Source organism: Manacus vitellinus, unplaced genomic scaffold, assembly GCF_001715985.3.
Source record: "Manacus vitellinus isolate BGI_N305 unplaced genomic scaffold, ASM171598v3 scaffold_20_pilon, whole genome shotgun sequence".
In the NCBI taxonomy this organism is placed as follows: domain Eukaryota; kingdom Metazoa; phylum Chordata; class Aves; order Passeriformes; family Pipridae; genus Manacus; species Manacus vitellinus.
Genome location: NW_021939471.1, coordinates 7,752,863 through 7,888,052, shown reverse-complemented (window position 1 = coordinate 7,888,052; position 135,190 = coordinate 7,752,863). Strand labels below are relative to the sequence as shown.

Genomic DNA, 135,190 nt, shown 5'->3' with positions numbered 1-135,190 from the left:
GCCGAAAGAGGCCACCCCGGGCCGGGCGGCTCACAAAGGGCCAGGCCTGATCCTGTCGGAGGGTGACGGGCTGGGAGCGTGTCCTGCGCCCGGCGTTTCCTTCGTGCGGATTGCCCCGGGGCAGCCGCCGGCATTCTCCTGCCCTGCCGGCGTTCCCGGAGGGCACGGCGGGGAGAGGGCATCGCCCCCGGGTTAGGTGCGGGCAGCCCGGCTGCCTTCACGGGTGCAGGTGACACGAGTTAGGTGTGTTACACCCACCGTCACAGCGCTGAGAATGGGGTCTCCAGGGTGGGAAAACCGGCAGCGTTTATGTTTGCATTTAGGGATTTTATTTTTCTTTCGGTAAGTAGCATTTTGTAGCAATTGTTGTAAAAGAGGACAGGGCAAAGCATGTGCGAGGTTCAGCACATATATTCGTGTGCTGAATATATTCAGTAAATATACTGAAATTAGTTTTTCAGCTTTCCCGCAATTCTTTAGAATACTTAATCTTTCATAATTTGCTTCTAAGTTGCTGCTCAGTTTTGTGTTTAAAGCATGTTTTAAGTGACACTCATGGTTGCTTTTTCCCCCTTTTGTTCTAAGCAGGATAAACTTTACAGTCACCTTTCCTAAATGCCCTCTTTTTTCCTCTTAACTCTGATGCTGTCGTGTTTAACACAGTGCAACCTCGTGTTAGGAAAAATATATTTAAAAATCTTGAAACTAGTCAGATGTTGTGAGTAGAATACTGCAGGAAAGGCCACAAATTTTACCTTTACCTCAAAAAAACCCCACAACCCCCCCAAAAAACTCTGTATTCGTGTTTTAAAATGAGCAGAGTGGTAACACACAATTGTAGTTGTTTATACATAAAGAGTTTGTGTAAATGGCGTTTCAAGAGATACTTTGATACAGTTGTCACATGACTCTCTATTACGTGAAGGTTTATTTAGCGATTTTACCATTAGATGCCTGTTTTAGACCTCTTTGGCTCAATAGGCTTCCTAATTGCTGAAGTTTGCTAAGGAGCTGCATATTTTATTTTAAAAACGTAGGATTCATTTATATACCTAATGAAGGGTAAGAGAGCTCACCATTTTTTCTGTTTCTTGGATGACTATATATCTATTTTTTAAATCTCTTCTCTGCGTTCTTCCAATGCATGGAAAATGAAGAAACAGCTTTGCAGTGAAAGACTTGTAGTACTATTCCACTTACAAATTGATGGAGAAATAATTTGTTGAATAATTGTAAAAATGAACTAGATAATCATATAAAAAGTAATATGTGTAGTTTTGGATGCCTTTCTTGAGACTCAGGCATTGCAGCTGCTTGATCTTAAAGAAAATGTTAGAACAAAAGATGAAATTATTTTCCTTGGGGCATTTATAGAAATATACTTTTAAAGAATGTTTTTAAATGTTTTGGAACATATATGCTGCTTTCTAGTTGCAGCTGTGTTACCCAAGAGAAATTTTATAGTTGTATCGGTGGCTCAGCATGAATCTGGCCTGTTAAGGTGTGGAAGATTTCTTCCACTCCAGAAAGAGACTTTCATTTCTGAAAGCAAACTTTTGAGAGCTTAAGTTTCATTCATTAGTCTTCAGCTCATTTGTAAAGATGTTATAGACTGGAGTGTAACAGTCTGGGGGATTAAGAAATGCAAGAGTAATATATTTTCTTTTTCTTAACTGTTGTTCTTTAAACGGTCTCAATCTCTTTGCATTTAGGCTGTTCATAATAAAGGTTATTCATTAGTCTTTATTGATACTGAAAGCAAGAAGAAAATTATTCTTGTCTGAATACCTATCTAGGTTCTATAATACTCAATACTAAATTAGTTAAAGCAGACTTTTTTAATAAGATAATGGTGCTGTTTAAAATTGATTTAATTTTTTTTTTCTCCTGGAAATACTCTCACAATAAATCAACATAGCTAATTTCCAGATATTTTCTCTTCTGCTGTTTTTTCCAAGTTTGATGTTTAAGAACTGGTGTGACAAGTGATCTTTTCCTGAATGCAGATCTCACCTGTTTCGGGTATTTTTGGAAGTCTGTATCTTTGCAGTGATCGCTGTGGTGTTAGTAATTTTTTCACTTGAGTTGTAAAATGCAGCTGTAGACGTTTGTGGAAAGGCTTACTTTTAATATACTGGCAAATTAGTATAAAACTTCTTTCAAATAAATATTAATGAAGGCTCTCCTAGTATTGTGTGTAGAATTTGACAAAAAGGAAACTATTGAAAGTCATAGTGAAATGACGTCTAAGGCTTCAGTTGTCAGACTTTCAGTTTATTCTTATTTCTCAAGCTTTAAAAAGTGCTAATATTTATTGAATGTGAATTTCGCTTGGGACAAAAGTGGAAATACTTTACTGAAAACTAGAGACCACTTTAGTTTTTGTTTTATTTTTAATTCTATGAAGTGTATCTAAAGGTTTTGAAAGCAAAGACAAATGATAGCAATTCTGTTTTTCATCTCATTTTGGGCCTTAGATTTGTAAATGCTGAAATTCCTTCTTATTTGTCAGGTGGCTTTTTGGTGTAATAATATCTGTTTCTGAAGTTAATTCCTGAGAGCAGAGCAATAAGCTCTAAACTAACTGGTGCTAAGATGAGCCTGATGACCTTTGGTAACCAGTTTTATAATCGTGGTATTTGCTGCAATTATTTTTCTAGTGACTTCCCTGAGAAATAGAGAAATACTATAGTGCTGTAGGTGTTTTTAGCTTTCTCTCTGGTTTTATGAGTGAAAAAGTGTTTTCAAATAAGCTTTTGTAGTGCAGACAGAAAATCAATTGTCCTCATGAGAAATTTTGCCTTATGACTCTCCTGTTTTTTTTTTTTTATTCCTAACATGAATGTACTTAATTCCAAGGGCCATTACAGCAGCTATAATAAACTAGTGAAGGTCACTAAAAAGATAAACGAGGTCTTAAAGGTTGTGTTTAATTGAGGGTTTAAAACTTTTGGTGCTGTTTACAATGTTGTTAGCGTCGGTCCAATGTGTTAGAGTCCGGTTTTGGTTTGCTTGACTAACCCAGTGCTTTCTAAAATGTTTCAACAGTTACCTAACCTGTCTGTTTTAAAAGCTGTATGTAATAAAGCACAAGTGCTCAAATTTTCAGGAGAGGCAGGTTTTAGAAAGGTCCCTGGGAAAAAAGGCTAATATCGCTTTAAAAAACATATGAAGTCTGGGAGAGAGTTTAGAGCAAGCAAGAGCACTATGGTGTTGACAGCTTTATATCCCTGTTGGGTAACATTCACTTACTAGAATTGGCGTCTCCTCTCAGTTAGTAATTCACTCCATAAGGATTAAAAAAAAAAAGAGATGATTAATGACGAGGAAACTTATATTTACAAAATTGTTGATTGCAGTTCATGAACCTGTTTGTGTAAGAGTGGATGTGCATGTATATACGTATGTGCTGATTTTGAAGAGTGTAGAAAACAAGCATCAAAAGCCTCTGAATGCAACTTAAAATGCTAGTATGCAGAATGAGCTGTTCTGAAGTTTGGTTTTGCTGAAATAGAAATGTAGAACCAAAATACAGCCAAGGGAACATGTTCAAATTTGGAGCAGGAAATGATTGCAAAACATTTTCTGGTTAAATTAGTTTGACGCAGCCTGATAGTAATATGTTCTTATTCATTTAACTGTTAAAAACTGTGATTCAATTTACAGAATATTAATGAAGGGGAAAGCTTTCAGACAGTTCAAACCAAAGTGTATGATTGGGTTGTTAATCAGTAGCTGTGGTTGCTGTGCTTGTACAAAGTCAGATGTACCAGAAATGTGGATGCAGTGACTCTTCGGAGCGCTGCTGCTAATCGCTGTAAGCCCCCTGAAGTTGTGATATATCATGGTTGTGTGTGCTTAGGTGTAGTCAGAAATCAGTTTTAATGTATCTCTGGAGTGACAGAAACACTGACTGAGAATGGCTAAAGAGCTGTTTGTCAAAATCCATTCTGCATATTTCTGCAAAAATATCGTAGGGTTTGTGCTACCTTTTTTATTTTTTACAAGGGTTTAAAGTACTTTACTAGAGAGAAAATCCACTTCTGTGCCAACAGAAGAGTACAGCTTGATCAAATTTGCTCCTCTGTTCTAAATGGTTAGTTGACATTGAGCTCTAAATGGCACCCTGAACAGAGTAAGGAAGCATGTTTCTCTTGTCCTTAGGAACTGAGTGAAGTGAAAGGTTAAGTTTTAGATTCCTGCCCAGATCCTAGATGAAGAATATCTTCCTGCTGCCTGAAAGAAGTATGTAGCTATTTGAAAGAATTGAGCGCACTGAGATACGGAAGCTTGAAAGCCGCAAATCCTTGTTAGTTCAGGAACCAGCAGTATGTGTATACATTTTGTTTTATCCGTGGCAGAATAGTTGGAAAACCTTGCTTTGTATTTTGACATAGTTCAGTAGAGATTAGGAAGAAATGCGAAATCTTGGATTTTACATGTTTCTAATACATCATGACGAAGAGACCTCTAATTTAACAGGAACAGCAAGAAAAGCAAGATGGTGATTTTTTTTTCAGGATTGATAGTTAAAAATGAATTTCTGGTCTTTTTGCTGATTTACACCCCTCTCTCCCTTTTCCAATCAGATCATGTCATGTAAATAGAATAAACAGAGCAGTCACTTCTGAAGGGTCATGCAGTGTATCAGCTGTATTTTTGCTGAGGTAGAAAAATAGTCTTTCTTTATGTGTTTTCAGTACTTGGTCTGTTATTAAAATAAAGACACAGTTGGTTAAAATATGTGCAATTGAACATATGCATTAAACAGAATATAGGGTATCCACCCATTCGGTGACCTAGACATAATTTGATGTTTAGAGTAATTTTGGAACTCTTAAGTTGCATCTGCAGAAAGCCACTGACAATTTTGAATTCAAGATTTAAGATTAGTGGTAGTAAACCTTTTTTTTTTGCTCTGCAACAGTTCCTAAATGTTTCAAGTCATCTCCCCACTTCCTCCCCGCCCCACACCCATGGCCATGTTAGTTAACTGCATGCTGTTATTCTTATCATGAACCAAAAGAAAGGAAAAGAAACCAACATCTTTGAAATAGTGCACGTTAATTCTCTGTTTCTCCCTCCCTTTATAAGTTGAGTCCTACCTTTTCTTAGTTTCACTGGTATAGAACATAGTATATTTACTGTCATTTATTTATAGGGCAATCCTTTGAAAACTCCTGTTAAGGTGAGTTTGTCAGTTGCTCCCCAGAATTATTCTTATGCCTAAAGAAGATGACAAAATCATATTAAAAACTATAAAGATACCAATCAGGAAACATATTCTCAAGAAATTAAATAGTGACATATTTCCCACTCAGAATTTAAATGAAGAATTCGGACATTGAAGGAAGACAAACAGTATTAGACATTCATTGTTATGAATAAACATGTAAAGGTGAAGTCTGAAGACTTCTTTCCCAAATGATTAATTTTGTGGAGTCTTTATGTTCTATTTAAATACTTTTACTGAGCTGAATATTTTATCTAGATTTAAAAGTAGAAAAAATCTGGCATAATGTAATTGTTATCAGGTCATCATTTCAACAGACAGCTACGTTATATTGAAACTTTCTAGTTTGTAGCATAGACATTCAGATGATATAATTTACTTTAAAATTTCTTTAAAAGTATTTGAATTTAGTACTCTTGATGGAGATGCTAGCCTAAATATTTATTTTTGCAGTTACTTTCTATTACTGCTGTTTTCTTTAAAGCTGTCTGTTTGGAATGGGGAGAAAAAGGGTCACAACAGTCATTTGGAGCTTAAGAAAAATACTTGAACCGGTACGATTTTTGTCACTCCCATTGACACAGAACATGGTAATACAATATGGCATCTATGATGTTGTAAAATGAAGAGAGTTATTGCAGTCATGTTTTTATATTTACCAAACATCTGTGTGACCTGTTTAGGAAAATTCTTATTTCTGTGGTTGAGCAGTCCCCAACCTGCTTTTAAATCTTATTTTTAAACTTTTCAAAATAACTGAAAATCTGTAAAACTTGAGAAGACTTTCTTTTGAATCCCAAATTGGAAGGCATAGCTAAGTTAGGCCTTTAATTACTGCCCCTCATAATTTAGTTAAATTAGTAACTACTGCTGTGTTTTTAGGATTAAAGGCCCGGTTTTTCAAGGTATAAAGTATTACCAAGTCCCTTTGAATTGATATGATGGGGATTTGTTCAAGATAACCTGTGCTTGATTCAGGCTCTGTAACTACTGAACAAGTGTGCTCTCCTTTTGAAGCTCAAAGTGGTTTTGAAACAAGCCCGCTGTGTTGAACAAGGAACCGATGCCCTCTCTAGCTTTGGAAAAAAAATTGCCTTGTTGTAATTGGTTCCTACTGTACGAAATGTCCTGGGTCAGATACGCTGGTCCCCACGGTGGCATGTGTCACTAATGCAGATGTAAGAAATAGTCACGGCAGACAAAAGGCAGCTGAGTGATAGCTTTTGAGAAATGTTTTCTAGCCTCTAGCCATACTAAAAAAAAATTGCCCTCCAACAAGCTTTGTACTTGTTGCAGAATGTTCCGCGGCAGCTTCTCTGCTGCGGGGCTGCACACAAATGAGTTTACATTGATTAGTGGTATGGAAGGCAGAAAATACGCTCTGCCGTTTAATTTGGGGGCAGTTGTTAGCCCGTCTAGCTGAGGCTTTCCTGGCCATTCACGAGTGTTGGCTCCTTTAATGTGTGGTGCGTTCGCAGCCATCAAGTCATGTTGTCAATATTGCCACAGTTCTGTAGTTAGGAAATTTTTTTTTTTAATCCAGAGTTCATGTGCTTTATAGGAAAAGCATGTACTGCAGCTGTTGAGTGTACTTTGTCCCCATATTCATTTGCATTGATCCAGATATTGGTAAGGGGAAAAATATTTCATATTTCCAGAGCTATTTCCTTTATTATAGGGAACTTTTAAAAAAACTTGAAATGGTATTTTTCGTTGGTTTTTTTTTTTTTTTTTTTCTTTTTAAACATAAGTAGTAGCTCTGCTGGTATCCCCTGGAGATTTACAAATAGACAAGATGTTGGCATTTGTCTACTAGCAATTTAAGGTTGCTGACATTGAGAAACCCTTATAAAAATATTTCAAAGGTGAGGGGGATTGTTTGTTTGGTTAGTTTTTGTTTTGCTTTGGTTTTTTTTTAAGTCTTAATCTGGTTTTTAAAGATGTGAATGCCGATGTTGCTAGTATCTGAGGACTTACATAAAACCTCCTTCCAGGAGGCACTTCTACTTGCAATAAAGCTACACAAATAATTTACAGATTGATTAAAAAATGAACCCTGCATTGCTGTTATCCTAAACTGGATGCTAGGGCAGAAATACTACCTCAACTCAAGATATATTTTAAATTTCCTATCAAATGATTATTGGTGTTTCATGCAGCAATGTTAGGAAAAAGAGAAGGTTGTCACTATTTGTAGAAGCTGTATGAAGGGAACAGAAAGAATTTGAAGAAAAGAGACAGGTAGCTCTAGATAAGAGTTTAAGCATATGACTTGTGTTCTAAATAGAAAATTATCTGACTAATAGTAAAAACGTTCAGGCATTTTGCTCTAACTGATGTCCTTGTATCAGAGGGACATGCAATATTAAAAAATTTGAGCACAACGGTACCTTGTTAATAGCAACGTCAGCAAGGTAAAGAAGCTAAGAAAAAGCTTAATAAAAATAATCCATCAGACTCTATTTTATATGAAGCTGCAGCATATTTTGAGATAACCATTTTCAGAGTGCAGTAGAAATGTGCTCCCTCCCCTTAAATATGCTCCCTCCTTATTTGTTCCCCAAAGACACACAGAGATGAAAAGGCACACTATTGACAGCAAATCTTTTCAAAGATACTAAATCTGGCAAGAAATGTTGCAAGGGGAGTTTCTTATATCAGAAGCATGATTTGTATTGCTGCATATAGCCACAAGGTTACTTTTTCTCTTTCTCAGTTGTATCATTCTATTTGTATAATGTTGAGAAGCGACTGGATTAGTCTGTCTTTACTTGTGTATCACCAATACCACTTCATTCTTGAGAAGTTGCTGACACTGTCAGCGTTTGGACAGAAACTTCAAATAAGTGAGGAAACTCGCATAGAAGTATTTACCATTCTGGTAATCTAAACTCACAAAGAGTATTTTGTCATAAATTTAACTGACAGGCATATATTGGAAATGAAGCATGTCATTTTCAAAACTATAACCAGACTATTTTTTGAGAGTAATATATATTCATATTTTGAGCATATTTTAGTTTATATGCATTTCCATTATTTATATATTAAAATTAGATGTGCACAATTTCCAGCCTTATTATTTTGAATGGTTATTAAGAAATGTAGTTATAAAATATGAGTTATACAATACTTGGGAGTAAAAGGTGATTTTCATAATGTCTTTTCCCAACTTACAAATAACTTCTTTGCCATAATGCAAACATGTTAGCAGAGCAACATGATAGATGTGTCTTTAAGTATCGTAGTAAAAGAAAATGGCTTGTATTCTGAGGCTGTGGATAGTTTATGTTGTTTTGGACCCATTTCCCAAGCAGTGATCGAAAACAGATTACAATAACAATTATACAGTCAGAAGATGCAATATCCATTTCTGTTTTAATTGAGTGAAAGAATAATAAAATCATCATTAAGAAAAATGAGGTGGACCTGTCATACACTCTACCAATTTTTAGACTTAGAGAAAATGCAGAGTAACAGAAGTATGGTTTCTTTTTTATTTTCCTTTTTTTTTTTTTTTTAAGTAGAGTTTGTTGCTCAAGCTAGAAGTCTGGGTAGTAGATTTCATACAGGCTCCTATGAGCAAGTATGCAGTAAGTAGGTGTATTGCTTGACAGTAATGCTCAAGTTAGGCATTATCTGAGTATCTGGATCTGGCACAGTGATGAATGTATTGAGCCTTCCTGATTACATAAATATGATCACAGTGTCGTACTGACCTGCCATTTAGATGAGCTTGGAGAATGTCATGGATAGGTAGAAAGCAGTAAAAATTACTTCTTTGTCTTTCAAAATAAAAAGCTGTACTACTTTATAATGGTTTTCTCTTGTTTGTTTGTTTTGTGGGTTGAGGGGGGAGTTGGTGGGTTTTTTTCATATTGTTTTTGCCTCTCTCTTTTTTCATATTGTTTTTGTGGACATGAATGCTCCTGAGAGTACTTGGTCTCTTAGGCCATTGCCACCTGGGACCGGCTCTTCTATGGTCCTTTAGTTACCTCACCACCTCAGCCTTCAGACTAAAACCCAACAGGCAGAAAGGCCCCTTGCTGGGTGACTGTGCACCCTTTGTGCCTCTGGCAGAGGGGTTTGACTGTGGCTGAAGGCCTGAGACTGAGGGATCCTGACTCTCCATTTTCTCTGAAGGTGAGTCCTAGAGCTGTTGAGCAGACATGTCCTTTCTGCTGTACCATACATGGAAAGAGATATCCTCTCTACAGTAGCCTTGGCTCTAGCCTTGTATCATACAGCTTTATAAATCAACATTTGGAATGGCATCCGAAAGTGAACTAGGAGCCAGTTCAGCCTTTGGAGTGCAGATGTAATCTGCTTTCTTTGGCTAACACCTCTCGGTGAGCACATGCATTTGCACTAACAGAAGTATCTGATTCTCTGCTGTACCTCTGTGTGCGTAATAATGTAGCAATTCAGCTTGTTGAGCCCCAAAAGCATGGGTTGCTGACTGAATCCATACACGGTATGTCAGCCTCTAGGTAGGTCTTTTCCACTCTTGCCTGAAAATATCACTAACTGGATGAATTGTACTGGGCACACCTGAGGAGGAGAATGTACCTGTTAACTCTTGTTCCTTGACCTCATGACCTGTTTGATAAAGATCTGGTAGTTATTAAAAACTGTTAGATTAATGTGACCTTCTGGCTGATAAAAGTAAATATTCCTAAAAGAGCAGTATTCAAACCCATAGTTGTCAAATGTGTGATCTCATCTTTGTGAAATGCAGAGTGTTCCCCCTGCAACTCTTGGTCTTCTGTTCTTGAAAAAGAAAGAAAACCAGATAATGCCACTCAGAAGTTGCCCTCTCTCCGCAGGGCAAAGATTGGAGTTGCAAGTGTGGGTGGTTGTAAGTGTGGGTTGTAAGTTGGGGTGTGAAAGATTGGAGTTGTAAGTAAAGGCCAAGTCCCAGATGCCAGTTCCTGACTCGGAATGGGCAGTAGGTGCAGGCTGGCTGAAGACTCTGTGTTGTTGACTGGTGAAAAGGGAGGCACAGAGGGAAGTTGGCTGCTTTCTAGAGAACAGAATGGTGGAGCGGCTTCTGCTCTTTCTTGATGGTGACTATCACCTCTGTTGAATTTCCTGTTGAAGATCTGATGAAGATTTCTGTGGTCTCCTTCTACCAGAAAAATACCATCTAGTAATGATATTGCTGCAGCAGTAGCCTTACCCTTGCTGAAAGTGCAGCAGGATGAATAACTCCATCAGTAACCACGAGTTGATGGTATTTATTCAGAGAGAGAGTTTAATGAGGCTCATCCTCTTGCATGTGTACTTGTGACTTTTGCCCATAACCAGTTCTGCCATATCTGTTGAAATTGTCACTTAGAAATGAGGCTTTATAATGCTGCCAGTATCTATTAGACACGAGGGAAGGAGGCAGTGATTACAGCAGTTGCAGATCGATTCAGCTCGTCCCCCTGCTGGAGCCTGCACTTGGGTTAGAAGGCAGAGGTGTAGGTGCAGTAGTTACATTAGTTCTCTGTCAGACAATTATCTGGTAACATGAAGGAGGGGTGATACAATTTTTTCTTGGCAGGGGATGGTTCACAGGGGGTTGGATGTGAAGGAGAAAAGAACTTGCTGGTGGGTCCCATTGGAGACCCCAAAATAGGCCCGAGTACGGTATGCAGCACTTTTTCAGAAATAAAACCTCAAACCAGCTACGAAAGCTTTTCTGTTGCATTCCAGGGGATTTACCCCAGTACCAGCAGACTAGTTAATACAACCTTCATTAAAATGCTTTTGCTAGAAGATGTTTTTTTGCTTTAAAAATTACATAATATGGTGGCATCTGCTAGCACCACCAAATTTAAGGGCTTATTAACGGTTCCAGTTTTCAGTGTTTAAAAATGTCGGTCATTAAAATTAATTTTAGGTGGAACTTGGCATAGAGAGTCTTAGCCCCTTAGGCGAATTTTGCTATGTTGTCAAGAGAAAAGCAACAGAAAGTAGTCCCCCAAACTAAAAACCCCTCACAAACCCTAAACTCATTTTTAACTTACAGAAACCAAAACCTAAAACTTTATGGGAAACTAATGGCTTAAGATGAATATTTTTTTTTTTAAAGTGAGTTTGATTTAGAAGTGTTTACTCCACTGGTTTTGCGTGAAATGAGTATATTTTCCATGAGTTCATATTATGATGTATGGCTGTGGGGTATTTTTTCTTCTTTTTTAACTGGGAAACAAGTTGAAAAAACTGAGCCGTTTTATTTAGGAAAAGCGTAGCTATAGTGTCTTCACCTCTGCCTTTTGATGTTGGACTTGATGATTTTAAGGTTTTTTTCCAATGTAACTGATTCTATGTTTCTGTTCTATGTGTTGGAAGGCCTGTGTGTGGTTCTGGTGGAGTGTGTGGCACTGGTGGTACCCCACAGGCATTCAGGCATACTGGGGGGTGCTGGCTGGCTCCGGGGAGCTGAGCTATTTGTGCTGCCTTCTGACTCAGCCTCCCTCAAAACCGTGTTTTGAGGTCTGGCTTATCATCGCTCTCATGTTTCGCTCACTTAGGTGGAGAGGTGGAAGTGCTTTGCTGTGCTGTTTAATTCCTCCAGCCTCCTGGCTGCCCCATCCATGGCTGTCCCTGGGCTAACCCCAGTGGGGCTGCTCCCGTTCTTGCCCTTTGAACCCAACCGGTGCCACAGATTTGAAGGTTGGGTTGAGTTAGTGCAACTAGTTTAGTAAGGGGGGTTAGTTACCAGAAGCAGCTGATCCAGTTGAACTAACAAAAGGCCTCATCTCCCATGAGTAACATTTCTGTCCCAGGCACGCAGCAGGAGAGGCTGTGCTAGAGGTAAACGCTTTGTATCCTTCTCTTTCTCATGCTCTGAATACGGTTTTTCTTTTATTTTGTCTTTTGAGAAACTCAAGTATTATCAAATCAAGTTATGAGTTTCATAATATGTTTCTGTGGTGGGATAGTGGCCTGAAATATTTTGTGTTAAACAAGTAAGGCTGTTATTTCAGCTAGGAGAAGGGTTGTCTGGCTAGTTAAGCTGTCAGAAACAGGGGACATCTGCAGAGACGGTAGTGACTTATTTATAAGACTTCCTGAGATTTGGGATAGCTGTGATGGCTGGGAGACGGAAGCCACAGAAAGGTCTGGAAGCTGAAGAAGGATGTAAATAATATCTTGTGGTTTGCATTCGCCATTGGCTAAAATATATTATGTAGAAATGCATTTCCTGCCTGCAGATTTATTGAATATGTAAAGCCAGAAAAAATAACTGAGGACAAGGAGAAAGATATTGTCCTTAGTTTTACTTCCTCTGGCCCTCCTAAGAAGAAAAATTCTACAATGTAATGTTATTTAACGTGATTTTGTTTCTTTGGCAAACATTGTATTAAAATCATCTGTGGACTGAGCTTTTCTTTACCAAATTGCATCCTGGAACAAATTATTTGCAGCGGGCTTATAAACCCATGAAGAGTAGGAGTTTAACAGCATCGCGTTACTGGTTATATGCAAAATCAGATATCTCTCATTTTGTCTGGAACACACTGGAGAGCAGAGGATTAGCAGAAAGTTTTTAAACGAAACCTTTTGCTGTAAGGAGGTATTTGGCGCTTTTGTTTCGCATAGGATTGTACAGTTGCAAAGATCCCGATACGATCTCCTGTATGTGACAGAGATTTCCTGCTGGTCGCCTGTCAGTGTGTGCACACAGCTTTCTTCACGTGGTTCCGAGTGGTTAGTGACAAACAACTGCAAAGTCATTCCTCCAGTCCCCATTAAAAAAGATTTACAGTGAGAGAATTCTCGGCCTCATAATGAGACTGTTGTAAGCTGGTGCTTGATGCATAAAAGGCTGAAACACAGTCCATTTACCCAAACCAAGCATTTATTGTAAATAAGTTAAGTGCCAACAGCTTATATTCTGTCCGATTTAATTATATTCATAATTTATGGGGCAACTTGAAAGTGAGCCTTAATGGACATTCCTAACACTTGCTGAAATGTGTGAGCTCTGTCTCTTCCACCTCATCACTGAATTGCACCGGCATGGGCTGAACCCGGGATCTACTTCAAGCCGGATCCTTCCTGAGTGTGAATGCGTGTGGCACTGTGGAAATGGTACAGTTGTGCCTGTTCAGCCTGTCTCCTGCATTTGCAGCCCTCAGCTGGACTCTGCAGGATTTTCTGGGGAAGATCTCACATCACCACCAGCTACAGCTACGCTGTGGTTTAAGTAAAAGTGGTGGTGAGACCGGAACAACCCCCTTTTTTTCCAATACTATTTGATGCCTTTCCTCTTAGAAAAAAACCCAACCAACCGAACAAAAAAGCTCATTTTGGAATGCAGTCGATCTTTTCCAATTATGAATTTATCTTCTCTTGTTACATGTGATCTCAAAGGTCTTTTCCAACTACAATGATTCTGTGATTCAATGTTTGTTCAGCTAGTTGAGTCTTGAATAGAAAACTCCTGGTTATTAGCATGAGCACTAGGTTTTAACTTCTGATCACTTCAGTATTTGCAGTTTGCACCGTTCTGAAGTGACACACTGAAGCTTTAAAGCTTCCCTTTTAATTTTCTTTCCTTTTTTTTTCTTTTTTTTTTTTTTTAACTTGGTGGTAGTGTTAAGTTTCTCAGAAAGGAAATTATGGATTTATGTTGCACTAGGATGCAGGATGGTGCCTTTGCTGCAGAAATTCACGTACTTCTGTAACTGAAAGCTCTCAAACTTAATTGGTTTCTGCCTTTTCAATTAGAGCTGTAGTATGTGAAAAGGAGAACTGGCAAACCTCTCCTGTTCCTCATGGATGCCGATTCCTGCCTTTTAAAGCAGTTTTCTCAGTTTAGGTTCATTTTTTGAATTTGTTTAAAAGAAAGGGAAAGACAGTTAAATACCAGACTGGTTTATGTAAGGTCAGCTCTATTGCAATGCAAAGAGAAATAAATAAGTGGGCTGCTTTCCCTTCGCTGCCTTTGCTGGATAAAGGTCTCTCTCCTAAAGAAAAAAACAGAAGCAGGTTTAGGAAATGCTTGTAGTGTGATTCCTTCCTGTGGTTACTGCCAGTTGTGAAAGCATGCTTTATTGTTAAATATATGGGATCTTTATCTAGATAATTTCCTCAAGACAATCTATACTTTGCTATTTGGGCTTCCTTGTCTCTGTCACAGGGTAAGGGTCTGATCTTAGAAGTCCAGCTGAAGTTGCCTGTAATTCAGTGTTTTGAGATGTGCATGGGAATAAATATTTGTGAATTCTGCTCTTGCTGTTGTCTACATTTCTTCTTTTTCCTTTTCTCTTCTCTTCTCTGTATTGGAAAGACCAGCTTAGAGAACGGCCCATGTTACAATCTCTGCTAGGGAAAACGTTTTCTGCATACCCTAATGAAGAGTTTTCAGTAGTTTATGAATTTTAAAGAAGATGTCCTGGTTTCTGAATTACAAACCATAGAAATTTGCTTTGTCTTCATGGGAGATTACTCTGTCTGTGTGTGTGTCTGTGTTCTGTTTAAAAAAAAAAAACCCAAAACAACAAAAACCCAGCCAACAAACAAAATCTAAAAATCCAAAGCACAACAGCAACAACAAAAACTTTATTTTCCACTTTCTTCATTTGATAAAAATCTCTCCACTGTAGAATGATTTCCTTTGGGTTTGACACCACCATTTGATCTCAGTTTTTAATAATTTTGGTGGGTTTTGCTCCCAGAAGAAAACATGCTTGTGCTGTGAAGTATTCCCACTAGAAAGCTGGGAAGTCTTAAAACCTCCTGTTACTCAGGGCAAAGAACTGGCTTCTTTATTAATTCCCTGCTGGACAACCCCTGTACAGTAAATCTTACTGTAACACCATGCTGTTGAAATTAATCAAACTGATGTTTGGAAATTGTTCAAATTATATTATATTAAATTAAATAACACCTAGATGGGCCTCAAAACTGTGCTGATGGAAAGAGATTTTAATCTAAAAAGACAAATTTTATTGGTGTCTCTTCTTGTTGGTTGATCTTAATTTTATACTTATTAGGACATGCAAGCACTGCTCTCTGTTTAATGGCTGGAGAGGTGGGTGGCTGAAAGAGCAACCTGCTCCTCAGCTTTCTGTGTCCTTTTCTTCTTTGTTGTGATTGCCAAGTCTACGATGGTTATGTGGAAGTGGACAATACATAGAAGTTTAGTGCCAATAATATCACATTTATTACTTGTTTAAAGCATGTACTGCACAAAGTATGATTTGCAAATGAACAAAAGAAACAGTGCAGGACTTCTTAATATCTGTTCTCTCTCATCCTTCTAGTTGGTCATTAGAAATTCGCAGCTTTTACCTGGAAGTCTTAAAAATGAAAATGTTTTCCAGGGAGCTGTATGACTGCAGTTTGATAATACTTTTAACTGGCTTTAAGGTTGTTTTTGGAAAAATGAATGCTTTATGCAGCAGAGTCTCCCAGGTTTTCACTTCTTGAATTAAATACCTATTTCTCTTTCCTTCATTTTAAAGAATTGATTGCTCCCCAGTGAAATAAAACTATAGATTAAAATGGACAAGGAGGAGAAAATGTGTATTTGGACGCTGGTCTCTGATACATATTTAATTTCTTCTTGATTTCTCTGACCCTTAGAAGAGTCTTAGCAAAAAAGCTGTGTTTACAAAGTCTTTTCTGTACATTGCAGCTTTTCCATGAAAGCAGCAGTGGAGCTTAAATTTCGTCTCTGATTTGTTTTAAATATATATGTTATATAAATGTACTGGTCACTACTAACCATTCTGATCTTCCGGGTCATAGTGAGAACAGTTTTTCAGGGGTCTCTTTCATGGGTTATATGTAATTCTTACTGTGTATGGATGTTCTTATAAAAGCCTTTATGTAGGTCTTAGTTTACACTCCCCTGACATTTTATGCAGATGCCATCTATATGGGGTCAAAGCTCTGTGAGAAGTATGAAAGAGCTGCTTCTAAGTCAGTTAAGTGAATCAAAATCAAGGAGAAAAAGTCTTTTTTATGATTTGAGATTGCTGGTAATGTTTTGTGTGCATACCAACGTTGTGTTCATCCTTTAAGGAAACAAACTGTTTCCTTTTTTAGCCCTCAGATTACCCCCGTTTTTCTCCATGTGTGAAAATCCATGCCGTGTGTCATCCACCATGAGCTGTACAGCATCACTCACTGCAGCATCTTTCTGGAGCTGGGAGAGCGAGTGCACACAGTTTCAGTGCCGAGGGAACCTCAGCCCTTTCTGTGCATGTGCATGGGCAAGAGAGCATGACAGGAGCTCTGGCTGATCGGTCGTTAGGGAAAGAGCTGAGGAGTTTCAGGATTTATGAGTAAGGCTGGCTTGCACTGCAGTAGCACTGCATGTGAGACTTCATTATGGATGCTCGGTCTCCTGCTCTCTGAGTATTGCTCTAGGTTCTTCAACTGGAATGACAGTGAGCAATGACTAACTTGTATAGCTCTTCTCTAAGGGCCCTGTAGTGAGCTGGAGGTGTAACATATGCATGTAGGAGTGAGGCATGGTGTGTATCAGTGTGTAAAGAGCATGTTGACCTCTGACTGCAGGTATTTTTCCTTCTGATTCCAACATACTGAAAGTATGTTAATTTATTTTCAGATAACGTCAGGTAACCGAGAAGCTTGGGGTAAAAAGTCCATTGGAGACATGACAGTTTAACTCTCCAATGCAAAATAGAGGGCAAAGCGGTTGAAACTTCCTTGGAGTAATATTTACTTGGAAATAGGTTGGATTACTGTTGTTTTTTACTAAAATAAAATTGGTATTAAGATTCCAGATGCCATAGTGAGAGGCATGAGAATGGGTTAGCAATGACAGATGTGGTAACCTGCCCTTTGCTCTCTGCTTTTAAGATACTAATAGCAGTTTATCATCAGTTACACTGGGTCACTGAGTCCCTGAGTTCAGAGATTTTTTTTTCATATGCTGTTTCTGTAGCAGGGTCCCTGCAAGCATGGACAGCAGGATGGGGCAGGAAAATCATCGTGGGCAGGGGTCCTGAGGGTCCTTTGTGCCATCCATAAAGTGATATCGTGAATGGCATCAGTTCTAGCTTTTGAGATCCTGTTTGTACTCAGACAGCAAGGGACGAGAGCGGGGAACAGGTGCAACTTCTGTGCTGAAAAGGAGAGGCTGTTGTTTGACAAGGAAAGCATCCAGCAGGAGGATAAAAAACACTATGGCCTCCCTCTCATCAGTTTGCTTCATCACTTTTCCTGTCTTGCCAAATTGTAATTTACACAACTGATATTACAGCCTCAGCATTTGGCCAATTATCCTAATCTTTTGCCAAGACATTAATAGCCCCATCAAAAGTGCTGTGACAGCCTGTATGTTCGACAGGACTGGAAGTTTGTCACTTAAAGAGACTTAGTTTTGTTTTAGCTAGTTAAATGGTTTATGAACAAATAGAATTCAAGTTTTAACCTTTGATAGGAAGAGAAATTTTGTCACTGATTTCAGTGGAATGTGATCAGCCATGTGCTGTCTTTTCAGGAAAGCACCTGGAGATTTTTTTTCACTGAGACTTTTTTTAGCACGGTGTGTTAGAATTTGGCTGCTTGAACTTGCAAAATGCATCAATTTAACCCAGAATCAAGCAGTGAAGAGGGAGCAGTATCTGTGTGATGCTGTAACCTTCTTGCAAATTACTTCAGGATGTGTTTCAAAACAAATAACTAAAACACATCAACTGGATATCGTAGCCTGTAACTCCTGTTGTGGGCCTCTCACAAAGTGAGAATTGTGTATCTAAAATATCTTTTAAAGTAATTTAGTCTCTGGAAATTCAAGACAAGGAGTATTTAAGTCCCTTAGCAGTTGTTGGTGTGACTGTATTTATTTCAGGGCAGGATGACTCCTCTGAAGGGGTATGTAACTATTGGTTTGTAGATACTGACGCTACAGATAGTAGAATATCTCAAAGATATTTAATGAACTTCATGCAGGAGACCTGAAATGTGGCTTTCTCTTCTTTTTCCCCTAAAGAAATGCCTGGTCCAAGAATACAGTGATTTGTGTCCGGTCTTTCATAAACATATAGAGATATTTTTTTTGTAGTTATTTTCTACTGGAAATGGTTATGTTTCATTCTGAAAAATAAGATTTAGAGGAGAGCTTTCTGGTGGTATTATGAGCCTTGGGCGACACATCTGGAAAACTGCTATAGGCTGAGGTTGGTCTCTGCCCCAGTATTTCCTAGTTTATCTAGGGACTAAGAAGTTGTAACCGATTAATAAATTTCTGTGACTGCAGGCAATGGTTTTTCCTTTGGCACCCTGACTACAGCCGGGCCTGTAGCAGGTGATGGAAATGGTTGTGCAGTTCTGTAGGTTTTCTGTCTGTTCCCTCTTCCCTCTGTGCATGCACTGTAGGGTTGTTCCCTGCAAATTGGCATATTTCTCTACTGCCTGTTGTATTGAATCCCTTTAAGTTTGTGCCCCACAATTTATTGCCATAGATGACTTGATCCTGTAACCACAAAAGTAAATTTACAATAAAACAGAACAAAATTAAATCCAGACCACCCCCTGAGTTTTCCACTTCTGTGGTTCCTCCTCATCCTTGATGCTCTTTCGAAGAGAGCCGTTCTCACTCTCTTCATGCATGCAGCAAGAGGACAGCCACGGGTCTCTCCAGGTCTGTGTAACCATCAGCTGCCAACACAAGGTTATAATTTTCAGCAAAATAAATGGGAGAATATTTTCCATGTACAGTGAGAAGACTGGCCATGGTCTAAAAATGCACACAGACCTCAGTGTCCCCCAAGGGGACCTGCCTCTGCTGATTCCTCCATGCGTTTGCTGTGTAGAGAGAAGCAGAAGCAGCATTTGTGTGTTGGGTTTTTGTATGGCTGAAAGTGGAGAAGCTCTGACCTGAAAGAATAGAGACATCCATGGAACTGTAGAAAACTTCTGCTATGTTGAAAAAATCTTATTAGGAAATCGTGTTCATCCTAATGCTGACTCTGATTCTGTTCCTGAACTGTATTCTCTTGAGCTTTTAGTGTGGTTTTTAAATGAGTCAAGTGATGAGACTTCAGTATTTCCCTTGGAAAGAAAACAAAAGCTATCCCACGGGGAAGAAAGGCAGATTTCCACTTATGATGAGCCTTCTAGGAGGTGTTTTAATTTACAGCTTTAATCAGAGATGTATGACACACTTCTTGTTCCTCTCTTATTGATGCTTTGTTGTTTTTGGGGTTTTTTTCCCATCCAGGTTTGATGATTCCCGTCTTTTGTGTGGTGGAGCAGTCGGACGCCTCTCTTGAATACGATAATCGAGAAGAGCATGCTGAGTTCGTTCTGGTTCGCAAAGATGTGCTCTTTAGCCAGCTGGTGGAGACAGCGCTCCTGGCTCTGGGGTATTCCCACAGTTCTGCAGCTCAGGCACAAGGTATTCAGTAAAGTTCTTTTCCCCCCTCCTCTGCACTGCAGAAGACAGCACTTGAGGTTGTTCAATGTAAGGAGAAAGCAAGAAAATTAGTGGCAAATCTTGGAAGTGGTTATATCAGTGTGTTAATTGTTTAATCTTAAACTAGGTGTACAACAAGCCCTACCTTGTTAACCTGCCTAGAAAGCACTAGGTAGATCTTGCTGAAGCGTGCAATATGGTGATAATGATCAGTCAGCATATTCAGACACACTTGTTCTGTACCACAAGGCAGGTCACTGCTCCCAGGAAGTCAGCCCAGAAGAACTGGGTAGAACCTGTAGGTGTACAGCTAGATGGTATCCAGTGTTCTTCTTTGTCGCAGGGCTATTTTGAACAGAGTATTGTAGCCTTTCATTTTTTAAATTATACCTTGTTAAAGAATGGTTACATATGTATACATGCTTTCTTTATGGCAAATAGTTGTAGGGCTAAATGTGCGGGCTAATTTCTCTTTTTTCACTTACCTGCTATATTGCTACAAAGCTCTGTGTAAAGCTCTACAGTTCCTTCCACTTAGAGATGATTCTCTGTTAGCAGCAAAATCCTAAAATAAACAAAGCTTTCCTTCCCTACCCAAAATATCAGCTTGAAAAAAAACAAACTGAAAATCCTAATCTTGAGGGAGATGGGCAGGAGGTGGTGGGCTGGGAGAAATCTTTTCAGAATGAACCTTGCATTTCAAGAGGCTTTTTAATACTAAACAGGTTATTTCAGTGCTTATTCTTTTGGATGAGAAACCTTTAGGTTTGTTTCATCTCCATATCACCAATAAAACCTGTGCACATTTAGAGTAGTTTAATAGCAACTTTGCCTGGGGATTTGGATTTTGTCCGTTGGTTTTAGTTATTTTGTATAGCTGGGTATTTGAACGTGGGAACAGAGGGAACATTGGTGGTGTTGAATCCAGGAGTTCCAGGCAGTGGTTAATAGCATGGACTCCTTGTACAAACTTCTTTCCAAGCAGGGTGATAGTGATTCATTTCCTCTGTCAGACTCTGCTCTGTGAGAGAGGCTCAGGTTCTTTATACAGGCAAAGCTCATGAACATGTGTTTATTTACATAATATGGTAATAAAAGCTCTGCAAGAAGGTAGTTGTTTTGGTTTTTAATATTAAATGTTTCGTGTCATCTTAGGAACTCTTTTTTTTCTGAATGTAAAAGGTCAGCGTATCCCACTGTTTCCATCCTGGTGAGCCAGCTTTCTGTTTGACAGCACTATCCATCTCAGTTAACACAGTTGCTCAACATGTTGCGAGCTAACATGTGGAACATGCTGCATTAGGTGGCCAAAATTTGATTCTTGGCACTTACGGAGGGGAATGGGCATTGCAGAAAACCTGCTCCATGGAGGCATGCCATGCAGTGCAGTGATCCACACTGGCTCAGCATCTCACTGGGGGGAACCTTGCTTTTGCAGCATCTCTCTGTTGTGAGAATAGTGAGGAGGAGAGACAGATTGGCTCACGAAGGAAATCAGTCACTGTGCAGGGAGGAAATGGCCACTGCGTTTTTGAACTACAGGCTTTGACAATGAGCGGGTTCAGCTACTGATCTCTCCCTTGACGTATTGCTCAAATAACCTGACTAGAAAATAAAATATCTAATTGTTATAATTAGTCTAAAAGAAAATACTTCAATATTTTCATCTTTGAGGCAGCAATTACCTTCCACTAGACAATATCAGATGGCATATATGTATACATATATATATAAATGTCTTAAAGATCCATAGCTAACAAATCTCTTGGTCAGGTTATTTACCTTCACACGGAAGGACCAATCCACCAAAGTCTTTTAGACATCCTGAGCAAATACTGCTGGCCATGCTGATTTTATTATATGAAGCTGAAGTATGCAGCATGTTCTGTAGCATCTTGCCTCTTTGCTAGCTGTCTGTAAGCTGAGGGATGAGGTACAGACAGAGACAGAGTGCCAATAGATTTCTGAGATTGTTTTGTTTAATTTGAAAATTAATAGAATATTGGGTTCTAATCTGTTAACTAGAGTTGACAGAAGCATACTGCTAAATTGCTGCTATAAGGACTTATTAAGGGAACACAATTTTCTGATATTAAAAACGGAAGAAAAATAAAGCTGTTTGCTTTATTCATTCTGGCTGTAGGAAGAAAAGTCTGCTTCTATTCTAGCGCTTGGGATTGATTTCCATTAGCAATACACATTAATAAACGGTCACTTAGTTCTTCTTCATGATCAGCTGAATTACAGGATCTGTATGAGAAGCTGAAGATCTTCAGGTGCATTTTTCAAAGCTTTGAGCAACATGCCATGCAAAATGGTGACGTGAGTAGGTGTCCCCATGTCCTCCAGAGACAAAGTAAATGAGTTTATCAAAGCTTTGGTATTGTAAAAGCTGTAACATAGTATGTCGTAATTATCACCTTTTGAGTTGGGAAAGTGTTTCATTTCGCCCCCCTCTTCTTTTGGATGACTCTGAGAGGAGCAGCAATTTCATTTCATCTTGTGAGAAACACTGTGCCTTCACCTGTTCTTTTTAGAACAGAGTCTTCCAGGCTGGGGGGAAAGAGGAACTGTGGCAGTAGAGAGAACTGCTGTACAACTTCACGCAACCTTTGCTGTGTTTCACCATGGCAGTCCTGCAGAGCTACCGAGGCTCGAGCAGGCGGTGCGTGCCCGGCATGCAGGGCCCTGCCTCGCGATGCCTGGCTGCACAGCAGAGCCTGGCTACTAGAAAGGGAACATGGCACAGAGTGGTAGGTGGCATGTTGCCTCCCTGAGGGGTCTGTGTGCCCAAAGAGACACTGCCATGGGGCTGCTGGCCAGGGCTGCAGCCTGGAGCTGCAGAGTTCTCCGAGGAGGTGACGCTGTGTCCGAACATATGAGCTGTAATCTGTGCACACACAGCTGCCACCTGGCCTGAGCATCACGTACTGGCTTGTGGTCACTTGGCTGACCATGGATAATTTTTATTCCTGGTCATTAGGTAAATACATAAGCTTTAGCATAAACAATCTTGAGACAAATATGTATCACGAGGTTTACATGAAGGTGGCCCATGCCTCACTGTAAGAAGCTCTTTATTCCCACACAGTTTGGCCAGGACACATTTATTCCACAAACAGCTGGTTGTGAATGTTTTTTGTTGATGGTGGTGGGAGCAGAGACTTTTCCAGTGAGTGCTGCCCTCGTGAAACTTCCCTTTTCTGACAGGAGCTGTGAAATATCTTGTGGAACAGCATGGGAATTCGTTAACAGCTTGGCACTGGGATGTGAAAGTTGGTGGTGTGAATGGCAACAAAGGTTTAATAAACATTTATGTATTTTTCTTTCATCACTTGAGTCTACACCTGACAGTAGGGAACCTGCTACATGTGCCTTTCAGAGAGGAAAAGAGTCATGCTTTAAAGGGGCACCTGTTCTATATGTAGTTTATTAAAATTTCCATGCCTGGATGAAAATTTTTTTTTTTCCATGAGTGAGCTATTCTAACTGGTCTGTGCAAGAGAAGGGAACTCGTAGGAGGTACAGAGTGCTGAGTGCTAGGACCAAAGTAGTATGAAAGTAACCAAAATCTAGTGTACCCTGTGTACAGTCCTGCAGCTTTGGGACCTGCTGTGAAAGCTGATTCCCTCCTCAGTGCGGGGTGAAAGAAGGGCAGAGCTAGTTTGATGCTTTTAGTGTCTACTTTCTTAAAACCCACATGACAAAGAAAATAGTGTACTTTCTTGTGGATACATGTTTTTTCTTTTGACCAGTTCCTTGTTAGCTGTTGTGAGTGTGTACACAGACTGGTATGCGTTGTCTGCAGAAGTTATCCAAGGTGAATGGACTGTTGAAATGTGGATTGCCTTCTCCCAGGTCCTTCAGCTGGATGTGTTGGCAGGGCAGCGTGGGGTGCCTGCCCTGTTTGCTGCCTGGGGGCAGCTTTAGTGGGGTACTGACAAGATAGTTGCTTGAGTTAGTTGCTGTGTGTAGCCACAACGAGGAAAGGGGCCTAGAGGAGAGTGAAATGGTGCTCAGATGCCAAGTGGAGCAGAAGGAAGGAGAAAACAGTGGAAGGAAGTTAACACAGAGCAAGGGAAACATTAGATCTTTCCCATCCCTGCCACTGTAGAGATTGCCAAGCCAGGGTTCTTAAGCAATGTATTGCCTTGAGCAGAGCCATTGCAAGAGGCAGTGTCTGTTATTGTCACTGCTCCAAGGCAGCGTCTTGGAGGCCTCTCTTCATGTGCCCAGTTTCTTCTAGTGCTGTGTACGGACTACAGAGAGGGAAGACTTGTGGCTGCAAACAGCTGTGGGTCAGAGTGGAGGGCTGGAAGGAGAGGCTGGCAGTGGTTGGTGGGGAAGGTGTAGAAGAACAAGAAATGACAAAAGTTTAAGTATCTTGCCTTGCCATGTGGAATTGCGATAGTGCACAGGGACGAGAGTCATACTCTGTGGGGATTGTGGTTTAGTAAGCTCAGATCAGACAGCTCAGCCCTGTCAGCCTTGCATCACTGGAGTGGGAAAGAGGAGAATTTTGTTGCTGCTGGTCAGTGCCTGGCCAGGGTAGCTGAGGGGGTACCTCTGCCCAAATTTCATGACACCAGAAATGTATCTCAGGACTAATGGTCCTACTTCAGTTGCCTTGCTTGTGAAGCTCTGATATTGCTTGCAGTCAGGGGACAGCTTGGTTTTGGTGCTTCTGCAGAGCACTGTGTTCTGCAGCAGTGGTGGAGGTGTCCTTGCAGTGAGCTGCAGCAAGAGAGAAAGGTGGCTCTCCTGACTGTAGAGGAAGGAAACCAAAGCACAGACACATAAGAGCTTTGGATCCATAGTGCACATGGCTGGGGCAGGAAGCAACCCAGACTGCAAGTGTGTTCATTTTCTTCAAGGGCTTAAATACGTGAGCTCAACCCAACTCTCTGCTGTTAACTGGAGGCTCCTTGGACTTGTAGCCTGAGTTTTAGTGTTAATTCAAAGCATGGACCAGATCTGTGTGACATGATGCTGTTTAGCAAATCGGTCCGAACTCCAGGCTGCTGTGTGTAAGAATGCAGCAGCTGGAATGCTGGGCTCCACTCAGACTAGCCTTCGTGAGAGCAGCATGGCCATCTTGCCCCTTAGGGGATTATAACCATGTGTACAAATATTTGAAGGGTGTAAATACCGATGAGGGAATGGATTTGCCTAAGCTGGTACAAGAGGGTAGGGCTCTGGGACAACTGGAAGGACCTGAGCAGATGATTAGTAGGGAAAGATCCTGTGAAATATTCCCATCTGTGCTGACTCCAGAACCACAATAGCTTCCAACTGAAGGTAAAGGCAGAACATACCAGCTGGGGGCTGTATTGAACACACATGCACAAGCTGGTTTTATATTTGTGTACAAGAAAGGTACAGTAAAAGTGTAGTGAAACCCTGCTGAACTGTGCTTGATGTATACAGTCAAGTTTACTGTAGCTGGGAAGATCAGGTATGCTATTTTCAACTCAAGTGCAAGGTAGCAGTATGGAAAAAATGAGAGGAAACCTAAGCTCAGGTTTTTCCTGTGAATAATATACAATAAATTACAAGGGTGCTATAATCTGGGTTCATCTGACCCCTCAACCAAGTGCCAGTGTCATTTGTATGCCTGAGTCGTGGCTCCTTTTTTTATGTGATCAAAGGCCTCCTAGTAAGTATTATAGTGACTTTAATGAATAGGAGAGGCACTAGTAATATAATGATTTAAATAACAAGACAATGCAGCGATCAACAAGCTAAATGTTGGGTCACTTCCTGACTCTGTCACTCTTTGCTGCTACTTTTTTCATTTTAACAGAGGTAGTGTAGTGGTCTTACCTAACGGAGTTTTCAATCCATGTAAAGCTGTTGTATTTCTCTGTGCTCAAACTCCTTTGCCAGGAGTATTCTCAGCCTGCTAAACCAATGCCTCTTAAAACAAAACACCCCAAAACAAATGAAAGAAACTCACCCAGCCCTCTTCGCACCTCTTTTCAGCAGTTTGGTCTTACTCCATCTCTAATTAACATCTCCTTACCTTGAGTAATAATCCCCTTTATCCCCCTTGCTTCTACTGGGGACACTTTTAATGGGTAAATTAGACTTTCTTCTCTCCAGTTTTGCAGGTGCCATTGTAAATGGCCCAAATCAAATCATTTAACAGTAATAAGTGTGAGGGGTACGACTAAAACCGACATCTTACAGTAAACTCTGACATGCAATTCCATGACAACTTGTCTGGGATTGCTAAGCAGGCTGGATTTCTTGCAGCGATACTCAGCCATCCAGATCAAAGTTCTCCTTGTAAAATCTGCTGCTTCTTGAACTGTTCGTTGCTTGAATTGTATTCTTTGTCTTTCTCCTTCATGTTTCAAGAAAGAGGACTGAGTACTTCTCAAATATTTATTTCCCTCCCTGTTTACAGACATTTACCAGCAAATCACTGTTTTGTCTACCCTACAAAACTTCATGACAACTGTAAATGAAATTCAATTAACAGGAACCATGAGAGAAAGTCAGAATTTAATGAGAATATTGAAAACCTCTTCATTCTTTGTGGTTTTTGATAGGCATTTCAGTGCATAATGGACATAGGGTTTGAAAGACACTGTTGTTAAAGGTTCAGCATCTCATGCCATTTCAATTAAAGCCCTAGAGTTCTCTTTAAGCGTTCCTTGGAACTCTTAAGAAACCTTACATAAAAAAATAAAAGAAGAAGCAGAGAATGAGGCTCCTTATATTTGTAGGGTTTGCTAAAATTAGTGTGGCTTTTTTTATGGCAAATGTGGCATGTAAAGAAATGTTAGAAAGTCATATTTATATATATATAAATTGAATATATTTTAAGTTTTACTTTGGTTTATATATATGAAATGTATTTATAGTTTAATATAGAAACACATATTATACATATACATGCACACAAATACATATTTATATAAAAGTATATATATATGGAAACAAAATCTCAAAATTCAGTTAAGAGATTAATCTTTCACGTTATTTGTCATCCCAGTTCTCCATTTGTGCTGTTATTTTAATTAGCCTCGTTAGCCCAACAACATGAACTCTAGCGAATACTTTATATTTTGATAAGCTCACTGTGAAAGTTCTTAACTTCTGACCAGTGGTCAGGAAGTGTCTCTCTTTCCTTATCTTCCTTGCCACCTCCCCATGCTGGCGTGTAAAAGTTAGCATGTGGTATTGGCGTTCTGATCCCAATATATTATTTACAGGATTCTTGTGATGGGAGAAAACCTTCTACAAATAACAATCTATTTTTCTAGATGGCAAACATCTGGGTAGTATAAGTAAATGGGTAATTTATTAGTGTTTGAACAGCTTAAAGGAGGGTAAGTAAAGGTAGTCCCAAACAGCTCAGCACTTGTGACAGCCGCTTTCCGTCTCATTTGTGGTGTGTGACTGAGCACGGCTCGTAAGCAGGAGAGGAGGCAGAGGGGAAAGGGGGGAGCAGAGTGGACAGAGCAGGCTTTGGCTGTCCCAGTGAGACACCTTGTTGTCCTTCCCTCTGTGAGACCCCACATACCTGCAATGGGACTTCGAGGTCAAGTGCTTTGAAGTGTTTTATGTTTTGGTGACAGCTCCGCGGGCTCCAATGAACTTGTTGCAGTGGCGTGTGTGTCATTTGCTTGTTCCACGGTCATAATGGATCACACTCGGACTGTGCTATGGGTAGAAATCATTGAATCTTTTGTTCCCGTCTCCCTCTTTGTTGCTGAGCAGTGTTGCTCAGGCTGTAACAGCAAATCTGTGCTTTGGTTTGATGAGGGCTGCATTCTTTAGTGCCGTCCATCCACTTTATGTCGCAGGCTGTGTGCAGAAAGGTAACACCGCAGGACAGAAGTTTCTTGAAGCTTTGCACTCTTCAGGGAAAGATTTTCATATATTCTGCCAGTTGTATAAACTAATGAAAAAATGCTGGGGAAATGGAGCCACAGACTCTTTTATGTCATTGCAACCGTTACAGCAGTTTGGGGTAAAGTAAAAAACAAGTTCACTCTGAAAGGCCTGTGTGTACTCAATTAAAAACGCAGACCAGCATCAGCATATGATAAATTCAGATGTTTCTTGTCTCCTTTCCCAACTTTTCAGGTAAACTCACAAGCCCAAGAACTACTGGTATTCTTGAAGGAAAATTGAGAAATGATTATTTATTAGTTTAATTAAAAATAAAAATTTGTTTTCTTTTTTTTTTTTTAATGAATCTGATAATGAAGCAGTGCAGTATTTTAAAATGGGAATAAATTAGATTAGAGTAGGTCTTCCTTGTCCAGAGAAGGAAAAAGAGGTGCAGGTAACAGTCTCTTAGCTAACAAGCTAATATTTAAGCATTCAGTAGTATGAGCAGAGAGAAACCTGGTGCTGGTAAACATGTTAGCGTAGCTTTTTTTTCCCCCATTTTTTTTCCTTTTTTTTAAAAAGTTTTTTAGACATTCTTGTCTGCTGAATTTTTTTTTTTCCATTCCCTACTCTAGATAAGGGAAGCTACGTTTTAACCCAGTGGCATAAGGAACTTGGCTTTTTGTTCCAGCTGCAGATTGCCTTGCCCCATCTGTGTTCCCCACTGGGGCACAAAGCTGAGCCCACCCCCAACTGCTTCATTCTTTAACCTAACAGAGGTAGGGCACATCCCTCAGATTGGCTTCTGCTTCTTAGGAAGTACAACCTTTAGAATCTGTGTTTTGCCTTGAGTGTAGGTTCCCTATGCAGCATTTATAATGGCTGTGCTGCTGGGGAGAAAGCAGAGCTCTTTCTGCTGGTCGATCTGCCTGAAATCTGTTTATCTTCAGGGCCCCGGTCTGGATCTCGCTGCACGTGTGACCGGGAATTGGTTTGAGCATGTGGAGAGCAAAGGTGCTGGCTGCAGGAACTCTTGCAGGCTCATGGTGTAAGGCAGTAGTTCTCAGTCCCCTTTAACCACGTAGACAAGCTAAGCATGAAAACCAGTTTGTTTTTAAACTGAGAACCTAACAAAGTAAGGGTAGAAAATCTAAAGGGGTTAAACAGAAAGTGTTCCCTGGTTTTAAAAAACAAAATGAGAGGCGAACACGCTGATCCCTGTTCTGTGTCTGATCATCTCTTCAGGTAAGATCCTTCTGGCAGTGACAGCAAAGGATCAGTTCAGAGGGTTTTTCAGTGCTGTACGTGAGCATTTTAGAAGGGACCTGGCTTTAATTCTCCTGGTCCTTATTGGAATAAAAATGAAGCTGTCAATCAGCAACTGCATTTGATGTTTGCGTCCTTTCCTACTGGTCGAATTTTACAAGGGCAGTCTGCCCTCCTGCATTGTTTGTCATCGGGGGTCTGCAGCAGATTAAATGGCTACATTTAATGAAATGGAATGGAAAAGGATGAGCAAAAGACAATGCTATTAGTGACCTCCTTTTGCCTACTATCCTGCTCACTGGAAACCCACTCAGAGAGTACCAGTGAAGGTTTAAATTCAAGCTGTGTTTGAGAGAAGTGGGTCTATGTGTCCTGCTCCCATCCACTGAGCTACTTGGTTATTCTGGCTGGGTGTCTCTCTCTTCCTCTCCATACTGGTGGAGGGCTTGTGGAGAATTGCTCATACTCTGTCTTCCTTTCAACCAGTGAATACCTTTGATTTATCCAGACAACTTAAAATAATATATGTTTATACAGGTGTGATTAAAAAAAGGCATTTCATCAGACTGAATGACATGAGGTCAGGGCATTTTAAGTGTATTTATAGGCAATTTTACTTTCAACTTTATTCCAACTGAAAAATAATTCTTCTAGAATGAAGTAACTGTCAATTAAACAATAAAGTTAAAGTAGTCCTGAGATGTGGGGGTCTGTATTTTGCTCTGTTTTCATTCTCCAGTTTTGTAGGTGCAGCATCTTTGTCTTCACCTAGCTGTTTCCCCGTTACCAACAAAGAGTTAAATTTATACAAGCAGGCTGGGAGGAGGATGTGTGTGCCAGTCAGGATTCTTAGCTAAATTGCTTTCATACTTTGTTTTTACAATATATTTGCTGCTTAGCCACATTTTGGCCTTTTTCCTTTTTCTAACAAAAATCATTATGTGGGATAGCTAGTAGATAGTTCCTACTTTCACAGCGACAACTCCATGCTAAAAATGTCCCTTGGCATAGGGATCGTTAACTGATGGCAATTTGTCTGCCTTTCTGAGTAGGTTTTACTTCGGCACCAGCTATAGAATCTATGAAATAGTCTGTGGGGGGAAAGAGTGTTTATATTGTGTTGAAACTGAGGATGCACCAAATGCTTGAGGGGAAAAAAAAAGTATCAAATAATGAGCTATAGATAATACTACATCTTTTCAAGATCCTGGAAGGAGATGTTTAGGCAGTATTGTGCGGCAGTCAGCACGAGAAAATTGTCATTTTGTGAAATGCTACCGTAGAATGTGTTTCAAACATCACTATTTATGTATCCATTTGTATAGATGGCATCAATTACATATTTTTAAATGTTGACATGATGGGTCTAAAAACTACATGCATTACGAACATAAAAGTTTCCTTTGCTGTGGCTTAACTGTGGAGAACAAGTCTTATTTTTCTCAGTTTGGAAACTGTATTTGTTTGAATAAAAAAAGGGAGAGTGGTATTTTGTTAGTAATAGTTATAAAGATTTATTAATATTTTATTGTGGAGCTTTTAAATAAAGGATCACACATAATTTTTTTTGGGGGGGAGGGGTTTGGTTTTTTAAACTTTTTTGAAATCTCTTTTAACAAAGAGCATAGCAACACCATACATTTGCATTTTCTGATCACTAAAAATCTCCCCTACCACAAATGTGTATGTGAAATTGAGAACCTAATTAAAGGATTAACAGCATGTACAGTAATTTACCCAAAAGGCATGTGTTAATTTGTTAAAACCCTAAAGATCTTTATGCTGTCTTTTTTGATGCTATCAAAATATTTTCCATGGAACTGGTTGAACCTGGTCTCTTTATTATAAATTCTTCTCCAGAGTAAAGACAACTTAATTTCATATCTAATTGCATAAGGAATTATAAATTATCTTTTCTAAGAGACCTGTGACACTAAAACACAGAATGAACAAATAAAACTGATTTGTTCTAGTACAAATGAAGATATATGGCAGTATTTTTATTACAGACACCATTTGTTTGGGTTGAGTGTCTGAATATTTTACAATAAGATACAAAGTGCTCTTTGTGGAGCAGTCATTCTAGCAATGCATCTTAAGGTGTTTTGCAACTAATTGCCATGAAACGAAGAAACCCAGATCAACAAAACCCAGCCCCACCCATCAAATAAAACCTTATGCAGAATGAGATAAATCTGTTCCAAGGGAAATATGCTTTATGTGCATTCATAGAAGCAGCATGAACTGCCTCTTGGATCAAACATGCAACTTTTCTTTTATTCATAGAGGAAAGACCTGTTGATTCCAGAAGTGTGCTTTAGCTCAGAAGAAAGGTGACTTGCTGCATGTAAAATGGTAGTTTCCAGCTAGGTAAGAGGTGCTGCAGTACAGACTGGAGCACACAACAAGGGATTTCAGGGCTGGTTTCTGTCGGGGATGATGTATAGTACCGTGTACTGGAGGTGGGCATTTCCCTCAGGTAAAGGGCAATGTAGGTCCTGCTGTGGCCCGATTAGTGCTGCATAACCCAAGGGGGTACCATGCTGCTGCAGAGTTAGGGGTTCCTTCCCTCCCGGGGACTTCTGGTGGAATCTTGAACAAATCTGCCTCCCTGCCCTGAAAGCACAACCAGCAGGCATTCTCCTTCAGAAACAACTGGGTGTTTGTCACTGCGAAGTGACATAGTAATCTGAGAATTGAATATTGACTTTATGGCAGAATTCAGTAGAAACTGGCAATTATTAAAAATTTGTATTTTGTAACTCCTTAAGGAACTGTATGCTGGCATTGAAAGTTTAAAATATTTTATGGTAAATTTACCACTTTGTACTGAACTGTGTCAGTGTTGGTGCCAAGGCTGTTTGAATGTTGCTGAACATCTATTTAACCAGATTAGATTAAACCCTAATACATTACATAGAGCAAGGAACAAATTAATATTCTATTGACCTTTGGAGGGTTGAATTAATAAATTTATCACAAGGATTAATTTGGTGTTGTATAATAGAGATGTTCTTTTATTTATTTATCCAGAAATACTTTTATTATGAAGTTCACTGATTCAAAGCTGCTTCTGGTAAGCTGATTGTTATTTCCAGATACTAAAATACCAATGCCAAATTGTTTAAATCTCAATGTATTGTATGCATTTATGAATTTTTCTAGAAGGGGACCAAAAGGTAGTATGGCACTTCAGAAAGGCAAGTAGGAAAGAAAAGTAATGATTTTTAGCTACAGAGCTTCCATGGTCTGGTTTGAGTGATATGAGACAAAAATTTCAGCATTTATGGTAAAATGTGGATTACCCTTTTAAAAAATAATATGCCTAATAATCCAAAGTCATTTCAATAACAAGGTTAAGGAATGCTTTTGTTACTATAAAAACATGAGATTTGTTTTCCCTCAGCTTTCTGTAGCTCTGTTTTAAAATTTTTTTTTGCAAGAACTTCTTATGCTTCACAATTTTGAGTGTGTGTCTGTGCAGGAAAGTAGGGAGAGGGAAAGCAAAAGAGAAGAGAGTCAGCCAAGGATTTCTATGCCGTTTGCAATAGCAATGTCATGACTGTGAGGAACAGCAGTGTGATTTTTGGTAGTCTAGTAAGCACCTACACTGTCTCATTGAGGTACAGCAAACCCCTTGTCACCTCCTGTCCTCCTACTTGTTGAACAAGGTTGGGATGTATTTGCAGGTACAGCTGTAGTACTGACGTGGCACTGTGATGCCCCGTGGTCACAATGTGGATTTTGCGGAAGGAGTGATTGTTATGGAACAAAATTACCATCAAACATCTTCAAGGATTCTCCTGAATCCTTTTCTTTTTTTATATGTGTCTCCTGTGCATAAGCTCTTGTTTTGCGTGTAAATGTAAGGGAGATGGAGAAATCTTAGCTGCAGATGGAAAAAAACCCCAGTGTCTTCATATGTAAAAACTTACAGAATTAGAAGGAGATAAATTTATGTAGCCTTTGCTCCATAATAATATGGCAAGTCCTGACAAAGCCATAAGGCTTTTTTCACAGATTCGGTTGTCTGGAAATTGTGCAATGCTGTTTAAATGGAATGGCTTTTAACAGATCGCAATAAATTAAAAAAATAAATTAAAAAAAATCATGTTTTCAGCAAGGATTACATGATGGCAGTGCTAACTCCAGTGCAATTAATAGACAGTGTATACTTTGTTTTCCTTTGCTTAGCATTTTGTCAAGATTTTATCTGGCCACGTATCCAGGAACTGGGAATGGATGCAAGCTGCTGTTAATTGAACTGTATTTAGAACTATGTAAACCATGGTATGTGCAGTATGGCAAGACATGTATCTAAATTTGCATTTGCAGTAATGTAGCCACAGTATGTGTGTCCTGTAGTAGGTGGGCAGTCCAGGTATTTTTAGATACAAAACTTAATCAGTTTATGACAAAATAACTTCTTATATCAGCATAGCATTTGTCTTTTACAAAACGTGCAGTTATTTTCCCAGAGCAGTTGCAAGGTGCAGTTTGTAGATAAACAGGAAGAAAGATGGAATATGTTCTAATTTTGTTGTGGATCACTGGCCCATTGAGTCAGATCTTTATAAAGGAAGGCTGGTCCTGGTTTCCCCTATCTCATACACCTACTAAATGTCTTTCTAGATCCAGCTAGTTGTGTGATGTAGTATTTAGGAGAAAGAAGATGCTGTCTGATGCAAGGAGTAATCAGTTCAAGTCTGGAAGCAAAAAAAAATCCCTTATTTCCGTGCTTGCCGGATTAAGTCTTTTATATAACGTGCTTTATAGAAAAAGGGCTATGTTTGTACAGAAGGAGGTGCCAGAACACTAATAGAAGTATAGTAGCTCATCTGATGGGTGGGACAGATTTCTGCGTGCTGTTTGGAAAAAAAATTAACCCTATGTGGGAGTGTAGTATCTAACATTAATTCTTGACATTTTGTTTCCCATACTTCTGAGGCTCTTGATGAGGGGAGCTTCAACTTCTCTATAAAAATTTAATTCGTAGAGATAAAAAAAATTCTTAGAGGGTTCCATCACGAGCTTGTTAGCATGATCCTGTCTTTGGCACGAGAACGTGGAATAGAACAGAATCCAAGCATTTTAATTTTCTGGGAACAAAAAGAAGCTGGTTGGTAACTTTGGGATGCAGTGCTGCTCTCCGAGGCACACTGCTTGGCGGGCGCGCAGTCACGCGACATTGTGACCGTACGTGGGTCTGTGTTGGTTTCGAACACGCCCGGGGCCTCCCCTGGCCCTTTTGTTATTTCTCAGCCTTTGGCACTGAGTGCCGGTGGGGGATGTGTGGAGATGGGGAAATGAGAGTAGATATTAGGATTCGGTAGCAGATTTAAATTAAGCAGAAACCTCAGTACGTTACAAACTCGTAAGGCCGTAGTACACTATGGCGTGTGGCTGGACCGTAGTCACACTCAGCAAATCACTCAATATTATAGGACAGTTCATACGTTTTCTAATTCTTCCCAGAAAAAAAGAGGATTTCAGTATTGAATAATACCTTGTTAGCCTGTTCCTACTGTTGGCAGCACAGCAATTTGAACTTTCAAAAATAGGAGATTAGATATTTCCCTGAAACTACATGTACTATTTAGCATCTTACTGATGTTCTGGCAGAACAATGTAGGGATTGAGAGAGACTGGGGCTGGAAGTCACTTAAGGGAGCTAATGGAGCTTAGCAAAGGTTATGAAAAGCAGTGCTTTCCATCAGATGTCCTATAAAGAAAGAGATGGGAAAGGACCCAAAGTGAGAACTGCTCACCATGAACACAATTTTTTTCAGACAGGACAAGTCCAAGCCGACAATTTTCATTTGGGACTTTGCATCCCCAGTAGGAAGAGTTATGAACAGAAATGAAAAAGCTGGTAGTAGTAGAGAAATGTCCTGAATCCTAAAACTTTAACATGGTGCATATCTCAGAGTCAAATATTCCTTGCAATGGTGGAAACTGAAATGCAATGTTCTGGTACTGCTGTACCAGGCCAAAAATGGAACTAGAAAGGTTTGTCTTGGTGCGAAGGCTAAATTAGACAAGCATCCAGTGCTGTGATGTAGGGTCCAAAATCAGCTCACACAATGCTGTTAGTGTTCATAATTGCTTGTGCTGTAGTTTCAATAAGGAATTCTTTGCAAGAAAATTAAGTCATGTTTTCAGTTACAGCACTGTAAATAAAGTCAAATGCTTCTGAAGTCAGTGGAGTTTTTGATTTCCACTGATGCAATTGAGGGCAGAGTTTGAAATGTGATTTTTTTTTTCCAGATGTATCTCAAGCTATATTTTTAATTTGTATGAAGAAGTAGTATGTTGGGAGGCATTTTAGGAGCATAGGTAACATAGGTTCAGGTAAATTTATATACGTCTGTGGTTCCTGATCCTATACTTGAATCTTTGCAAAGAGTTTGTTTGGGGTGTTTCATCCATATAATTTTTCAACTATGTCCTGATACAGAAGGCCAAACTCAATACAGGTATTTTAGAGTGAGTTGTTTAGCTACAGGAGGGATAGGCCAAAGCCATTTCACTACAGAATATTTTTCCTTATATGAAAGCATCCATTTGCAGGATATTTTTTGTTTAATGATCTTCAGAGTAATTTCGTTGTTATTTATAATATATCATAGAAGCTTGGGTTTAGGTTCATTCTTGCTTGCTCGTGCAAATGCCTGAGACACAGTGACTTAGACTGGGACAGCAAAAGAGGAATTACCTGTAGGAATCCTCCTACCTCTGCAGAATCATGGAGAAAGACAACCTATGTCCTCAGAGGACAGAAGTATGGGAGCTCTAAGACTGAAAGTAGGGAGGCACGTTTGTTTTAATATATAAAAGATTTGACCTGTTTTCAAGTAATTTTCTTAAGGCTGGAGAAAGGAGAAAGCTGTAGAGAGTAGGAAGACATGAAGCCTGGGGTTAAGAGCCTTACAGTAGACTATGGTGTTGCTTTAGTTGTATGTGTTTGATTGAAGGTAGAGATGGCAAATATCCCCCTTTTTGGCAAGGGCTGAGAAGCTGGTGTTTAACTTGACTAATATGTGTGTGTATGTAGGAAGGTTTTAAAAGAAGGGGAAAATATTTGTTAATTTAGACTATTTGTGGTCGAAATATCATAAACACTTGCGTGTAATAAGAGAAATACAGTAACTTTTTGTTTCCAGAGGACTTTTTAGAAATATTAATTCAAGTTAAGATTCATATATTTTGCAGAGAAGCTTCCTTTGTGAGGTTTTCACATAGGGTGAAAAGCACGGTAACCTGTCTAACTGCATCCATTAATCAAGATGGTGCCTTCTTTCATGTGGAACTTAAAGGCAAAGAGTTTTAATTTTAAAGCATAAAGTGGTTAGTACTTGTCTGTAAACTTCTAAATAGTGTACAAATGCAAAAGATTTTTATTTGATTAACTCTTTTTTCTTCATTTATTAACAAGGTGCTTATGTAGGAACATTCATCAGAAGCTTTAGATATTGTAGGAGATTTATGATGTCATATGATGTCATTACAGCAATATGCTGCATTGTAAAACTTCAGAGCAGCCACTGCTGCACCACCAGGGTGAATAATGGAGCATTCATTCACTCCTACCAAATCCCAACATCAAATGTTCCACAGGCACTCTTAAAACAGAAATTGTGCCTGTAGGAACATGTAGTGAGAAGTGACGTTTGTGAGGGTGTAATTGGAGTACCTCAAAAGGAGTGGTAGATATTTCAATTCCCAGAAGTCGTCGTGTTAAAACTGCACAAAAGCTAGAGATTCTCTGAGGTAAAGGCTCTTCAGATGGAAGTGGCTGAAAAAAAATCTTGGCTAGCTCATGGGGAGCTTGTGAGAACAAGTACTAGAGGCCAAGTGCTGCTCTGTTACACCATCCTACGTTTGGACTAGCGCCAGAGACGAGCGCTTTCCCCACTGCGACTGGACTGGAGGGAGTACAACTCGGAGGGATATGAGCGACCAGTGACTCGACTCTAAACCACACATAAAATAAGTTTAGCAGTCTTGGACTGTTGAACAATGATTCATTTTATAATACGACCGCAAAATGTAGCTGCGTTGGTAATGATTGCTTCAAACAGCTCAAGGAACTGAATGAGCAAGGAGGAGTCAGGATTACCCTTAGCCCTACTAAGTGTCCTTGTTAGGCCGGAGGTCAAGGCTTCCCGGTATAGCTTTTGCCCTGGGCTGCACAGGCAGGCAGGGGAGAGCTCTGCCTGCAATAGACAGACAAAGGTCTCATTCTTTAGTGGTAAATGTGCTTTAACAGCCACCGCTGTAGACTAACACTTAAAACAAAATGAAAGGAAATATTAAGCCTGCTGCATCTTACTCGTTCAGGATGTTAACAGCTGTATGGCAAATACATCTATAGTAGAGGAGGGAGAGGAAGATACAAGCAACTTTCACAGCCATCCTTTCATATCTGTAATTACATCCAGATTTAGCAGCAGTGTCATTTCATTTTGCAGAGGAACGTGGCAGCCCTTGAAGTGAGATTTGTTGGTGTTCAATCCCACACGGTAGAAAAGGTCCATTGTACTCTGACCTCCTTTAAAACAAACCATACTAAACCATGCATGCATGCTCAAAGAGTCCCCCCTTTTTATAGACAACTGCCATTTGTTGCAGGGGTTGCTATGGCAAACCAGAGCAGAAAATCCTGTCTTGATGTTAAAGCAAAATACTTAAAAAGTGTAAGGAGACAGATTTTGAGAATATAAATTAATTAAATGGCAGTAATTGCATTATTGCACTATCTTGCCAGGGAAATAGCTATTCCTGTGAGAGTCTATTACTGTGTTAGGTCTTGAAGCAGAGTGTAATTTTTTGAACGTGCTTTAGGTTTTCAAAATCTGTTTTTGTGCTTTTCTTTAATTCTAAGTAGTGATAAATGGCAGCCTAGCCTTGCAAAGGTGGTCATCATCCAGTGTGGTTGAGTTTTTAACGCTGTAATAAGACTGAATAAGCATTTGCAGTTTAAGCTTTAAATTGACAGAAATAAATAATTATAACCTCACAAATCTGGCCCACGTAACTGCTGGATAGCTTGCTGGCATGAGATCAGTGTCTTTGGATTTGGGCAGGAAATGTGACACTTCTTCCAGATAAGAGTTCTACAGCTGTCTAATGGGCCTTTTGCACTTTGGCTGCTGGTAGTACAAAGTGTCAGGCAGGTAGGAGACTTTTATGGTACATTTCTTCATTTGAGACAAAAAGGAAAAAGCCAAAGCTGTTCTATGTTGCTTGTCTTATTCGACTCCCCTGACTACTTAACAGTCCAGCCTTACTGTAGTTGTGTCTTTCTTCAAATCTCCAATGAAAGAATGAAGAGTAAGCTTCAGAAACAGAACTGATAAACTGGATGCTGCCTAGCACCTTTTTAGTGCAATTAGAAAAGCTGCTTGGACTTTTTTTTTCTTTAAATGCTGAAAACAAACAGTTCTATCTCTTTATATCTATGATAGTTATTCATTAAAGTATTTTCTGGCATTTTCAAGTGGGACTGTGTTATTTGATAATATTTGAGGAGAAATGAACACTAAAATGCTCACTCCTAACATCTGAAAGAGGAAATTCAGAGGTAAAAGGAGAAAGAGAACAAACCCCTCCATAGGAAGAGAAATGAAAATCTTTCTTGTAAGTATGTTACCTTGGACCATGAAGAGCCTTAGTTAAGGGGACCTTGTGTGTGAAGTCTTTTCTTTAGGTGCTCTTCAAGCATCTCTGGTCTTTGCACAGTTGATCTCAGTTGATCAATCAGCCTTTGGTTGGCTGAATGTGGGCACAGGTCAGTGAGTCTGCTTTGATTATGCCAATATTGCCGGTCTTATGAATTGACCATCTGCTGTTTGCTTTTGTGGGCACTTAAGAATCAGGCAGGAAGAACATGGCAATAGGCTGGTATTAGTACCTACATCAAAGTTCAGGAACCCTTGAATCTTCTCAGTTTTGCAACTGCCTCTTTGTCTGCAAAAAACCATCTTTAGCTGTGCTACTAAAGCTGCAGTTGGTTGTGCTGGTTAACAAGTTTGTGTCAAACTTCCAGAGTTCATTTTAGTACACTGAGAGCATCGTTTTGTATGTCCCCTTTGGGTTCCTGAGTAGGCAAGTAGACTGTTCAATGCATCCAAGGAATGGAATGTAACAAAGCTTCTGTGTTGCAGATTGAATTTGATATGTTTGGAAGAGGGATCAGCAGCTTCCCAAATGGGAATTTAAAAAAGGAGAAATGTAAAAATGTTTATAAATAGGTCATGTCAGCATCCTCATCTGGAACTGGCCAAGTCTAATGCAAGATGCTTTTCATGCCATGTTTGCCAGCTACCTCTTAGGCTAAGGCATTTGTAGTGATTTAAGAGTTTAACTCTCTATTAGAAAAAGAAAGGCATTTGTGCAATATCATTAAAAGCTGATCCAATTTTTTTTAATTTATTTAATACTACTTACTTGAATCCACTGTTTTGCCTAGTATTTTGTGTGGCATTATTCTTTCTTGTTGCATTTATCATTATTCAGTTGAGAGGTTTTTCACTGCTTTACCCGCCTTAAAATGATCTCACGTTCAAGGCTAAAATTAAGAAGTTTTGAAAACCGAGTTATTCTGATTGTCACTAGGGCAGAGATTAGGTATAGATGACCGAGTGCTTTGAAAAGGAGTTTTGTACCCACTTATCAGCTTTTCTTAATAAAAATGAAGAATTAAATAATTTTAAAAATACAAAAAAGGGTAGTTGAAAACTACTTTACCATACATCTTGCAGTCATTTCTTATGGGTAAACATATGTATAAAACATTGTAGCTGCACCCACAACATTCATTTTTATTAGATGAATATGCTTTTTTTATACTAACTCTGTATGGTAAGTGAATAGTATCTGTGTTAAATTCTACGTTTTTCCTCTATGGTTACAACCAAAATTAAACAGATTCCCTGTGTGAAATTATATCCCAAACTACTTTCCCCCAAGGTATTTTTAAACTTTTCGCCTAAATGATGTGCATTATTTTAATTACATCACATAATAATTATCTGGAAGGTATTGGTTATTATGTCAGTCTGAGGTGCCACTTAAGTCCTTTTCTTCTCATGATTAACAAAATAATAATTGTTTCAAAAGCAGGCAGGGATATGAAACCCAATCAAATCCTAGCAGGCATGTCATTATCGTAGCAGGGGAAAGCAAAGGAGCAGGTTCCTCCCTGGGTGAAAGCATCGGGAAGAAACGGGTGGCTGTATTTGTTTTGGCAGGCTGAAGCTGTTGTGAGCCCGGATTCCCAGCCAAAACCAAGTGAGCTTTGAGTTGACTTGAGCCATTTCTCAAATGTTTTTGTGAACTCTCGCTTTTTTCTTTAATTCCCCATGTTGTTTTGATTATATTTCTCAGTGCTGGGAACATCACAGCAGATCTTCCATGTTTTGGGATTATTTGTGAAAAGATTTCTCATCAGCTAATAGTGATTGTGTAACAAAAAATCTTCATTGGTTGGTTAAAATCTGAGCTCAGATGTGTGATCACATAAGGGAAAATTCCGTGGAGACTTGGAGTGGAATGAAACCCCCTCCTTAATACTTTTGTCTAACATATGTCACTGTATTAAAAATAATTACTTTGGTTCCTTAGAGGGGGAGAAGAAGGTTTTTTTTTAAAACCTGGAATTCTATATTGAGTAGGCAAATAAACTCCTGAGATTGCTTTCATTGGAAAAGGACATTTTAAATGGTACCTTTTTACTTGAATGTTGGCCAGTTTAATTTAGATTATTGCTTCTGACAATTAACCTCGTGTTGGGCTGCACTTGTCTCATTAGCAATGTGGCGAGTGATGAACTTGGATTCATGAGGGCTCAGCTCTCACCTAGGAAACTCTCTTGCCAGGGCTGCGCCGCTGCCTATTAACAAATTATTAACAATTTATTAACAAATCCATATAAAAGCCATCTGTGGAGGGCTGGGACTGCGGGATTAAGCAAATATATTAGTAGTTTTATCAAATTCTTTGAATAGTTTTGCCAAAAGAGAAAGTTAAGCAGCAGAGGAGGCATGGACATAAGTTTTAAAAATATGTTGTACCCGGTTTTGATGTTTTCCCTTTTAAACTTGTACTAGTTTGAGACGAAGTTTCTCCCTCAAAATACATCTGCTTTAAAAAGAAGTTTTTAAATAAAAAGAGAATAGAGTGATAGGGAGTAAGGATATGGCTAAATAATTAAAGAATAAAATTCTTAAATTCTGTTTGAATGTAATGCTTCATCTGCCAGGAAATGATCAGTTGATTTGTTTTTCATTTAAGCAAAACCAGTTACGCAAGTTGTGGTTTTATGAACTGATTCTCTCTCTTTTTCTCCCCTGATTTTTATTCCACCAAAGCAAAATATTTGTTACGTCCACAGTCTGCTGAACTGTGTTACATGGGGAATATTCTGAAATAATGTCATCTTTTGGCAGTTATTTAGTGAAGAAAAGGACGGAAGATACTTTTCTGCAATAGAAATAATGACTTTACCAACTTTGTGTAACTTGAAGTTTTCTCATATAAATATCGTCAGAGAATGATGACTAGTGTTAATACCCCAAGATGAAATATAAAGAATTTTCTGTCAATTACTAGGAGAAAGTAGCTGAACAAAATTGGCTGATTTTTTTTTTTCAATTTTTTTTTTACTTCTTCTGGTTTTTATTTCTGAGTTATAACAACATGCTGTGTACCTGTGTCTAAATTTACACACATACATATCAAATATGTAGTGTCCAGAGTTAGTATAGATACACATATCTTTATATGCAGGAAGGAGGAAAAGTGTTAGTCCCTTAAGTAGTTTTTTTATTTTTTTCCTTATAATTTAAATTGACTTTGCCTTTATTGTATCAGTTCCTTAGAAATACATTTTACTTTTACCATGAAAATCAGTAAGGTAAGCAGGATTTAAGCTGACTGCTCTGCCCTCTCCCTTTATGTGGCTATGCACATAATATTTGCAGCCATTTAAAAGGTGTCACACATGTTGTTTAGAAGCAGTTATTTCATTGAATAATAATGTATACATGAAAACCGATCCAGAAGAGAGTATATGAAAAAAGATTTGTTCTGGCAGTACAGTGGGTCATTTCAGTGGAGAAATGAAACCTTTTTCTCTCCTTGGCTGCGGTGAGAGGTGGGTCTGTGCAGCCGGCCGGCGCGATGTGCAGCCCATATGTGCACAGTGAGGAAAGCTGATGCTGAGGTGTGAATGTGACTGGCAGTGATTGTCACGCCCACCTAACATGTCCCTTTCTTATCTACAATGGTAGCTTTGGCCTGCCCTGGGACCCTGCACCTTTGTGTTTTCTGGGCTGAGCAAGCGTGCCTGGTGGTGGGTACCCTTGGGCATGGCTCTTGTGGAGGAGGCATCCCTTGCTCATCACAGCAGATTAGATTCACGACACCTCTAGTGCTCCCTTCTTATGGTTTATAAATGGGAAGAAAAGTCATGACTCAAGCTAAATAGAGTGTAATTCGTTGCCTTGGGGGTAGGAGGAGGAAGGGATATTAGAGGTTTGCGGTCTGGAGATTTATTCCTGTAGAGCTGAAAGGTGCTGGCTGTCATTCAGAGATGGGAGCAGTGAGGCGTGAGGAGGAAGGTGACAGTGATGTGGCCCTGGGTGGGTGGGTGAGCAGGCACTGACCAGCAGAGCTGCTTGCTGTGAGAGATGCTCAGCCAGGGCTGAAAGCGTTTTGCTGGCTGTGATGAATCTGAGCTCTCTTTTAGCAGGAAATAAAACCTATTCATTGATTTGCAAGCTAAAAATCAAAACTATTTTCGTTGTACACAAGGAGGACCTAAAGGGCTGGCAACAAGGTTGAGACCATTTTTTGGCTGGGGGCAGTTGTTGTTGGAGGACTCTGTGTCTCACTCAGACCGAGGGAGAGTCTGCATCACTCTTGCCCATCAACCTGTCAAGTCTTCCTGTCTCTCGTGAGATACGGTACTGCCAATTCCCCTTCCCCTACTGGCAGAAAACTCCTCAGCCATGATAATGGCATAATTCTGTAGTTCTGCCAAGATGGCTCTAACGTTTTGGTTGTGATATTTAGTTACATTTGCGAATATTTTCCTTCAAGGTAAAAATTACTCTGCAGATGCTTCAGGTATGACATTCCTTTTATTTATATAGGGCACATGCAGGCACACGACACTGCTAATGGAATATGAAGCCTTTTGTGCACTACATACCAGGATGAAAGCTGGCTTAAGGCCTTAATGTCTTGAAATTGATACCTCCATTTAATTTGTAAAGAGCTTGTTAGCTTAGGCTAAAGACAGAGTATTTTCATTTCAAACTGTTATCTTAGTTTCTCTAAATTAACAGTGTTCTTTAGACATCTCCAGATGAGAGACCTCCAAATCTTCAGTTCTCTTCTTTGAATATGCAATGAGAAACATTTCACCTCAGAGTAGGTAAAGGAGGTAACAGAGGCCGCTATTTTGAGCCTCCAGGAATAAAATTATTCCTAATTGGGAAGATTGGGTAGAACTTAATTTTAAGCATGTCTTGATTGAACAACTTCTCAAATTTTATGAGAACAACATGTTTAGTCTAGAATAGTGTATCTAGAGGAAGCCATTTCTCACAAAAACTTTTAGATTAATCTATAATTTATCCATTTTATTTAATATTTATTTTTATTCTCCTAGACTACAATTTTAATGTTGTGGCTTTGACCTTTTTCATCTGCACTATAGTGAGGACAGATCACACTGACTGGGACCTTTGTTGCGTGAGCTTTTCAAATGAGTTGTTCTGCAGTAAACTGTAAACCAGGGCCATCACCTGGGGAAGATAAGAGCTGTTTTAGTGCTGATAGGCTCCCCTGATTGGATTTTCATCCATCATACACTCAGATGTCAAATGAAGAGAGGAGGGTGTTGTGGTTTTTTTTGCTGATTAGAAAAAGAAGAAATTTAAAATGGTTTAAAGTCTGAATTATTTTATTACTTTAGGCATCTCGGACTTTTAGGATAATACTTTAGTTATAAAGTTTCTACTTACTCAGAAAGGCTTTATATTTCTTTGCAGTTTATACCTGTCTTAAGACCTGCAGTATGAAACAACCAATAATACTCCATGTTTCCAAATGAACAATAGACTTTGGGGGAGTAAAATAGACTTTCATTAAGATGCAGATACCCACAGTGCAACCCACGTCCCACCACCTGAGTGAGTGCCAAGAGCAGAGAATAGTTATTGGCTGTGGGAACTGACTGTGTCGGCAGAAACCAGATTGAGGCTTTTCCTCCAGGGTGACCTTTGAAATCAATCAGATTGTGAAAACGATAAACTTCCCAAAGCTGCCTTGCTGTGTTGTGCTAGTAATGCTCTCTCAGTGTTGAGGTCTGCTCTGGTTCACTGTGCAAGTAAGGATGAGAAAATACATCTGGATTTATTGGGTGGTCATTTGGCCTATTCTTTCAAGAATACACGTGCACGCAGGATCTTTGTCTTCTTAACATAACACTTTGTGAAGTAGTTATTTATATCTTATTTTCTCCTTTATCACAGTATTATTAGTTGAAATCCCCAGTCAGGTATTATATATTTGTGATACTGAAGAGAATGCTGGCAGCAGTATAGGTTGTACCTTACAGTGAAATGGCATCTCTGGTAGATTCCAGAGATTTTCCAATATTGGTGCCATGTTCTGAGTAAGGCATCATCCCAGTGTATCTTTATTTAATTATATTTCCTGGAACTGTGAATTGGCCTCTGGCTTCCTTTTCTGCTTACACACATGTAGAAGCCATGCACTAGTGGGCCAAAGGCACCCAGGGCTTGAGAGATGATTAGAAATGACAGTCTGTCCTCCCTTTTTTTCTTGAAATACCACCATACAGCATCTTTGATCTCTTTGATTTGAACATGAGGTAGAGTTTAGGAAAGAGAAAGAAGTGGCGAGAGCACTGAGCTCTGGAGGAATAGAGTTCTGGTACAGAAATTGGTTTAGTACGCAATTACTAGTATTAAACAACAGTTTCTTTCACCGGAAGACCCATCACTGGGACTGTTGGGATAACCTATCTCTTAAAGTATCTGCAGTGCCACAACCAAAAAAAAAAAAAAAGAAAAGAGGCCTGAGGGTGCTGGTGTGCTGTCTGCCAGCTTGGTGGGTGGTGAAGCAGTGTGAGCTGCTTTCTGGAGGATGAATCTCAGGAGGTCCTAGAGCTCTCCCCCATCTCCCAAGGGTGTTTGCAGTGCCACCAGTGCTTAAGGCTATTGAATCTTGTAGTCTCTGAGGGTGTCCCTTAAACTCTCTTGCTGGTTTTGGCTGGGATAGATTTCCTTTGTAGCAGCTCTACAATTTCTATATGCTGTGATTACATGAGAATCTTTTAGCTGCTGCTAAAGAAGCGGTAAACTGGAAAGGTTTCAAAGCATTATGTGCGTGTGCTGCAAACCTCCAGATCCAGAACACGAATAACTCTTTCCAGTCTTTGCCATGTTCACAGAAATTTATCATTTAAATTAAAAAAATAGTCCTTTCTGTCTTTCGATCTCTTGTTCACGAAGTGACTAACGTGAAGTTGAAATTGCTGGCAGGATCCAAAAAGGATCTGGTGGCTTCGTAAGAAAATAGGTGCAGTTCTAGGAAGATGTGGGCTAAGAAAGCAAATCTAGGTTCATCTCAGCATTAGTGTGGGCTCAACAGTACAAGGGAAAACTATTTTTTCTGAATCTGGTAACAGTTCCTGCTTGCTCTGAGTCATCTCCTCTAGTGGTGAACTAGTCTTTTTTTTTTCCCGCTTTTGTTTTCTCTTGATAGGAAATGTAGCATAGTTCAGTAACCAGCAAAGCTTTATTTAGACTTGTCAGAAATGCAGAATTTTTTTGCTCTTCCTGGGAAGAAAAGAGGGAGATGGGGAATTTGAGATCAGATTATCAACTGAAATAAGTGTCAACGAAGGAGAATTTCTCATTTAATTTAATTGAATGTATCTGAATTTGCAATGCTGTCCAAATTAGGAACTAGGGTTATTAAAATGTATTTTGAAAAGAAATTCTGAAACCTTAAAGATACTATTCTCTGTCTCTCTTGAGTCTATCAATTTGTAAGGGAAGGTTAAAGTTACCTTTTACCTGTTTGTGAGCTATGAGTGAGACCTGAGCCTAAATATCAACAAACCCTCAATCTTAGGTCTGTTGTATATTCTTAAATATATGTGTGCATACACATTTACAAGGATAATTTTGCTTCCATAAAATTTTTTAATATAAAAATGCTAGAATGCAAGTGTTACCTCCCTTGTTCACTGCTTCATGGTGGATCCAGTTCTTAACTGAATGTAATTAAAGGTACTGTGATCAAGCCTAATGACATTGTAGGGATCTGGACATATTCTTATAGTAATGCAGCTACAGAGAGCAGAGGACTACTGAGTCAAATTGCAAAGGTAACAGCAACTGGATCTTCACATGCTGTATTCATGTTGAATTAGTGGAAGCAGTTGTTCGAGGTTATCAGCAAAGTCTTCAATCCCTCTGTTTCTTCAGCAATACATGCTTTTCTATCCTGCTAGTTAGATGCTGTCCTACTAGTTTTTCAGTTGTTCATGTTGTTTTTTTCTCATGGAAGTCAAGAACTGAATGTCTGGTGGGAGGAAAGAAAAGACAGAAGGCAAGCCAAAAGTAGTAATTTAGTGAAAAAAACATTCTGCTAGTCTTTATACAGCATAAGGAAAGCCCCAAGACACAAATCTTAAACTAAAGAGATTAAGCTGTTAAACTACATAGGCCAGAATCTGAATCTGCATTCAGTTTAGGGGTTTGTTTGTGCAGCACAGCATGCTGTGTGCCCTTATTTTTCTTTGGACTTGAGACCCATGAATTTTCAAATCTACTTGTAGTTGACTCAACACAAAGATAGTTGGCTACTGTATGTCTGCAGTCTGAGCCAGACTTTCTGTGCTCCTTGTAACTGTTGCTGTGAGTAGGCAGGATATTCAGATTCATACAAGGCCAAACAATGTCTGTAGGCTTAATTCTAAGCCTATTATCCTCCACAATGTCCTGTTAGCAGTACTCTTTTATAACCTTTAAAATGTGTTTTATGTATTCATCTGCAGTTCCATGTTACTGTGCTGTTTTTCCTGCTCAGTGGACTGTCTTTCCATGTGAAGCTTATAGGCAAGCACTGAAGCTGGGTGAATTGAAGGAGTTTGGGCATTGGCATCTTTGTAAAAACAGATGCAGGTTTTTCCCCAAAGAAGGAAAACATCTTCTACCTTTCCTCTTATCCATTCAAAAACATCTTATAAAATCTGATAAAGGCTTCTGGAGGGTGGGGACCAAAGGCTGTCTGCCCAAATGCCCTTTTCTTGCTGGAGGTGTTGTGGAGCAGGTTGTGTTGGTGACACTGGGCTGGCAGAAAGCTGACAAAAAAAATTGGACAGCAAATGTTGGTGTAAAGTTCTGGTTCTTTTACTCCTGTGCAGCCCCTTGTAAGTAGTGAGGTGGCAATATGGTCACTGGGTCCAAAATTTGGGACAAGCTGATTCAGGCATTGTTTGTGGCTGTTGAAGAGCATGTGCAGTGGAGAAAAGCACCGCCTGTTGAGTACACTTGCATTCATGTTCCTTAGCAACTGAGGCAAATACACTGAAACCCCTACAGACTTCTCAGTCTGTAAGGCTGAGGTGGAAGCACGTTACAGGTCTCCACTAGGAGTATCTGCCTATGTTGGCTCTCTGGGAGGCACTAAGTTATAGACAGGTCCTGGTGCCAGGCTGGGATGGCAGAGAAGCCACATGTTTTGACAGGGAGCCTGAGACTGGAGGAGAGACAGCTGTTGTCCAAAGGAAAAGGAACATTCATGGTTTTAAGATAACAAAGCAAACCTCTAGGCATGGTAGCAGCTAAGGAAACTCTTTGATCAGGGAATAAGCTGAGTTGTGACACTCCTGGTCTGGATTTCAAAGGCATTCAGCAGCCACTGCTCCCTGGGAGGAGACACAGCCTGTGCTCCTGTGCAGCTGAGCAAGCTCAGGTGCCCCAGGACTGAGCTGGGAATGATCTTAATGTAAGAGTACAGGTTGCCCAAAAGACAGTAATTTCATGCAAAACTGGGAGAGTGCCACGCTTTGGGTGTTATGTGGGGCTGATGTTAGTGACGGAGCAGGTGCTGCAATCCTATGGGTGCTGGGGCTACTGAATAATACTGCTGAGAACAGTAGCCCCACTGTGACAGTGCCTCTCAGGAGAGGGCAGCCTGGTGGAGGGTGAGGCTGAGGTCCAAGCTTACAGAGTTATGAAAGACACCTCCTAAGAGCTGCTTAATATCCTGGATCCAGTAGCCTTTCTGTCATGAGTTGTCATGACTGAAAAGACTTTGTATTCGTGCCATGGAAGTGATGCTCAGGGGAGTGGTTCTCTTTCTCAGACAAAAGAAAGAAGAAGAGGACTTTTCTCTCTTTATTCATATTCTTACTGTCCAAGGTAAGTGCAGACTTATCCCAAAAATGACAAAAGAGAGATGTTATGCTGGACTAAATGTGGTTTTCTTCAATGGAGGCAATGGTTTTAAAAGTAACACAGAAAATGTAAAAAACCCTTCAGAATCACAGGATATTTTCTTAGTTGGAAGGGACTCACAAGGATCATCGAGTCCAACCCTGAAATGAATGGCCTGTTGTTTTGTTTTTTTTAATAGTTAGTACTTCCTTTGCTTCCTCGCCCTTCTATTTATTTGTGGTATTCCTGTTCTATCATATTTTAAAAATAATCCCCTGAAGTAAATAACATCAACCTTTTTTTTTTCCTCTTTCCTTACTAATTATTTACTTTTTTTTCAAACAGAATAGGGGGTTGGAAAATTAAATAAAGACTTCCAAAATAACAAGCTCCAGAAAATTTTATTTAATTTGTGGGTTCATTCTGTTCGCTCTCGCTCTCTTCCCCTCTTTTTTTTTTTTTAAGAAGATCTTTATTAATTTAGTCTAGTAACTTAGTGCTTATATTAAATTAATCTAATAAAAGTCAGGGTCCTCACATAACGTTTCCCAAATGTGAAGCAGCATCTATTACATGAGGCACAATCTTTTCACTGTAAAATGTAAACTTGATATGTAGAATTACAAGGCATCAAACTGTTTACTGTATGTTATTTAAGTCAAATACTTGAGTACAGTCATGCTGGAGGAAAGGAATGGGCAATACTAGCATTCAAAAAATTGAAAACTCAAACCAAGCTTCATGTATCAAAGAGATTTTCATCTGTGAATGTACTCTGAAATACATAAACCTTGTAACACTAACAGTCTTTCTCTTGATAGTCACACCCATGTTTCTATAAACATTTTGATATATAATCATACAAATATCATACATAATAATGAAAATGTCTGTGTTCAAGTCTGTGTATTGATACAACTGTGCAAGCTAAAAAGGCTAGCTATGAGTGTTTAAATTGCCCAGCTCTTGGACATGTTGTTGCAGCACAAAATTTCGTTCTGTAAACTATGGTACACAGGGTTTGTGACAGCATTTTAAAACAGCAAAATGAAGACTTCCAGCAACAACAGTACAAGGGACTTTGTGCTACCAGAACTTCAAGTAGCTGGGCTCTGCGTTCCCCTTGGGTGAAAGTCACCCTTTTGTGCAGAGCCCTGAAGTTGCACAAGCCTCATGAGCTGGGGTGGAGTGTTCGTCATTCAGGGAGTGTGGGTGTTCCTGTTGATTTGTGGATGTGTACATCACAGTGTAATCACATAGTTTATTCCTGTTCTCTCACTGAATTATTTATTATGGACTGAAACGAGGAAGGAGGGGGATTCTTTTGTATTGATGTAAACATAGGATTATGTGCATTGTGTGCTTTCAATCACTAAATCACCGATATGTCAATTGACATAATACAGTCTACCTCACAGGGATGTGCAAAGTTCAATTAATTAATGTTTTTAAAGTGTGTTGGGACCCTTTGATGTGAGGCGCTTTAGAAGTACAGGGGAGGGTTATGCTGATTATTTTTCCCATCTATTGCCCCCATATATCACTGACTGAAATTCAGTACGAGAATATGGGCACCCTTATAATGATGGGCAAAGGCAGCATAATATTTTTTTAAATTTCCCAAAGAGATGGAAAAGGCAGCTCAATAATATAATACAAAAATTAATATGGTCAGAGTTTTTTTTTTTAAATTTTTCCTGTTGCTTTTTTATCCTTTCTGCTTGAAAAGTCATTCCCTTTGCTGGATTAACAATAATAACTACAAATTATGGCTTTATGTTGTTACAGTTTGATGATATACTACAGCCAGGGTAGAGGTTAGAAACACAGGCTGAGTTATTATGTGCTGCAGGGTAGTGATTTCCTGCAAACTGATTTATGGATAAATAATTCTATGTACTTATTACATAGGACAGCCAGTTTTTAATTTCTGTAACAAAGCACAGCTGAACAAAGGAAAATTACATGCTAAAGCGTAGGGACAAGATGCCTCTGAAGAGGATAGCCAGATGCAATCAATGTCACAAGAGCCTTCCCATCTCGTAGGAAGCCCTGCAGTATTGGCTGATAGAGAAATGGCTTGATAGTCCCAGAAGTGGAGCTTTTATTGCATGTCTCATTGAGGTCTTTCATTTGGAGTTGTAAAAGGAATCAAAAGTATTTGGGTGCTAATGTTAATCTGCAGTTTCTTTTGAATGTCTGTTGTGTTGATTTGATAAGAGCTGTTAAAAAGTAAGATGTGATCAAAACTACTTGATTGAATTCACAAGGCAGCAGCAAATGTTGGTTGTGTTCTTCATCCAGCCCTGTGTTTGCAGTCCAGCACTCTTGGGCTGTGATCCTAGAGTCCCTGGAATGCAAGGAAACAAATTCTAAGATACCTAGTACAGCTCTGGAACGCCACAGCAGCGTGAACCATGGCTGTGGTCTGGTATAACACTTGAGATTCAAACTTGCTCAGTATATTTTGGAGTAGTAAATATAGCCCAGGAGATCTCATGCCGGGTTGGGCACTGCCTACTCCCTCTGCCTTTCCGAAGATCACACAGACGCCGTGCTGTGCTGAGTCTGGCTGTACAGGCACATGTTGTTGTCTGAGCTGGATGTAGCAGTTCTGTTACAGCCTGCAACGTTAGTGAACATGGAGCTGTAATGTAAGAAACAGGATTTGCACTTCCCTAGCTTCCAGCCTGACTGTGTCCGTCAGTCCACAAGGAGAGCAATCACCTGCTTGAGCACCTCACCCTATATGAGTCTCAGCAGGTTATATTGGCTTAGGCTGTAGAAAATGGGAGTTTTTGGTGTGGTGCATCAGGGATTCAAATAGTCTGTTTAGTGTTAATTTAGTAAGTGTTTTTCTTAACAATATTTGGTAAGGAATCAGTATTCTCTGCTATCCTTCTTTTTTCCCCTTTAGCCAAAGAACACAAAATTCCTTCTCTTTCCCTCTCTGTATGTATTTGAGCATGTATTACTCATGATTCATTTTCTATCTTCAGAAAACATGTTGAGGAGGGCGTGGTGATGCTAATAGGAACTTCCAAAATGTCCTTCATTTGATCCCATGACTTAATTTTAACCCTGGCAGATTAGCATTTTAAATAAATTGCATTAATCCTGTGTATGCATTTGCATTAATACTACAAGTATCCATTTAAGATGTAACTCAGGTAGGCTCATAACTTGTGAAAGGTAAAATCAGGAGTATAATCATGGTGGGAGCAGGGAATAGTTTGAAGGGAGCCAGTGACAGGATGAGGCATGTTCTCGTCCTGTTTGCTCTGTGTAGCCGCAAAAAGGAATTTGGAAAATGCCCCATTTTAACAGTTTGATTTTACAGCAGTGATGCATTGAAGGATACCTGAGGTGCCTCAGTAATTACTATGGGGCTATCAGATTAAAAGTTACCTGTGCAGGTGACTGGGAGATGCAGGACCTGGCCCTCATTGTGTTTATGACCAAGTGTCATAGCTAGACTATGATGTGTTCTAAACTCCAGATGTGGCATTCTTAGAATGAGTGTACTGTGTGGCTATCTTTCTGTTTGCAAAGACAAATGAGGCTTCTAGCCCAGACAGATAAATAATTTTTGTGGGACGGTATAAGCTACATAATAATGAAAAGGGATTGCCAGCTTAGCTGTATTTTTCTAGAAAGCAGCTTTTTGTCTTTCGATGTTTATGCTCCTGATGAAAGTAGTTAATCTGGAAGTCTTCTTTAGCCTCAGCCTTGCATCCATTCAGTTCCCATCTCATTAGGATGAAGTTCCAGGAATAATCCCAGTGCTTTAGATGCATCACTCTTTCAGGTGATACTGTAAAAAAGCTCTGAGTTCTGCTCAGTAGAGAGATCAGCCATGTTGTAGCAGGTCAAGGCTTCTGTTCAATGTGTTGTTCTGCTCTCACTTGCATAGTTATCACTTTCTTCTCCAAAGGAGCTGCATTTTAAATGAAACTAAATTAAAAGCACCCTGTCAGGGTGCCACATCACTGGCCTAAGTGGAATGACAGCAGTGAATTGCAGTGGTTGTTACATGCAAACCTGACACTCGAACTTGTAGAAGTTTGCCCACTGCTCTTCTTGCGGGTAAAGGGAGTTATGCAAATTTCAAACTAAGTTACTCTGCCCTTTTTCCCTGCCTCCATTTTAATGAAACTGAGGCTTAAGTTAATAAAAGACCTAACTACAGAAGTACATGCTGTTCAAGAACCAACAGCCAGTGTCAATAAAAAATTTCTTCTAAAGTAGTTTTGAAAAAAAATCTATTGAAAAAACTGGTCTCTTTATTGTTTCTATTTGCCTAACTGGCCTGGGCTGCATTGAGCCACTTCTAGATGAGTTCTTGGGAGCTGTTCTAGTGTATGGCCATTTTTTGAGTGTGTGCAAGCATTGAAATTTGTTGAACTTTCCCTTCAAAAAACTCTCACAGGAAAAAGTCCCTACTGATACAGGAAAGAGAATGAAATTCATTAACAGACAAGTTCTGGAAACTCGGGGAAGATGTGTTTTTGGATTTCCCGAGCAGTCTGATCTGCTCTGCATTATCCACACATAATTTTGAGAAGGTCTGGAGCTGACAGAAGAGTGATACTCCCAGAGCAGTAGTATATTCATTAATAACACAGTGACCTTTACTTGTTCCTGTCCCCACTCCCAAGTCTCACTTGTGGTAGGACAAAAGCTCAAACGGGCCAGTTAAAGTGGTTTCTTTAAAGTCCTGAGCTGTACTGTTTGGAGTCAATGTGAGGAACAATAAAAAATGTGTATGTCAAAGTAACCTCTTTCTACCAGGCTGTTTTCATTCTGGAGTTGCTGTTATACTGAAAACACTCAGTCCTGGATGAGAAGAGACCTTTTTAGTGAGCAAATTTTGGTCCACTCAGTTTTTGCTGAGGATTCATTCAGAGATGTGTTCTAGCATGCAGAGAAGACATTTACTCAACAAGCTGGCATCATCTTCCCAATCACAGCCCAAGAGTTTCCTTAAGTACAGTGTTGGTGCCATGAAATATGCACCTGTGAAGTCTGCTGAGGAGCTGAATGGAAACCATGGCTTCTGGCTATGGTTTGGACCAGCTTAATGTGCTCTGGAAAAAATATTTCACACGTCACATCACGCCGGCTGAAAAAACAGCGGACATCAGCAGCGCTGTAACACAGAGTAAAGGACTCGCAGCAGGTGTTAACGTGCAGAGGCACCGAGCATTATGGTAACACCTGTGTTTGCTTAAATCCAGCCAAAACAATTTCCTCTCCAGTTGTAGAGGAGGATTAAGAAAAAAAAAAAAAACGAAACTGCCTACCTTCCAGTAGTAGCAGACATTCCTGTAAAGCAATTTGCATAGTATTTCCCGTGGTGCGCTCTGGATGCGCTGGGGTTTTTCTCTTTAAACTTTTTTAGTCTGGGGACACCTTTAGTTGCTTCAGTGCCCCCCCAACCATCTCTTTGTCCCTTGCCAGGGTTGCCAGGCCTGAGCAGTTGCAGATGGTGTGCTCTCTGAGTGCTTTCCTTAATTGAATGAAAAATAAAGCCTCTTGTAAAATATTAACAATTTAGATGTGACTTATGGGGCACATATGATGCTTATTTTTTCAATTACATGAAAACTTGGCGTGGTTAAACATAGGAAGCCAAGTGTTCTGTGAAGCCAGTATAGATTTCTGGATTTTTAGGTGATTTTGCTTTAAATTATTATATAGCAGAAGGGGGTGAAGGAAGTCAGCAGCTAAACTGTGTTTTCCCAGCATGTATTTCACTCAGTGGACCCTTGATGCTCATTTCATGACTAATATATGCTGTACTATATGCATTTCTTGTTGTCACCAGAGATAACATTAAGTAAACTATCCCCTTAAGAAAAACAGCTTTTCTTGGCAAGTGGAATATGACTCAAGGAACCAGCAATGGAGACATACGGTGCTGTGAATGAGTGCTGTGTGTTACTCTACTGGATCTGAGTCCAGGCACTATTTATACTGCAGCATATTCAGCACCAGATTGTTAAATCTTAATACTGAAACAGTGCATCATTTAAATGTTTTTGTTCTGTTTATGTCCCATTTTCAAGCATTGGATATCAAGCAACACTTAGTAACTTTTTGTTTCATTTGGACAATATCTCTCCTTGACAAAAACTTTCTAATCTGCTCTGGAAATATTAGCCTGTCTGTACCAATATGTTACAGTGAAACTTTGTACCACTGAGGATGAACTAGGTCACTTCCAGCTTCTTTCAGTATGTGCTGACAGAAGCCTTGCAAAGCAGTACATCAGTGGTAAATGCAAAGATTTAAGTGCTATGGAAAAGGAGTTGTACTAAAATTATTTCCTCTTCGATCTGCGTAGGAATGGGGAAAAAATATTCCACTGCAGGTACTTCACGGGCTCATTTTGTTCTGTTATTGTCTCTGTGCAAGAAGCTTTGTTTCATTGTTTCAGTGCAGTATTTATTTTGTGATCATGTTTGGGAGATCAGGTTAAAAAGCTGTTGTCATTTATTTCGGTTTGATAGTTCCAGAGATGGTGAAGAACTGGGAGTAGAAAGTGAGGAGGAGAAAGCTGAAGTTTCTTGGCATCACATCATCCTTTCAGATGCTCAAGAAGAGCTCTTGGTGCAACCTGTTATTGCAGAAGTAGTTTTCTCCTGTATTAGTGTGTTAGTGTCTTTCTGGCAGTTGAGTTTATGGATGTCTTTTCCAAAATCCAACAGTATATAAGGAAACTTCAAAAGGCATCAGTTTAAGTGGGAGAATGTGTCTTGTAGGGCTGAGCTGAGGAAAGTTAAATGAGCAGAACGGCAGGGCAATGGGAACACGATGAAGGAGGGAATAAAAACAGTAGTGGCAATAGTGCAGAACAAGGTTGAACTGCTTTGCTGTCATGTAAAATGGCACTGTGGCTTTCTTTGTTTGGTGTCTTCCTGGAAGTCATTCCTGGGTGTTAGTCATTGTTTTTGGTGTGGGTGGGCCCTCTGCAATTGTCTAAACAGAAATAATACCTCTGCACCAAATGGTTTACCATCCAAGTTTACAGTCTTTGTGACAAGCTCATCCAAAAGAGGTGATGATCCCTATTAAAGAATGAGCAGAAGTAGAAATAGAACTTACAGCATTCTCCCTCGCCCCCAAAATTCTATTTTAGATCTGCGGTCAGCAGCTCACAGTCATTTGGGTTTGGGTGTTTTTTTTTTCGCAAAGAAAAGCAACTGTCTGCATAGTGCAACTTGTATCTGGGAGTGAACTCTTCCTACTTGGTGGGTTTGCAGTGGCATCCATCCACTGGGAATTGTACCATGCTTAGATTGTAACTGTGTGCTGAAAGCCCACACACAGGAATTTTCCTGTCCAAGTCAAAAGTAATGCATTTATTTACTGAAAGGTTTTTCTAGACTGAAAAATCAGGGCTAGAGAGTATTTAAAGCTTATTCTAAATTAGAGAACTAGGCTCTAGTGGGATGATGGAAGATGTGAAGGGAGGAAGTCTCCTGTGCTTCCTTGAAGTAATTTAAGAGCCAGGACTGTGTCAGCCACTGTCTGTTAAGAATTTAAAATCTATTCTTGCTCTTCTCCATTGTTTGTTTCAGGATTCAGCAGAACGCATCTTTCTGGGCAAGAGTACAATAAACCTCAAGGCAGACCTTGAATCTTGGGAACAAGCAATGTTATCAAAGGGTTTAGTAAATGGCTGGTAAAATATAAAGTATGAATTTTTTGTTTTCTTTTCAGGAATAATCAAGCTTGGGAGGTGGAATCCCCTGCCTCTCAGTTATGTGACTGATGCACCAGATGCGACAGTAGCCGACATGCTACAAGATGTCTATCATGTTGTGACATTGAAAATCCAATTACAAAGGTGGGTGTTTCTGAACATCTGTCCTTCTCTATTCTCTGAGCTGCTCTGTCGGTTACAGCATTACTACAGAGATTAGCACATCCTGTCTTCATTAATTTCAGGTCTTTTGATGAAATGAAAAGAAAATGAAGAGAAGGGTGGGTCACCTGGCAGCTTTTTGGTGCATGTTCCAACTGATATTGTATGTGTTCTGAAGTAGCAATATGGTAGCAGAGAGGGGAAGGGCAGAAACTCAATCAAGTTTATGGGGCTTTTAAAGGCAGACCTTTTGACAGTCCCTAATTTAATGGATTCTTAAGGTCTAATTGTATCAAATAATAAACTCCTTGCCTTTTTCTAGGGGCTACATTGTGAGAATCCAAGTCTTCTACTGCCAGTTGCTGAGATGGGGAGGAGGGGAGCTTTTCTGACTTTTCTTTTTTTCTCCAGTGGTCTTCCCAGCAAAAAGAAGACAAGGAAGGAAAATGTCACTGCAGCTGCATTTGGCATTTGGCAAATATTTTCCTTCCCTGAATACCAGTGCTGATTAGCAAAGCAAAAACTCACTCCGCTTTTACACTTATTTGCCCTCCCTTCCTCCTGCTTTCCCCCTACCCCCCCTTTCTTCTTCCCTTTTCTTTCTGTTGGCCTTCAGAAGAGTTCTCAAATAGTTACTGATGTAAGGAGGTGTGACAGGTCCCTTGCAGTGCATGGTGTACTCTGGTCATGCTGGTAAGCCTACATTGTACAGCCTGCTGGAGCTGTATGGCCAGGACATGCCAGAGGAAAGAGTAAAAAATAAGTCTGGAATAAATTGCCAACAGTTCTTTGAAGATCTGGCTTGAACAGAAGAAGGGTCCACGGGGACACGTGTGTGTCCTTTTGGTGGCAGGTACATACCCTCCAACTGTTTGATTCAATTTAGAATTTGCAAGCAGTTGGTGCCTCACTGACATTAAACTCCCAGACAAGAACATTTCTTTCCTGTTATATCTGTGATGGTGCTTGAGGTTTTCAATTCCCATGAACAGGTCTTTCCTCAGTTTTATATACCGTTGTCATTTTTCAGCTAGACTGCATCTCTGCTACATAGTTGTAAAAGAGCATCTAGACTCTATAGCTGCTATGAAACTGGAGTGCAGTAATGCATTTTGTCAGAAGTGTGAGCTACCAGGAGTCCATCTAGCCTATTGTCACATTTGTATTAGCAAAGGGTATCAATCCAAGATTAGGGTCTCATTCTTTTTCTTCAAAATGCCTGAATGCCTGGATGTGATGTAAGTAAAAGATAGCCCATGACTTTGAGATAAAGATGATCACTGACTACTTGAACTCCTCAAGCACAACTGAACATCCAGCTCTGAGGGACAAACCAGGCTGTAAGGACAGAAGGCAGAACCCCCTCAGAGGTTGATTGGAGAACATCCATTAATTCTCTTTGGTAGAAATGGCAGTGACAACCTTCTCCCAGCTTTTTGATGTGATTCTCGGGTCTGTCCCTGTGCATGTAGACACAAACCATAAGCTTGTTAAATTAAAAGAGGCACAAGTCGCATGAAGACAAAAGCTTCACTACATATGCAGTTCTTGTAGAATGAAAGTGAGAATCAACTACACGTGACAGATGTTGGGCATATGGTTTGTGTGTTTCTGAAAGGCTCTTGGATACTTCAGTGATAAGGGCAGTATAAGAACCTGTATGAAATTAAACTAATTTTTCGAAGTCTCACTTCCATACAATGAGGGCCCTTACTGTTTAGGGATTTTGTTAGTGGCAGCGCAGCGTATATGTTTATTTTTCTATTCCAGCAGGAGTACCTTTGTCTGGACAGTATGGCTTTATCCAGCCATTTCTGGGGCTTGCTTTATGCAGCTTCTTTGCTCTCCGTCAGGCCCCAGAGGGAATGCTTATACACACATATAATACCGTAGGAAGATTAGCTGCTGTATGGTGAACTGCACATCTTTGGGTAGCCATGCTTGATGGGAAGGTGATAGAGGGGAGAAACACCTTGATGGGCTGGCCAAGCAGGAAATTCCAAGGTTGTGTTTGTTGCTTAAAGTTCTATAGCGCTTGTATGCGAAAAGTAAGCATCTGTGAAGGTGATGTCTCTATCTGCTTTTGCTTTCTGTTTTAACAGTTGTTCAAAGTTGGAAGACTTGCCAGCAGAGCAGTGGAACCATGCCACAGTTCGCAATGCCTTAAAGGAACTGCTCAAAGAGATGAATCAGAGCACATTAGCCAAAGAATGCCCTCTCTCACAGGTCAGTGCTTTTAACAGGCTTAGGAAAAGAAAGATTTGCAAGAACTGAAGCTCATATTTGTTCAGTAAAGAGCCTAGACTAAACAGTTTCATAAGTACCAAAGAAATTCCTTGTGTTTTTTAGAAAGGAGAAATTCTAATTAATATGATAAAGAGTATCTTTATACCATGTTTTCTCAGTGGGTTGCCAGGTGAAAATCGTGAATGAATTGGTTGGTTTTCAGAGAGATGTAAATTCTTTATTTAGATTTTTATCTGAACCTTTTGTAATAGGGCTAATGATCCTCAAGTGCAAGATTTGAGTGGCTTCTTCCCACTAGCAGAGGCTTGCCTTCCCCACTAACCCATAGGTAGCTCTCATCAGCCTCCAACCACGACAAAAAGTATGCAGTTTTAACAGTTGTGCCCCAATTTCTAGGAAACAGCAACAAAAAAATGTATATGTAATTATGTTAAAAAAAGAACAAAAACTCAGTCTCATTCTCCATGACTGCTTTATAATCAGCAGTGATGTCATGTCTAAGACACTAAGACACAGGTTCTTACAGATGTTGTGAGCTCTATTTGTACTTCAGATTGTCATAATGAGAGATTCATAAAATTTTCATGGCCGAGTCCTCCTTGCCTCTCAGAAAAAACAGAATAACACTTCAGCACCCAGACCAGGTAACTTTGCTAGGCGTGAAAAATACATTGCCTTCTAAAACCTGTATTAGAATCATAGGTTAATCTGTTGATTGTATCTTTCAAAAGTCAAAACATCAGTAATCCCTGCTTGCTAAAAATCTGTTGCTTTGCTAAACTGCATCCAACGTTTTTCCTCCCGTGGTTGCCTGTCTTTCATTACACTCTGTGTTCATCCTGTGATTCATGATTCAAAGTCTGCATGAACCAAGAGAATTCCTTTTATTCACCACAAATTTGCCTTGCTGTGTTATGGTTACAACTCCAGGGAAAGTATAGAGGTGAGATACACAGAGCAGAATTTAGATCTCTGCAATTGACAGGAATTACATTCCTCATCTTCCTTAGCCATGTGGGATTTGCAGAGCTAACAGGGATGGAAAGGCTGTATAAGGAAAAGCCATGTAACTTGCCTTATTTACCAAAGGAATAACTGACTCCAGATATGCACAGACCATTGAATACGCATTGAATATGAAAGTTTTTTTTTTCACATAGTTTAAGTTTAATTTCTTGAAATAGAATTATCTGTGGAATCTGGTAGCTAATGATGATTGCAGCATATGGTTGTCTCTGCCCAGTCTTCCTGAGTATCCCATATAACTAAACTATGCATCATTTCATATGCAGAATTCATTTGTTGTCTGGGTCCTTTTCCTCCCACTTCAGTTTCAAAACCTACCAGGTGGAAATGCTGCAGTTGATTTACTCCTTCTATAGCCTCAGTCTGAAAGGTATTTACAAAATTACTGATGGCAGAACTGTAGCAGCAAAAATCCTTGCCCAATTATTTATTTAGCGGACAAAACTAAAAGGAGATCCTTCTGTAGAAAATTGAGCTTGCTTTCTTTTAAGCACAGATCTAAGTGACCTTGGGTAGTGACTAACCCTTGAACTGAGACTGCAGAATGCAGCTAATATTATTACTATTATTATTATTATTATTGCCATAAGAAGTTTCAGTCTCTTTTGGTTTGGCTCACAAAATACAGAATATACAATGGAAGGTTGTATAGGATCTGTCTATTACCATCATCTGAATATGCCTCTAATACAATTACTTCTCCCAAATCAGTTTTAAAAAAATATCGTGCCAAATGTGAAATGTCATTACAACCCCCTTGTGGTTAATATATTATTGACAGCAGCAAATTGCAGAGTGGTCTCTTAGGAGTCAAACTGCAGAGTAAATGCTGCTGTTTATTAATGTGTTCACAGTGTCTCAGGTACAGAAGTGGAGAGGGGCAGCATGGGGAGCCCCCACTCCCACCAGCGATGGTGCTCCGTCTCTGGTTCTCGGTGCCCAAGCTCTCCATGAAGCCCAGATGGGGATTCTGATTGCTGCTAATGGGAAATGTAATCATTCACTTTGATTTAAAATTGTTCTGTTTTTTTCTGATAGGTGTATTACATGTCTGCAGTTTAGCTACCCGTAGCATACAGCTCCTGTTCAAACAAATAAATCCCAGTTAACCAAGCTGGGGGGAAGGAGGGTTCTGTGGGGGGAGTGCGTGTGGCAGAAAGAAATCCAATTATTTCAGCATTTCCATCTTTTCATAGAGATTTCTGTCTTTCCTGTGTATCATATAACTCATTTCAGCGCTGACCATGCATTTTGTCTCTGCTGGAGCAAGCTTTCTTGGGATGTGAGCACGTCCCGTATTTTTCTCCTTGAACTTACTGCACTGGATTTTCTTTGTGTGGATATTTCTTAGCTCCTGGTCTAAGCAGTTTTCATTGCACATGGCTGTCATGGCCACACACATACCTAGTGTATCTGCTGTTTAATAGAATCGGTTTCTTCCTTAAGGATTTTCCCAGGTATAATGTGCATTATTTAGAAATTTACAATTAGTCAGTGGTGTTTTTTGCCATTCTCTTCTAAATGGATATTTCCTTTATGCAGACTTATCAAGATTCCTAGCAGAAATACCCCTAGGGTTGCTTTGCATTTAATAGTGAGGATATGTGGTTTGAAAGTTGTTATGGTTCTTTTGCCTGCTCCGCTTTCAAGTAGTTGAAGAGAATCTGTTCTGGGATTTTTCACCAATGGTTGATTTACTGTTTGATTTTACTATTTAGTTTAAGCTTTGCCTTCTCAAATAAAGGTTAATGGGTTAATATAATCTGTGATATTTAATAGGCCCACTATGTCAGGAATGTTGATTTCTTGTAGAACCAGAGGATTTGAGGGAAAGAAAAAAAACCAGAAAACCCCAAACTGATATGTAGACAGAGTTAAACAATTTCCTCACCCTTCCTTAGCGACTGGAAATTTAACTAAAGTGTTGTTAAAAAACCCCACATTATCTGAAGCTCGACTTTGTTCAAAATCCTTCCTCAGCAGAGGCTATCACCATGTCAGGCTTTCAGAATTCTACTGCTTGTTAAAATGCTGTAGAGCAAAGGAGGATTTATGGGCAGGGAATTGCTGCTGACTGCCACAATGCTAGGTTTATGTCTCAAAATATTGATTTTAATTAGAAAATTGAGCCTCAGTTTTAGAAATTGAAGCTGCTACTTAACAAGGCTCTTACTTCATAGCCTTCAGACTTTACTGCAGTGCACCATAGCACTCTTTGAGTGGAAAAGTTAAAAGTGAAAAGCCGAAAGAGCCTCTTTACTGAGAGCGAAATTACCTGTTGAAGACTGAAAGTAATCTGTACTATCCAGTTATCTATAGTCTCTCAGTTTTGTTTACATTTTTAAGTCCTTAAAACTCAGGAGTTAGGAAGAGCCAGAGTCCTGTGATATTGCACTGAATTGGGCAGAAGGCTGGATAAATCTGGAAGAGGGCAGGGATGTTTTTGCTTTTAGAGCACTGTTAAAATTGTAAGCCAGTGTGTAAGCCTTGTAGCTTTCCAGAGATGGCCAAGATCCCATTTTGCACAGGAGCCTCCAGCAGCCCATGGGCCAGAGGCTGAACCTATGGTAAATAGCTTGTTGGAGCTGTGAGATCATCCTTGCTCTTTCATCTCCAAGCAGTAAGGTCATGCAATGTGCCAGGGCTTTTTCTGAGCTTTGACGTGAGGAAGGAGGGCATAAGGAAAATGTGTTTTCTGGGGAAGGTCCATTGGCTGCTATGTGTTAGTGGTGTTAGACTGCATTTCCTTGCTGGCAGCATACTTGTGCTGGGAATGATTTAACCCTGGAAGAGTTCAGAGGGGGGAGAAGGAGAGCAAAATGTTGTCAAAAAGATGCCTCCTCTATAGCATGGATGAAGGGAGGGAAAAAAGAGAAAGGAAGAATTACTAGTCATCAGGCTGTTTGCCACTGATGGGCAGAAGCAGATATAAAATCTGCTTTTTATTGATACTGGGTTCTGCAAAACCGGTCTGCATCTCTCTGCTTCAGTTGCTTGTACTGAGTCGCTTGGGGGAATTTGCAGAGGAGGGAGGAGTGCTGGTTAGGCAAGTGATACTTCATTTTTGTTGAACTTTTTTGTGGGTTTTGACTACTCTATGTTGTAATATGTGTAGTTCACTCTGAATGGCACTGCTAATTTCTCTTCTGGGTGATTTTTCACATGAGGGCTAATCACACGTTTCTATAAATTATATTAATTTAACTTATTTGCCTAACTGTTGTTCTGCAGCGAGTAGCACGGATGTTCTCCAATTCTTGGCTATGTGGTCTTGCTGCATTTGGAAGCAGAACAGAGACATCTGAAAAGCATTATTGGGATTATGCATGCTGGAGCATCTAATCTTACCTTTAGGATCTGGTTCCTAAATCACGCTTGTTCTCACCCGGGTGCAGTGAGCATGTGTTCCCCAGCATGGCACTGCCTGTTATTATGCAACTAAAGTTTAGATATTCTAATATCACAAGTACAAAGTAAAATAGAACTTCCCTCCCCCAGCCTGAGCTGCAGGTCTCAGTCTAGGTCCATACTAATTTTTACATAATTTTTACATAATGCAAAATAATAACTATTATTTTGTAATTTTATTTATGGCTTGAAATATAGAATAGAGAATAAAACCAATTTTTTTTTTTTACTTACCAGACTGTTATTTTGGTTTTGAAGTCACAAATGGGTAATCATTGTGCACTTTCATGTCATTCACTTTCCCTGGAAAAGATTTCTAATTGTGGAAGATATTTTAAATCACTTTTTGTTTTTCTTTCTGTACTTCCAGAGTATGATTTCATCCATTGTAAATAGTACATACTATGCCAATGTGTCAGCAACCAAGTGCCAGGAGTTTGGAAGATGGTACAAAAAGTACAAGAAGATTAAAGGTAAATTGAATTTTTTGTTACTTTCCAAGTTCTTGAACTTCTTCTGACTGTTTGATATTATGTGCTTTAAGTGAAAGTGATAATAAGCTATAATAATGTTAGTGAATTTGTCTACAAAGTGGGCACAGTCACAGCACATTTGAAATTAAATCTGATAGTTTACAAACAAGCCTGGCATGAAAACACAGGCCACTTAAAACATGCTTAAAATATCCTATTTAGCTGTGCTGAAAGACGAACTGTGTTTTGAATTAAGCTAAAACATTTTGGCAAAAAAAAAAAGTTCTAGTGTCTCAGGATTTAAAAGTTAAATTGGGATGTAAGTTACCTTAATTGCATGTGATTCCTGAAAGTTAAAAAACTGACTGTCTAAGGTACGTGTGCCCTTGTTCTCTGTTTTCAATACCGCAAAGTATACTGGCATTCCTGCCGTGTTTTATCATGTGGAATCTGGATTACCCGTGGAGGATTTAATATCTGATTGTTAGGAGACACCTCTAAATAACAAGGTGCTGCACCCACTGAAGTTAAGATAAAAATGGCCCATTGTTTGTTTTTTTTCTACAGTGAGATTGTATTAGTTGTTTAATAGCAAATGCTTGGGCAGCAAAATTATTCTAAGTTCATCCCATTCTCACCACTGAACTGTCTGATCACCTTCTAATAGTGTAAGAAATGATGTGACAAGTTTCTGTCATGTGTAGTTCATTCTTTTATTCTTTCTTTCCTTTGGGAAGGGACTTAGGTGTGCACTGGATTTTTTCTAAACACTCATGTGCTTTGAGCAGGAGTTTGAGGATAGTCAGAAGCTTTTCCATAATTCCAACTGGCTCCTCTCTCCCTAAATGTCCATCAGCCTTGGAAATTAGCTGTATCTTGTGATAGGTTTTTTCACAGTTTTTCTCTCTGTTACACCACTGAAGGGAAGATTCATTGTCTGAAAGAAGGCATAGACTGTTGTTGTTGTTTCTGTCTGTGATGCTTTCAGTAGCCAGGAAAATCATAACAGAATTCACAAACATTATGCAGAAATGGGGTAATGTCATGTCCGTCTTGAGAAACCATTGTATTTTTAGTTGCGTGAAGATTAGCATCTTTCAAAAAGAGTCTGCTGTCTTTTCTCTTAAAAGGCTGGCATGCATGAGCTATGAAGGGTTACTTGTTTAGTTTCCTTAGGACAGACTAGAAATCTGCATAATAATACCATAAAGAGTCTGCTGCTTGAGTTAGGAACACATGAAACAAAATTGCATAAAACATCAGAACAAGTTCTGAGGCATCTGGTTTTCCTCTGCACATCTGGCTTGTGCAGAGCATACCTGTAAGATGCTCATGCCTGGGCTGTGCAGTGATTAGATTTTCACTAGGGGGAACAAAAAAGGAATGTTCTATGGAAAAATTATTTGTGTCTAGAAGGAAGTTTGTTCAGGCAGAAGTGGAGTAACAATGCAGGCAAGGAAATGGAGATGTTGTTTTTCACCTCCTAAAAGGTTTAGACTAGAAGTAAAAATGTTGATTGGATATTTTAGTGTGTGGTTACCCTCATGCCAAATAAACTGGATAGTTTCTTTTCTCTCTAAATTGCCATTGTGTGACTCAGAAGTGTTTCTTTTCTCTAAATGGTGTCTCTTAATAAAAGAATTTATTCCAAGTGTTTTAACATATCCTCTTGGTTAAAAAACAGTCAAAGGAATCAAACAACTTCGAGGTCATCACCATTCACTTTTACTTGCTGTGCTGGAAGAACAGAAATGGGCTTTTCTTTCCCTTTTTTCTTTTTTTTTTTTTTTTTCTTCAAAACTGGGCAAGGGTGCCAGTTGCAGAGGCACTGGAAGCCCTTAACTGTAGTGTTCTTAACTGCGGAGATGCTACTACAGCTTCTGAGTGTTTCTAGCACAGTGCTGTCTTCCACTTTCTTTCATTCTTAGAGCATTGAATTCTTTATGCTCTTACTTTTTTTTTTACTTAGTAAGTGCACAGTTAAATTGTTAAGTGCAGTAAAAGCAGAATGAAACCTCAATCAAAAGGTCAAGGATCCAAACCTGAAGAGTTTTCGAGATAACTCTGTATCTGTGCTATTCAGAGACACAGCCAGGCGTTGCTGTTTGGAAGTGTATGTGTGTGTTAGTAGGAGGAGAAAAAGGAAGGTTAAGGTATGTGTGAAGTAAACACAAGCTGCTATAAAGCAGTTCAAGTAGTGTTGATTCATCAACCATATGAGTGGGAGAGAAAACAAAGAGTCTGTGGCAGGTACAGTGGTGCATGGAGAATAAACAGTCATGCAACTTCAGAGCAGTAATCTAAACACCTTGCAAACAGGAAGACTTTTGCATTCTTCTGGTGGTTTCAATTTCTCATAATCTCTGTTTTCATGATGTTTTGTTTCTTTTCTGTAGCCAGATATTCCTGCAGGACAGCTCAGTAAGTGTGCAAAATCAGTGACTTGAGTTGACATGCTTCAGTCATCATATATTCCTTTAATAATAATTTTTAAAAAGGACTTCCATGAAGGTGAATGGATGATGCAGCAGTCCGTTTTTTGGGTTATATCTGGATAGATTGGGTAAAACTATAATTTGGTGTCTTTGGAACCAGCACCCATATCCTTGTGTAATTCTAGAGCTGGTTATTAGAAAGTAAAGATAAAAAACTATTCACATGAGCTGTGGTAAATACAAAATAGGAAGGGGCTTCAAAATAACATTATTGACGTTGCAAACTAAATGCAGCCTACAGTGTTAAATGTGTTTCCTATTATCTGCTAATGTCTGTTTTAATAAAACAGTGGGAACTAAATGGTTGCTTCTTAATCAAAACCATGATTTCCTAAACATAAGCTATGTGATTCTGTTACAAATTGCCACATATAGATCTCCTAGGTCAAACTTTTTTCCTTTCTCATAGAAATAAATAAACAGTAAATTAATTATACTCTCTGGAAGATCAAAGTAATTACAACCGAAGCCAGGCAAAAATAAAAAGTTCTCTGGAAAATAAGAAAAAAAAAAAGAAAAAAAAGAAAAGCATCAAGTTGCTGAGTGTATGGTTAATGTTTAAATAAATATAAGAAAGTGAATAATCAATAATTTGATATCATTAGCAACAGATGTAAAAGCTGTACACAAATGTAATTGTATCAAATCTCAAGTAAACATTCTCAGTGTGCATTCCATTGAACTCACCAAAAAGACAGCTAAACTATTTATGCTTGTAATTTTAAAAAAGTTTTCAGTTAGTTCAGCTCAGCATGGCAATTTTGTCTTGTGTCAGGATGATGCTAGAACAAAATTCTGCTGGAATATTTTTCTCCCACCCTGCCCCAGCCCCTTTAGGTTTTAAGACATTCACAGTTTACTCAGCAGCACGAGGGTTAGTGCACAGACACACTTGGGAATTGGCTGCTGTGAGGATGGAGGCTTTTTGTCTCCTCCTGGCTCTGAGTCTACCACTTGGGATATGTGGGAGGACATGTTGAAGTTTATAACAGGATGTCCACTCTTTCTAGTCTCCTTGGGATACACATATATATTTGAAGGAGAGCTTATATTAACGTGGTTCTAATGCAACGTGGACAGTAGGTGGGAATCAAAAAACTTCTATGGATTTTCTCTTTCCCTCATGGATGTCTGTAATCACTTGAGGTGGTAATTAAGCTATCTAGTTTGTATTGTAATCTTGTTTAGAATATGCACCGTGTATTAATTTAATATTACTATGTGAAACCTTTTTAAAACTCTTTTTATTTCATTCTTCTTTTTGTGGAATACAAGGCCTTTTAGTACAGAGTTGTGCATACATGACAGGTTTTAAGCATGTTTAAACCTAGAAATGCATGATTTTAATAACTGCTTAAAAGGCTTGCATTGCTTCTAAGTTTGATTAACAGATAGATACAGAAATAAAAATAACACTCTATAAGTAGCTATATACATGTATATATATGTATGTATGAAAAGAAGATTTTCAGAACTTAGCTGTGCAATTCAGATAATTGTCAAGGGATCAAACTTGTACCAGTTACCCTACTTGTTGCCCAGTGTTTTGGGTCTGTAGCATTTAGAATATTTTTTAGCTGTATTTCTCAATAGATATTTCACTTTTAAGTGTCATGCTTTCTATTTTTATCAGAAGGACTATCACTGTATCAGAATTTTTTCACAACTGAAAATCTTAACTGGTGTGAATATTTTGGTTTTGCCTGATGACACAACTTAGCTTGGTGGGAGGAAGTTAGGAAGGCAGCGGGAAGAAATAAATACATTGTGAACTTAAAAATAAAAAGACATATTTTTTTTGTCTGCATTTGAAGAACATTTCATCTTTGCTCCTGCCATCAATGTCTGTCAAAATATAGCTTTCTGTGGATGTGAGTTTTGAGACTGTGGATGTCTCAAAATTTTTGTGGAATGATGAGGCTTTTCAGTTTGAAGGAGGAAGGCTCAATTATTTCTATCCAACAGATCAAGAACTTAAGAAAAAGCTTTCATAGCTTCCTTAAATTGAGAATCTGCTTTGGCTGCTCTTTGATTTTTCCAATACTGATTTGTTGTTTGTGTGCTGTTTTATTCTTGAAAGTATGTTTGCTTACTTCCCATAATGGATAGACAGAGCAATCTGTTTCTCTTTTAATGTGTTCCTAGAGGCCATTGTGGGTTGAAAGAGGTTAGAAACAGGATTCAGAAGGGCTCCCAGCTTTCTTATTTCCAGGCTGAAGGAACTGAGGATTGTGGCACAGTGATAATGCCAGTGCGAATCTGGGGAAAACTGTCATTATATGCTTTGAGGAATAGTTTTTAATTGTTCCTCTGAAGCAGATGTTGTGGAAGCTTCATGAAAAGGCACACCAGGTCTTTCCCAAACAGTGTTTTTGACTTTTAGAAAGATCCTTTTTATTGATACATATGCATTTATTTCTCTCTCTGTGTGTATACAGAGTGGTTTATATGTATGAGATATATCTATATATATATATAGATATATAGAGAGATATATATATACATGCATATATAGATCTTGACCTTTTGGAAAAATGTTGAGTTTTTTAAGAGAATACATTTCATGACTTGTTTGGATATTAGCTGTGGCTCTGGCACTAAACCTGTTAGGGTCATTCAGGTCAGCTGTGAGGCTCTTGACATTACTGTAATTTTTCCTTTGCTTGCTTTTACACTTCTGTCTGTGTATTCATTTCACTAAAAATACGACTTTCCACACTTTCTTAAATAAAAAGGAGGAAAATAACATCAATCCCAGGCAAGGTTGTCAGCATCTAGGTAACACACATGACCTGAGGATCATTTCTGACTCAGGGACATCCTCTTAGTCTATGGTCTGCTGTGCTATTTTATAAGGAGAATAGTTCATCAGTTAGCACTGATGATGAGGAAAAAGTGGCATCTGTCTTTAAATACAAGTTAACAGTGTCAAGATTCAGCAAGAATTACAGACCCCTTGACTGCTGTTTTTCCCACCCACATGAGCATTTTGGATTTCAGCAGTGTCCCTGATGTTAAGTGCCAGTTTGGGGGATTTGTGCATGTGCATTGTTAAGAAACAATTTACCCACTGCCATGCATTCCAGGGGTGTATGAGTTGTGGCCCTCTTGGCTATTCCTCTCTGTAAACAGAATTAAAACACACCCTTTGGGTTTATTTTTTTTTACTTAGGCATAACTTTTATCTAAAGTAAATGCATATATGAATTTCAACTTTGCAGAATGTCTTTCATGGCTTCTGGCTGTTTTGGAGCAGTGTCTGTGCTGTGGCAGAGGGATATGTGCAGTTAGCTGAATGCCTTCTCCCTTGCCTGTGTGTGACTGGAGCCTCAACCAGTGCTGCTTTAGGGAACATAGGTGAGACAATAAAGGTTGGAAACCCTGCTGTGGAGAAACTGCCTGGCCACTTGTCCTGTGTCTTGTCCATGCCATGCTGACCAAACCTGCTCAAAAAATGTCACTCAACTTTATGTTTTTAAAATGTCTCCTGTTGCCAGCACAGTGATTTTCTCAGTGAGGACCAGTTGTGTGCAGAGCTTGGGACTTCTGCCCACAGCTTAGTAAGGAATGGTCATCTTCATTTTCTAAAAAGCAAACATGTTTTGGTTTTAATCTGCAGAATCTCAAAATTCATTTTATTTCGTATTTAAAAAAAATTATTTGTGTGCTTCCAAACAGTGACATGGTAACTCAAAGGTAAAGAAATTTTTACGAAGTAAGCTTTAGTGGAGATTAGTTTGAAACAGGAAGATAACTTGAAGTTTAGGCACAGACATAAGCTTTCTTTGTGGGAAAACTGCAGTGTGGCTGTCTGTGTTCCCATGGATTTCATAGAGTATATAATACTGAGAGCAGAATTGCATTCTCTTCACTTGAAGAGAATCTAAAGAGTTTATATCTCTGCCTTAGTGACATTTGCTTTCTGTCTCCTTCCTTTCACCATCTCTGATATTATGAGTCAGGAAGACATGTATATATATTTTCCATAGGGATTGCACAAATGACTGGGTATTCTGGGAGGTTTGCACCTCCCTTTTGGGGTGCCCACAAAAGGTTAGTACTTCTGTTGCAGTAGTTTAACAGGAAAGGAGATATTTTTATATCAGATGAGAACTTCAATCCATGTAAACCAGTACTCCCTGTGTTTCTGTCAGACAGCCCTAAGTAATGTTTTCCCTGCTTCTCATTTTCCATTTCACCTGACCAATATTCTTGCATTAGACTCGGTGGTCACTAAAGCACCTTCAATGTAATGCTTTTCTCTGCTAGATGGATCTGGCATGTCCTATTGACAAACAATGTTAACGCGAGTATGAAGAATTGTGAAGAAGTTCATACTTCTGTGTGCCCTCTTGAGCCTGCACAGTAACCCCAAAATAAATCTAAAAATAAGATGATGATGCTTGTCTTCTGACAAGCATCTTTGGAAGCAGTGCAGTCCAGGGACAGCCCATGGGAAGAGTGTGACTTATTATGTTTAAGCATAAGTGACAGAAGACATCTTAGCATCTCTATGTCCCAAAGGGTGACTTGGATCTAGTCTTGAGGATAAAGGAATGAGAAAGTCAGCTGCAAAGAGAGAGTCAGCAATGTTAGCATGCTCTGCTCCATTCACCTGAGACTGGTGCTAGTTAAAGGCCCACTTTTAATGATAGTTCTAAGTAAAAAAATAGTGATTTGTGTTTTGGTGGGAACTGAACAATTTGCAACAGAACAAAGAACAGACAATGGCCTTTCCTGTCTGTTTTCCATTAGGCTTGGATAAAGGCCTTTGCTACCCACAACCAGCAGCCAAACAATTTCTGTATGTGCTCTATAGCTATTTTGAGGTTATGTGCTATCCCTCAGGAGTAGAGGAAGGGAAAGGTTTTAAAAGTTACAACTTCTTGTCAAGTCTGCCTCTCCCGTCAACCTGCTTTTTCTCCCGTTTTGACTGCAGGAACAAATGACCCGGGCAGGGATCAGGCAGTGAAGTCAGTGAATGACTTCGGGTAAATATGAAGATTAGATGTTGAATGAAAATGAGACTCCTCAGACCAGCCCTCTGCACTGAAGTGGTTAAGTGAGCTGTGATTAAAAGAAATAAGTAATTATCCTAATTATAGATGAAAAGATACAGAATTACGACTTTAAAAGCACCTCCTGTGCTCTGGAGTGTTTCTGTTATTTACAAAGTGGTAGTTCATTATTGTGTAGCATAAGCAAGAGGGCACCCTCTGGGTATAGTGCACGGCCCTGTCTCTCCAAGGCAGAGAGTGGTACTGTGCTGGAGAACGCTTTGCCCCCCAAGCACGGCTCCAAAGTCCAGGTCTTACTCCAGTGAGCAGGATGATGCTAAGCCAGAAGAAATTGTGAGAACCTTTTTGTCTCAGACTTAGTAGGGTATACCAGAGTTCACAGAGCTCTCCCAGCTCAGCCATGACCACTGCTAGAAATGGCTTTTATGATCACCAGGTTTTAAATAATAAATAAAACAAAGAAGCAAACTCTGAAGCACTGGAGAACAGCCCTGGGTGGTGACATCCTGTCACAATTGAGGCATGGCAATTCTGCCGGCTAGTAACTTATTACAAAACGTTTCTTTACCAGCTTCTTCCTACTCTGGGGCAAAGTGCCTGTATGCCTGCAGGACTGAAAAGTTCCGGCCGTGCTGGGTCATGAACGCTGGCGGGTCCTCTGTGTCCCCGCTGCAGTGCAGTGCTGGGAGACACGTTACGCTCTTGCTCTCCCTGCTGCATCCCTTATTGTGCACAGGAATTTGGTTTCCAGTGCTGTCAGTCAATTCAGTGCCACTCTTAAGCCCTAAATGCCCCACGGGCTGTTTGTCAGAATGTTCCTATTAACAACTCAGTGCAAATAAAGTGTGAGGGGAAGGGAAGGTGGAGAAATAAATCTTATTTTAAATCTTTTGAGCTGGTTTTATTTTAAATGGAAAGTTGCATGCAGACCACCCCAAGCTATTGTGCTGTGGACTGCGTCAGCTGCTTGACTATGCAAGGAAGATTGGGGTAGAGGTTAAGAGCATCACACAGGGGAAGGGTGCACTGAATTCCTTTTGTGCTGTATTCAGGAAGTTTTAACTCAGTATGGAGTTGAAATACATTGACGCACATGGCAATCATTACAGGACCAGAACGGAACATTGAAATACAACAATTTGCTGCTCCCATTCTGGGGATTATGTTGGTTTCTGACTGTCTTGTAGAGGTAGTGACATTGTAGGGAAGTATAGAAAAATAAAGGACAGATGCTATCCTGGGGTGCTCTGGGAGCTGATTGCTGAGCTTAGCACAGTACCTGTTATTCAGACACAGGTCTCTGCCTACCTAGTGATCTGCTTCAGAAGGGTGGGGGCTCTGCAATATGACAGTACTGTTGTACTTGGTGTACGTGAGCTCTTCAAGCAAAGAACTGCAAAACTGTATACCAAGCATGCGATGCAATGAGAAAACACTGCAATGTCTTTTGCTGTGGTCACACCACAGATGGAGGTAGGTAACAGCCTCCTGAACCAGCTTTTGTTTAACTAGCACAGGCATCACTAGCAGAAGTAGTTTATCAGCAGTACTTGAATGTAGACATCCATGGAACCCCTTCCTTCCCAGTTTAAGGTCCTTTTGGTCTGTTCTCACTGCTTTATATTCCAATCAATATATTCAAGTACCAGCCAGTTCATGCAGGACTACAAGAGCTATAAATATATCCCTAGTTTGAGTGGAACAATAGTAAACAAGGGAAGGAAAAGGAAAAGGCTCTAATCAGGTATGAATTGAAAAATGGAGGATGCAAATGGAAAAGTCCTGTCTCAGGAAGATCTGAGGCAGAATGTTGATGTCACAGCAGCTTTGTGGCCCCTACATCTCTTTTTTCTTAGAGCATTGCTGTCAAGCTGGTCTTTCTCACAGGACAGTGCCAGTCTCCATCTTGAGGTTGTCTCAGTCTTGCTCCTGTTCAGCTCTGTAGAACCCTACCAATCCATAGTTACCAAAGAACAACAGGGAATCAGATATGGGCAATGCGTTAGAGAAGGAAAGAGTCTTGAGGAGTTGAGTAATGCACATTTTTTCCGTCCAGCGTAACTGCTAATGGTAACCTTTTATTATTGAAGTGGTTGGAGTGACTAGAATCTGGTTTGTTTATAGGGAGTACATGCATGGCTACATAGTCTAATGTGATCGAAAAAGGAAACTGATAATAAGGGAAAAATGGAAGCAAGTCAGGTGATGTCTCTATGTAATTCCAAGTAGCACTTCAGAGATTAACAGCCTGGCAGCCTTTTCATCTTAAACTTTAGTTTTTAGGGGTTTATAACTTGGCACTGAAGTCAGGAGTGGGTGGAAACTTGGCAAATATGGTTCAGCCCAGAAAGTGAATGTTATTTATATTTATTTCTCACCAAGTTTTCAAAAACACTTGGTTACTGTTTTTGTGTTCTAACAAGTAGTAATTTGTTGGTTTCGGTAACTTGTCCTCTGTGTGCTTCTTAAACTACAAATAGTTCAGAATTTATTTCAGCTCTTCTAAAACTCCTAGCAGAAGGATTCTAGATTTCTAGAGGTGTAAATGGATATAGCATGGTGCTCCAACTATTTCATGTACACTGAGCAACATCTTTATTGTACTTACACCTGCCAAGTACACCTTTGGAATAGTTACATTTGGTTTTGCTGGCAACTGTGTGTACGTAATGGCCTTACTCAGGTGCAGGCTTACTACAGGCTGAGGAGGCAATAGTATGGCCACGTGGGTTCTGAGTTGTCCGTGTCACAGAACGTGGTCTGGGGCTGTGAAAAAGCAGCGCTCTTCCCCACTCCCCTGCCCACACGTGACATCTCTGTATCAATGCCGGGTCAATGACGATCCCTGGAATTAGCACTGCTTGTATTTCATACTTGACATTGAGTTCATGTCTGTTCCTGATGCCAGAGACTAGAGGTATAGAGCTTTCTGTACCTGATTGCAGGGATGCCTACAGAATATCAAGAGGAGCAGCTTCTGAATAGGAATTTTCAGTATTTTCAGCAAACTGAAATACTGCATTGTGTATCTGACAGCCTGTGTGTAACACAGCAAAATAGTAATTTGCTGACTATAGTGTTTGTGTATCACACGCATTGCATTGCATTTCATAGTTGAAATACACTGCACGAGTAAGCATGCACTTAGAAATTTAGTCAGCTTGAAGCATTGGCTTTTGTGAAAAAATTGAATTAATAGTTTTCTTACAAATTAATTTTTATTTTAGAAGTTTTTTAAAAGCAATTATTTTATAGAAGATTAAAAATGTTATGGGGTTTTCCTTTAACAGAATGAGACGAGTGAGCTGAAATTTCTTACAAGGAAATCCTGGGCATAATTCACCTAGTTGTAAAATTCAGTACTTGTGATGTTCCAGAGTGACAGTTCTAAAGATAGTAACTGTGTGTTTGTGTGTGTTCAAGGCATTACTCCCTCTCTGTCTCAGATTAACTCTGGATCGTGAAAAGAGCTGTCTTTCTATTTAGAAGGAAACAGAGCAAGTCATCAGTAAACTGTTGTTCTCAGTATTAACTGTGTAAAGCTTCAAAGCTTTATATAGATTAAGTTTTTTAAAAGGGTTCAAAGCTTGGTACAGTTGTTAATAATTACACAAGTCATAATAGTATTATGGCATTTATGGAAGAAAATCCTATCTTATTATTTGCTGAGAGCAATACAGAGATGAGGTAGCTGTTTTCTAGTTGTATGATATACATCCCTGAACACTTTTATATCACATCAATATGTAAGTGCCTATCCAATTGCATGTAGTGAGGCTCATGGAATCTGCAACCAACTGTAAAATGACTTCTGATTACTTAAAATTATCTGAGTAGGAGTTATGTACTTTATAATCTTCGTTTCCTATTTTAAATAGTGCTTCTAGAGGAAATTTGTGTTTGTAATATGTGCATTTAGTTTTGCAGTAACATGAAAAGATACTGTGATATTGTGGATATAACACATTTAACAGAGACAATACATATCAGTATATAAAATTACAGTATATGCATTTTGTGTTTCATTTTTTTTATCATTGTGCCACTTAGGGATCGCAGGTCTCTGTTGTGCTAAACAAAGTTTTTTTGAAGAGAGTGAAACCACTTCCTCTTAAGTGGGCATTCATGCAAAGGTGCTTTAAGGTTTCTGGACAGACTCACAGTGATGAAGCTTTGGCTCTAGGAACCATTGCTTTAGATATTTCTCATGTGTGAATTGCACGGTTTTATAATATGCTTTCACCTAACCAACATGAGTCTGATGTAGTGCACCTGGGTGAACTGAGGCTACCAGATAGCTTTATCCACACACAGTGCAACGTCGAGTTTTTGTTGGAAAAGATAATAGTTGCAGAGTTTATAATGAGAAGCTGTTCCATGATCTGCTCAGGGAATGGTCCAGTTTCCATGGGGTTTGTGTGAGTGGATGCTAATTTGAGTTTCTTTCCTTTACCTAGATGCCAGTGATTCTGAAACATTGATCACTTTTAAAAGTTACTCAATTTTCTGTGACTGATTCAAATGTTAGTGACAGTATCAGTGGAAGCGTCCAAGCTTGCTTCTTTAGGAAATGAGGCTGGAGAGGATACCTGCTACTGATTTATAAGGAGGCTTCCTGAGGAGTTGATGAAGCCTGAGAAGTCCAAAAGAATGTTAATGTTGTGACTTTTACTTTGTGTTGCTTTTGCTTATGTTTCTGTGAAACTTCTATGCAAGTGTAGACTTACAAAGTAAAGCAGGTGCTGTTGTGTAGTCACCTGCAATAATCCTTGCCCTAAGTGCAAACTGAAATGACAGCAAGCAAATTTTTCTCTTTTAACAGTGGAAAGAGTGGAAAGAGAAAACCTTTCAGACTATTGTGTTCTTGGTCAACGTCCCATGCACTTACCAAATATCAACCAGCTGGCAACTTTGGGAAAAACTAACGAACAGTCTCCTCATGGCCAAATTCACCACAGTACTCCAATACGAAACCAAGTGCCAACGATGCAAACAATGATAAATCCTGGGCTCCTGTCTCCTCAGCTCAGTCCACAACTGGTGAGGCAGCAGATAGCAATGGCCCATCTGATAAACCAACAGATTGCTGTCAGCCGGCTGTTGGCTCACCAGCACCCACAGGCTATCAACCAGCAGTTCTTGAATCATCCGCCCATCCCTAGAGCTGTCAAACCAGAGCCATCAAATTCATCGGTGGAAGTCTCTCCAGATATTTACCAGCAAGTCAGAGATGAGCTGAAGAGAGCCAGTGTGTCTCAAGCTGTCTTTGCAAGAGTAGCATTCAACCGCACACAGGTATCAATTTCTATTCTATAACCAAGAAGTGCTGAAGGGGCAAAACTGTGGCTCTTGTGGGGCTGTATGGTTGTTGCAGATCAAGGCAGGGGTTGTGCCATAGAAACAGGTCAAACCACTCTCCTTTTTTTCCCCCAGTCTCTTTGTCGGTATCGAACAAGGCTGTTTCTTCCTGGAACAGCTGTTTGTTTGCGTTTGGCCACTCCTGTGCTGTTACCTGAGCTTTGTTCTCTAGCAGTCATTCTGCTCATGTGAGTTCTTCCCCGAGTTCCTCTCTGTGGTTATAAACTTCCACATCTGCCCCTGCCTGACAGTCAGGAAGAGGTTACAAGAGACTCTGAGGGTCAGAGGTGTCTTTGGGCTTCTGTCACTTCCTCAGTTCCTTCCTGTGGTACAACTGATGCCACAACTAGTGCCAGAGGCTGCTCCCATAAGAAGCGTGTAAGGCAAGTGTGCATAGGCCTAAAGACTGACTGCTGGGAAAGGTATCTGCCATTTGTAGCGTATTGTGTTTGCTTGAGCTTAAGCCTGGCATCTGGAGTACCCAGGATGTGTGTTCAGAAAGACAGGCCATTTACATTTATCCTGCTGCTGTTCAAGGCATGCAACACATGATCTCTCAGTTGTGATACTCTGTAGCAAGGCTTAAGAAATGGAAAGTGGCTTAATATTTAATGTTGGTACAAATTCCTTTTGTTTAGTTGGAGTTGTTCTTTGAGGTAAGAATTACCAGCAAGAAAAAAGAAGTGTGTGTGTGTGTCTCTTGGAGGTCTGTCCCTTGCCCCATACAGTGCCTTTGTCTGTTCTGCTAGATTAATGATTTTCTTTGGCACTGCCATTTTGGAAATGCCATGTTATGAGGGAACTAATTAAAGTATGGAGCACATTTTATGACTTCCCTTCTTCCATTAAATTCATAAGATGGCTGCAGTCAGAAAAAACATTCACTTCCAATCAACGTGACTTTGAGTTCTGGGGTTAGCCTTGAGGATATCAAATGAAAACTACATAGGAATGTATGAGTATTTCCTCTTTAAAATGCTGCTGTTAATTTGGAAAAGCTTTTCATCCCTCTGGGATCATAACCCATTGTATATAAAGCCTGGTATAATCAAGGTAGATGGTATTGACAGAATGACATATTCTGAACTTGAGTGAGAGGTCAACAGTAACATTGCCGTTGAGGGTTTTGCCACTATCACTGAACAAGAAGCTCTCCTTCACTCAGACTGGGAGACCCAGGTTGGTAATGCCCAAGTCTGCTATTAAACCAAAAGCTCATTCCCCAACAAGAAAGAAATTACCTGCTTCTTAGCCCTCAGTCGTAAGTAATATGATGTACTGAACGGTTCACGACACTGATTCCAGAGCAGGCAAGTCTTACAGCATCATAAAAGATTTGCTCATCTCACAACTGTGTTTCGTTAGTCTACAGGGCTTTAATATAGAAGACCAATGATCTTACATACAGTGAGTTCATCATGTCCTTAGCAGCCACCACTGTAGCAAGAGAGTATAGATACTAGCTTATGTTTCCTTGTCCACAGCTTTTAATTCCAACTCAGAACAAGCTCCTCTCACATCAGGGGCTGTTCAGGGTATTAAGAAGAGGTGCTCAATCAGTGTTGCACTGCAGCATAGAAGGTGTGGGATATTCCCACGCATCCATGGTGGAGAAGCAAACTCTGTAAAATGCACTTGAAGTGGAAGTTCAAGTCTGCTCTCACCTTCCTGCATCCCTCCTGCTGTCTGCGAGGTACAGGGAGGTGTGTGTTTCTCCCTGGAAATGTTTGGGTTTGTTGCATTCCACAGAAGTGCCAGCATTAGGAACTGGAGGTCTGTTGTTTCTCGTGATGGTACCAAATAATAGATGCTGTATGCCAGCCAGCTAATAATTGTATTAATCACCACATTATGGGCCACTGCTTAATCTCTCTTTGTGGTAGCTCTGTGGTGCACATTAGCCTATAATTAAGTATAGCTTCATGAAATATGTACTGTGAGGCTTGTTTAATAGATAAACTATTCTCTAATTTATTTTAAAGTCCAATGACCTACATACTCAATGCTGAAAAGCCCCCTCTTACTAACATTATTTCTCCCCTGAGACCTTCCATCTGAGCAAATCTGTTAAATGAAGTAGAGGACGCTTTGATCCAAACTAGGCTAAATCCATCGGAACAAATGGCTGACACTTGTATGTATGCACGTGTGTGTGGGAAGAAGAATGTGAGGAGGATCAGAAGAAAGAGAGAGCCAGTTGTATGGTTTGTGAAACATCCGAATCTTTCTCTTCAAGATGGAAATATATAACTGAAGACTACACCACATATCAGCTTATACCTGTGCCCAGGTGCTCTGCACATAAGGAAACAAAGCACTTCAGGCTCTGTGACAAGTTCTGTGCATTTCCTGGGGCACAGTGCTCCCACTGAGGTCCCACTCTGAGATGGGCACTGAACATCAGGCAGTTTAGTACCTGCTGTGTGCACAGGAGAGCTGCATGGGGTGCTTGGCTAGGAGCTGGCCCAGGCCGTGTTAGCCATGAAGAGGGTTTCTTTCAAACAGAAAGTTCCGAAGTGAACATTGTCCTATTTATTTGAAACTGGGTGTGAAGGACCCTCAAACTGTATACAACTGATTTTTAGTAAGTGCCCAAGGCTAATCTCTGCCTCTTCTTATTTTATCTTTAGAGATTCAGTGTCATAATTTTGACTCATGCTACTGTGGAATCTAAATGCCTATTTATTCAGCATAGGGGACAGGTAGAAGCACACCCACAGAGACAATGTAGTTATTGAAGGTGGTTTTAATGACACTTTCCAATGAGTAAGAAATTCCTGCACAACCTTCAAAATATTTGAAATGGTGGTGCACACTACCATGTTTGTCTGAGATGGTGTTACCTACAACCTGCTCAGCGATGATAAGAATGGTGTCTGTTGGAATAACACCCTCTTAGGCTCTCTGCAGGGCAGTTTCCTTGTACTATATCCCTCTTGCAGTATGATGTCTACTAATACAGCATTCGATTGCAACCAAAAAGCTGTAAGAACCAGAGCTTACTTATTACAGGTTGTAGTGTTCTGATAAATGGTTAGGTAGGGGTGGTTACAGAAAAAAAAGACTAAGAAAAGTATTTTAAAGGAAATGCATGAAAATGCTCTCTTGGATTTACCTTGTACTCCTCTGAAAAGTTTTTTTAGCAAATCTGGAGTTGCTGAAGTGATCTGTGCTTTTCAAAAATCCAAGCTGAAAAATAGGTCATTTGAATCCTGTTCTGCGTAAGGAAAATTAACATACTCTTCCTCCTCTCCCCACTTGTTCAGCATCCCTCTTAGCTATAGGCTCATGGAGTTGCAGTCAGGACAGTTTATGAGGCTCTTTGTAAGAGTCCAGACAGTCTCAATCATTGGATCAATGGGCACTTCCCTCCTTGGGAGTGCCCAGTGGACTGCAAGCCCTATAGACTGAAGGAGTATTTCTGTTTATATCTTCCTCTTTTTTTTTAAAGTATCCTTTTTTGCCAATGTTTTGACATAATAGCCAAAACTAGTAAAATGTTTGGGCGAGTGGCCAGTGCTTGTTTCCCTGAACAGCCTCCAAAACTGGAAATATCCCTGAACCTGAGGCGTTGTAAATGAAACCATTGTGGTGCCAGATAGAAGGAGAGCTGGGTAAAAACACCCAGCGTGTTCAGGCTGCTTGTAACTTTCTTCCCAAAGAGCACTGCTCCCTTCCTGCTGCCCTGAGTAGCTCTGTGTGAGAGCATTGGCTTCCCAGCCCACAGATGGGAAAGCAGTGCTTACCCAGCTCGGCTGGTGCCAACCGCGTCTTTTTGGATTAAAGGAAGTAACAGCCCAAGGAGGAGAAAACTCCACCAGCCTCAGAGGTAGTGAAATTTATGAAGAAATGAACTAAACTGATCCTTCTTTTTCAAGGGATTTGGTTGCCCCTTGGCTGCAGAAGTGAGTTGAAGCATAGGGAAACATAGGATTGATGCTGGATGAGGCCCCAACTTCTGGTGCAACTGCAAGCAAGTCCAGGATTCTGCAATAAGAAAGAGGGAAATAACACTTCTGTGGCATGCAAAGGTGTCACCAGTCACCTAAAGAAGGGTTGAGGGCTCTCAGAGCAGGAATGTGGCTAGTAAGGAAGCTCCAAATAAAGGCTATGGAGGCAGGCAAGGAGGGAGGTGGGCGGTGACTCCTCATTTATGTCTAATTCTGCTTTCTTTGGCAAAATTCTCCAAACTGAAGTGGGTTCAGAAAAGAATTCTCTAAGAGGCATTAAGATCAGAAATATGGTTTATTGAAATAGTTAACTCTTCCACCTCTATTTGCTTGTGAGCCAAATCCTGCACAGAATTCCTTTTGCAAATAATTTTCTCTTTAACTCACACGAGAGGAACACAAGCAGCTTTAATTCTCTGCCTGGTATCTAGTGAGACAGTCATGCTGCATTCATCACTATGGTGTCTGCCCCATTGTGCACAGATTTTCAATTAGCAAGGCTTCTGGTTTGGTTTTGGGGGGGAATTTTTTGTTGGTTTTTACCCTCGTAGAGAACTCTCTCTTATTGCATGAAACCCTTTCATGCTTCCTGCTTGTTTTATTCTTGGGTGTAATGTGGCACAAGCAGCGTTCTGTTGTACTCACAGGAAAGAAGGCAGTCTCTAAGGGAAGTGCTTAATTTAATAAATTGCAGATTTTTGGTACATGGGATATTTGTTCCAACAGTGGGTTTTGCACTGCCCAAAATTTCAGTTTCAATTAACTTAATTGTATTCAATAGGCTGAATGAAAAATCTTAAGTAGCATGTGAGTCAGGCTTTCAGAATGTGTGCTTGTAGGAGACGGCTGCTGCCTGCTCAGCTGATGCACAGGAGTCCTGAGCCTTGGAAGCAAAGGCACAGATATACAGAGTGTGCACGAGCTGTGTGTCTTTGCTCATTTTCCAGCATATTTCAGTATAAAGGTCTGACATGTGTGTCATATAAACGGTGGCACTTTGTGGCTGCAGTTGGTCGGTCTTTCTCTGCCTCCTTTTCCCCATGCATCCCTATTCAGCTCCACATGCACATCCTGTCTTCCCTCATAAAAAGAGATACCATAATAAAAAAGAGGCTTTATTAAACTAATGCAATAAAGGCGTTTTCTTTGAGGATTTAAACACTTCATTTTTAATAATAAAAATCAAATTGTCATTGTTGCACCCTGTATAAGTTTTATTCAAATCAGGCTCTAAATGCTTTGTGCCTAAGCAGCTCTCTCCTGAGATGTATGTATTTTAGCATTAGTTAAATGAGTTTAAGAACAAGGCTCATACTCAGGCTGTAGGCAGTGAATCTAGAGATCAGGAGATTTCTTCTAAATGAAGGACTGGTATGATGTGTTCAGCTACACTGAAGGGTACTGGGAGACTGCTGGCCTCCCATTTGTGGAGTCAGTCAGAGTCCTTTAAGTTCTGAAGTTCATATGAACTGACACAAATGTGGCACCACACATTTTACCCATTGAGATAGAAGAGTTGGTCAGGGAACAGGGTATAAACACAGTTTTGCCTGATGGAAACTGTGACAGAATGGATATGAAGGTGCTTGGTTTGGCTAACCACTTGAAAATTTCCACTGATTATCTAAAGCAATTTTGCTCAGCAAAATTGGACTGGACACATTGCCAGGATAAGCATTTCTGAGAGACTTCCAGCACTTCTGCTTCATATCCTAGTTGGAATTAGAAAGAGATGCAAGGGAATGGAAACAAAGCAGTGAGCATTTGAAAATGAGCTTGAGTCCTAAAAAGCCTACTGAAGTACTTCATATAGAGCTTCTTGTTGAATGCTGTATACTTAAAGGCAAAGAGAAGTATTTTCAGGGTTGTTAAATGTATCTTGTTCAACCCAGAAGACAATATTGAAGGTGGGACCTGGAGTAAATGCAGAGAGTCAAAGAGATGTCATGGTAAAAGCCTGTCTTGATGTGAGAAAAACACAGCAGGTGCTTTATTCCTTGAAGGGTTATGAGAAGTTGGTGTTTCTGCTGCAGAGCTTCCTGGGCTGACCTGCTGCCCCCAGCTTTCAGTTGCAAGTAGCAGACAACTGTAAATATAAGTGGTCGTTTTAGCTGGGCAAAATCAAGTTTGTTGTATGCTGAAGGTACAGTGTAGTTCAGTAGCAATGAGTAGCCACCAAAGGATTCCCTGAGTGCTGCCTTCCATGCTGGAAATAGGCCTTGTGTGCTGAGGGGGGACAGTTTGACATTACTGACCTTTAAGATTCAGATGTTGAATTTGAATAAATCCCTACATTTTCTGATCCTGTTCAGAGTAGCATCTATCCCGGATAGAAAGCAGAATAGCTTTTCTATTGAGACTGTCAGTTACAAGTACAGTACTTGGAAATACTTGGAACTTTAAGTACTACAGAAACAACATTTTTCTAGTATTTCAGCATTTTCTCTGTTGCTTTTGGCCATAGCTGAAGTATGGAGAGGCACAAACAAACCGAAAGTCTGAAAAAAGTGTTTATGCTTTTTTAGTCCTTCATATATATAATCTCCTTATACAGAACATAAAAACTGAGGTTTAGCGCATTAGTTGGGTTTATTTAAGTTTTTGTCTTGGCCAGTGTTTTGGTTGTCCATAGTCTGTTCTGAACCTCTTTAACCCCAGTGCCTGCTTTTGTAGTCAAATGGCTTAGGTCTGTACAAGAGGGAGCACAGCTCCTATCCAAGTCGTCAGACCTGATGTGTGTGAGGTCTTGGCCAGTGCTTGGGAGTCTCCTGCTGCCTGATGGCCCTCATCCTCCTCTGTCCCCATGACACTGGTGTCTGGGCTGCACTCCAGCATCACTGCCTCGCCTCCATCCAGATTGCTTTTCAAAAGTTCTGGTTGCAAAATTGTCCTGTGTTCAGTCTCTGGTAGTGCAGTCTGCTGCCCCACTGAGATCTCGTTTACACCCTTTCCAGGCCTGAGCAGGAGCACTTTGGGAGAAGGGCAGAAAGGCTTCACTCACCTTCTGTGGGCTTTGGTCAAGCCTTTGTTTGCCTCAAGGGCTGGTCAGTTGGTCCACTGGATGTTGGAGTTAGTTTGAATAACATTCCCTCTATGTTGTACTGCATCATCTTTCAGAATTTGCTTAAAAATTTTTTTTTTTTTACTAATGAGGTGTGGGTTGTTTGTCCTGGAAATCCCATAGTTAATAAAAATAAAAGAAGTTCACAAATGGGGTTTCATAGAATTAATGCAAAGCAAACCCCCATGACTGTGACTTTGCTGTCTTGAAGGGACTACATTTCAGCTAGTTTGAAAAAACACTGTCAAAATTACTCCTACCTTAAATAGATTCAGTAACTTTTTTATTTTGATTGGACATGTGCTTCTTTCTCCACCACAGGTATTATTTTCTTAAAGTCAATTATGGATCCAGTGTGTAATTTTAAAAATTGTGCAAGTTCCAAGGGTAAACCAGACTGTGCAGAGCCCTTGTCTCGGGGTGAGCACACACCTCGTTTGCAAGCACAGCCTGTGTGAACATTAAGCTTCATCAGTTGCCTCTTCAGCAGCCTGTTTAAAAATGATTCAGAGGAGTGGAAAAGCAAAGATATTATCAAGCTACATGTCCTAAAATGTATCCTGGGAGCTGTGTTCGGTGTAGAAGATCTGTTTGGCTATTTAAAATCATATTGAGACTTTCTAGTCCCTGAAGATCTTCTTTTAGGTTTGCAGAGTTGGTTACACTGCAAACTGCCAATTTTTTATTTTTATTTTTTAATATGCAAGATGTAAGTAAGTCAGAATGAGCTAATTTAGCCAATGGAATTTTATAACAAATGTATGAATGCTGCGGGTTTCCCTCCCTCACCCCCTCCAGCAGAAACATAATTTGCAGAAATGAAAACAGTCTCTGGCTGGCTTTAGGGTTTTCTCAAAAATAGAAACAGTAGAGTTTGTCTGGCTGGGCCAGTTTCCTCACCACACACCTGGAGTATATCACTTTAAAAAATACATTATGCCTCATTAAATTACAATTAAATGAAATCATGATCATTTGTTTTTCTGGAAGGAAGATGTTTTGCATATTGAAAGCCTAATTTGTTGCAGGTGACAAAAAGGCTGAACAGATTATTTAATATCACTTTATTTTTTATAATGTTGCTCACTGGTTAGTTTGCATATACTTCAGTAGCTCAGAATTATATTATTGTAAACGTTATGGCTCTCAAGATACTTTATTTTATTGTCCTACCCTATCACTTAGCTATCTAGCTGCTTCTGTTTACTGGCGTTGTTTTTCTCCAGTTGCAGGAGGACATGAGATTTTTCCCCTGTGAATCAGTTTTCTTATTAGCTCTCCTGCTGTTTACATGGTTCCTAAGCTGCCAAAGCACTTAGAGGAGCTGCAGAAAAACCCTCTTTGCAAGCAGGTTTTCCTACCTGGAGCAGGGCGTAGCGAGCAGGGCATGGGGAACTGGAGCGAGCAGCGAGTCCCTGTCCCTGGAGCAGGTGCCTGCATTAGGACATGAGGCTCCCTCAGCCTGCTGGTTGAACAGCAGCACTGCAAAATGTTGCTACATCCTTGTAGCAGGTCAAGATGAGACCCTTATAGAAGCAAGAGGCACAGGCACCGAGTGAACCCCATGATAAGATGTTTCTGGTGATGAATCAGAGCCTTCAAGCATAAGAGTTGGTATCTCAGGCAGTGAGATACCTCTTAGTGCCATGACCAAGCCTCTTGTACCTGTGAGCCTCTGATTTACATACAGAGTCAATGACTGCACAGAAAAGTAATTGCTGGCATGCTTTCACATATGTTTCTGCTCTCCATTTTTGAAATTGGACCATAAATTTAGCTAGGCTAAGATGGGAGGGAGAAAAAGCTCTCTTAGAGTCAGCTCCAGTAACTTTCAGGACCCTTTCTTTCAACCTAAACTCATGATTTTTTGAAGTTGATATTATCTTAAAAAAAAAAAAAAGATATATATCCTTTAAAAGACACAGGGAATTAGGAATTTAGAGAATTGGTTGGACCGATGTTTCATTTATTTACTCCATTTGGAGAACTTTTCAGTACCTTTAAGGGAAAATTTTAATAGGGACTTGCTGTATCGATCTTGGAATCATGCAGGTCGTGGCTCCAATCTCCTGTATGTCCTTATTTTGCTTAATCTCCCCCAGCCTGTAAGCCTGTGAAATGCTAGAAAGGTTTTCAAAATGTCCTTAGCTTTTCTGAGGGCTGGTAAACCCTGAGGAAGAAGCCAAGTATGAACATGCAGTTGTGTTGAGGTCACACAGAATACCAGAGAGCAGCCCAGCACTGCAATTTCTTCAGAATTTTTCCCAGTGCAGACCTTTTTCAACAGCCAGCTTCTCTCTCCCATCCCATTTCTGAGTGGAGCTCACCATGGTTCTATTCCCAGCTCCAGTCCTTCTGGTGCCCACTCTGATAATTGCAGAAGAATGTAATTGGGAGTGTCTTAGCTTGATTATGTAGATGAGGAGCTGAAAAGATGGAGCTGTGTGCAGCCTATCTTCAAGTTGTGTATGGAGCTTGTTTTGAGCACTGCTGGTGTAAACGCTGCTGAGGTAGAGCTTTCGTGTATGTATTTTAGTGTAGGTGTTTAATAGCAGAAAACAGATAAATGAAAATACAGATATATCATTTGCTGGTCAGATGGTTTTGTCAGGAAGCCTGGTAAATAAGATCAATATATACTAAACATGTTGGCATTTGTTTAATGGGCCAGCTGCAGTGAAAGTGTTTTAATAAGGGTTTTTGGAGGAGACTCTGACATAGAAGAAAATAAACTAAAAATAAACTAATGTTACAGGGCTCTGAGTGCGTGGTTGTTTTCTAGTAATTTTTCTTACAAGAGAGGAGTAAGCCTTGACTTTACTTGCGAGGCAGCTTGCCTTGGTTGAGGCTGTAAAGTAACTGCAAAATGCTCATGTCAACAGCGACAGCGAAGTCGTGTCCGGGGTACTGCGGGGTCCCTGTGCACACGGCTGCTGAACGCTGCTCCTCTCCCAGCAGCAGGGCAAGGGGAGCCCTCCAGGCTCTCACTGTCATTTCACAGGGCTTCTGTGGCCAGCATTCCTGGGAGCAGTGGTGCAGACAACCTTTGGGTTGTGACAGGAGGGAAGCAGGAAGGGTGTGGGATTGCTCAGGGAAACATTGACAGAATAGCCTTTTAAGTGTCTGATATGAGGGGGTGCCTGGGGGAAGCTGGTGGCACACACTCTGTCCCCCCCTACTTTCTGTAGGCCCTGATTCAGACTTGTGTGCCGTGCCTTTAATATCTAGGTAATCTGTGGGACTGTTGAGTGCATACAGTTATGCATAAATTTAATCCTATCATTATATTTAAGCCTCATTTAATGATATTTTCATCTCTCCAACTCTTTTTTTTTTTTCCTCCTTATTTTTTGGAAATGTTGTGTAATGGCTTTTGTAAAAACTAGATTAATATGTTCATTCATGATTGCAATGTGAAGCCTGTGGTATTTTAAAATGAGGAATGAAAGAATGGGTTAAATCCCTAAAGTTAGATTCTAAGGTTTTATTATTGCTCCATTTTTCTCCTTTCAGAAATGACTGTCCAAACAGAAATGAACGGACTGTAACATAAAAACCCAGCCGAACGTTTTTCTTTATAAACCTCCTGTACTGTTTAAATGTCGAAACTAAATTTACCAACCTTGGCAGATTTGTCAAAGATGAACAGGATTGCCAAGTGTTCCCAGCTTCAAGTAAAAAGAGAGAGAGATATCTAACAGCTCCTAAAATATTTGCAGCAAGCACCTGGTGATAACTGCAATTTCTTCTACCCAATGCACCTACCTTCTTATCCGGCATCTCCATACTCAGAAGCTTATTACGGTGCCAGAATAGGACAGTCCCAAAATAAACCTCAGCCCCCAGAAGACAAACATTTTCCTACAAAATATCCCCTCAGGGAGAGCCCATGAGATTCTGATGTAGGTTCTCAGTATTGCAACCCAGCTGGTTACACTAAACAAATTTTAAAAAACCAAAGAAACCCACCAACACATGACTGGCTTTTTTTTTTTTTATTTTTTTTTTTTTTTTTAAAACAGGGCTTGTTGTCAGAGATCCTGCGTAAAGAAGAAGACCCTAGGACAGCTTCCCAGTCCCTTCTGGTAAACTTGAGGGCAATGCAGAATTTCCTCAACTTGCCTGACTCGGAGCGGGATCGTATCTATCAGGATGAGAGAGAGAGAAGTATGAACCCAAATGTGAGCATGGTGTCTTCAGCTGCCAGCAGCCCGAGCTCCTCCAGAACCCCCCAGGTAAGATGCAATCCCTTGTTACCTGTTTGTTGTGTGGATTACTCCAGGGAAGGAGTTTCTCTCCACCCTTCCCCTGTCTGTCATTCCTCTCGCCCAGATGAGTTGTGGAAAATTTTTGTAAGGTTTTGGAGTGGCTGTTAAGAGACATTTAGTGGATTGCAGCAAGAGACTGTGATGATCATTCAAGCTTTAATCAATGCCATAAATGCAAAAGAGTATGTAACATTAGTGCCTGAAAGAGTACATATGAGCATTACATACAGGCTCTTGATATATGTCCATTAAATGACTATTATAGAAAAACAGTGTATGTAGCTTTTTACCTGTGTCTTTTACATTTTTCAGAATACATAGAAAATTTCTGGGCTTGTGGAGGGATTCATGTATGTTGCAATAAAAACTGTGTAGGGAACAGAGGTCGATAGTGGATTAGATAGAAATTGTTAGAAATCAGAGTGCTCCGTATTCTGCACAGGAAGTCACAGTCTTTGAGTTAGAGGTTTTCATGAGTAATTATTTGAAGTACAGAACGTGGAGATGGGCAGGGTGCTGGCAAGGAAGATGATGCTTTAGAGCTCCAAAGCAGCTGTCATCTCATTGCACATGTTTATTAACGTGCTGTTGCCACCCACTCTTCCCTGGGTAGGTTATTCCTTTGCACTAAGAAAGAGCATCCACATACTACGCTGTAATAATCATCCCCCCTTGTACCAGGCTGCTTGTGGTCCCAGACATATACTCTGGAAAGTGAGAGTGGTTGCACAAGGGTGATGATTAATCCCTGTCATGACATTTTGCCTAACTTGAGTTTGAACTTTCTAACAGTGCGGACATGACGGGTCAGTTCTAGTACTTCTCTGTTCTTTAGTAAATGGACCCGTATAACCCTTATAAATAGTATCACTGAGGGCTTGAATTCTGTAGCCACAGCTGCTAGAAGTAAGTAAGCAATGTGGAGAGAGCCAGGTTTCACATGCAAACTGATCATCCCTAAGAAAGATGTGTTGATTCTGTAGAAACTGTTGAACTTGTTCATTTTAACCCAGGCATTTGGGTGCACTTCACCACCATCAGTAGTACATCATCAGTACATGATGTAAAGAACTGTTCTCACTGAAAGCAAGTGTATCCTGCCAACCCAAATTTGACGCTGAATTTTTATTACATGGGAAACTCATTGCATGCTCCTTATCTTTTTTAATTACCTTTAAGTGAAAATAAAAATATACAGGGAACTATTTTATTATTTAAATAATGTACCCACTTTCTGCATGTGTTTATTCAATTAAGAATTAGCTTACTCCTACTTACATTTATCGCAATAGGTTTTGCAACTAGAACCAAGTACTGAAACAAAATTCAGCGTTTAGATGCAATCCAGTGAGAATAAAAAATTGGTTCTGTTGCCCCATCTCATCCTTGTGTTGAAATATGCCATTTTCCCATGCTGTAGGCACAGCTAGAATGTAATTTAAAATAATGGAAATCTTGCCTGCATTTGTAAGAGCTAAGTTTTGCAAGAAATCATACTCTAGATGTATAAAACAGCCCACCCTTGCCTTATTTCAGCTTGAAGAATCCCACAGAATATTGTGAGGTTTTTAATCAGCAGAAGCAACACACAAAGGTTTGCGTACCCAGTGGATCGCCTTGTGCCCGCTGGATAACATTTCCCCAGCCCTCAGAGGGCCAGCACCCATCAGCACAGGTGCTGTTTTGACAATTTGGACACCTCTGCAAATGAGGCTGCTTCCCAGATCCCGGGCAGGCAGCACGGCTACTGTGCTTCCCCATATGCCCGGTATTAGTTCTGTGATACAAATGCCATCCTCACCGGCAGCACAGCGATTCCCGGCAGCGTCACCTCCCCAGGAAGCTACCCTGGAGCAGTACCATCCTTTCAGGAACTGTGTTAGGGAGCTGGAGAAGGTGATGGAATGGCATTTGGAAACATGGTTTCCACAGATACTGATCTCCTGCAGCAGTGCTTTTGGGATTGAGTGTGCTGGGTAGGAGGAGAGCAATGGCAGATACCTGTGGAAGTGCTGGTGCTGGAGAAGTCATGCAGAAGGTGTAAGGGCACACAGAGTAACCTGGCTCAGCTCTCCCTGACTCTGAGCCAGCCCCAGGCCACCCTCATGGGATGTCCCTGGCTCAGGACCTGCCTCAAGGTGAGAACAGCAGATTGATCCAGCAAATGGGTACGAGTGCCATGGGGAAGAGGCTCCAAGCTGTTAGGGGTTGTTGTGTCCATGTGGAACACCAGCACTGAGGGCTGAATTTCGGTGCTCTGGTGCTGTGGCTGCAAACACTTCTCTTTCTTTTTCCCCAACTGTTTGCAACAAGATGTTTCAATAGTCACAAACTCCTTCTTAATATCAAGGCCAGTTTTGAATCTAGACCTCTAACATAAAATACTTTATTTTAGTGACTGTGATACTTTGGTTTGGTACTTGCCCTGCCTACTTCAGTGGTTAAATAAAAAACGGTGCAGCTTTCAGGGTGTGCAGGGAGATCGTGTTTTTCAGATGTGGAGCTAGAAGCTTAGGAGACCCATGCAAGATGGAGCTATATTTTAAATCTTTCTTTTACATGCTAATTTTGTTCTTCTCAGGATCTCAGACCTCTGTAATGGCCTTTGAGGCTGTGGTGACCTCGGCTGCTACGCTAGCCAAAGGCTCCAGTGCCTGGGAAGGTTTTTTTTATACCCGACAAAGCTCCATTAAATGAGTCCTGACAGACTTGGACAGTCCTCTTCCTTCCCATGATCCCTTTGTTATTTTCTTATGTTTCCCACAGTTGCCCTAACTCTCATGTATCTGTAAACATTGAATTTCAGAGTGTGGTGTCCCTGTCAGTCCATCCATCGGTCTGTATCCGGCATGTGCTTATGGCCTGTGGATGGCACTGAGTTTAGCTCTGGGCTCCCGGGGCACCGGTGGCTGTGGGCTGCCCCAGCTGCCCCTGCCCGAACACAGGGGGGTGGACTTAGCAGGAGCAGGAAGTTCTTACGCCCTTTCTACGTGTGTCCTGCCTATGACAGGCAGGGAACAAGCCCAGAGCAGTGCCTACTGAGCCTCGGGAGTAGGACAGGGAGAAGATACAGGTTCGTTAAAGCTTTATCTGGAAGCAGTAAGGAGGAATGATTAGTCTAGCTTGTTGCCTTGATTGAATTTTGGCTCTATTATTTATGTGGCCTTTGGAAAAAAAAGATGTTAGGGAGAGGAAGATTTGGAGGACAATAAAACAGAAAGAGAAGTTCAGAAGGTTTGGTTTTTCCTAGTTAACCTTCCCAGTATTTGGGCATGTCTGCTTAGTTAAAAATGAACATTGGATGTGCTCTAGTAGGCTTCAGCTGTGACACAGAAACAGGAGCCAGCTGAAAATGTTCATAATGGGCCCAAATATGAGTGTCACCAGGGTGTACTTGTGGGTTGGATCTGTTGGGAAGTGTGAGCTCTGCCACATAGGTTGTGTTGTTTCTTAAGACCTTTACATCTCAGGAGAAAACAGAGATTTTGTATCAGTAAATCATGTTTCCTTTAAAATGCGTAAGGGGTACAGTGATCAGCCCTGGTATCTCTCCTCTTTGAGCTCCGGAAAGCAAATGAGATCTGTCTCCATGGGGCTGCTGGTGCCAGGAGCTCTCAGTGAGCATCGCACTGCCCTCGCTGCCTCACCTGGCAGTGCATTTTGGGGACCCCCACTGCTGAGGGGCTTTAAAATCAATGTCTTGTAGCAGTCTGCTGAACTGTGTTGATAGAAGCCTTGCAGGGGTAGTCCAGCCCAGGGAAAGTTCTGGCAGTGTCCGTTATTGTCCTTCATTTGTCACAGAAGCTGATGGGAAATCATTCAATTAAAAGGAGTGCAGCAGAATACGCAAAATCTCAATATGAGTTTAGGAGAATGAGGGCAGCACATCAAAGGCATGCCAAAGCCCAGCTTTATGAAATGATTTTTTTTTTCATTTTCACTGATTTCCTAGGTGAAATTAGGTGACTGTCTGGCTAGCATAATGATGATAAGGCTGGGAAACCATACATACTCAAGTGACATACATATAGTTTTAATAAAGGATGAGGGAGACTTGAGGGAGTGCATTAAATTGAGTAATAATTTATTATTTAGAGACCTCTACCCATTTACTCATTTTTTCTGGGAGAATTGGCTCTTCCTCCAAGGTGTAGGCCACTTTTAGAGAGGGGGGAGAAGGTAGAGCCTGGCGGCTGGGCCGCAGTAGCTCGCTGGCAAAGCCAACTTCAGTGACTGCCTGCAGCCGAGTGCCCTGGCTACCTATCCTGTTGTTGAGCTGCTCAATAAACACGCTGGGAGAGGGAGAGGGGGAGAGTTGACAGGGCCTTGCATTTCCTATAGGAATGCACTGCAATTATTTCCAATCACAATTAACCTGATTAGAATAATGGACAGGAAGTGTCCCTCTGTAGCTAATGCAGTTTGGCATCAGCTGACTGAAATCCTTTGATAATTTCTGCACAGATGGCTGGGCTGAAAGCAGCACTTTTTTAATTATTATTTTCATGGTCTCTTGGTAGGCCAAAACCTCGACACCAACAACAGACCTCCCCATTAAGGCGGACAGTGCCAACGTCAACATCACAGCTGCCATTTATGACGAGATCCAACAGGAGATGAAAAGGGCCAAGGTATCTCAAGCTCTGTTTGCCAAAGTGGCTGCCAATAAAAGTCAGGTGAGTGGTATAGAGGATTTCATTGTCGCGGGGCTTTTTGGGGTTTTGTTTTTAAAGCAAACTCTGGGGTTGGGGCTAGGCCCACCTCCTCCTCCCACCAATAAAATTACATCTGTTCCTACAATAATAATAATCTTCATCTCTGGGGAACCTGTTGTGTTTGGCTTTTGCCTGCTTAAGTGGTTTCCTTTTCCCTTTTAAAAGAGGCTGAGGGAAGGGTCAGCTCACAACCGAGCTTTTTCTCCCCTTTGGTACAAACACGTATGTCTTTTCCCATGTGTGGTATATAACTTACACCTCTGCTAGTAGGACAAGGAACTTTTAAAATGCTGGTATCCTACTCATTTGGTGGGTAATGAAATTGTTTTCTCAAGTTATTAACTGAGGGAAGGCAATGGGAAACGGCATATTAGGCAGGTGTTTCCTTTTTTGCATGTTGTATGTGCTGCATACAGTATTGCCATGTGAATAATTCACATCTGATCCAGTCATTTTTACGAAAAGGCATGAGGAGACATTGCAGTAAGTTCTCCTGGATTAATTTCTACCTTGGGTGTAAAAAATACATGCGGGCAAACCTAGGTCTGGGTGAAATTCTTGAAGAGAATCCATTAATTTAAAAATTTCATCCAACTCTTTAAAAAAATATAATGCACCAGAAGGGATTTTATGGAAAGGCGGGCACACAGATTTTTTTGAAGGGCAGCAAGTGGATTGGAGATTGTTGGAAGGAATTGTTTACTCAGTGAAAAGAGCTGCTTCTGATCCTGGATGAAATTACTCAGTTGAGGAGAGGGCATCAATATGCACACAGAAATGCACAAATGTGTATATGACAATGAGAGAGTGGGATAGAAGTATCTAGGTGCATGCACTCTGAAAGATACATTCTTTTCCTCTGTGCAGGAAAACAACATTGTAGTCATTAAAGTAGATATAAAATAAGTGGTTGAAGGGCTTATAAACAAAGCATCAAAGGCTATCAAAGCACGTGGTGGAGCTTTGTCCTTGTTACAGGTATTTGTGCCCTGACACATGGAGATCTGATTAATTTTTCCTTCCTCATTTAATCATTAATTTTCTTTGCCTCTTGCTTTCTCTTGTCAGGGTACAGGGGTTACAATCCCTCTACCCCCCAACCAAATCCTGGGCTCAGTATGAAATACATAAAAGGAAAATACCATGGAACCCTCTTAAACTGTTAAATGCATAAAAATCTCATGTACCACATGGCAAAATATAATGAGAACTGGAGCTGTTAAACGAATAAAGCTGTTAAAAGCATAATGCCACTTGGCACAACTACTGTGCATTTAACGGTTTTCCACTGTGTAATAAATGACATATGTGGTAAACGTGCAGTAAATATAAAAACTGCACAATTGATTTTGCAAACGTGCCCCTTATTCTTTACTCCATGCAGATATCAAAGTTCCACCCAGAATCCGGACTGGACAGCTTTTAATAAGGAGTGTTTAGCACAGACCGAATGCCAGCCTCTCTGAGGTTTGGCTTAAAATTGCCTGCAAGCTTCCTGTCATTATACCCAGAGGCTTCTTGAAATAGAGAGGGACTGAACCACCCAACAATAATTTGGGTGGCTCACCAGCTTTGGTCTGTGCCAGTTTGAGTGCACTTCTCTGGCAGCATTGCACACCAGCGCCAAAGCAAAAATAAGATCCGTAGTCTTTCACATGGAAAAAGAACAGGGCAGATTTTGAACACCAGATGCAAAAGGTTAAGAACAGGATCCACAAATGTTATTGTTTAAAGCAAAGTTACTGCACATAAAGGTTTTGTTTCTTCAGCAGCAGCAAATAAAGAAGTGTTTTTGGGGCTGATGTTTCTTTTGTTTCACAGCCCTGCCAAAGCAATACTGGCTCCCTGGGATGACCCAGCATTTGCCATGCTGAGATGTCATAGCACTCTGCTGGAGCATGGAAGTGGTTTATGGGGGCACTGAAGGCAGGGAAGGGAAGCCATAGCCAAGAACCATAGTGGTGTGGGGCCTCCCCCTGCCCCAAAGCCCACCTATGTGCCTTCTCTGGGTGGCTTGGTGTCCCTGCTGCAGAATGGGGTGCTCTATGGCCCACAGAAATGCCAAAAGCAAGGACTCATCTGCTTGTGTAGGGCAGAGCCATGGTGTCATGGTCAGCATGTCTCCTTAGGTCTAACTTGTCTGAAAAATAGCAGTTGGTTGTTCCCAGTGTTTGCACAGTCCAGTTGTGCCAGTCATGACTACTGCTGGTGAAGATGCTGCTGATTTCAGCAGCTGAGTTACATGGTGGGAAGCACTCATTGAAAACTGCCCATGTTTGCAGAAGAGAAAGTTTGAAAGAGAGGGAAAAAAAGAGCGAGTCTGAGGCTTTGCTTGGACTCTCCGCCAAGGTTCGTTCACTTGCTATTCTCCACAGGCCTGGCTTGTGTTGCATTGGCTTCCTCTATTATTCCCTCACCCCAGACTACTGAGAGGCTTCCAGTTTGCTAACAAGGCATGTGTTATGTTGGGCGCTGCTGTTCTGTCAACAACAATCCACGGTGCTGTGAGATCTTCACAGTTTTAGCAGGCAGTGAGGCTCCAGCAGGGCTGTTTTGACATTTTATATACAGGGCTGTATGTCATGTACCCCAGAGAACATCCAGAGGCAATGGAGGCCTCATTTTGTCTTCTGTCTCCATACAGGAAGAGTGGTACCCACTGAGAGCAGTTATTGCAAGTGGCATCATCTACTGGTGGAGTTAATTGACCTCTAATTTAACAAGCAACCATCTTCATTCTTAAGTCATGGTGGAGTCTCAGTCTAGCAACTAAAGAGAAGGGCAGCTTCTACAAACTGAGGTTGCAAATCACAGAGCTCGCAAGTCAACATGTCAGGGCCTCATGGAGGTACCAAGGTAGTACAGGGAGAATTCTTTAAGGGAATCCACCTTCATAAAGATTTCAAGCCATTTATTTTAGACATTGACTTATTCAATCATCACATATTTACCTTAATATGCATTTTATTCCTTACAACTTATATATAGACATTTTTAGCCTTGTTTGTGAAGTGATGTGCGTCCCTTTGTATTTTTGAAGCCAGCAGGAGCTGAGAGCTCAGTGCCACAGGACAGCCTCCAAAGCTGTCCTGCTATTATAGTTGCCAACTGTTAGGATGTACTCGCTGGACAGCATGCTTCTCTGGGGTTGCTGCCTGCTTGTGCCCTTTGTCCTTTTAGTGACTAAACCTGGAACCTGTATCAGCACTTTGGGAGTGTTTCTGAGTGTGGCCAGAACAACAGGATTTGGTTTCCAGTCTACACTTTGGGCTCTCCTGGTTATATTTAATTCACAAGAAGATGGGTTTTTGGTGTGCCATTTCAGGGAGGTTTGGGTGGCCTGTGTGTCTGCAGAGCTGTGCAGTGGGACAGTCAGAGATTTGGATTGCTGCACATTTGGACTGTTGGTTGTCAAAGCTGGCTTCTGCATTCAACTCTGCAACTGCTCGATAGCACAACCTCAGGAAAACCATTTCCCCCATGACCATGTGCCAGCCCTTCTGTAATACTGTGCAGCAGCATCACCCCTTTGACTTCTGCTAGTGAGAGGCTACATCAGAGGCTGTACTGTGCTCAGCAGACCTTTGTTTCTTAGTATGTGCAAAATGAATTTAGGAACGTAGTTCTGTTTGTAATAAACAGTCACTATCAAAATAAATAGTGGGCACAGCTGGCTGGAGTGCTTGTTGACAGTCTGAGTGAGGGAAGAGCTGGTATGAACGTGGAGACCAAACTCCCCACAGTTCTACCACAGCAAGAGACTCTTCTTAATCAGGCTGGGGCAGCATGGGGAAGTGGGGTGCATGCTGCTGGGTATCTACCCTGGGCAGGGCAAATGGAATCTTCACCAGTCCTTTGAAACAAAAACTATAGCCTTGAAACTGAAATTTTTCACAAGGGACTGGAATTTGTTCCAGTTATACCACAGTAAAGCAAGAGAGACCCCATGGAGCAACATTTGAAAAAACATTAAGCTGGCAAAACTCAGTCTCTGGTTTGTATCTTTGCCCTGTTTAAATGTGGGCAAACACAGCATAAACTTGACTGAGGGTTGGAAGCTGGGAGTAGAAAAGCTCTTCATTTGAGGCCCTTCAGGTAAAGAGAAACCTAGGCCTATGGATGGAAACTGCTGTGACAGTTCCTCGCCTTTTCATGTTGAGATCCCTGCCTCATTGCCAGGATTGTCTGGATGTCTCTTCTCTGGCCCAGGAGGGTGTTAGCCCACAGTAGGGCCCCATGCTAGATGGGACTCAGTACCAAAGCCACCTTCCCATGCCCTTACCTCCCACCAGTCCTACAAGAAAGTGCAGGTACTGTGAGAGGAATGAGCAGTGTCACTTGGAAGAAGTGTTAACTCTAGAAACCCTTTATTTCATCCTTCCCTCTCCTTCCTTCCCAACTTAGATTCCCTTGTATTCATTTGATGCGATGGGATGCCTTCTGTCCTCTTTCTAGGTTATAATAGGTATTTTCTGTGCCCTTAAACTTATTAGCTTCTTGTGATGATGCATAGCAGCTAGAAAAAGCAGCTGGTGATGAAGATGTGTAGTGTATCTAGTGTGTGTGTATAGGGCACTTCTTACTGCTGTAGCATCTCACTGCCTTTATGATGCTGTGAATCTCTACAGCTGGGGCATATCTGTTGTGCTGATATTTTGATGTTCTTGTTATGTATTGAGGAAATACAGAAAGACATTTCTCTCCTTGACTGAACTTGGAATTTCTTTGAAGTAGCTTTAGAAGTAGCTTCTCCTGTACAGACTTTTATATGAAGTCACAGTGTGACTCTCATCCATGACAAGCTTGAGAATTGGGCTCTTGTGAACCTCGTGAGGTTCAACAAGGCCAAGTGGAGGGTCTAGTATCTGAGTCAGGGCAACGCCCACTGTCAACTCAGGCTGTGGGATGAAGGGATTGAGAGCAGCCATGCCAACAAGGACAAGAGTGATGAAAGTGTGCTCACAGCCCAAAAGACCAACTCTATCCTGAGCTGCATCAAAAGCAGCAGCATGGGCAGCAGGTCGAGGGAGGTGATTCTGACCCTCTGCTGCACTGTGGTGAGACCCCACCTGGAGTACTGCATCCAGTTCTGGGGTCCCCAACACTTATGGACCTGATGGAGTGGGTCCAGAGGAGGCCCACAAAAATGATCAGAGGGCTGGAGCACCTTTCCTGTGAAGACAGGAAGAGAGAATTAGGGCTATTCATCCTGGAGAAGAGCAGGCTCCAGGGAGACCTCATTGCAGTCTTTCAGTACTTTAAAATAGGGCTTATAAGAAAGATGGGAACGAACTTTTTAGCAGGGCCTCTTGTGATAGGGCAAGAGGTAATGATTTTAAACTAAAATAGGGTAGATTCGGACAAGATATAAGGAAGAAACACTGTTGGTGAAACACTGGAACAGGCAGCCCACAGAGAGGGCAGATGCCCCATCCCTTGAAACATTAAAGGTCAAGTTGGACGGGGCTCTGAGCAGCCTCATCTATTGGAGATGTCCCTGCTTATTGAAGAGGGGTTGGACGAGAGACCTTTAAAGGTGTCTTCCAATCTAAACTATTCTGCGATTTTGTGACAGCATCTGCAGCAGTGCATTTGCCTCTGCAGCTGAGTGAATAAGGGACAGTTGTGGATCTGGGGCTTTGCTCAGGAAGTCCTTGGCAGACCTGGGAGCTGATGGTGGGATGCTTGCCCTAACCACAAACCCACACTTCCTCTCTAGCGTGGGGAGAAGCTGGTTTGAACTTGGCATGCTGGAAATACCCTCAGTGCACAGCATCCTTCCCTCTGAGGCCAAGAGCTGTAAGCAAACTTGGTGTTCTCATGAGTCTAAGGTACACCACGGCTCATGTATCTCATTCTTTTCTTTGGTATATTCGTGTTTTATAAAGCTAGTGAGAAACTGGCCCTCATGAAAGTGCTTCGCGTTTTGCCTTGAATTTTTGGGAGAGGAAAAGTACCAAGTGTTTCAAAAATACAGGCTATTGAGTGATTAACCTTGAACTGTATCAAAATGCTCCAAGTAAAGCTTCTCAGGTTCAGTCCCCCTCCCCCGGCCCTCATCAAGAATTCATTGAAGCCATGACAGAACTCTCCATTACAGTTAGTCTTTTATCCATTCCAGCTTTCTTGATTAGGTTATCTTGAATCATTAGGGGGTTTATTTATTTTAATAGACACTTATTGGATTCATGGAAAGAGAGTTTGGCGACTGAGAAACAAGAGCTGAATATTATCTGGCTCATTTTGCACTGCAGAGTCCCAAACTGAGCAGAGGGAAGAGAGACTGAGGAAGTTTGTCCAGAGGACTCCTGTGATCCCATGTAGAAAGGGAGACTTCTCTAGGGAATGCAGCATTGCTTTACTAATCTTTCAAGACTTGCGTCAATCATTGCTGCTTTTTTTCCTTTTGTCACATATGTTGACATTTTCTGCACTGATGATGTGGGTGAGGAGATGGCCTTTTACATTTATTTTTGAGATTTATTCCTGAATCACTCTTACTAAAAACTCTTCATTTGCCTACTCATGCTTTCACTGGAGACCCTAGAAAATGTCAACACAGAAAACTAACTGTATTATTACTATTATTAATAGTGCTATTAATTTTAACGTAAATGCAGGGAAGCACAAGGTCAGTTTAGCTGCAGTGTTATCCATGCTCAAAGCAGAACGGCTGCCTGTGACTAACTCACTGTGGACACCCAACTGCCACCTCCTGCAGTGGCTTTTGGCAGAGATGCTGCTCAAAGCTCAAGCACTGGCCTGCACCCCAGCACAGCTGTGAGCCTCAACCCTTCCCATGTGCCTTCTTGTCCTTTATCAGAAATTTGGTCCTTGGCAGACTGCAGGTCAGCAGATCTGCAGGAGGCAGTTTTTGGGGCTGGTATATTTGTGCATACCTTCGTTGAGTGCTGGAAAAACTGACCTTATTGTAGCCTGGTACCTCTGGCTGCCAGAGCAGCCTCCCCTGCTCCAGAGTAAACCTAGCTAAAGTGAAAGGGTCAAGCTGCTAGAAAGGGCTCAGGGATAAGTGACAGAGAATATGGTTCGGGATTGCTGCACCAGCCAGCTGTCCTCGGGGGGGTTCGAGTGCGCCAAGGCTCGTGCTTTGGTGTAGTAAGCATGCTGTTTCTTTAACAGCATAAAAGCACAATGTGAATGACTGGCTTCCTGCAGATTTTTGTTGTTGTTTGCTTAGCTATGTGGAAATGTATTTGATTAGAAGACAGAGAGAGAGGTTAAAAATAGGACATTAATATGATATTATTTGTTTTATCAAATAAAATGCTTAGAAAATGTTTATCTTGTCTCATGAGAACAACAAAAATAGAGGCCAGCACTTCTCTGCAGCTCTCTTTAATGAGCTAAATTGGGCTGCATTCTCGATGCCTCTAGAAGTTTTGGGGTGAAATGAAGGAAGTTCTGAGCAGAATTCCTTGTAACCACAAGCACTGGGTGTGCCTGAATGTAGAGCCAAAAGCATCCTTTAATTGTGCTGTTTTTTCTTCTCTTATTTTTAATGGAAGACATTCCCATTTGAGAACCTTAGAAGCTGACATTAAGGGCTGGATTCTGCCACCCATATTGACACCAGTGTGTATCCAACTCTCCTGGTAACGCTGTGACAGCCAAGGGGGCTGTTTGTGCAGTGGAGCAAGACCTGTGATGTGCAGGGGAGGCAGGATCAAAACCACGGGCATATTATGGGTCTGAGGAAGGGTGTGTTATTTCTTAGATTTTCAGAATACGTTCACAGAAGTTGTATTTACTTGTAATGCAGTGAGTCAGATACTGGGGATGAGTGGGAGAAAAGGTGGTGAGATAGTGTCTCCTTCACTTTTCATTCTTCATGCCAATAAATGTAGCTATAGATGAAAATTCACTGTGAATGGCTGTAGCGCCAAGAACTTCTGTATGTTAGCATTTCTTAAATGAAATAATTCTCCTGGAAAGCTCTGTGTAACATACACAGACCCCAAAGAAATAAATAAAAGAAAATAAAAAAATTGTAACCAAAAAACCCCAAGTTGAGATTTTTAACAGTAAAAGGAGATTTTGTGTATTAATAATTCATGAGTTCTCATTGAACATGCACGAAGAAACGGTGCTATTCAATAGAGAATACTGTCATCTGTCACTGTTTTATTTGACATTTACACTTTTTTTTTTTTTTTTTTTGCCTGGTACTGCAAAACTTTCTTGGATGGCGTGCTAAGATTATTTAAATAAATAATTAAAAAAAGCCCATGCAGACTTTTCATCTGTGCATGGGGAAGGCGGTTACTTGCAATCATAAGGAACGTGCGAGTAAGCTGCGGCGCTGTGTTTTCTCACGTATTAGTCAAAGCTACTGCCTAATAAACAGCCCTATGGATGGATAGATAGGGTCTTGAATGAGTGCCCGAATAAAGGAAGGGAAGGGTAGAAAAAGAGCAATGAAAGGCCAGATTTGATGCAGATAAGTGTACGCATGCACGCAGCGGGTACGCGTGTGTATGTGCGGGGGTGAGCGAATAATGGCTGTTGTGAAGAAAGCTGCCACAAATACATCGCCGCCGCTGGTGCAAAAATAAATATTTATAAATGGGTGTTGGGGGAGATCCAGTCCCACACAACGTGAGAGAAGACAGGGCATTTAGCACAATGACAATTCAGTTAGGTGCACCTTGCAATTTCTTGCTAATATTAGGCTCATGGAAATCTTTCTGCTCTGTAGGTTAGTTATTGTTTATAAAAATCACAGAACCAGCTGATACATTCATAAGCTAATTATTGTAGCAGCTGGGTACACATGGTGCAATATGTCTGAGGCTGTGAAGTATCACAGATTTCTTGGGGCCTGCTGTGGTGGGGGTGTGCTGTTGAAGGCTAGATCCCTTAATCTGATCAGCCAAGCAAATACTTTGTGGGGAAACTGGATTAATATCTCTCTAAATACCACGGATGTGCTTCACCTTCAGAACCAGGCTCCTTTAAACGTGCCATTAGCTTATCTCCTTTGGGGAATGGAGAAGTTCTCAGGTGTCCTCAGGATGGCGGGGTCTTTGCCTGGTGCCTCCCTTTGCCAGAAATTAATTTGGTTTGCTCATGTCTGCACACATGGTCACACTGCGGTCTAATCTTTTCCCTAATAGCTCCAAGGTCAGGACCTCAAATGTTGCCAGGCAAATTGAGCGCTATCCTTCTTAAAGACTAATGGCAGAGAGTGCCTAGTCCATAATGAGGCCTGTAGTGTTGCTCTAAGTGATTGTAATGAGTGCTGATTATAACGGGACAGATAAATCAAAGTGCAGCAGTTGCCATCGGGCTACCCGGTCCAGCCCTCGGGAAGGGGAGGTGGCCCTGCTGAGCCGTCCCTGGGCTCTGCCAGAGCCAGGCACTGTGCAGTGCCTTGCAGCCCTCGGGGAGCCCCAGGAGTTGTCCTTCCCCAGGGCCTGCCTGGCATGGGCTCCTGCTCCACCAGGTGCAGGGTTTTGTGTGTATTTTCTGTTACACAATGGGTCTTCATGCTGCAGCATCCCCCAGGAGATGTTAAACATACCTGCTTGAGATATTTGAAAGAATTCAGTTGGAGACTTATTCAGCTCACTGAAAACAGGGAGAAACGGGAGCTTATTTTTTTCCACAGATGGTTTATTTTCCATTTCAACAATTATTTCCTTTGTATGGAGGAACCCCTGAGAAACCACTGTGGAGTTGGGAGATTTTGTTCCCGTCTTTTCTCTAAAAGAGAGAAAGTTTTTGATGGATTTTTGAGCAGTGGAAGGGGACAGAGAAGAACTGAGGGTAGGGGTTATGGTCATACCACATTAAAATGCAGACTTCACCTGGCCAAAAGATTGCCCAAATACCAATCAAAACACTTTGAAAATATAATACAGGTTTTCTTTCCCTAAGTAAATGACTAGATATCTTGTTTTCATCCTTGCCCCCCCCCGGCCCTCCTAGTTTATTGCAAGAAAAGATCAGGTCTGCACAAATGTGGCCTCTCACTTGTAAAAACAAGGCAGTGTTGTGTTACAGATTAGTTTATAAATCCCTGGTGGCTTCACAGTTCAGTGCCTACAGCTGCTGCAGATGGGCCTGGGTTTTTGTCTCTTCGCTGTGCTGCAGCCGGCAGTTGAAGGAGAAAATGGAATGATCAGGTTATTAACATGTAGGCCGTGAGGAAGAGGCTGCACAATGAGAACAGCTGGTGTTGCTGTCTTGGCTGATGCAGCGGAGATAATCAAATCTTGCCTTTTTTGGGGGGGTGAAGGCAGAAGACACAGTGGAGAGTAAGACAAACAAGGGCTTATGATATTATACACGGGGTTTAGAGTGCACGGTAGAAGTTTTCAATGGCTTACAAGTTGTTACACAAAAAAGCAATACCAAAAAGCCCCCCCATGGGCTGGTAATGAACCTGGCTGTTCAGCTTGCTCCGGTCGCTGTTCAGAAAAACACAGTTTTGGCTACTTCCTGTACCAAACATTTTTAACATTGATCAAGCTATCTTGTAGGTACTGTAAGGTGCCTGTCAAAATGGTGTCAATATGCTGAGCTGTAGCTCGAAAATGATGGGTTATAAAGCTACTAGGTAAAATATTTTGACAGGAGTCAGTAAGGCGCGTTGACAGCATCCTCAGCATTATCTTCTCATCTTCTGTCGTTTGCATCACATCTCCTGCACAGGCACAGGAGGGGAGTCACTGTCTCCAGCCCCAAGTGGGCTGGCTGCTGGCAGGCAGGACAGGCTGGCTGTGCCCCCACTCTGGGCAGGTGCAGCAGCAGCCACCAGCCCTGGGTAAGCTTCTGGAGACACCGGGTCACCACTGCTCTCACCTGAACAGCTCTTGCCATTGGGCTGTCTCCTTGCCTTTGGCATTCAGGGTGGTTTCTTCTTCCTGGAGCACTAGCGCTTTCCCCTCAGGGGTCTGAGCAGTCAGTCCCTGTGGAGAGGTCCTACAGCTCCTTATACACAGCAGGAACATTTTAAGGGCATTTCAAACTAACCTTAAAACAATTGAGCAGGATTAAAATCTACTATTATGATGATCTGTAGTTGGGTTTAGAATTACCTCTGCCTAGTATCTTCATTTCTCTAGTAACTTCTGCAGGACTCTGCTGCTTTTGTGCTAAATACCAGAGGATTCCCTTTCTGTGAGGCTATGTCTTCTCTAAGATTTGATTATTTAAAGCTTTCAAATTTCAGTGGGGTTCAGAGCTGGGGTAGGCAAGGCAACAGAGTGACAGCAAATCAGAAGTCTTTACTTGATAGTATCTTCTACTAAACATTTTCTGTAGTGGTTGAATTTCTGGTTCTGCAGCTGCAGGTTGCATTGAGGGCTGTTAGCAAGTCTCAGGAGATATATCTCCTTTTCTCTTGCTTAAATGAAGGAATAAAGGGGCTCTGAAACCAAATGTTTCAACTCTGGTTTCTATGGGAAAAATATTTCTATCCGAGCATTTTAAACATGGTGTGAATACAATCGGCACAAGATGCTGTGCTGCCTGGCTCCTGCTAAGCACTGCTACTTGTTTCAGTTTCTCCAACCTGCAGGAAATAGAATATGTCAAGGATTTGTCAAAACCAAAGGGCGGCTGAGGACTGGGGGGGATTCTGTGTGTGAGATGAGACCAGTAAAACTTGCACCACAGAGTGGTAGAATGTAGCTGACCTTCCACTCACACCTGGTTCGTTGGTGTTCAGTGAATTGACTGCGCTGACCCTACCATTGCAGGGCTGGCTGTGTGAGCTGCTTCGCTGGAAAGAAAACCCAAGTCCGGAAAACCGCACCCTTTGGGAGAACCTCTGCACCATTCGCCGCTTCCTGAACCTCCCCCAACACGAGAGGGATGTGATCTATGAGGAAGAATCCAGACATCACCACAGCGAGCGTATGCAGCATGTTGTCCAGCTCACTCCTGAGCCCGTGCAGGTCAGAGCAACAACTGCCTCCTCAGGGTGTCTGTGTGGGAGGTAACACAGGGGGTTTGAAGAGTGTAACACGGAGAAGTGCTTTTTATGTATTGACTGAAACTTAAAAGTACTTCCAAAATGACCATGGTGAGCATTTCACAGCCTCCTTAGGATCGTTGTGCTCCTCTATACAATATTTGTGACTGGTATGAATTTTTGTTTTGTACACCCTTGTCCTATCTTTGTCTCAGGTGTTAATAGAATGAGAAATAAATAGATACAAGTATGCATAGAGAAAATAAAATGAAAATACTGCAAGACTTCTCATCTTTGCAGTTCCAGCTTCAGTCAGAAGAGAAAATCAGTCTTATGTGTATTCCTAATAACTAGTAACACATGCTACAAAACCAAACATCTGCAGATGGTCAAGGGAGGCTCAGGAGATGGTTTTTTTCAGTCTAAAAAGCTGAGGTGACCTCCCACATCAGACCTTCCACTTTGAATTGCCACTGATGCTTGGTCCCATTCACCTGATCCCATTGTGTGACCACTCTGAGTATCATCCGTACTGCTCTTCTCTGATCATCTCAGTTCCTCCTCCCACCTTCACTCTCCTCAATGTTGTTTGATGGTGGATTGCACTGCTTCACTACTCTTGCTGTGAACCTTGGCATTGAGCCTCTATTCTTTGTTGATGCTCATGTGCTGCTGCTGCTATCACTGCTGCCAGCCATCTAGTCACCTCTTTTTCAAGGCAAGAGGTTTTTCTGTACTGTTGTCCTGCCCCACCTGAAACATGTAGGTCTCACTCAGATTAATTATTGCCTAGTTAGTGCTTTGTCTCTTCTGCTAACAACTTCCTCCTTGCTTTCCTTTTGGTCTTTGCCTGGAAGAAAAAAATCTGTGTCCTGGGGTTTGGATTCTCAGAGCTATAAAGTAGGGGAAGCGTTCTAAATAATTAACATTGCAAAATGTTTGGGGGATCTTGGAGGTAAGGAGCTACAAAAGGGTAAAGAGCCGAACTAAGGTGGGAAATCAACTAGACCTGCATAGATTTCAACATATTAGCCCAGTTCTGATGCTCACAGCAAGTGGGAATATCCTCTAAGGGAAGTTAGAAGAAAAAGTTTCCCTGGGCTCTCGTGGGTGACCTTGATGATTAGCCTACTTTCTAAAACCTTCTGCACATCACTTTTCTGCATAGAGCAGGTCAGCTCTTGTGAGTGACATGTTACACTGTGTTGGAATGCTGTGCATTTGTATTTGTCAGCAAGTTACAAAGCCATGGATTAATTTTTTATTACAGTCAAAATATGAAAAATGAAGAAAAATAAATGGAACCAGCTGGCAACTACATACAACAAAACTCTGGAGACCCTGGTAGGCAGTTGATACAGTAGGCTTGTGTTTTGGGGGTGCTGCATTTTAAAGCTATGCTTGCCCATCCAAAAACCCCAGTAGGTTTCTGAGTGACACACTAGCAGTGCCAGGCACAGGAGGCTTGCTGCCCACCTGCTCCCTACTCAAAAGATACCCAGCACCAAGCAATTTTTTTGTGTAGTTTTCGGTCTCTGGGACTTGAATTGTTTCAAGCAGCAAGGTTTGTTTTTTTGGCTTTGCTGCAAGGGTCACTATTAGGTAATTAGCCATGAAGAATCAATGACAGCGGCCAGAGATGTAAAGCTGAGGTCCTCACACTTGCAGTCACAGGAGATTTTGTGACACTTTACATAAGGGTAGGGGTCTCAGGCCCCGCTCCTGGCCGAAGTCCAGGCCGAGTAATTACATTCTGCCTATCTGAAATTCCCCCTGTAGAGTCAAGTGGGAAAGCAACCCTCATTTCCTTCTCAAAGCAGTGGCGGGTGCAGAATGTCTGCCTCAGTGCCTGGCTACACTCTAGCAGCAGGTGGAAACATCCAAGAGCTGCAGTCACCGACCTACTTTGCTTTGCAGGCTTTGCTAGTGAAAAGTGTGCTGTAAGTTGAGCCCTTACCTGCAACCTTGATGTCAAAACAACAGTCCTTTGAAGAAGAGACAACAGCAGCACTGTGAATAACAGCAGGTGCAGTACTGTAGCACCGAAGCAGGCAGGATGCTCTTACCTCTGCTCTCTCTCTGTCCACCCCATCTTTCTGTTTGCTCTGATGGATTTGACGTGCATACAGTAACTTCTGTCTGGTGCTTGAGCCTCCTGCTCCTGCAGCTGTGAGACTGGGAAAGCCTGAGAACGAGCTGCCCCACACTGCTGCCAGAGCTCCCTGCCACTGTGAGTCCTCTCTGGGCTCAGACATTCTGGGCGTGTCCCTCTGTCAGACTTGGAAGAAGATCCTGGCTATCATCACAAGAGACATGACTAGGCAAAAGATAATGGATAAATTTTAGTCTTTTCCTTGGTATGGCTTCACCATTTGGAAATGGTGAAGATTTCATTGCGATGGGTTTTGTGTAGTTCACTTGCTGATTACAGGGTTAAGGACAGTTCAGTGAGGGAATCACCCCAAGGCCCGGTATGGTTTCTGTCCTCTAAAGGCGGGGTGTGCACAGTGGGGCAGTTGTTGTAGTGCTCTAGAAAATCAGCTGCATGCAAGTTGGCTCTTGATGTTTAAGGGATAGTTGTTTCTTGTGTGAGAGGTTCTTGCCCTCTGTTTGGTATTACTAGCCTGCACCTCACTGTTTAGCTTTAAGTTCAGGGTTTTAAAAAAGAAACATTTTTATTTTTTCTCTCTTCCATTAGATTTTTTCCCATCAGCCATATATTAATCCATTTAATCAATTATTTTCCTGTTTCTAAAATGCAAAACGTCTACAATGGAAGCTTAGTGCACAAGAAATTCCTCCCTGCACACTTGATTTATTTGTTATTGTGCTGAGGAGTCATAAAATGTGAGCCCTGTGGAGCTCTGTGACATGGCTGTGTTCTCTGGCAGCACTGGGTGGGACCATATGGATGTGTCAGAGTGTGGATTTTCCTTCACATGCTGGTTGCAGAGCATTCATGCTACACCTATACATGTTGCTGTGCATGCAGGCTGAGCTCACCACAGTCTCTCACTTGGTCTTTAAGGACATTCAGGTGTGCTGAGTGGCTCTCCCTCCGTTTCAATGCGGTGTAACTGCAAAGTGCTGCGGTAGGACCAAGGAGAAGACCTGTGAGGTTGTGCTAGCTGGGCTACCACAAGGACACCACCTCTCATTTATGGAGTGCCTGAGCCACAATTTCCTGGAGGGTGGGAGGGCATGCTGGAAAGCATGACTGTATTTTTGCCCTGTTCTTATCCTCTTCCCTCACCACTAGGTGTGGGATCCTGGCTGGACCTTTGATCTGGCTTGGCCTGGCTTATAACTCTGTGCAAAGTACTCTCTTTGCAGCAAGCAGTCCTCATGCTTCTGTGTTTAGCTCCCTGCTCTGCAGAGGTGAGGGTACCCTGTCTTACTTTCTATCCCTTGCTAAATCCCACCGATCCTGGGCTGTTTGCTGGCATTGGACCTTTCTGGGGTGTTAATGCTGACAAGTGCCTACAGCTGCTTCCCGTTGCCAGCCAGGGATTCCGTGTTTGTTACAGACATGCTGGGACACAGTAAATCTAATTTCTCTCCTTCTCCCACTATTCGTCTGCTGTGTCCAAGGTGACCACTCCAGAGAGTAACCATCTTGCCTGGCACTTTAATGTAGTGCTAATTCATTGTTAATTGCTGGGGCAGAGAAACCTGACTCCGTTGGGAAGAGTATGAATCAGACAGTTGTCTCTGGAGTGTCGGGGTGTATTAGCCCGTTCTTTGGAGTAATGAGCCACCACTGCAGCGAAGTACCTACTTTTCAGAGAACAGGGAAACCTCACCTTTCATTTCCTGCATGAGTTGACAGATAGGTCTGCTGAAGCTGGTAGCTACATATTGTTTTAAGATCAATCAAATGTTGCTTTCTGATACACTGCTACTTTTGTCACTTTTTTAAAATAACATCCCTCCACCCACCCTTTTTTTTTTGTCAGAAGCTTTGATTTAGACAAATCTGACAATTTATAATAGTTCAGATCATAAATCATGGGGGAACATTAGTAAATAAAAGAAGGCATAGTAGAAAGCTCTAGGAAAGCTCTTTTGTATTGGAGTTCACTGCAAACATTGTGGTCTCTCTTTAAATATGCAGAAAATAACATACCACAGAAGTAAATTAAATACTAATTTTGTCATTTTGTGAGAGATGGAAGGAAACAAGTATTTTAGAAATGACAATGAAATACAAAAGAGCAGAACATGGAACCCTCATAAAAATGGGTCAAGGCAAGTGGCGATGGCAGTCCAATGAAACTAATTTCATATTCTCTTTCTAGAAGTAATAAAAGGGGAATGAACACCACAGTAGTGCTTTCTAATGAAATATCTGATTCTAAACAATGTCTTGGAGTTCATGGGTCACACAATGCATAGCATGCAGATGGAAAAAACAGTGACTTAAATTTTCTTTTCTTAAAAAATAATATTAATTAATAATATTTAGGAAATCATAGATAATGAGTGAAGCAAAACTGTGTTATTCCATAGGGGTACACGATGTGCTTAATGATCTATAGGATGATGTGCAGAGTGAGGTTTTGCCATGTTTGTGTGAGTTACAGCTGAGGATTTTGCATACTGGAAATTAGGACTGAGTTGTCTGTGAGACTGGGCAAAAATTACTTTCCCAAACTATGCTAGCTCTCTGATGGTGGTGCTTACTGTTTTATTGAGGCAATTTTTTGTGGGGATGGTGTGCCCTGTGATTCATTCTTAATGGCTACACCCTGATAGTTTTGCTTTTTGATCATTTCTCTGCACCCAACAGACAGATTATAGATGGATATCCACTTCTTTTTGACTTTCTGAGCTCCTTAATCTGTGGCTGAGTGTGGTGTCTGCTCAAACAGGGACGGTCAAGACTGGTGAGACAATTTGTACTCAGCAAACCCAGATGGACTTTAAGAGAGATTTGTATTGCAGATTTATTCATTCCACTCAAAATCTCAGTGCTTTGGTTTGAGAGGGCTGCAGCTGGAGTATTTTTTTTCTTTGATTTAGAACTACAGAGGGAAATGCGTGTCAGAACGAGGTCTATGAATTTTGTAAGTGGAGAATATCTGTCTTCCTAGTTGCTATGTTATCTGGAGTTTCATTCTCTCTTATTAAAATTAGATAATAACAGTCAAGTTCGGTATCTCCTTTCAGTCTAAACTTGAAAAACCACTGAAAAAAATCTCAAACTATGAAACAGCTATTTCTGTGCAGCATGAAAGCTTAAGGCAATATGTATTACAAATGCCACTTAACTCTGCATTTATCTCTATTGTGTGTGTGACTGCTTTTGGGTGACAGTAAGGGACTCTCTTCAAAGCAAGTAGTACAGGCAAAATCCTCAGAAAGCTTCTGCTTCTGAGCTGCTTTCTCATGTTGCTCCAGTACCTGTGCCCTGTAGTCAGAGAAGCTGCATTTTGAAACACAAGCTGTGTCTGTGTGCTCTGGTTTTCCATCCTTTTGGTGCACACCGTTTTTCTGATGCATCACAGTAGCTTGGGAGCCTTGCACAAGTTTGACAAAGGAAATAGAAGCACATCTCAGACAATGAACCCCTTACATTTGACTCTGAGGTGTCCAATAGATCTTCTGCTGATTGATAGCTACCACAATTGCAGTGGAAAGCCACTGAGCTGTGACTGCAAACCTGTGACTGTGCCATCTCAGCTGTTTCTGTTTAGTGTGGATATCTAATGTGGCTGAAAAGTGCTGCTGAATTTTTTTAACATTAGGCCTGCTATTCCCCTTGAATGATAGTGGGGAGTGTACTTGCAATTAAAACCAAATTGCTTCTGTTCTGAAATTAGTTTAGGTTTAGTATTGTTCCATTTAACCCTAGAAATGGGAGATCAAGTAAACTGCATAGTTTTGGGTTTTTCTGTGGTGGCAAGTTTAGTCTTTTCAGAGTAGAATACCCTTTCTGTATTTGTTCAGACTCCTGAAACTGAGGCCACCTCAGTGCCACCTGCTCCTGGACAGATTTCCTTTGATCCAGGATCAAGTGAGGACAGGGCAGGGATGAGGTGGGACTGAAGTGAGGGAGCCCCGCGAGCATGGCTGATGTTTTTCTTCTGCAGCTTCTTACAACAAAGATGTCTCTGAGGCTACATCTTGCATGAGGCTGCCCCAGAGCAGCTCTGTTTGGGCTGCTGTGGCCCTCATGGCAGGATGCTCCAGGCAGAAACTTCCCTTAAAATCTGAATGTGTAGATTTAGCCCTGTGGAGACTTGGCAATAAGCAGCAGGGTGGTGGTTTGTGTTGGTGTTGCTCTGACAAGTTGTCATTTTAGCAAATGACATCACTGTAGCTCTGGCCCCTGTTGTCTCACCCTTTTGCCTTTCACACACAATTTGACCAGATTTAGCCCACATTTCTTACAGCCCTGGCCCTGTTGTAAATGCTAAGCTGCCAGTGTTGTAAGAAGTCATAGTAGGTTGAGGATGAGCAAACATCTAGAGCAAGATCACTAAATAAAGCTCTTTAAATTCACATAACCTTTGAAGTTTGCCAGCAGCAGGCAAACCTTGAAGACTGAAACACCACTAGATGAGTTCCATTTATGTTTGAGAATTTTTGCAGTTAAAAATATTGCTCTTTTTAATTTCATTTTAATGCTCCCTAAATATTCTGTGTCCCTCACACTTGTTCATAAATTATAATATCAGGCTTTAGAGATGTGTAAATGTTTATAGGCTATTGGTTGTATGCAGCATTTTATTCTCAGGCTCCTTACAGAAATCTTAGGATAAAGTCAGAGCCCTGGATCATTGCAGCTGGCCTTTCTCTGCAGATAGACAATTGTAAAAATTACATGGGGAGGAAAACCATTGTGTATTGTGCTACCAGAGCACATTGCACTGTTTTCCCCCTGAAGATCTATGAGACCAAGTGTGCTGTTATTCCTCCCATGTTGCACAGTGTCCCCCAAGGAAATGGTGCAGTTTCTGGGCAGTGCTGGGAGTTAGGCTATGACAAAGCAGGATGTAGATGGTCAGTCTCCTTGCCCAGAGCCAGTCTTTGTTTTTTGAGATTCTTTGGTGTGCAGTTTCCTTTTTTGCTCTTTTTTATTTTTTCTTTTCTTTTCCTTTTTTTTCTATTTTTTCTTCCCCCCCCCCCTCGAATAGCTGGAAATACTCAGAGACTGTAACATGTGTGGGGATATGGGTTTTTTTTCAGGATTAGTATGTTGTTCCATGTTTGTATGGACTTCTACAGGCACTGCAGATTGAAAGGGGAAGTGTTTTTGTGTGTATGCACTATTCTCACGCATCAAGTATCCAGAAGTACAGTAGCACATATTTTTTCTCACAGTCATCTATGCTTACAGTGTTTCAAAGAATATTCCAAAATATCTTGGCACAGACAAAGCGAAGCTGTTTGCAAGATCCCTAGCTGTGGAACAACAAAGGCTACATTCTCAACACACATCACACATGACTTTTATTAAAGTCTTAAACAAAAATCAGATAATGTATTTAGAAAATTGAACTTCGCCATTTACAATGCTACTCACATTGTGAAAGGAAATAGGTATCCCCTTGTGCCTCTTTTCCAATGATTTTTTTTCCCCCATTTCTACTCATTTCTTCATGTTTCAAATTAGAAGGTGAAAATCTTCAGTATAAACAAAAACATTTTAAACCCAATAATTTGGGACTAACTCCCATTGTGGTGCCTAACTTAAAAAAGACTTGGTGTTCAGAAACCAAGGAATAAAAGCATGCCTAAGGTGCCCCTGGTGGAACATTCAGAACTTTGAAACATCTAAAATCATTATTAACCACTTAGCGTTGCATATGGCAAAAAGGATGTGGTAAATCACAGAACACATCCTGGATATTACAGACCCAGCCATCTCATTAACTTTGTGTCAAAAAACATTCCTTGGTTTCCAGTTGGGGCTAAATTTAGTTTTATGCTATTTGTGCCATCATAGTACAAGACGATGTTGACACCCTTGAATTTTCTAGTTGCTTTTTCTCAAATTTATGGTTTGGACCTCTACATTATGCACTTATTAGGCCATGCTCATTTAATGTGCCACACTTGAATCCAAGGCACGTGAGCAGGGAGAGTTGTGAAGAGCCTCCTTCCTTCCTGGTACAAGTCCTATGATATGGATATTGAAGAAGGTGAGCACATTCTGCAAAAAGGCTTAATGCAGACCTAAAATTGTTCTGGGCTTTTAAGAGAGTTCTGTGGCTAAGTCTCATGGTTAGATCTGGAAAACCTGGGTGTTCTCAATCTTGCTTGCAAAAGGCTTGGCAACCAAGATTTCTTTTTGTGAGATTTTGGTAGTTTTTAGAGTTGAAACATGGAGAGTATCACAGAAGTCCCTTATATCCTCAAGGAGTAAGAGCTGCCTCCTCTTTCCATGCTCTGTTGAGGGAAGCTGGGTAGCAACGGCGAATCCATCCAGTTGTAGCAGAAAGAAAGAGACACACTAAAAGTCCAGGACTCAACAAACCCCATAAAAAGATCTGTCTGGACAGCGCTTCACTAGTTAAGTGCTAAGTTATTATTATTATTTATTATTTATTTCCTCTTCTATTTTTCCTCTTACCGAACAAGCAGGAAATATCTTTGTTCTTTCATTTTAGAAGTGAAATAAATGTATTCCCTGCAGCATTTGAAATTTTAATAATCCATAATAAATAAAATCATATCTAATAACATAACTGCTTTCAATTGGCAACGCGATCTCCTAGATGCATTGCAATGGCAGAAACATAAATAGTTGCAGCCTCTGAAAGCCTACTTCCTATTTGCTAAATATACTTGGCTTGCTTTAAATTCCTTTGTGTGCAGTCATTAATACAATCCTCTTTGACAGCATTTAATTAAAGTGCTTTTCTCTATTAAATTCATTAAAACTTTTTTTTTATATACAACTGTTTCCCAGACACTGAATGTTAAGGACCTGTAGGCCTCTCTTTAAATAACTTCTCTCTCCTTGTTGTAAATTGTTAATTAAATTTAACTTAGACTGTTTAAAGATGGCTTGGAAAAGAAAGCCAGATTTCAGGATATGGTCTCAATCATGGCTGATTTTTTTTTTTAACACAATTTTTTCCATGTAGTTATAGGCTGCGTGTTATATTGTTTAAGAATGTTGCTGTACTTGCAGCTGGAAGCAAGCAAAGAAATACCCTAAAAAGCTCATTTCCATCTCACTTCAAAAATTTCCATCTTTTTAGTGCAGTTTCTTAGCCTAAGAGTATTTGCATGGGGGGAGTAAGGAGGGAGGAGCTGTTTAGTATTAATAGATTATTGACAGCTTAATGTCTTGGCACCTAGACAGCCCATAAGGTATAATAAACAGGAAGCTGTCTGATGTGAGCGCAGTCAATAGCGTATTCAATCAGAACCTTTCAGTTAATTGCTGGTTGACCTCAGACATTTCCTTTAAGTGAAACTGTCCTTCGCTCAGATCTCATCTGGGTTTCAGGGTTTAATTTGAGAATGCCCTTTCCATATGGCAGCTTGTGCATACGTTCCTGGTGGATTTTTGCTTTGCTCCCATGCACAGCATTGCAGAAGCCAGTGTCTGCCCAGAGCTTTGCAAATCTTGTAGCCGTACGCTGGGCTGCCAGTGGGGCTGGGAATATGCCACAGAGCTGGGCTGCTGGCAGGCACCAGCACCACGGATAAAGCAGGCAGGGTTGTAAACTGACATCAGGGGAGATTTTCAAAGCAGATGGGCCGTTGCCTAGGGTGTTTTGGATGGAGTTAGGCATGGCTTTGGTGCCTGGAGAAGGCACCGTGGCATTAAGGAGACCTGACCCAGCCTTTGCAGATGTGATGTGCCGCAGCCCAACGTGGCTGCCCTGGCAGAAGGGTCGGCACCGCTGCCTCCATCCCACCCATAGGCACAGATTCCCCTACTCCTCTGCACAAGGGCAGACCAGGGCTCATTTCTATCTAGTTTCCCTAATTCCTGTACTTAGCCATTCTAATTTTTTTGGACTGAATGTCTTGATGAGGTCTAGATAAGCTAAAAGGCAAGCAGGCAGGAAACCACATGGGCAGTCCCTAACCCTGACTAACTGAAAGCCATCTGCTTATCTGGGGAGGGAACCTCCATGGAAATCTCTTCTAACAAGTGTGCTGCATTTGGGTTTCTCTTCCTTTCCCTCCAGCTGTTGACTTTGAGCATGTGTGTTTTCCATAGGTGAGATCAGGGAGGGTGAGCTGTTGCAGCTCTAGTTTGCAGCACCAGCTCTGGATTTCCCAAAGGCAAACCCAGTGACTAACTGCTCTGTGAAGGAAATGCTTCTGTACCAGGGCGAGTTTAATTTACATTTCATGCAGTCAGGAGACATTTTTTTGTCTCTAGATCTTGCAGTGATTATGTCTTTTAGCCACTTATCATGCATTCAGACTGTGGTTTGCTGAAAGGAGTATTATTACTTTTAATCTCTAATTTTTCCCTGGTTTTGATTCATTTCTGTGGTTCTCTTTGTCCCTTTGCATCACACAAACTGCTTATGCCTTTTTAATGGCCTGATTAGCACCAGGGAAGCATTGCTGACTTGGAGTAATGTTATTCCTGATGTTTCCTTGTTCAAAGGAGATCAGGAGTAAGAATGCTGCATTACTCTGTTTGGGATCCATTAAAGTCCAACCCAGAGCCCTGGCTGAATCAGGTTGTAAATTTTTTGGCTTTGTGCATGCTGGAAAGATGAGGGGGAATAGCTTTAAGATGATGCCCCCTTTCTGTGAAGATTTGAGGGTAAGAGAGGCTTGGAGTAGTTCTTTCTGGAGGGAATAGAACAAAACCATGGCAAGACAGAACAGAACCAAGGAAGAAATCCCAAGGTATGTATGTAAGCCTGGGGCCATCAGCAGCAACACATATGCTTCACTCCCAGGTGTCTCTGGCCAGAATATATTCGAAAGTACTTTCTGGTTTTATCAGACTTACTGGCCAAGTTGCTAATCACTATTACATTGACCAAAGGACTCCCACATGCAATAAAAATCATAAGCTTTATTGGATTTTGAGATAGAAAAGATTCACATCTATCTTGTTTTATAAACCACATTACATTTCATGCTTTCAGAGCTTCCATCAGTACAACCTTTTGTAAATGCAACGGTGAAGGAGGTAGGTGGGTAGAGAGATGGCTATGAGTTGCTGCTCCTTGGGTGGTACAGCCTAGAGCTATAGAAATGCTGGAGCTGAGTTTAAGGGGTTGCTGACATTTCTGAAATACTGAAAGAAAAAATATGTTGGTCCTTTCTAAATTATTATTTGCAGCTCAAATTAAAAAAAAAATAAAGGTTTGTGGCAGTTTAGAGCAACAAGCAACATAATGCTTTGAAGGAAAACAGGAAGAATTTGAAGAGCAAAAGTTGCTCTGAATAAAAGCAACCAGAATATGCTGTTTCATGAAAAATGCCTAAACAACTGCTTGAACTTTGTCAGAATATTCAGCACCACCCCCCCCGCCACCCCAGGCAAACAACTTGGCAAAGTAGATAGACTTCACTTAGGCAATACTTTGATGTCACTCAGTTGATGTTTTTGACTGAAAAATGCCACACAATCCTAATCTTACAGAAGCAAAGAATGGTGTTTTGCATTTCTAGCAAAACCCTGAGACTTCTTGCACACAGACCTACAGTAGTTGCAGGCTAGTGTTAAGAGTGAGCTTTACTCCAGTGATTATGTGTGTGTAGCCAGCCATGGGCTGAGCAGTCCACAGACTCCCCACAGCAGCCAGCAGCAAAGCCAGGGATGGATCCCAGGGCCATAACAATGTCATCTTCTGCTTTGTCCTAATGCTACCTCATTAGCCGTATATTAAACCATTTTATTAAAAATGAACAAAAACCTCTGAGTATAAACTGCACATGCTGTTTACTTTCCATAAAGCCATTTTCTTCCAGTATCCAGAATCTGTAAAATAGATACAGATCAGAGTAGTGAGACATGGAGCTCAACAGCGTGAGAGTGAGATGCCAGTCTAGCTTCGTCCTCTCTCTTCTGTACGTGGCCACCTTTTCTAGAGCTTAATCAGGAAGATGAAGGATTTCAGATCTAATTCTCTACGGCATCTTGTCTTCAGTGACCTAATCTGTGCAGGAGACTGTACTTTGGTCATTCGATTTTTATTTACCCAGCTTCTAGCTAAGGGTATAATAAAGCACATTATGCCAGTTGCATGTGTGGTAATGCTGGATATTTTGCTTTTACCATGGTAGTTGATTATAATGCACTTTTTAAGACTTGCTTTCTATAAAAGGGAATATTTATACTTTTATGTGTTTGATTCACACAGTATAGTTTGCACAAGTCCTGTTATTAAGTGCATTGGTGGTTACATCTTGAAAGCCATAAAACATGCTGAGTAGTGTTTTATCAGCACAAATCTGCTATTTTCACTAACCATAACAGTCAGGTTCTCCTGACTTCTAACTGCTCCCATTGTAAAAATTAGCAGTACAGTTGGGTATTCCTGAAACCCCAAATAGCCAACTGTAAGGACCTAAAACAGTTTGATGGGACAAATAATTACCCCCCACTAGAATCCAGTGTTTAATCCAAACATATTCTTCCTGAAATAATGCAGTGCCTACTCCTGGTCTGAGTAACGGGAAAACAACATGATTATAGTGGCGCCATTTGTGCCACCATAGTTAGAGGTTTAGAGCTTGACCTCTAGGTTGGGGCTTGTCAGGGAAGATCTTGCTCACACTGCCCACAAATACTCTTCTGATTTTCAAAAGAAACAGAGAACATGTGTAGTGTTAATTAAACAAAAAAGTGTAGAGGATACCAGAAGTATTTTGTCTGCAGAAAAGCAAATAAAAAAGCCTTTTGTTGCTTCCTTAGTTCTTGTGGCATTCTGCCAGCTCCTCATTAGGAATAAGAGAGTTGGGATGGGGAAACTCAGAATCGACCTGAAATCTTTGACAAACCCTCCATCCAGCCACAACCAAGTTCAGGCTCTATTTGGAAACTGCTAAGCAGAGCCTGCATGCCATAGCACCCTGGAGAGCCTTGCTAGGGCTGTGAGAGAAAGCACAGAAGAGAAAAGTCATAGGCCCACAAAGCTCATGGTCTTGTTTTGAAGAAGGTAAATTTTAACTAGAAGGTTTGTGGCCCTCAGTGCGTACACAGATGCTGAAAGCCCCACTTGAGTGGGACTGCAGTTACCATCACCATGCAGAAGGGCAGCGTGAACCTTTATAAGGCTGTCATTTTTTCCCTTGTGGGGGAGGCTGCCTTGCCACCGCAGGTTACAAGCAAGAGAGGCTTGCTTGGCTTCTTCAAGGGCAGCAGAGTCCTGCCTGCCTGCCAGGGATGCAGCAAACTGGCCCCCGTGCCAGCTGTGCTGGCTGTGCCCCATCCCCAGACAATGGAGCCATCCATCACCGATGCCTTCAGGAGAGAGTCTGCAGCGACATTGTGCAACACTTCCTGACTGCATCGGCTGCTCTGTCACCAGCACCCTGGTTTGTGCCAGCAGAAGCCGGAATGAATCTGGCCTGTTGTGTATTTACACAGTAGGTGTGTGCCAGCTCCACCTGTGGGCTGAAGACTAGTTGTTGACAACCCTCCCAGGCTGCAGCCAGGTATTCGAGAGATGCCCACTGCTGGCCACAGTTACTCTGCAGTAAACCTAAGGATCTGGCTTAAACCAGCCCAAGATGGGAAATTCAGAGCTAATACATGAATGCTCGTCAGCATGAGCTCATTTATGCTGCCCCATAAAATCAGCTAGTTCTCAGGCACTTGCACAGCAATGAAAGTTGTGCCTGTGCTTTTGTGGGAAGAGTTGAGTTAGCATTCGAGGGGGAGCAGTTACCCCAGGAAACACCGTGACACTTCTGCATTGTCAGAGTTTTGTGATTTATTTTTTTAACATTATACAGACAAAATAGTGGCTATTGTGTAGGCACGTGCTGTCTATTAACAGAGATCAGGAAAGGGAAATAAACCACGCATTACTGAAGAATAAGATCATGATTGTGGTCAAGTGATGGCAGAAATTTTTTTTCTCTTTGTCAAGCTGATTTGTAAACATTCTTCAAACAACTGTGCAGACAGCAGTGCCACAGCTTCTTGAAAGGAAAACAAAGACAAGGAAAGATTCCACTGCACAGATGTTTTACAGTAACCTTAGACCTGTCCCAAAGTTATCTGGTCATCTGCAGTTGTCATTGCGAGCTATGCTGCACATGTGGCCTCTTTGCAGCGCAGTGTAATCAGGCTGTAATTTATATTTTATCTTCAGTGATGATAGCTCTTAAAAATGTTTTGTGGTGTATTTGCTCTTTGATGCATGCTAAGCTCCTGTTAGCATTAATGGGAGCAGTGTGTGCCAGGGAGGGGGGGAGACACCTTCCCCCTGCCTTCAAGTCAAGATTAATTGTGTTTTGCTTATACTTATCACTTTGCATGAGATGGCAAAAGCAATGTACAACTGAAAGTTTTGTTGATTTTGGTGTGGGGTTTTGTTTGTTTGTTTTTGTTTGCTTGTTTTGTTTTTTTTTTTTAATTCTTATTACCTTTTTTGTCACCTTTTTGACCATTTCTGACAGTTTCGTTCTAGAGAAGAATTGCAGGATGGGGTTGCTATTTCAGAGGTTGAGTGTTTGTTGAGTGTCTTGCCATGCTTTCAGATCACTGCCTGTTTCCTGCCCTTAAGCAAGGCAACCACCATAAAGCAAAGGGAAGCATGTGGCAAGTGTGCTCCAAAGATGTTGAAATGTATTACTTCAACCAGCGTGCATTCCGGCCTCAAAACCAAACTTGACTTTGACTTCAGGTTCCTCATGGGACACATTTCTCTCTACAGAGTTCTCTCTTAGTCCCCTTTTGTGTGGCTCAGAGAGTGACTTGTACCTCAGAGCTGAGAGATTAGGACACATGGCTTGTCTGATCCAATATTCTGGCTCCAGTGGTGGTCAGGAGCAGATGAAGGCTGATAGGAAAGGCCTGAATATTTGGGGGATTTTTTACTGTGTGACTGCTTTGTCTTTGCAGCTGAATGGGACCCAGGGCTGCTGGCTTAAAAGCTGTTGTAGCCACCAGTTCTGGTTGGCTGGTTTGGTCTGGCTTGCACGAGACGGGGCACATCATATCACAGACATATATTATAATTATCTCTAATAAGGGTGTTTACTCTTGTGAAGCAATTACTAAGGTGCATTGGAAAATGCACAAGATGTGCGCCAGCATTTGAGCTACAAAATTAAAAGAAGCTCAGATTGAAGTTAGATGAAAGTGAACATATTTATCCATGTCAGACTTCCTACCATTTTGCACGCTCATATTGATTTCTTTTGACACGGTCTTCTTTTATTGAGTACCATATATTTTTTTAAATCCCTTACCGATAACAGTACCTGCTAAGGGCAATTGTAAAAGGAAACTAAAGTATATTAAACCTGCCTGGAGTCAAAATGTAATCTAACACCTGTAGTCTGCAATTTGTCATCACTTCATAGATACTTTTTCTTTTTTAATAACAGTTTTGGATTTCCCTGAGTTTTGACCTTAGGATACTGTATAATCCAAGAAAAGCAAGGAAACTAAACCACAGTCTTTAACACAGCTTTATGGTGTCAAGGTGTGAAATCACTCTGAGAATGAGTCCAGAGAAAATACTTCCTTTGGAACTGCAACTAGTACTGCAGTGTTTACCCAAATGAATGTATTTTTGCAAGGGGGAAAAAAAAAAAAAGAGTAGTCAAGAGCCACATTTTGAATAGGAAAGAAATGAACACAGGTGCAAATTGTAACTTCTGCTACAGTTTCTTGGACAGACATTCCTAAAAACCTATAAAGAGTCTTGGCACAGTGGTTGTGTCTAATTAATGTTCTTACCCCTGCGAGCCCTGGCCTGGGAGGCTGTCAGGGTGCAAGCCTGTTTATGGCAGCAGCTTGCTCTGTTCTCTTCTTGCACATTTCTATATGTGAAGAAAGTGAGACCATGGCTAGGGAGTGTAAGGCTGTTTATTTGAATGGATTATCTTCTCCAGATTATTCCTGTAAGATCTGCTAAGAAGGACAGTGCCTCCTTCTAGGTATAAGATTTTGTTGCAAGGTGATAAAGTTTATCTTTTAAGTAAACTCTTAACATGATAGCTAGGCACTGCCTGTGGGCTCTCAGCTTGCAGAAATCACATGTTGCTCAGTAAAGTGCAGCTGAACACCTTGTTTAGGCCTGTCCTCCGCCCTCCCTTTGACTTCAGCTATCTTTTGGGAATGAACTTTTCCAATAGGCTCCTTTACATGAGGTATGTAGTGACTTGTTTTTGTGTGGAGTCAAATTGGTGGCGACTCCTGCTGACTAGCTGTGAATGCTTTAAGGAATGTAATAGAGGACTGGTGTTGGGTGTACCAAGTGCAGGTACTGGACCTACGTTTGTAACATGTGCTTGTTCTCTCTGGCTTTTATTTGGGGCTCCTTAAGCAGGCTAAAAATTTGCCATCTTTGGCATAAAAATCCTTGGCGTGATACAGTGTTATGGCTGGCTATGAGAGCAGCGTAAGCGTGGAGGAAAGCTGAAAGGCAAGACCCCTTCGCACCATGCAGAATAGATTCATAGAACCATTTCGCTTGGCAAAGACCTTTAAGATCGAGTCCAACCATTAACCCAGCACTGCCAAGCCCACCACTAAACCAGGTCCCTAAGTGCCACATCTATACATCTTTTAAATACCTCCAGGGATGGTGACTCCACCACTTCCCTTGGTAGCCTGTTCCAGTGCTTGACAACCCTTTCAGTGAAGAAATCTTTTCCAACATCCTATTTAAACTTCCTCTGGTAAAGAGAAGGCAAATCCATTCAACTTTGCTCCTTGTGGGTTTGGGTTATGAAAATTGATATTGGCCAACACATGCCACTTGAGGTACCTGTTGGTGCTCAGTCTGTGCACAGAGGAAGGTGGTGTCTGTTCAACAAGGGCAGTCTCTGTTGCAAATGCAGTGTTTCAAGAGTGTGACATTTTTGGTGGTTTTCTTAGTAAGGGGGCAGCTCATCATCTCAGCAAATCCTAGCAGAAAGGAGCTCACATGAGTAATCCTATCTGCAAAGGGAGGGGCAGAACCACACTACGAAACAGAAGAGCGAGGGTTTTTCCCATAGAAATGCAGTTCCTGATTCCGATGTGCTGCAAAGGCTGCTCAGGCAATGGAAGGTGGCCTGTCATGGAGTGAGTGTTGCCAGCTGGTGCCTTGCTGCTGTTGCCCGAGTGCGTGTGCGTACCCCGCTCAAGCATATCCTGCTTGGCTCCCCTTAGCAACTCACCAATTTTACATGTCTAGTTCTAGCCAGAAAGTGGGTGGAAATGGAAACAAACATCAGTGGCATAGTGAATCCAGCCAAAATTAAATGCAGTACAGACACAGACTGCAATTGCATGACATTCATCTTTCAGTTTGGGTTTGCTCACCTCTCTTTTCTGTGGGAACACTGAAGTCAGGTTTCTCCTGCAGAAGCATCCTTGAGACATGGGGAATGGATTCATGTAAAACAGTTCAGCGATCTCTTCCCCCAAATAATTCTTGGCTTTGGATTTTAGATAGACCACAAACCCTTAGCTTATTACAAATAATCCTGATCACTCCCGTAATGATACACTACATTATATACTCTCCTAAATTTAATCATTCAATATCTCACTTCCTTCCCTGTAGGCATGTACTATTATATTTTACACATGGCTTCCAGCTGGTTTTCATTGTGGCCTTCAAATCATATTTCAGTGCAGTGCGATCTAAGACCAGTCACTTTATCATTTAAAGTCAACTTCCATCACAGTCATTTTCTTACAAGGTTTTTACCAGGACAGGTTAATTTGTTAGAAAAAAATGGGTTTGTGTGTGAGGTGAAAGTCTACCTGAATGAACCTTCATGAAGCAGCATCTTCCAAAGCTGCTCTGTTCTGAAATGCTGAGTTTGGCAGCCGCACCTGTAGAGTTTAAAAATCAAATCTGTTGAAGGGATGGAAAAAATAAGTCCTGTGGGCATGGAAGGAAATCTGTATCTTCACATTTGATTTGAAAGTAGATGGGGAAGGGAAGTCAGCTCCAGATGGTAGTGGATGTGGAGGAGGAGGAAGCTGCCCCACTTGTGGCTGGGGAGAGGTGGGGAAGGGCATGGGGGATTTCCTTTCCTGGGAAAAGGAAAGCTGAGCATGGCCATTGTTTTTGTCCCTTCTCTCAGAAGCCCAGCATATACATGGTGGTAGGTCAGACCACTGTTGGGGGTTTACCTGCACTGGAAAATGCACTGCACCCTGTACTTTGTCACAGAAGATCAGTGATGGTTCCTTCTTCAGAGCAGCACCAACCCAAACACCAAAGTGTTACGGCACGGTGTGCACAGCAGTGCGTGAAGCCAGTTGAAATTTTACCTGTGGGTTTAAGAGCTTAATAATGACCCAAGATCTGAAAATCTGGAACTGCCAAAAATGGTCCATTTCCTCAGTGAGGCTGTGACGTGCAGAACCAGACATGAAGTAAGCAAATCACCCAAATTGATCAGCATGCTTTACAAATGTAGTTTAAAACAAATATTTAACAAAAAGGTAATTTAGATTTCATATTGTACTGTGTGCCCCAGCAGTTGATCTGGTTTGCATAGAAAAGCATTCTCTTTTGTGTTAAATAGTCCATATTGTCAGAAGGAATTGCAAAACTGACCACAGCCTAAACCTGAAGGAAATTCTGTGCATTTATCCACCTCTCTGTATATGGGTAAACTTGTGTCACTGAAAAATGTAGCATGACTGAAATCCTTTGTTAATGCCACTGGCAATCCAGAGCAAAGCCCCCAGAAGCTAGCAGAATAATGAGATTTATCTGTTACAAGAACATCGAGCATCTTTAGGCTTTTTCATTACTTAGGATAACAGTAAGTGAAATAAAATCCAACCTTTTTCTAATATTTTGCACTGATAACCCCTGGGTTATGTGTTTTCTCTTCTGGAAAGGGTAGAGAGGTCACTCCAGAAAAGGAAGGGTTAATTGAAATAATTCTTTTCCTCCCGCTCTCAGCCCTCTCTTTGGTTGATTGCTTTATAGATGCTGTAGGCATCTCTTCATCTCCTTCAAATTAAACATTTTACTGCTGCTGATCCTGTATTGTTGGATTTTTTCATCATTATATTTGATTGGAAGTCTTGTAACATTTTTCAAGCTGGATTGTTTCTCATGCTATTTGTCAACTGAAAAGGGAAAAAAGCCCCCTTCCAAGTCCAACAAGAACGAACTGAGTAATTCTCACCCTTTCTGGATGTGATTCTATCTCTGTTACTGCTACTTGAATCCAGCTTCTGATTAGCAATGCTCCTTTGCAGCTTTTTGTGTGACGCTGTCTGTAAGTTCCCTGGCAGTTTATTTGTAGTGCTAAATCCTTTTGATTTTGGCTGCTCTGGGTCTTACAGTGTCAGGGGCCAGGGCCAGAAGGCACTACAGGGGAGATAAGTAGGTAGGGTCTGTGTGACAAATTTATGAGGCTGGGTCCTTGGCTAGTGTCAGCAATCCTGGCTGCGCAGCTTTCAGTGCTCCCTGCTGACGTAGGTATGGATCCCACCCTTGTCTGTAACCTCTCTATTTGGGAACATCAGTCCTTCTCTTTGAAAACAATCCATAGACAAAAAAGAAATCCTCAAAGAGCCAGCTGAGTGATTCCATGCATTGGAACATTATGCTCTTTTATTACAAGAGATGTAATAAAACATAAACCAGATTATCTGTCATTTCCATTTGAGTTTCTCCTTTCCCCCGCTCCTTGGTTAGCCCCATTTCTACGACACCCTGAGCATTTACATGCTTGGGAGGGAAATGTATGTATTGGCACTGAAACAGGTTTGCAGTGTTTCTGCCCACGAGCAGCTCTTGCCCACAGTGTGGCAAGCCCTGCCTGTCACCAGTGGGACACCTGCTCTTAGCTGCTCACTGAGGCACCAGTGAGGGACGTGGTGCTGTGTCCTGCCTCTGTGCTCGGTGGAGCTGCAGCCCCCCAGGGCTGGCCGAGTGCCACCAGGTGCAGCAGGGGAAGGGCAGTGCCCTGGCCAGGCTGTCACAGCCTCTCCTCCAGGCTCAGCTCCCTGGCCACATGTGCGGTGGGCAGTGGCTGGGGACTGCGAGCTGCTCTTCAGAAGCCATGCCCGGAGGTCGCTGATGTTACAAATTACTGTGGTACCAACGTTTGATGAAGGAAATTAATCAGGGGCTCTTTGCCATAGAGCCTTTTTATTTATTTGCATAACGGGCTGATATTCCACAGCGGACTTCCCTCTTGTAATAACTCGACTAGTGTAGCATTTTACTGGTGGCTCAGTACGTGTGTAAAATTCAGTGCAAGTTCTCAGCACGTTTCCATTGTTTATCCTTATTTTTTCCCTTTAGAGAGCTTTAATGTAGGGTTGATTTTCTGGATGGTACACTTTGCAGCAAAGACATTTTCTTCTTGGTTGAAGAGCCAGAATTCCCTCTTATTTGTGGAAGAAAATAGTTATCCATATTGATTTTGTTAGCTCTGAGTGTTGAGTTCTAATAATTATTTCCCCGCATCTGAAAAAACCTCTGGGCAAATCCAGCCCTCAATCCTGTAGGGGATTTTTTCCGTTAATCTCTCTTGTATAGATTTGGTTTTAAAGAAAGCATGTGGAACTCCTCTGTGTTTTGCACAATTCAGAGCAGGTATTTTTTTTCCTTGGAATAAGGGCTGCACAAGGACCTTTTTAGTCATTTTAAGTGGCTGTTAGGAAGATTAAGAGCTACATATGCTTTCTTTAAACTTGCCGAAAAGGAGATACTGCTGCTGAAAATCTGTTACAAGACTGCAAAGCCTGTTTGCCCAGAGGGTTTCTCAGAATGGAGGGCTATAATTATTTGAACTCAGAACTCCTCAACTGGTGAAATTGCTACAGATGTAATACAGAGAAATCTGTTCAGGAGACACATTAGAGCCACCTATGTGAAGCTACTATGCTGTCACTCTTCATAGATGGGAAATGTTAACAAATCTCTGCACTTCCATTATTTTTTTTTCCATAAGGCAGCTGTGATGGATTTTAATGCCAAATCATTATTCATGATAAAGTAGCACCTGACAATCCCATGTATGTCTAGGCCTTTGTGGTACTTGGCATTTTGAAGAAATGATGAGAGTTTCTAGCCTAAAAAGATAAGAGGAATCAAGGAGGGGGAGAAGAGGAACAAAACAGGAGAATGACTTGTCTGAGATGGGACAACTGGCCAGTCATCCTGACCATGAGACTGTAACACCTTTTGACTTAACATTTATTTTGGCTATTTTATATTTCTTTTTATTACTTGCATTTTGTATTTCTTATTTATTTTGTGGCTTTATATTTATTTGATATCTTTTGCCTTTTATATCAGTTTCTCCTTTCAGTCTATAGTTACTGGTGCAGCTGACTTCAAAGGTAGAAAGGTAGTGGAGAAAGGATATTAATTGTGCTTTTCCTCACCAAAACAAAATAGACCCTGTGTAAAGGCCTGTACAAGTGTCCTTATCTCGAGCACCAAGGGGGTCAGCATGTACGTGAAGTCTGTGTCTGTTTGATCTTATAGGTGCTGCACAGACAGCAGTCCCAGCCTGCAAAGGAGAATTCCCCACCTAGAGAAGAGGCTCCTCCTCCACCTGCCGAGGACAGTTGTGCCAAAAAGCCAAGATCCCGTACCAAGATCTCCTTGGAAGCTCTAGGTATCCTTCAAAGCTTTATTCATGACGTGGGTCTCTACCCTGATCAGGAAGCCATCCACACCCTCTCTGCTCAGCTGGATCTCCCCAAACACACCATCATCAAATTCTTCCAGAACCAACGTTACCACGTAAAGCACCACGGGAAGCTAAAAGAGCATTTGGGAACAGTGGTTGACGTGGCAGAGTACAAGGATGAGGAGCTGCTGACAGAGTCAGAGGAGAACGACAGTGAGGAAGGCTCTGAGGAAATGTACAAAGTAGAGCCCGAGGAGGAGAACCCCGACAAAAGCAAGGCGGCTCCAGCGGACATCGACCAGAGATAATGTGAGATAGGGGCGCAGAAAGCAATACATTGATCCAAGGATTTTCTGGTTTTATTTTTGATTTTTTTTTTCTCTTTTTACCTTCTGTTTGTTTGTTTCCGTTGCGCATGATCCATGTGCAAACCGAATGAATTCAGCATTGCCCGATCAGACATTGCCTTGACACAGACACTCGAGTGTTACACTTCCTACATTTGACTGAAGCAATTGTTGTAGTCACATAGGATTATGCCTTCATCAATCTTGCACTTATGAAAGGGACATCTAGCAAGTAAATGGGAAGAAAAAGTCCTATGAAATTAATGAAGGAAAATTTACAACTTTGTGTGTGTATATATATATTTACATAAAATATATATATATTAAAATTGCATGGGACGGAACTTTACAACCTAAAAGTATAGACTGTGAAATGAGTTCTTTAAAGATGAGACTTGTTTATGTATTAAAACCACTTCACAATGAGTTGCTTTGGCTTTTTGATAAACTGCCGCCTGCTCTCAGGGTGTGGTGACTATTTTTGAATTCCTATTTATTTTCTATGTTTATCCCTGATTTTTTTTTTCATTATTATATGGCTTCCTATCTGGCAACTTGATGGGTAATTTTTGAGGTATTTAAAGACGTAAATCAACACTGCCAAAAAAAGAAAAGAGGAAAAAAAGAGAGAAAATGGAAAAACAAATCAGGGCACCTTAAAAAGAAAACTAGTAAGTTAAAAGTACTTTGAACACAATGCACACTTAAAAGTATACAGCATGTTCCACTCTCCAGATAGTCCTTTCTGTAGTGAACAGATGAGTTTTCATGGGATTCAGAATAGCTGAAACTGAAATTCAGTGCATAGAAGACTTGTCCGTTAACAAAGTCTTTATAGAAAGAGAAAAGAGATAAATGTGTTGAGATTTGATGTATGGAATTCATACTATCAACCACATTTTACAATGGATTTTATTTACCTGTTCTCTGTTTCAGATCTTGAAATTTGTAAGCTTCCTTCTTGTCAATGCTTTTTGTTTATACTGAAGTGAAAAACACACACACACACGTTAAGTTACATTGCGACACAAAACGCCACAATCCCGAGAATCCTGTCCAGGTAAACTGCAGACAGACCGAGGGTTTACAGTGCTGACACCCTATTGCTGACACCCCATTCGCCCTCCTCGCCAGCCTCCCCCGTGTTTCTGTTTTAGCTGGGCTTCCTCTGCGTCACCTGTTTTGTGCCAGTGAAATGAAGTGTTTTCAGCCGCAGGTCCCACCTCCCCACGGCACGGGCACTTCCCAGCCTCCCGCCAGGCCCTGCACACCCCCCTGCCCACCTCCCGGGCGAAGGGTCCCGCAGTGACCCGGTAGCAGCCACGTTACATAAAGCAGAGCTAACACTGACTGACTCTCCAGTGGCGTGAGCACTAAAGCTGCAATCTACTATAGCATCCACCCGCTCTGAGGCATCATGTCGAAAGAGACACCAAGTAGCATTTACTTTTCACTTCTGTGCAATGATTTCCGAGACAGAGACCTCACCTTGCAGCTGGATTGATTTCAGACGCCTGTTCAAACTGCAGCCGTAACACTACAAACGAGGCTTCTGGCTTTTTTCTTCCTTTTTTTTTCACATGGGCTTTTCACGTAACCTTGACAAAGACCTCATGCAATATACCTTTGAAAGTTACTTTCTGTTTACTACACGGCAATGTAATATAACTGTTAATACTATTTATATATTTGAAAGGTATAAAAGGTAGGAGTTAAAAACGAAAAACAAACCTCTACATGTAGATATTTACTCAGAACAGACAATATACAGGGAGAAGACGTTGCAATACAAGCTAATTCTAGCTGCTCAGTAACCTCTGGAGTTTTTATGAGATTTTTTCAGAGCTAATGTTTGAAACATGAGTATCTCTGCATAAATTTCATATACCTTTGCAAATTATGGTGGGTTGCTTACTTAATGCCCCTTTTGCTCTTCATCCTTTAGTTCTGTAGTATGCTGCAGCTTTAATCAGAATTTCAGTGGTTGCTGCTTTATGTTTCTCTCAGAGCTACGCTTTCAAAACTGTCTTCTTATCCTGTAGCTGAAATCACTCCATACATTTGAAAGGAAACTGAATTTTGCCAAGCTAAGTAAGGTTGTTCATCTGATGATGGCATCAACATTTGGTATCTTTTACACTTCAACCAAAAATTTTATTAGGTATTTTTTCAATGCTGAGTCTTGCCTTTTTATTTTTAATTTCACTGCCAATTTTGCAGTGGTTCTAAGTGAATCTGTGGGCATTTTAGCCTGTGGTCTTGCCAGAACTTTGCGAATTACAATGCATATATGTCTATTTATTCAATATCCATCATATAATATCTATTTGGAGAAAGAAAATTTTCTTGTAGTGCCTCTTAACAAAGCACAATTTTCCGCCTTTTTTGTGAAATAAAAAATAAAAAAAACAAATTGTGTTTTATTGCGGTATCAACAATGTGAATAAGGATTAACATATTGTAAATGTTCTTTTTTCCATGTAAATCAACTTTATCTTCGTTATCACTAAGTGATAATTAATTTTTAACTTATGTGCATTGTTAGGCTGTTAGAATTTTTTGGTTGTTGAAATAAAACGCATTCAATAAATATGACTTAATTTGTCAAGTAATTTACTGGGCCTTTTTTCTTTTCTGCCGAGTTCAAGCGGAGCAAGATCTGCAAAATGGAGGGGGCCTATTTGCCTGGTGAAATAAGAGTTGACCGGTGTTACTGGGGTTTGAAAACCTGCTTAAGGCCCCTGGGGTCAGCACAGCTGACAAATCTGTACCCCTCAGGACTGATCTGTTGTGTTACTGGCTTTCTGTGTACATGTATGTGCACACATAGGGAGTCTCTGATGGGATCAGGAGGAGGGTGTGGGTGCCATCAGCCCTTAGGAGAATATACTCAAAACACACACACACAGATCCACTTCCAGTCTGCTGTCTTCTTTTGCTCGTAGATTTTTTTCTGTTTGTAATTAAAAAGCCACAAATGACTGCGTGTCAGGAAACTTTTGGAGCACACATGTCCATGGTTAATGGACATAATAAAAGGCTTTATTATATTTATAGCAGGGCATCCTACTGAGTGTGTAGAGGAATGCCGGAAGGATTGATGTATCTGAGAAATGTGTGAAATGTTTTTGGGGAGAATACAGATAAATGGAAAAAATTGCTCAAAATTCTTAAGCTAACAAAGTGGTAAGTGTCTGGATTCAATCCTAGCAGACAAATCATATACTGCACATCAGACTTGAGTTGTCTAGGAATTGAGGTAGAGCAATTTTTAAAAGCATTTATTATTTTTTCTATAGTTCCAATGCAATAGTTCCTCCCTTTTTTGTGGCTTATTTATATCCTATATAAAATATCTATGTGCTCTCTCGAGAAAAAAATAAGGAAGAGGGGGAATAACCACATCTTTGGGTACCCAGCCACCTGCTTGCCACTTGTATTTGATTTGAGACCACATAAAACCAAGCATCTTTCTGTCTGCTCAGGGCACCTGGAAGCTGTGCACAACAGCATTTAGTCGAGTGCTGTTTGCTGGGATCCCTATGCTCACCTCTGAGAGGGTCCTGGGCTGCCTGTGCCCCTTCCTTGGGGACAGTCAGCTGGCACGGGCACATCTGGTGCCTGGCTGTGGTGCTGCCTCTGCTCTGACCGGTGGGCACAGTCCTGATGCATGAGGCAGGCTGGTCAGCCTGGGGGTCCACTGGTCTTCATGGGCGTGGGAGGTGACAGAGGGCATGAACTGGCCTTCAAAACCACACCTGCACTCCAGCCAGATGCTGTGGAGGTGCTGATGGTGTTGGACTGGGTGTCCTTTCTGCCTGCCAGTAGGGCAAGAAACAAAAGGAGAAGCAGCTCTCAACTTCACTGGTAGAGAATTTTATACATGCACTCTGTGTGTGTGAAGCTAAATAAGATTTAAAAAAAGACACACACACACACATATTTTAATTGGGGGGTAAAAATCCTATAAACATATGGGTTCTTCTTCCAACCGTAAAAAAACCCCAACATTTAATAGCTGCTAAAGCAGAAATATTTCTATTAATGCTTCTACTTCTCTATACTTTACATGCTGCTGCTCCTATTTGTTGTTCATGTTTTAGTCATCCAGACATATGTATTTCCAATTTCAAACCTGTGTGAGTGAAAAATAAACATGTTAAGATTAGTTTAAAATGTTTTAAGATTATGAACATATTGACTATTGCCTCAAGTTCATTATTGCTTTGATAAAAGTATCCATCAATCTCTTCCCATTTACTTAGTAACCAATTATTTGTTTTAGACTAAAGGGATTAGAATCCTCATTGATGAAATTTTATTTCTATCCTGAACCCATTAAACATGGAGGGATAAAGGCTGGATACATTTGACAGTGAGCAAATGGCATCTTAAAATCATAAACGAGTAATTACAAAAAATCTCTACTTACAATATAAAGTGCAGTGATTAATTAAAGATGCACTTTTAACTTATTTATAGCCATTAAAAAAACATACTGGTTTTAACACAAAATAACACAAGCCAAGTCATCCAGGGGAGAGACACTGGCAGCCTGAGACTTGAGGAGCAGGCAATGTGACAAAGCCAACAGGGAACAGCAAATGCAGGCCTCCCTTGAAACCTTTGGAAAAGTTCACAGAAGCAAGGGTGGAAAGAGGTGGCTCTGGCATCCCTGCCAAGACCCCTTTCATTTTTGCTCGCACACAGACAGCTCAGGAGTGTGAAAGCCCCATCTCTCTGTGATGGCAGGAAACCTGTGGGCTCACTCCTTGGCTGTGGTGCAGGCAGTGGGGAGCTTTGCCAGCTGGGGAGCGTGCTGAGGGTGAGTCAGCCCTACCTCAGGCGAAAAGATGATAGTGGTGAGAGAGAGAGAGCAGCAGTTCAAGTGCAGATTTCTGCAGGTTTTCCCCTCCTTCCAAAATTTTTGGTTGTTGATGGCCAAATGCTGGTCTTGCTCGACTGGCAGGTGTGGTTCGCTATAGCCAGAGGGAATAAAGGTGGTCGGGGGCAAAGTGAGGCTCAACTGCTGAGTTGGTGACTTGTGGCTGCTGTTCCCCAGAAGGTTTGGCTGTGTGGAAGGCTGTCCTGCTGCTGAGCAGCTCAACCCTGCCAGGAGTCCCACACATACCTGGCACACTGTGCGCCATCCAGCCCTGCAACTGCTGGCTCTGTCTGCAAGGCAGCACTTGCTCAAGAAAACCATCCCTTCAGGATGTTTCAGGAGCTACAGCTGGTTCCTCCTAAGAGGAGTGGTGTAGTTTACCCTTTGGAAGGGATCTGGTCTTGATTTGAAGACCTCAGGAGCTGGAAAATCACTGTTGCCCTCAGTAGTTTGTTTGAATGGTGGTTTCTCTCCCTACTAAATCTGTTCCATATTCTAAGGGGAATTTGGCTTTCCCTTCCTGATTTTGTCTTTTCTTAGGCTTTTCTCATCTGAGTGAAAGTTCCAGGTAATTAAGGAAATTTTTTTTACTTAGAAGTAGCTGTTATGATCAAATGAATTTTCTTGAATTGAGGTCTTAGTGTTCAGCTGAGGCTGTTTCAAGGAAAAATCTACTTTGGCTATTGACAGAGTTCCCTCTTGTACTCCTTTTGAGAGTCCATCAGTATAATGACAGAAAGAGGCTATTTGCTGCTTGTGAACCTGGAATGTTCGCAGATGGTATCTGTCACTGTTATAATAGAAGAAGGCAATGTGCTTCATGCCTTCTGGTGCTGCCAGTGCCTCGTGTGCATCCTCCTAGGAATTTACCTGGCTGAGACCTTTGCTGGTCTCAAGTCATTTGCTGGCAAAAGCTTTGGTGAAATGAGCAATAGCCAGTGAGAATAAACCTGATCGGAACTACCATGAGGAATGGGTGCACCTGTGGAAGACCATGGCAGGTGGCTTGGAGGGCCCATGCTGTAGGCATGTGGAAGTTTCCAGACCTGCTTTTGTTGCAGCGCCAGACTAGATGTGCCACCAATCAATGTCTCCTCACTGAGTGACTCTGGGCACAACTTTCAACCTGGGGCTTTCTGAGTGACTGACTTCTTTCATGGTAGAAAGTGCCAGCCAAACACAAAATGCACATATATGGACCACAACCCTTCTAGGATAGAAAGATAATGACACCCATGTGGACCCCTCTAGAGACAGACACTAGTCTAAACCTCATTGAGGTGTTGTCAGCAGGCTGTGCCTGCCTGTTTCTTAACCCGTGTGCTGCATGTCTCTATATCTCATGTTTAAATGGATGTGCTTCATGACACGATAGGACTGTGAAGTACAAAGTTAAATGCTGGCACTACCCCAAAGGACAACCACTCACAGAAAAGCTATTTTCTGTTGCAGTGTTCATCTGTTTCATATCACAGTTCTCTGTGCACTGCAGGGCTATTAAGGTAGCATGAAACAGTGTTGGAGGTTATGCTGAACCCTCCTCAAACACCCAAAAGTCAGCTGAGCCATTTTGTCCACAGTGGTGGAGAGACTGCAGCTCCTCTGTCCTACTTTGACACCGTGCTTTTCTTTAGAAGGATGAAAAAGGGAGAAAGAGGCTGCTGGAAGGACACCACTGAACCTTGCATGAGCCAGAATGATGCTGAGAGCAACAGAGCTCCTCTGTCACGGCCTTGGGATATCTGCTCCTGAGTTGAAATGATTGAATACATGAACATGAGCAGTGGTACCTGAGTTGCAACAACCACCATGATGTCCCCTAACACCTTCCTTACAAATACACTTGAGAGGTGGCCTCTCCATGTCCCAAGTTAGACCAGGTCAGTAGGAGCACACACCCTTTGCTTTGAGAGGAGGGAACCACTCTTTCTTGCCTTAACAACATGTTCCCTGCTGCACAGCCTCAGTGCATCTTTACTGTGTGATGAAAGTATATGCTGAGACTCATCACAGTCTCAGCTATTTATCATCAGAGATGACCAGAGAAGTGTTTGGAATGTATTAGCCCTCAGGAGGACAAAATGCAGCAGATTGGTCTCGTGGACATGAAGGGCACTCTTGCAAGGAAAGTGGAGCAGGACATGACCTGCAAATGCAGTCCTTCACCACAGCCATCGGTTTCTCAAACCAACCAAGTCCCCTCTGTTTGTATTTAAAGGCTATTTGTCTCTTCTATTTGTATTTAAAGGCTGTTGCAGAATATCATTCCCTTAATGGATCTATTTTCACAAGCCATTTAGCATCATTTGTTCTGTGTCAACATTGTCCTTTCATTAAATTTCCCCCACCCAGCGTCCCTTCCTGACCTCTGGCCACCCACCACCCAATTTATTCACAGACAGCCACTGCACCCCCTGCGAGCTGGGTGTCCCTGTGCCGAGCCAGCTCAGCCCTGTCCCAGCATGGACATCTGTGGCTGCCTGGTTCCACAGTGCCAGGCACGCCTGGTGCTCCCAGCGCTGCCCCCTGGGCAGCAGCAGCTGCTCGGGAGAGCTCATGCTGAGGTGTTATGGTGGTGCCTGGGGTGGCCATTTTACCCCCTTCAGTGGCCATTTTAGTGGTGCCAGTGCCCGGGGAGGGTTGGGTGCTGGGCTGCCCAGCGCCTGCCGTGCAGGGTACCAGGGGGGGCTTGGGTCCATCCTGCCCAGATTTCCTGCCTGTGGAGCTGGGGATCACCATGGCAAGAGGCTGCCAGGCTCCATGCCATGGTGCAGGCACAGTCCCATCCCACCAAGCACCCTGGTGGGCACTGGCAGTGCCCTTTGAAGGTGACGCTCAGCCCCAGTAGAAAGGGAAGTGCTTGCAGCTGCCCCAGTAATGAATGGCTGGGACACAGTCCAGGCAAGCCCATACTCCAGCAACCCCCTTGGTACACAGGGGAGAAAACACAGATGTCCCATGCAAGTGAGGTAATGAAAGACCACAGCAAACACCTACCAGCAAAAGAGGCGCACATATCGGTCACAATGGACAGGGAAAGTAGCTGGAGCCACTAACTTCTTTCTAAATACGGGGAGATGGCAAAACATGAGCATTCAGAACACAGACCTTGGTACACTTTCCCAGTGGAAGCCAGCTGCTCTGTGCAGGAAATGAGCTACAGTATAATGAGGGCAGATAAACAGCATCACTCAGCCCTCCATGACCACGGGCACTGGGTGCCCTGCCCAGGCAGTTCTGTCCCACACACCAGTGAGCCTGGAGCTAAGGAGCTTCCATACTGGAAAGTGAGTAGGACTGTGGGGCTGAGAGAGGTAACTGGGATCTTTTCCTCTTTCTTGTTGTCTTTAAAAATGCTTGTGTTGCTGCTGGGTGAATGCTGGTTTCATAATTGATGGACATGGTCTTGGCAATCTCCTTTTTAAGAGCCATTCCTTGTCACATAAATATCATCTATCAGTGCCCATTGTCTTTATAGCGATCTTGAGCAAACAGTTTTATTTCCAATCAGGACATCACACATTGATCTAAACACTCATCTGTAATGGATCAATTTACATTAGGAGAGCAGTATTGTAGCACTGTTGTTCATTATATTGAAAGAAGTATATGTTTAGTTACAGGCTAAAATCAATTAAACAGCCCCATGCCTTTTGCTGTGAGAAAGTCAACAAGCCAGTCTGTCTTGGACAATTATTCAGCTATAGCTCCTCTAAAAAAGGGCTTCAGCATCATCCCCTTCTTCTGAGTTCTCAGTTTCTCCTTTAGAGACTTCTTTTGCAATGTTTTGCTTGTTGTGCAGTCTAGTAAAACACTCTCAGCTAAAATGCACGAGAGAAATGAAAGCAGTCTTGCTCTGCTGTTGTGGAGGGGACTTTGCCAAGGCCACACAGAGCCAAGCATCAAAAAGGGAAACCTGCACTCTCATCAGAAGGCTGCCTGGTAACACATGATATGAGGGAGATGCTGAAAAATGTAGATGATGCTGTTTGTATCTTCATGGGTGAGATCATTACCTCTAAGGGTTCCTGATTTCAGGGGAGGAGAAAAGGAGAGATTGGGAGGCAGGGAGGAATTTGTACGTTGCACCACTGTTTCTTGCCTTACTGCAAGAGAGAAGACTGCAAGGAGTGCTGGAGGCTTACTGACAAAGGGCACATCATTTCAGCTGCAGAGAGAACAGGAACC

The 135,190-nt window shown here is 41.2% G+C and overlaps 1 protein-coding gene across 2 annotated transcripts; it reads left to right on the top strand.

The window, feature by feature from the left end:
- Nucleotides 1-19,431: 19,431 nt before the first annotated feature.
- SATB2 (SATB homeobox 2) lies at nt 19,432-126,726 on the top strand. 2 transcript variants are annotated; one of them, XM_018071935.2, is made up of 10 exons: nt 19,433-19,604; nt 55,943-56,069; nt 58,190-58,313; nt 63,139-63,241; nt 75,577-76,049; nt 87,146-87,358; nt 91,912-92,067; nt 103,830-104,027; nt 125,623-125,755; nt 125,869-126,048. In XM_018071935.2, the coding sequence occupies exons 1-10, from the start codon at nt 19,433-19,435 to the stop codon at nt 125,928-125,930; spliced, it is 1,761 nt and encodes a 586-aa protein (XP_017927424.1). In that variant the 3' UTR covers nt 125,931-126,048. The 2 variants fall into 2 exon arrangements, with proteins under 2 accessions (XP_008929364.2, XP_017927424.1); XM_008931116.4 differs by having other exon boundaries at nt 19,432-19,604; nt 125,623-126,726.
- The last annotated feature ends 8,464 nt before the right edge of the window (nt 126,727-135,190 follow it).

Excerpts from the sequence above, each read along its gene's own strand:
- SATB2 (XM_008931116.4), top strand. The coding sequence starts at position 19,433 with ATGATTCCCGTCTTTTGTGTGGTGGAGCAGTCGGACGCCTCTCTTGAA. Across the intron at positions 19,605-55,942 it reads TTCTGCAGCTCAGGCACAAG|GAATAATCAAGCTTGGGAGG; the intron begins GTATTCAGTAAA and ends TTTTCTTTTCAG. Across the intron at positions 92,068-103,829 it reads TGGCTGCCAATAAAAGTCAG|GGCTGGCTGTGTGAGCTGCT; the intron begins GTGAGTGGTATA and ends CTACCATTGCAG.